This window comes from Bubalus kerabau, chromosome X (genome assembly GCF_029407905.1).
Source record: "Bubalus kerabau isolate K-KA32 ecotype Philippines breed swamp buffalo chromosome X, PCC_UOA_SB_1v2, whole genome shotgun sequence".
Taxonomy (NCBI): Eukaryota; Metazoa; Chordata; class Mammalia; order Artiodactyla; family Bovidae; genus Bubalus; species Bubalus kerabau.
In genome coordinates, this window is record NC_073647.1 from 68,014,339 (window position 1) to 68,158,517 (window position 144,179).

A 144,179-nucleotide genomic window follows, 5' to 3' on the forward strand; every position below is an offset into this window, starting at 1 on the left:
GTTGGAACTTCAGCTTCAGCATCAGTCCTTCCAATGAATATTCAGGGTTGATTTTCTTTAGGATCAACTGCTTTCATCTCCTTGCAGTCCAAGGGACTCTCAGGAGTCTTCTCCAACACCATAGTTCAAAAGCATCAATTCTTCTAAGGTTTAAATAATAAGCTTTAATATCAATAGTGTATCTATGTTAAAAGTTAATTTTCTTTCATCTGCTAAGAGAACAAGATTTTCGTTGACTGTTGGTCGGCTCTAGATAAGAGATTGGGAAAGATTTTTCTGTACCTTTCAAATAATTTGCCTAGAAAAGTGATAGTTTCTGTCTTTCTAAAATAATTTCCTATGGTTCATGTTGTCATTATCATGTCTTGAAATAAGAAAACTGTCTTTTCAATATTAAAAGAACTAAGTTTTGCTTACAACTATGTAACCTTTTGTATTTGCTTTTAAAATATTTTATTTTCACTTTGGTTAAATAGATAAAATTAAGTATTGTTCCATAATGATCTGTGATACTATTTAGTCAAATGTCCCATTCTATTTATCTATAATCCCATGTTATTTGAGGGGACCTCAAGAAGAAAAAAAAATTCAGGATAGCAAAAGTAATTAGAAATCCTTAAAGTCTACTATTCATGGATAAGTCCTCTTAAGAGTTGACAGTGTATTTGTTTTCACAAATACGTTATGCAAATATAACCTGTATATTTAAGATGAGCAATGAGATGATACCCTACATACAGTTATGTGAACTGCTTTTTCTACAAATGTCAATATTATGGAGCTCAATTCAAGCCAATCAGTATAAGCCTACATAATAATAAAATAGCCTTACACACTAATGGTCAATTTAGGTATAACAGTAATAAGAATGGTTAATATTATTGCTGACTCCTTCTGGCCCTACAATGTTGTCAATGCTAAACCTATACTTGGTCATTTAACTCTCACTGTGCCCTACAAGGAGAAGCTATTGTTTCTGAACTGTAAACATCAGAGAACTGAGGCATGCTGAGGGCAGGGCTAACCAGTCGCAAAATCAAGATGTGAACAGATTCTGGGTGGCCTCTGAGCCCCACATCTAACCAGCATACCAGTGCTTCTCATTTGACAAGATCCTCAACCTTACTGTTCATCAGGGCATAGCAGAATAAAACTAATTAATGTCCCATTTTTTTCCCCCTCAGTTAACTAGGCAAAATTTGAAACAACTGATCTTAATCAGCATGGTTTGGAATTTGGAGATCTGTGTCCTGTTCCATTGTGGAAGGGACTCCTCCAACATCCTGTCTCCCCTTCTGTGCTTCAGAAATGTTCCTCTTCTAAAGTGGATAACTTTCCTGTGTTTGGGGCAGAAAATGCTTATGTTTCTCCACCCTTTTTAATATTTTATAAATTGCAAGGGCAATAGGAATTTATTACAGCTAAAACTAGATGGCATACAAAGGGAAATAAAATAATACCTCAAAGCCCACCATCTGAAGAAAAGTCCTTCTAATGTTTTCATCTATATTATATTCCTCCAGAATTCTTCTTATGCAGGTATTATATATTTACAGATGTATGCATATATTTATATATTTACATACAAAACACAAGGTCTCATCTTACATTTAATTTTGTAGCTTGCTTATGTCACTCTAGTGGGTTGAATCGTGTGCCCTCCAATATTTCCAAATCATAACACCCCCATGCCTTAGTTGGAAATAGGGTCTTTGCAGGTGTATTTAAGTTAAAGACCTTGAGAGATGACTGGATTTAGGACAGTTCCTAAACCCCAAGACTGCCATCCTTATAAGAGAAAGGAGGGAGACTGCACACACACAGGGAAGAAGGCCATGTGAAGACAGAGGCAGAGACTGGAGTTATGCTCCCATGAACCAGGAAAGCCAAGAGCCACCAGCACTGGAAGAGGAAAGGAGGAGACTCCTGTGGAAGCTTCAGAGGAAGTTTGGCCCTGCCGACAACCTTGATTTCAGGTTTCTGGTCTCTAAAATGATAAGATAATGAATTTCTGTTGTTCTGAGTCATGAAGTTCCTGTTAATTAGTAACGGCAGCCCTAGGAAACTAACACACTTGCTAACTATATACTTCAAATGTCATTATGAATCAACAGCACTCTGTATCCTATTTTTGTGCCTGTGGGGATAGTAATGCGAATAAAGATATACATGAAAGCTAAACATGGCTACATTTTAAAGTCCTAACAGTATTCCCCGTATCAAGTAATTTAATGGTCCAGGCACCCCATGAGATAGACACTGTTGCTCGTCTCCATTTTGTAGCCAAAAATCTGAGAAACAGGGAGAACTTGGTCTAGGGCTGCACATTTAGAGAACAGGACAGCCAGGGTTTGTACCTCACTCTCCAGAGCCTGGGAAACAGTCAAAGACGTTTCAGTAACAGAAGCAGTCAGCATAAGCATGTGTACTTTGGTGGTGGTGGTGGTGGTGTAGTCGCTAAGTCATGTCTGACTCTTTGTGACCCCATGGACTGTAGCCCGCAGGCTCCTCTGTCCATGGGAGTCTCCAGGCAAGAATACTTGAGTGGGTTGCCCTTTCCTCCTCCAGGGGATCATCCCGACCCAGGAATTGAAGCCTGGTCTCCTGCATTGCAGGTGGATTCTTTACTGACTGAGCCACCAGGGAAGCCCATGTATACTTTAGGGAATCATTAAAGCAATATTCATGTACTAATATATTTACCTAGTGACCTTGGTAAGAACACGTCCACTGCAATCATGGGGACAGATTCAGCAGTACAGTGAGATAAGAGGTTAGTGGGAAGTGAAGAATGTTAGCAAGGCATGCAGAAAATGCTTCTGGAACTTTGATTTTGAAGGACAGAGGAGAAAGGGGGAGAGAGGGAGAGAGACAGAGAGAGACAGAGAGAGAGGGGGAGAGAAGGTCTGTGATTAAATGGGAAAACGGAATCCAAAGGGGAATTTTTTTTAACATCTTCAATTCCTTGAAAGTATAAAAGTTAACATGCAGGAGCCATGTCATCTCAGATTTAACCTCTGACAGGATATTTCCACTATAGTGTTAACGGGATACTTCTAATGAAGAGTATGGGTTTGAGCTCAATATATATTTAGCTATGAGTGACTGGAAGAATGGATACTTGTCTATCAAAGCAATGGCAGTAATTTGTGGATTTTTGCCTCTAAGGGAGGCTGCATGTGGCTGAAATCCTAGTATGACATGATCTGAGGATCCCTGGCATGTTGAATGGGATACAGGTCTAGAATTTCTTACCAATGTTTTGACATAGGGAGCAGTCCAGGAGCAGAAGTTAGACAAACATCACAGCCCACTGCCCTGGTGCCATCTCTCACTGAGCTCACCAGGTGAGTCAAAGGCAAGCCTGTCTTCCCAGCGTGGGGACTGGATTAGGATCAGCACACAGGTATTATGTGGAGCAGCTCTTAGGAGATTCTGTAACACCAAAAAATCAAGAGAACCTGCTACCTCAAACCCTTCAAGTCAGCACTTGTCAGAGAGTTGTTTTCTCCCTTCCCCTAGATGCATGTAATCTCTGTAGGATAATCAGTGAGAAATGACTTTTCACCATGCCTTCCTTAGGACCAGGGCTCAGATAGACCCCACTGCTATACCCTAACATTTAAAAGGCACTGAAGTCCCACCATGTGCTATACACTCTGGGCAGGTTTCCTCATTTACCCCTCAGAACAGCTCTATGACAAAGGTATTTCGAGTCCTAGTCATAGATGCCCAAGATCATGGTGACAGAGCCTGGGTCACCTCTGCAAGTAAGTGTCAGGATGGGATGAGGTCCCATCCCTCACCCTCCTGAGGACATAGAGCAGCCGCCCTTTCAGAAGATGGGCTTTCAGGGCTGTAAAAATGGTCACACACCCCTGCTGTTGTCCCACAGTACTCACTCACCTACCCCTCTGGGAGAGGAAGAGGACAGAGAAGATGAAATCCTACCCCTTCTGCCAGCTGACCTCGGTGCCCGGGCCACATGCATTGGCTCATCCCTGAAGAGAGGGGTGGGGCTCGGGCAGAAGCTCAGGTATTGCCCTCAAGACAGGTGATCTGGAGGGAGGGCAAGTGATATGTGCAGAAGTGTTTTAAGAATTGTACTTTATATTTCATGTCCTTTAATCCTAGTCGCTCAGTTGTGTCTGACTCTTTGCGACCCCATGGACACCAGGCTCCTCCGTCCATGGGATTTTCTAGGCAAGAGTACTGGAGTGGGTTGCCATTTCCTTCTCCAGGGAATCTTCCCAACCCAGGGATCGAACCCAGGTCTCCTGCATTGTAGACAGACGCTTTACCATCTGAGCCACCAGGGAAGTCCAAGTTACCATTATTATGACCATTATTCAGAACAGAGTACTAACTTTGCGTGCATATGTGCTAAGTTGCTTCAGTCGTGTCTGATTCTTTGTGACCCTATGAACTGTAGCCCGCCAGGCTCCTCTTTCCATGGGATTCTCCATGCAAGAATAGTAGAGTGGGTTGCCATTTCTCTCCTCCAAGGGAATCTTCCCAAGCCAGGGATGGAACTCATGTCTCCCATGTCTCCTGCATTGCAGGTGGATGCTTTACCACTGAGCCACCAGATAAGCAAAAACAAGAATACTAGAGTGGGCTGCTATGCTTTCCTCCAGGACTGATTTTAGGGGATTTCAGTTAATCAGGGACACAACTTTGTTATCTTCCTGATCAGTAGCTAACTCTGGAATTTCAGGGGTTTTTCCCATTTTGCCTTGAAACCCATCAGTTCAGTTCAGTTCAGTTCAGTCGCTCAGTCATGTCTGACTCTTTGCAACCCCATGAACTGCAGCACTCCAGGCCTCCCTGTCCATCACCAACTCCTGGAGTCCACCCAAACCCATGTCCATTGAGTCGGTGATGCCATCCAACCATCTCATCCTCTGTCGTCTCCTTCTCCTCCTGCCCCATAGAGAAATATAAATGGTTTTGTTAGCCTTTACTCACATAGTTATGGACATTTGGACAGCTTCCTATATTTCCATTTTTCTTTCCTATTTCATGCAATCCTGCAGCAAATATCCTCTTACCAGCTTACTTTTGTACATGTGTAAAAGTTTCCCTGCCACCTTCCCTGGGACTTGATTTCAATAAATTCTCTCATAAGGTGTCAGAGCATTCTCATTTCTTACCCACCTCTAAACTTTTGTTCATAATATTTACATTTATTTCTGACTGTGTTCTGTTTCCTTGACTTATGCTGAAGTTGAGCCTCCCCAACCTATCCCCCCCCAATACACACAAGCCAGTTTTCAAATGTTTGTGAATTTTTTGTTGATTTTTGTTTTTCGTATATTTCATATTTGTCAGATGATAGATAATGAAAGGATATTTAGATGCTTTCACTGCTGCTGCTGCTGCTGCTAAGTCGCTTCAGTCATGTCTGACTCTGCAACCCCACAGACGGCAGCCTACCAGGCTCCCCCGTCCCTGGGATTCTCCAGGCAAGAATATTGGAGTGGGTTGCCATTTCCTTCTCCAATGCATGATTCACTAGCATTCCTTAAATTATTAGTGAGTTAGAACATATTTTTATGATTATTGGCCATTTTAATTTCTTCATCTGTGAACTGTTTACACATTTTGTCCACTTTGGTATTTTGTCGTAGGAGCTCTACATGCATTCACTGATCCATGGACTTGTGATTTCAGTGCATTTTTATTGGGTGAATATTATTTGCCAGACACTCCAGTAAAAATCCATGTCCTAGAAGATCTCTCTTCTGAGATCTAGATGCTTATATTTATTGAGAGTGTCCACCTGGAGAAAGAAAAGTATTAGTACCCATCCATACATGCATGATTGTCATTGAAGAAATACTCAGTTCAAAACACATCCCTAAGCCCTGAATCACCACAAAGTAAAAAGGATGCAGTGTTTTACATGAGGAGAGCACTGCCTCAGGATTAGCATTTCTGTGATCTCTACAGTTATGGTAGGATATTTTACATAATTCTTAGAAATTATATAATATTTTTAGAAATTATATAATGTAATTCTTAGAAATTATATAATATTTCTGAGTTTGCCTTTTCTAATTTATAAAATGGAAATAGTTGTTCTGAGGAGCAAAATAAGAAAATATATCGGTGTCATACACAGCATATTGTACATAGGACACTCAATAGATGTTAGTTCCCTTCCTATCCCATACCCATCCTTCCTTTATAGGAGCATCCATTGACATAATCCAAATAGCATTACTCTATGATGACAATTGGAAATATTAAGCAGAAGAGAAATGTATAAGTTTCCATTATGTATTAACTTCCGTGTCCTATCTCTTCGCTGGTGTAACTTGTCAATTAGTTTAGGAAGAAGGAAACAACCACTGGACCAGCTCCATATGGTTTGAGAAAGAAACCACCAAAACCATCACCCCACGCCACTTTATTGCGTATACTTTCCCATTGCACTTTTTATCTTCTGTGTTAATTTCTCCAGAATAATATATGCAACATTATCCAGAAAGAGGAGGTTTGCAAAGGAACACTGCAATAGGATACTGGCGCCAGGTACATCATCCACCTTGGGGTAAGTCATTTCCCCTGTGCTGGTTGTTTTTCAGATAAAATCTGTGAGATAGATATAGAGGTAAATGAGATCCCATTTAGGAAAGAGTCTTTCCTTTTGAGACCTTAGTTGGGAAGGAAGAAGCGGTGATTTCCAAATAATTCCTTTCCAAACTTCAGCTCTTATCACACTCTGTATCAGATGAACTCAATAAGTCCTCATCCTGTTTCATAATTGAATGACCACTTATGCATGGTCATAGGATGATTGGAACTTAAAACTTGCGAAAAGCAGGATGCTTGACCTCAGAAAACGACAAAGAACTCAGCTTTCCTGAATGTGTACTATTTTTAATCTCATGTATTTTGCACAACCTTGCGGGCAGGTAGAGAATATGATTTCTACACCATTTTGTAGCTGGTGAAGTGATGATGTACAGAGATTAGGTAACCTGGCTGGGGGTCATCCTACTACTAAGAAAAGCATAGACAGTACCTTACATGTCTACACACAGACTGCATGAGGCTCAGCCACACATCAGGGCAAAATCAAGTAAATTTTGCTTTCCTGCTGACCTGTGTCACTTCTGTAATCTGTATCTTCATTTTTGATTCCAGGATGCCAGGTCTCCCTATATTTTTGCAAGTCAGTAAACCTGATTCGACCTCAATTTCCTATTCTGTAAAATCTGGGGAGTGTGAAAAGAACACAAGCAAAATTTTGGAGGTGACAGATACATTTAGGACTTGGTTTGGTGATTATTGAGTTTATGCATAGGTCCAAATTCAAGAATATATATATGTTAAACATGTGTAATTTTTTGGCATATCAATTATACCTGAGCGCCAAAGAATTGATGCTTTTGAACTGTGGTATTGGAGAAGACTCTTGAGAGTCCCTTAGACTGCAAAGAGATCCAACAAGTCCATTCTAAAGGAGATCAGCCCTGGGTGTTCTTTGGAAGGAATGATGCTAAAGCTGAAACTCCAGTATTTTGGCCACCTCATGCGAAGAGTTGACTCATTGGAAAAGACTCTGATGCTGGGAGGGATTGGGGGCAGGAGGAGAAGGGGATGACAGAGGATGAGATGGCTGGATGGCATCACTGACTCGATGGACGTGAGTTAGAGTGAACTCTGGGAGTTGGTGATGGACAGGGAGGCCTGGCGTGCTGCGATTCATGGGGTCGCAAAGGGTCAGACATGACTGAGTGACTGAACTGAACTGAACTGAACTGAAAGCTAAAACAAAGAAACAAGGGACTATGTTTAAACTATTATAGGTATTTTTGAAAGCAGAGTCCCCAGCCAACCTATATGTCATAAGGAATATGCACTCTCTAATAGAGGGACAATTCTCTTGTTGAGGATTAATAATTGAAGAAGCAGTCCCCAAATACATACAGACAGGAAGTGCACAGACTCTTTAATGGACACTGACTGACTGAGGGCCCCACCAGCAGTATCAGAACATGTAGGTTTCCCATCATGCTCACCCACTGGACATACTCCATAGTTTGTTGTTATACTTTCCAATGTGATGAATGGAAAATCTATTGCCATCATTTTAACTGCATATCAAGGTTATTGAAAATAAATCTTTCCTCCTATACAAGACTCTGTCAGTCATAACTCATTTTTTTTTTTTTTACTGTAAATGAGTCTACTTACATAGGAAGCCTAACAACGAGTGACAGTCACATAATCCTGCAGGTTCTCCTAATGCTACTGCCTGCTTGTAAGCTCCAGTTGTGTGTGTGTGTGTGTGTGTGTGTACTCTGGGGGCTCCCAATGGCAGTGTGTATCCCTGGAAAGAGGTTGAGAATATCTCTGTGATGTATGTTGAGTTCAGGATTAGAGAGCAGCTGGATCTGCTCATTCCCAAGTCTTTCTAAATTGCACACAGCTAGACCACAACGTGCTTCTGAGCAGACAGTAGTCCCTTTCCCCAGATGGAAGGCAATCCTGTCTGTACTCACCTGCTCAGGTCAGGGATAGACCACTCCAGGACGTAAAGTGTGGCCGTCTGACTGAATCTGCTGCTGAGCTCTGAAACTGAGGGCTCCCATCTTGCAGCCTCCACTCCAGTATTCTTGCCTGGAGAATCCTGTGAACAGAGGAGCCTGGTGGGCTGCCATCTATGGGGTCTCACAGAGTCAGACACGACTGAAGTGACTTAGCAGCAACAGCAGCAGCAGCATCTCGCAGCCTCAGTTGCAGAGTCCTGAGGAGCTATATCCTCTCAACCACCCACCACACAGGTTCAGTCATCTCCCTGAGGAGTTCCACACTCATGGATAAAGATCCTTAAATTCTTATCACATCTTTGGCACATTGTGCATCCATCTATTCTTCCATTCATATATTTTACGGGCATTGGGAAGAAACTCTACATCACTCTTAGGATAAGTCTTAGGTGTCTCCAGAATGGAAACAAGGCATTAAGGCATGGGAAGCCTGGTGTGGTACCTTGAGATGTTACATCTAAGAAGAGATGGATCATTCTCATTAAGATCTCAACCTGCTCAAGTGTTCTATAAATGGTGATTTTTACAACATCATTTACTGCTGTGAGCCTCTGTCCACATCTCTAGTTACTGTCCTCTTGAGGTATATTCTTCCCGTTGCACCAAAATTTTACAAAGAATTCTTGATACTCAACTCACATCTGCCCTCTGACTCAATCTTCATCCCTTATCTAACGGGCTGTGTTCTCCCACACTTTTAAATTTACCATGACCGTGTCAATATTCACCTCTTTGTCACATTTATAGATCATGAGTCAAATGTAGACAAACAGATATTTCTCCAGAAGGTATGTCTGTCCCCAGAATTCATTTGCTGTATATAGACAAAGATTATATTGTCATGCTATCAGTTACCAAAAAGCCCAAACTGTAAAATACCTTCCATAGAATCAGTCAGACAGTGTGAAGGCTGTTCCTTAGACAAGTGAAGTGAAGTTGCTTAGTCGTGTCTGACTCTTTGCGACCCCATGGACTGTAGCCTACCAGGCTCTCTGTCCATGGAATTTTCCAGACAAGAACACTGGAGTGCGTTGCCATTTCCTTCTCCAGGGGATCTTCCCAACCCAGGAATCGAACCCAGGTCTCCTGCATTGTAGGCAGACACTTTTACCATCTGAGCCACCAGAGAAGTCTACACTGTCCTTTTTACATCCCATATTCTTGCTTCATTGAAAGGGATTTTGCAAATAAATTTAAGGCATGTTAGCAATTTTTTATGGTCATTTAAATAAACTCTGATGTACCTGTTTTCATGTCTTTGTTAAAGATTTCCAAGTATGCAATGAAATCATCTAAAATTATGTCTCACACTTTGCCACAGTTAAATGTGTCACCTAAAGTATTGTCTGTTATACCACAATTAAGCAATATACTAGTTTTGAAATACCAGTGTAATGGTGGGGATAAGTCTTTGGCAGGTTCCTGGCTCTTAAGTCAAAATACTTGTACTGCATTACAGAAATCACATTTTTAGGATGTATCCATTCAGTAAAATAACAAACCTTATAATAAAAATATATACAAATCCATACTAATATAGATAAATGAATTAATAAAAAGAGGAAATAAATTTTCTTGATTAAACAATTCAAAATAATACAAATAGATACCTTGCCTCCGTGAGATCAACCTTCCGCCTTGTATCCCTGAAGGCAGGGCTGACTTAGTGATTCACTTATAAAGAATAGAGCAGGTAAATGGAAAACCATTATTGTACAGTGGAGAAACTCAGCAAACAGCGTCTTAACCCAGTGATGAAGGTCAACCTCTCCAATGATTCAGTGATGTCATGTGGGTACCATGTCTTCCCAGATATGATGTGATGAGAAGGGCACCTCAACTCTGTGGTATTTTTTCCCCTAAATCCACAACCACAGTCTAATCATGAGAAAAATAACAAAATATGCCTGTACTCTTCAGGATTGTCAGAGTCATGAAAACAGTGTGACAGATCCTCAGGCAGTTAGAGTTCTTGCAGTGGAGAAAAGACAGTCTCTTCAATAAATGGTGCATGGGAAAACTGGACAACTACAAATAAAAGAATAAAATTGGAGCATTCCCTAACATACAGAAAAATAAACTCAAAATAGACTAAAGACCTAAATGTAAGGCTTCATACTATATAACTCCTCGAGGAAATCATAGGCAGACCACCCTTGGATATAAATTGCAGCAATGTTTTTTGTTTGTTTGTTTTTTGATCCATCTCTTAAAGTAAAGGAAATAAAGACAAAACTAAACAAATATGGCCTAATTAAACTTGAAAGATTTTGCACAGCAAAGGGAACCACTGACAAAATGAAAAGACAACCTACTGAATGGGACAAAATATTTGCAAATGATATGATTGATCAGATCAGATCAGATCAGTCCTTCAGTCGTGTCCGACTCCTTGCGACCCCATGAATCGCAGCACACCAGGCCTCCCTGTCCATCACCAACTCCCAGAGTTCACCCAGACTCACGTCCATCGAGTCAGTGATGCCATCCAGCCATCTCATCCTCTGTCATCCCCTTCTCCTCCTGCTCCCAATCCCTCCCAGCATCAGAGTCTTTTCCAATGAGTCAACTCTTTGCATGAGGTGGCCAAAGTACTGGAGTTTCAGCTTTAGCATCATTCCTTCCAAAGAAATCCCAGGGCTGATCTCCTTCAGAATGGACTGGTTGGATCTCCTTGCAGTCCAAGGGACTCTCAAGAGTCTTCTCCAACACCACACTTCAAAAGCATCAATTATTCGGTGCTCAGCCTTCTTCCCAGTCCAACTCTCACATCCATACATGACCACAGGAAAAACCATAGCCTTGACTAGATGAACCTTTGTTGGCAAAGTAATGTCTCTGCTTTTGAATATGCTCTCTAGGTTGGTCATAACTTTCCTTCCAAGGAGTAAGCGTCTGTTAATTTCATGGCTGCAGTCACTATCTGCAGTGATTTTTGAGCCCAGAAAAATAAAGTCTGACACTGTTTCCACTATTTCCCCATCTATTTGCCATGAAGTGATGGAACCGGATGCCATGATCTTTGTTTTCTGAATGTTGAGCTTTAAGCCAACTTTTTCACTCTCCACTTTCACTTTCATCAAGAGGATTTTGAATTCCTCTTCACTTTCTGCCATAAGGGTGGTGTCATCTGCATATCTGAGGTTATTGATATTTCTCCCGGCAATCTTGATTCCAGCTTGTGTTTCTTCCAGTCCAGCGTTTCTCATGATGTACTCTGCATATAAGTTAAATAAACAGGGTGACAATATACAGCCTTGACGAACTCCTTTTCCTATTTGGAACCAGTCTGTTGTTCCATGTCCAGTTCTAACTGTTGCTTCCTGACCTGCATACAAATTTCTCAAGAGGCAGATCAGGTGGTCTGGTATTCCCATCTCTTTCAGAATTTTCCACAGTTTATTGTGATCCACACAGTCAAAGGCTTTGGCATAGTCAATAAAGCAGAAATAGATGTTTTTCTGGAACTCTCTTGCTTTTTCGATGATCCAGGGGATGTTGGCAATTTGATCTCTGGTTCCTCTGCCTTTTCTAAAACCAGCTTGAACATCAGGAAGTTCACGGTTCATGTATTGCTGAAGCCTGGCTTGGAGAATTTTGAGCATTACTTTACTAGCGTGTGAGATGAGTGCTATTGTGTGGTAGTTTGAGCATTCGTTGGCATTGCCTTTCTTTGGGATTGGAATGAAAATGGACCTTTTCCAGTCCTGTGGCCACTGCTGAGTTTTCCAAATTTGCTGGCATATTGAGTGCAGCACTTTCACAGCATCATCTTTCAGGATTTGGAATAGCTCAACTGGAATTCCATCACCTCCACTAGCTTTGTTCGTAGTGATGCTTTCTAAGGCCTACTTGACTTCACATTCCAGGATATCTGGCTCTAGGTCAGTGATCACACCATCGTGATTATCTGGGTCGTGAAGATCTTTTTTGTACAGTTCTTCTGTGTATTCTTGCCATCTCTTCTTAATATCTTCTGCTTCTGTTAGGTCCATACCATTTCTGTCCTTTATCGAGCTCATCTTTGCATGAAATGTTCCTTTGGTATCTCTGATTTTCTGGAAGAGATCTCTAGTCTTTCCCATTCTGTTGTTTTCCTCTATTTCTTTGCATTGATCGCTGAAGAAGGCTTTCTTATCTCTTCTTGCTACTCTTTGGAACTCTGCATTCAAATGTTTATATCTTTCCTTTTCTCCTTTGCTTTTCACTTCTCTTCTTTTCACAGCTATTTGTAAGGCCTCCCCAGACAGCCATTTTGCTTTTTTGCATTTCTTTTCCATGGGGATGGTCTTGATCCCTGTCTCCTGTACAATGTCACGAACCTCATTCCATAGTTCATCAGGCACTCTATCTATCAGATCTAGGCCCTTAAATCTATTTCTCACTTCCACTGTATAATCATAAGGTTATGATATTTATATTTAGGTCATATCATATCATATTTAGGTCATACCTGAATGGTCTAGTGGTTTTCCCTACTTTCTTCAATTTAAGTCTGAATTTGGCAATAAGGAGTTCATGGTCTGAGCCACAGTCAGCTCCTGGTCTTGTTTTTGCTGACTGTATAGAGCTTCTCCATCTTTGGCTGCAAAGAATATAATCAATCTGATTTCGGTGTTGACCATCTGGTGATGTCCATGTATAGAGTCTTCTCTTGTGTTGTTGGAAGAGGGTGTTTGTGATGACCAGTGCATTTTCTTGGCAAAACTCTATTAGTCTTTGCCCTGCTTCATTCCGTATTCTGAGGCCAAATTTGCCTGTTACTCCAGGTGCTTCTTGACTTCCTACTTTTGCATTCCAGTCCCCTGTAATGAAAAGGACATCTTTTTTGGGTGTTAGTTCTAAAAGATTTTGTAGGTCTTCATAGAACCGTTCAGCTTCAGCTTCTTCAGTGTTACTGGTTGGGGCATAGACTTGGATTACTGTGATATTGAATGGTTTGCCTTGGAAATGAACAAGATCATTCTGTTGTTTTTGAGATTGCATTCAAGTACTGCATTTCGAACTCTTTTGTTGACTGTGATGGCCACTCCATTTCTTCTGAGGGATTCCTGCCCACAGTAGTAGATATAATGGTCATCTGAGTTAAATTCACCCATTCCAGTCCATTTGAGTTCACTGATTCCTAGAATGTCGACATTCACTCTTGCCATCTCTTGTTTGACCACTTCCAATTTGCCTTGATTCATGGACCTGACATTCCAGATTCCTATGCAATATTGCTCTTTACAGCATCGGACCTTGCTTCTATCACCAGTCACATCCACAGCTAGGTATTGTTTTTGCTTTGGCTCCATCCCTTCATTCTTTCTGGAGTTATTTCTCCACTGATCTCCAGTAGCATATTGGGCACCTACTGACCTGGGGAGTTTCTCTTTCAGTATCCTATCATTTTGCCTTTTCATACTGTTCATGGGGTTCTCAAGGCAAGAATACTGAAGTGGTTTGCCATACATAAACAGCTCATGCAAATCAACATAAAGAAACAACCCCACACCAATTAAAAAGTGGGCATAAGAACTGAAGAGACAGTTTTCCAAAGAAGAAATGCAAATGGCCAATAGGTACATGAAAAGATGTTCAACATTGCTAATGATAAGAGAAATGCAAATCAAAACTACAGTGAGATATCACTTCACACCTGTCAGATGGCTATCATTAACAAAACCCCACAAATAACAAACGTTGCCTAGGATGTGGAGATTTAGGAACCCTGGTACAATGTTGATGGGAGTGTAAAGTGGTGCAGCCACTGTGGAAAACAGCATGGAGCTTTCTTAAAAACTAAAATATAGAACTACTGCATGACCCAGCATTTCCACTTCTGGGTATATAACCAAAACAAAAACACTAACATGAAGAGATACATGTGCATTAATGTTCATGGCATTATTTATAATTGCCAAGATATAGAAGCAACAAGTGTCCATCAACAGATGAATGGATAAAGAAGACGGATATATATATAGAGAAGATGTGGTGTGTGTGTGTGTGTGTGTGTATATATATATATATATATATATATAGAGAGAGAGAGAGAGAGAGAGAGAGAGAGAAGGAGGGAGGGAGAGAGAATGGAATACGACTCGGCCATAAAAAAGAATGAAATAATGCCTGCAGCAAGCAACGAACATGGATTGACTTGGAGGGCATTATGCTAAGTGAAATGTCAGACAGAGACAGACAAATACTATATGATATCACATGTGTAGTGAAAAAAATAAAACAAACTAGCAAATATAACAAATAGGCTCACAGATATAGAGAACAAACTCATGGCTAGCAGTGGTGGGTGGGAAGGAACAAAAGGGGTGGAGGAGTGGGAGTGGGAGGTACAAACTACTGGGTATCAGATAGACTCAAAGATGTACTGTACATCATGGGGAATGTAGCCAATATTTCATAATAACTATAAATGAAAGTAACCTTTTACAATTGAATAAGACGTTTAAATATTAATATATGAATGGAAATCATTGTTAATAATAGCCAAAAGTGGAAATAACCTAAATATCCATCAATTTGTGAATGAATAAATAAAACGTGGTATGTTATTTGGCAATAAAAAGGAATGAAATACTGATACATGCTACAGCTTAGATGAATCTTCAAAAATTTATGCCAAGTGAAAACCTGAACATGCAAAAGATCACGTATTATATGATTCCCTTTATATGAAATGGCCAGAAAGAGGCCATCAGTATAGCCATACCGAAGCAATTCCCCGCTTTCCATCCAGACTTCTAGAAAGCTCTGTCTGGTGAGTTTGCCCCTGTCCCACTTTCCTGTTCCCAAATGTTTAAGCTGCAGTTCAGGCTTTTGTCACAAGGTGGAACCAACATACCTCCATTACCAGACTTCAGTTCAATGGCTCAGTCCTGTCTGACTCTTTGTGACCCCATGGACTGCAGCATGCCAGGCTTCCCTGTCTATCACCAACTCCTGGAGCTTGCTCAAACTCATGTCCATAGAGTTGGTGATGCCATCCAACCGTCTCATCCTCTGTCATCCCTTTCTCCTCCTGCCTTCAATCTTTCCCAGCATTAGGGTCTTTTCCAATGAGTCAGTTTTTTGCATCAGGTGGCCAAAGTATTGGAGTTTCTGCTTCAGCATCAGTCCTTCCAATGAATATTCAGGACTGCTTTCCTTAGGATTGACTGGTTTGATCTCCTCACAGTCCAAGTGACTCTCAAGAGTCTTCTCCAACACCACAGTTCAAAATTATGGAGCTTATTATGGAGCTCCACATTATGGAGCTTATTCTAATAATGTAAAGATGCTTCAATATGAGGATCTGGCACAGCCAAATAAATAATAAATAAAAATAAAAATAAATAAGATACAGAGTGTCATATCACATTATTAAAAATCTGAATATATCCAAGAACCAGATAAATCTCAAATTGAAAAAAGGCAATCAACAGACACCAACACAGAAATGACATGGGTGTTAGAATTATCTGACCAGAAATTTAAAGTAGATTTTATGAGAATGTTTCAATAATTACTTAAAAATATGCTTGAAACAAATAAAAAAAAAACCAAGTCTCAGCAAAGAAACACAAGATATAGAGAAAACCAATTAGCAATTTTAGAACTGAAACATGAGTTAAAAGCTCAATGGACAGCCTGAAGAACAGAATAGAGAAAAGAATCAGTGAACTCGAAGACAGTATGTTAGAGATCATACAATCAGAACAACAAAGAGAAAAGGTGATTTTAAAAAGAACAAAGCCTCAGGGACCCATTGATCTAACGAAGGATATACTATGCTTCTCATTTTTGTTCTGGAAGCAGAGTAGAAAAAGGGCATGGGTGAAAATGGATTTGAAAAATAATGGCTAATAATCATCAACTCTGGCAAAAGACCTAAACTTACACTTTTAATTACAATTCTTTATTCAATTTATTTAAGCTAAAAAGTTCTCCATTTTTCTCACCCCCCACCCCTCACCCACTGCAACCACCAATCTGTTCAGTGTACTACGAGCTTGATTTGAGGGGGGCATTGTTTCAGATTCTGGGTAAAAGAGAACAAACAGTATTTGCCTTTCTCTGTTTGAATTACTTAGCATGATGCCCTCAAGATCCATCCATGTCATCCCAAGCAAAAAGATTTCTCTTCTTTCTTATGGGCGAATAATATTCCATTAAGTACATGTACCACTTTGTCTTTATCTATTCACACTGTGGATACTTAGGTTGTTTCCATATCTTCGCTACTGTAAATAATACTGCAATGAACATGAGGATGCATATACCTTTTCAGATTAGTGTTTTTATTTTCTTTGGATAATACCCAGAAGTGGAACTGCCAGGTCATATGATAGTTCTTTTCTTTTTTCAATTTTTTTCAGAACCTCCAGACTGTTTTCCATAGTGGTTGCACCTATTTAAATTCCCATCAACAGTGCACAAAGTTCTCCACATCCCTGCCAACACTTGTTATTTCCTGTCTTTTTTAATAACAGTCATTCTAACGAGTGTAAGGTGATATCTCATTTTGGTTTTGATTTGCCCTTCCCCAGCAATTAATAATGTTTAACAACTTTTCATGTACCTGTTGGCCATCTGTATGTGTTTTTGGAAAAAATGTCAGTTCAGATCGGTCCATTTTTAAATAGGATTATTATTATTATTATTTGCTATTGAGCTGTTTGTGTTCTTTGTATATTTTGGACATTAGCCCCTTATCAGATATTTGCCATTATTTTATCCCATTCAGTAGGTTGTCTTTTAATTCTGTTGATGGTTCCCTTTGCTGTGCAGAAGCTTTGTAGTTTGATGTAGTCCCATTTATTTTTGTTGCTTTTGCTTTGGTGTCAGATTAAAAAAATCACTGCCAAGATCTATGTCAAGGGGTGTACTGCTTGTTTTCTTCTAGGAGTTTAATGATTTCAGGTCTTATGTTCAAGTCTTTAACCCCATTTTGAGTTCATTTTTGTGTATGGTTGAAGATACTGGTCAAGTTTCATTATTTTGCATGTGGTGGTCTAATTTTCCCGACACCATTTCTTGAAGAAACTGTCCTTTCCCCAGTGTGTATTCTTGGTTCCTTTTGTCATAAATTAATGGACCAGCGACTTCGCTGGTGTTCCAGTGATTAAGAATCAGCCTGCCAAGCAGGGGACACAGTTTCCATCCCTGGTCGTGGAAGATCCCACATACCGAGGAGCAACTAAGCCGGTGCACCACAGCTACTGAGCCCACACCCTAGAGCCCACGAGCTGTAACTACTGAAGCCCGTGAGCCTGGAGCCCACGCTCTGCAACAAGAGAAGCCACCACAATGAGAAGCCTGCACACCACAACTAGAGAGCAGCCCCCACTCGCTGCAACTAGGGAAAGCCCACACACAGCACCAAAGCCCCAGTGCACCCAAAATAAACAAATAAATAATAAATAACCTATAAAAGTAAATTAGCTGATTACATAGGTGTCTAAATCTATATCTTTAAGAAATTGAGTGGACCCAAAGCAGAGTAAATCTAAAGAAGTTTAAGAAAAGACACACCATAGTCAAAGCTCAGAACAGTAAATGTAAAAGGGAAATCAGGGAAAGAAACACAACGTACTGCCTATAGGAGAAAAGTGGTATATAAAGGACAGCAATTTCTTATCAGAAATGATGTGGTCCACAAGGAAGTGCACATTTTCCAAGTGCTGGAATAAAGGAATTGACAACCTCAAGTCCTGTATCTAGCTTAATTATCCTTCAGAAATTATTGGGGATTAAAAAGGCATTCTCAAGTGAAGAAAGACTAAGAAAAAGTTTTCACCAGCAGATTCACCCTGAAGAATGCATAGAGGAAACAGAAAGGAATTAGTAAAAGAATAAATCTAGAAACATGTGGAAGGAAGAACAGCCCCAAAATATGATTACTTTCCTTTTCCTCTTGAAATTTCCAAATTCTGTTTAATAATAGAAGCAAAATATATAACACCAGGGACGTCCCCAGAGGTCCAGTGGTTAAAACTCCACACTTCCACTGCAAGGAGCATGGGTTTAATCCCCAGTTGGGGAACTAAGATTCTGCATGCCATGCAGCGTGGTAAAAAAAAAAAAAAAAGAAAAAATGCACTATGATACTAAAGGACGTTGTTTCAATGTATGTAGCGAAAAACTTAGTGTCTTGTTCTACAAATTGTAGATGATAAGGGGACTTTATTGACCACATCAATGGAAAGAGCTGGGCGTGCAGACCCTCACCACTGTTGGGGAACATATTATTTATTAATATGAATGTATAAGTCAATGAATGAATGACAGATAAGGATACACATTTTCTCCATATTCTAAACAGGCAGTTGGGAAGTGAACATCTCCTCCTTGGATATTTGGTTACTTTGACTTCAATGACTTTTTCTCTTCCCTTAAAACATACCTCTATTTGAATGTGATGTTCCAAACTGTACTAACACCTTCCATCTGATTTTGTCAGATCAATTCCCTGATTATTAAATACTTCTTCTCTAAGGTCAAAGGACTCAGGGAAGCCTAGGAATTATCCCTTGCATCTTTGTTAATCCCGATCTTCAGGAGGTTGGCAGAGAGATGAATTTAAGATAAATGAATGGGGCATTGTGGGCCCACCTGGTAAAGCACGAAAGCTACCAAGAAAAGAATCCAAAGTGATAGGGCCAACTGCGTATGAAGGAACCTCTCCAGATAACCCATTTCTATTTACAGAAACAAACTATTATATCCCAGGGGAAATCCTGTGCAGAGATTCTACTGAACAGACTTTGAAAAGGTCAGTTAGTGTGGGCAACAGTAAAATGCACATTTGAGTAAGATAGGAATACCCCACGTGCCACCCAGAGCACAGAATTACCCAAACATAAGGGGGTGGTTTAGTCAACAAATGCAGTTCTGTGTGGGAGGTGGTCATGATGTTGGATTTAACTCTGCAGAAATAAGTGCACAAAAGCTAGGTCCAGCCTGCCCAAGGCCCACTTCTCTTCGGGGCCCCCACCCAAGTGCCTGGCTCCATGCAGCAGGAGGAGGCAGAATGCAAGGGTCCCATCCACCTTGGTTGCATCTGAGCCAGGAGGAAAGGTATAGGAAGAAGGAGAAGAACCAGAAGGAAGAAAATTCATCTCCAAGACAAAATAGTGTCTTGTCTCTGTTCCCCAGGAAATACAAACTTTCTGCTTTCAGGTTCTGCAGCATTCCAGAACTCAAGCCTTGAATCAGGATGGGCTCCTCTTGAGCCCAAGTTGGCAGCATGTGCTGTTTGGGGTCAAGAAGCCCAAGTTATCTGGAAGTGGAGCACGCAGGCACAGAAACCTGTCCTCAACCTTAGTTCAGGACCTCTTCAAAACCACCAGCCCATGCATGGCAGCATAGGTTGGGAGAATGTGTCGAGCTTAACTCTGGGACCTGTCGATGCTCCCATTATGTGAATGAATCCTGCATGGTCTTCATTTCATTTATTTAAAAAATCATTTGGTGGGCTTCCCTGGTGGCTCAGTGGTGAAGAATCCACCTGCCAATGCAAGACACGCTGGTTCGATCCGTGGTCCAGGAAGATACCACATGCTGTGGGACCACTAAGCCCATGCAACATAACTACTGCGCCAGCACTCTAGAGCCTGTGAACTCAACTACTGAGCACTCATGCTGCAAATACGGACGCCTGCGTGCCTAGAGCCCGTCCTGCAGCCAGAAGAGAAGCCACTGCGATGAGAAGCTCCTGCACCACAACTAGAGAGTAGCCCCCGCACGCTGCAACTGGAGAAGGCCCGCACGCAGCGATGAAGACTCATTGCCACCATAAATAAATCAATAAAGCTTTAAAGAAAAAGTATGTGGTGATGGTGTGGTTTTACTAAATGGGAAAATATTCAAGTCAAAAGATGTTCTGAGCTGTCTTCTGCCAGGAATGGGAGAGGGCGAGAAGCGACACAATCTAAGAAAGCATACACGTGCTCTTCAAGACACCGCTGTCTCATTTCTTGGAAGAAATGGATGACAATGAGCAGATTTGCTTGCTACCATCCTCTGCTGTTCAGGAGAATACAGAACGTGCAATGAAACATCAGGATGGGGCTGATGTCAGACTGCTCCAGGCCAGGCGGCATCACCCCGTCTTACTGTTGTGCTGCATTCTCACATCCTGCCACTTTCCCCTGGCAACGCCAATGAAAATAAACTTTTGAACATGAAGGGATTGTTCTTTTTATGTAGAATTCATGGTTTTATTTGCCAAGATAATAAAATTACTTTCTTCAATAACATATGACATCAATTTTTCAGAGTCGAGTGGTCATTTACAATTTAAAATCCTGTAACTCCACAAATTCACAGAAATCTAACGGATGTGGTTATCACGTGGACAAAAGGTGTGATTTGTGCAGAATTGGCACAGAATCCAGGGTATGAGTAGGACCTTGACCCCTTTGCTCCTTTGACCTTCCTCTTCACAATGTTTGCTTTTAAAGCAGCTGTGTGATTCTCATTGCCAGTACTGTCCCTTGTGTCATTTGATGGGATGCTCAGACAGCATCTGCCTGGAAGAAGCTTTATCATACATTTGCACTAATCAGGTGATTGTGAAATAGCTTCTAGAAAAAGATAATATTTTCTTTCTTCCTTGAAACAGAAAATTTAGCTACATACACCGATTGCTAGATGTTTTAGCAAGAGCAAATGTCACAGGAGGACACTAGTTTTCTCCTTAACATCCAAAACATGAAGAGGTTGTTATAAACAAATGTGATGACAGGTACTGTTAGGTGCCAAGGATCGATATCAGGATGGTCAGCTCTGGACTAAACCACACACCTTTAATTTGCACAACAGTATCGATACTCAAGGTTATACTCATTACGGTTGACTTGTTCTATGGTAAAAGTTGTGTTACATTTCTAAAGGCTGAAAAAAGCATAAAAACTGTGATGCTAAACTTTCACCCCTGAGCATGTTTAGTGTGACTGGTCATGCAAGCATCTATAGTGCCATGCTCTTCAAGCCTATATTTTCTGATAGAAATGTTGCCCTATTTGTCTTCCCCAGTATATAGTGGTTTTATTTTATTGAGGGTGGGATCCAATACCTGTCATTTAACAAAATGAAGACAAAATAGAAAAAAGGAAGTGTGTGGGAAAAAGTAGTGCACAAGAGTTGGGCCAGTCAAGTCCAGCACCACACTGAAGTAGACTCCGTGGTTTAGGAGTGAAGAAGACTTACTCTCGCATATCCTCTCATGCTCCCACACAAGTCCAGCAACAAATGTTCTCAAGTTCCTCTTGCCTTGTCATGGGGACTCAGGAGTTGACCAAGAAAAACTACGTGGCCCCATGAAGAAAGGCACTGTCAGTGTCTGTCCTGAAAGGAGCCTAGTCAGGAAGCAGTCTCAAAGTATACGGTCTTGATCATCTCATGAAGATGTGTGGCAAGGGGCTCTCAGGAAAAAGATTAAGTCTGGATCATCCACATGGCACCTTTGCATGGGAACATGGTGGCTCTGAACTGGAACTGAACTGCCTTCCACTCACTTGACCAAAGCAATGAGACTGACCAGTATGGGTGAAGTGAGTGTGTGTGTGTGCGTGTGTGTGCGTGTGTGTGCGTGTGCGCGTGCCCACGTGCATGCTGGGTTGTGTTCCATTCTTTGCGAACCCATAGACTGTAGCCTGCCAGACTCCTCTGTCCATGGAATCTTCCAGGCAAGAGTACTGGAGTGGGTTGCTATTTCCTACTCCAGGCGATCTTCCTGACCCAGGAATCAAATCTGTGTCTCTTGTGTATCCTGCATTTGAAGGTAGATTATTTACCATTGTGCCACCTGGGGAGCCCACGGTAGGTTTAAAGAGAAGGAGTGTTTTCTAATTTCCTTTGTCCTTGAGGGCTCAACCTGAAGAATATGTAACCACTGCTTTAAAGGAACCAGCTCCACTTGGCTGGATTGGATCAGAGCTCATGTCATCCTAAGTCTTGAGTGCCTTTTGGTCTGGAAAAGGGGCTTGTCTCCTACTATACACAACTGGGACATTCCCTCTGTAATTATGAATTGTTTAAAATAAACTAAAAGAGAATGTCTTTGATCACTAGAGTTTATCAGTGTTGCATTGTTTCCACTGTGATGTTCTGACACTTTTTCACCTCGAAATGTTAAAGCAGCTCATGTTAGAGACACTGTAACATGAACATTTTATAGTTTAGACATTACATATATTTTGCTGTTTATAATAAATGGCAGATTCATTTTGATATTTGGCAAATCTAATACAGTTATGTAAAGTTTAAAAATAAAATAAAATTAAAAAAAAAAAAAGAAAAAAAAAAAAAGAAATGCCATCTATACAAAAGCCTGGCTGTTAATTTTAATATTGGCACAAGATCTGTTTTCCATGATATGTTAATACCTACAATTTCACTAACTGTTGAGGCTATTTTTTATTGAGATTCTGAAGCCAAAGGAGCCTTGTGTTCTTTTTGTTCATTTCTCCTATTTCCTTGAAATAAGAGATTTTGTATGGGCTTCACTGTGAAGACTTCAGATCAATCTTTGTATTACACGTGGTTATCTCTTAGCTATATAACTTCTGAGTGTAAAGCATTGAACTCTTCAGAGAAATATTATAAGGAATAAATCATAATAGGTGTGAAGGAAAGCACAGTGTTGGGATACACCTCACCGAGCTGATGAAAGGGGTTGAGGCAATGAAGGAGGAGAAAAGCCTGAGTGATCTCAGGGACGATGCAGAGATGGAACAGACCAGAACGTGGGGAGAGCTAATGGGTGGACAGAGTGTTCTGGTTAGGAATGTGACCCCAGGAGGCAGACAGGACCTCACTGGCAGATGGAGTCCATAGGACCTGGGGTCAGAGAGAAACCAAAGAGAGTGTTATGGTCTCCAGGAGGTGTGGGGGACCCCTTAGTCATGAATCCTTCTGCTTTATGCCTGCTTCCTACTTTAAAGGAGGCTCTGGGAACTTGGCATCAGCTCAGCTTCCCTACTGTCAGTGGACCTGGTCCTTTTCTGCCCTGTAGACCAGTGACAGAAGCACAGGGCACTTTACTCCTTACCAACGTTGTACACCATATCAGTGTATAAAGGGGCTGTGTAGTGTCCCATGGAAGCAACTATGGTCCTTCCCCAATCAGCCCTACACCCGGATGGCCTCAGATCCCTGGAGTGTCCCATCAGTTGCCTCTGAGCCCTGTCTGCTCACCTGGCACCCCCACTCTTCACTCCAGTCAGGATGGACTCCCCATCCCCTCCTTTCCATCTAGCCCCCTTAGGTCCTGCCCACTATCCCAGGCCCAGCTCCTCTCAGGAATTTCTGATGACTCCAGTGAGCCCTTCCTCCTCTTTTTAAATTAAGGGGGTTCTATAGAGGTGACACTGGAGAAGAAAACGGCACTCCAGCATTCTTGGCTGGGAAATCCCATGGGAAGAGGAGCCTGACGGGCTACATTCCACAAGGTCACGAAAGAGTCGGACACGACTGAGCGACTAAACAACAACACACACTTCCGCCTCTCTTGTACTTTTTATGTTTTTCTTGGGTAACCTCTTCCCTCTCCCCCAAGTTCTTCTTCTCCCTGTCCCTCAGTTATCCTTTTTCATTTTCCTATTACAAAATGGGAAGTAGTAACAATGACTACCTCACAGAGATGCTGTGAGCTCTGAAAGTGACAATACATTTTATAAACCTTGGTAATGAGAAACGTTATCTATATTTATTTCTACTTATAAATCTTTATTGCAATTTCTCTCACAGTAGGCATGAAAAATATAGAATGCAGTGTGTTGATTATTTACAAGAACATTTGGGGATGCTGTTAGTGAGCATATTAGCTCCTGAAGACTGCGTAACAAAGCTCCACAAGCTATGTTGTCTGAAATGTAAAAAATGTATTCTCTCATAATTCTGGAGACATAAAGCCCAAAATCAATGTGTTGCGCATGACCGTGCTTCTTCCAAATGCTCTGGGGTAGTATCCATTCTTGCCTCTTCTCGGGTCTGAATGCTCCTGGAGCTCCTTGGTTTGTGGCAGCAGGGCCCCAATCTCCTCCTCCATCTTCACATGGCCTTCTTGCCTGTGTGACATCTCTCTCTCTCCTTCTCTTCTTTTTCTTTTTATCAATTATTTTCATTTCCAGATTCTCAAGTTCCGCACAGTTTTAGTACTCCCTGAGAAATTAAACACTGCCTTATCCCTTCCATAAAAATGGGAGGAAACGCATCAGTATATACTAATGACTGACACAAAACATTTACTAGTTTATCACAAAAATGCATTTATGGTAGGAGCATCAGAAAGAGTAACTGAAAAATTAAAATTTACCTTAAAAAAGATGTTAGTCAGGAAACTTTACACAGACAAATCCGTGGCTATATATGTAAATCCTAAATACATTACACTATTTTATATCCATTTTGGTAATGGACTACTCCAGGAAGGTGTAATTACAAAACTTTAATTCAAAGAGTCCTTAAAATGTAAAGCAAAACAGGTCTTAAAAAATATTAGTTTGATGAAAAGAGAGATTTTAGTCTATTTTAGACAAATCTGGTTAGTTTCTAACTACACTTCATTTCAGCACAATCATCACTCAGGGGACAATCATTTAAGAGAAAGGGGAAATTAAAGTTTAAATTTCCTTCAGAATTCTACCCATTATCACCCAATCAATATTGAAGTATATGTCATCAAGTATGCAAAATTACAGAATGTCAGTTATGAAATTTGGAGGCAAAAAGCATAATTATGTATAAAATCACTGACAAATTTGAGCTAGTATTATTCTCTAGGACATTGTATTGTATCATTACCTTAAAAGGATGGCAAACTAGACATCAGCAGAAATGCTGTTAAAACTGTTGGGTTTTTTTGCCCCAAGTTTTTCATATGAATGAAATAAAAGTTTAACAGTCTCTAAGTTAAATTTCACAGGTGAAATTGCTGCTCTCTGATTTAACTTTCAGGGGTAAGACAGGGCAAAATCCAAGTATCATCCTTTCCATTTTTGTGCATAAATACAAATAAGAGTCAGTATCAATACCAATGACAACGTAAGGAAACAACATGTTTAGTCAGGTTCTATAACACAGGATATTACGACATAACTCTGCTACAGTACATTCCCATTTTGTGTTTTGGAAGAGCAGCTTACATAGTATGGTGTGAAAAGCAGTAAAACGCACATGCTTTCTGTGTCATTTAGCAAAGAAAAGACAAGAAAGAATATATTGCCAAACTCCACCTGCTACTCCATCCTAGACCCAGTTGTCTATCATCCACTCAGTTCCAGTACTTCCAAATTCTCAGTCTATCCCACTCAGTCTCAAGCCAAGATTAACTCCTTTTGCACCAGCTCTCCTTTCTCTCAGCTAAGTCATCATTTTCGAGAAACGTCTGATTTTTCTGACTCCATGATTTAACCCATTTGAAGTCAAAGAAAATGCTGTAATACTGAAAACAATCAAACCAGAAATTAGTGTTGTGGAAGATACATGTCAAGTGCTCTGCAAATGTAAGGAGAAAGTTGCAAGAAAACAGATTTTAAACTCTGCCTGGCTTCCTTAGTTACCTGGTATATGATAATGTTGCTCTGATTACTAGTCAGGACAAAAAAGTGCTCAAAGGCACTAAAATATGCATCTTGGGGGGAAATGCATGGACATTAAGATTTCTTGGGAGTTGGCCAAGGCATTTTTACATCCATAAGGACCGTCAACTTAAACTTAGTCGGCCCCAGTTATTTAAAAAAAATGAAAGGAGTGGAATTCTTGCTTAGAACTGGGTTTGGCAGAAACACATCTGTATACTCTGCCTCTGTGATCACACAGGCCTTTAATTAGGGACAATGAGTGTGCCCACAGAGCAGCACTAATGAAAAATTTATAAGGAATCTATGATAGAGCTTCACAATCCAGCTTTCCTAGGTTGTAAACACTCTTCTTACCCAAGCATTACTTTGTGTATCTGTGAAACATCTGAAAAATACTTTTCTTTGACTTACCAGGCTGTAGAGAATGAGTCATTTTATGTACAAGTATCTACAGTAGAACTTGGTACTTTCTTGCATTAACTGCACAGTGTTCCAACTGGAACTTAAAAGAAGGTTGCCAATATTCACTTATTGAGGCTCTGTGAGGTGCTGGATGCTCTAGACCAGTTTGTCTTTGGAAGCTTCTCTCTTTGGCATTCTTCCTCTGTCCATTTAGTAATTTGCCTGGAGGTGAAGACGTAGCACGCAACTGATATTCATCTGGGGATCCTTTTAGCCAGGTTGGCCTCATTTGTTCTTGATTCACCTCTTTCTGAAGCTGCAATGCTAATAACCTACCCTGTTCTTCTTGTTTATGTCTCTCAAAAAATAGACGTTCCAAGTCTATCAGTTTTGGGGTGAAGTGGACTTGTTTACTCTTGGTTGGAGGAAGCTTTGAGGAACATTTTTCTTCTTTTTGTAGAATAGCATGGATCGCTGACTGCTTCAGACAAAGATTCCTGGTTTTTTGCTCTGGAGATGTCCTTATTGGTCAGTAGGGGAGACTCCTCATTTTCTGTCACAACTGTGTTATTTTTCAGTGTCTGTGTACATCTGACACTGTACATCCACTCTCTGTTTCGCCATAAGGCTTAACTGCAGTTTCTCCAGAAGAGGAAACTCCAGCTTTAGGCTCTTCACGACTGATGACACATAACTCTCTTTCGTGACTGATTTGTTTTGTTTTCACTTTTCCTTCAAGGTACCATTCTCCACCACTGGCACATAACTGAGGTCTACTTCAGTGACTCCACTGAAGCTTCTGCATCTTGCTTTTGAACTTCAAGGCATATTTGAGGAGAAAGTGCTGGCACATCTTCCTCAATTTCTGTGTCTTGCCATGTAGGGTTCTTCCCATCACCGCTGTCAGTTTCCTTGGACCTGGAGGTTTTCCCGTCTTCTTCTACAACTTCAGACTGTGACGCTGACTCAAGTTGAGAACTCGGTGACAAATACTTCTGAATATCGCCAGTGTTTTTTCGTTTGCTCTGCCTTTTCCTTCGTGACTCGGGTGTGACTGGATTAGATTGTTTGGAATACGAGCGGAGAGTTGAGACACGTTCCTCACAGACATTGCTAATATTAAGGCTTAGCCTTCTTGCCAGCGCTTCATCTCTTTTCAGTTGTTCTTCCATCTCTCTGTGCCTTTTTTCTGCCTGTCTCTTTTCCTCTTCTTCCTCCTCTGCCAGTAATCTCTGTATGTATTCTTCACTGGCTTTGTTTTCTCCCTCCTGAATGGCTCATCGCTCTGCCTCCTCCTTGCTTCTCTCCTTTTCATATTCTCTTCTTAACTCCCCAGGTTGACTTAAGAGACGAACTGGCAGATAGTCATCAATGATTTCCTCTGATTGTTGCCCAGAGACTCTAAGCCGGGATTCCTCTGGATAGTGTTTTTGAATTATCTCCCACAGTTCCGTATTGACAAGAGAATTTCTTCGGGTGTGGTACCGAGTCCACGAAGAGACCCGGCGGCGACAGAAAGGACGGCACAAATTTGCCTTCTCCACAGTCGATTTGAAGCATGCTTTACAGAGCGTGTGGTTGCAAGGCAGTGTCACAGGCTCAATGAGGATTTCCAGACAGATGTGGCACTGGCATTCCAACAAGGAAGGGATGGTATCTCTGGGTACAGCCATTCTAATATGCTATAAGGTGTATTCAACATGAATACCAGAATTCCAGGATTGGGAGCATCAAATGTCTTTAAGTCAAAAGGTTCTGTGGGTCAGGAAAACAGTACGACCCCAGAAGGCGGTGTGTTTGTCGGCGTTAAAGATAAGTATCCCTAAAGGAAGCAAACTAACCTTGACTGCTCCCAAGCACTGCCAACCGTTGCAGTAGGGCAGTGGTGGGCGCAGGGCTCTCTAGTGAGGCACAAGGCAGGCGCCAAGTTCCATTCCTCCCTGTTCGCAGGTGAGGCTTCTCCCTCAGTTCTGAGCAGCTAAGCCCGAGACTGCTGAGGTGCACAGGCCCCAGGCCACCACTCCACAAAGACCAAAGCTTCTTCCGGGATGCCGCCTCAGCAGAGGAACTTCCGTTTGACCTTTGCTGTGGGGTCGTCTGCACCTGGGCACTTCTCAGGGCTCTGAGCCGACCCTCCTCTCTCTTGTGCAGTGCAAGTCGCCCAGCTGTGTCTGCCTCTTTGTGACCCCGTGGACTATACAGTCCATGGAATTCTCCAGGCCAGAATACTGGAGTGGGTAGCCTTTCCCTTCTCCAGGGGATCTTCCCAACCCAGGGATCAAACCCAGGTCTCCCGCATTGCAGGCAGATTCTTTATGAACGGAGCTATCAGGGAAGCCTGATCTTGGGGGCGGTGCTGTAGCAATCTCAAAAGGGCTAGTGAGGTCACAACGCTCTCCCTCTGCCTTTTTCTTATAGGACACCAGTCATTCATTGTCGAGTCTACCCTAAATACAGGATGATTTAATGTCAATTTCATGATTTCATGTAGTTTCATGCCACAGACCTTATTCCCCAAATGGTCTCATCACAGGTTCAGGGATTGCGGTTTGGACATGTCTTTTTCAGGACATATGTCAACCCACTATAGTGATAGGAGGGTTGGAAAACTAAAATGAGATGTTGCAGTGGAAACAGTGTCAGACTTTATTTTTCTGGGCTCCAAAATCACTACAGATGGTGACTGCAGCCATGGAATTAAAAGACGCTTACTCCTTGGAAGGAAAGTTATGACCAACCTAGATAGCATATTCAAAAGCAGAGACATTACTTTGCCAACAAAGGTTCATCTAGTCAAGGCTATGGTTTTTCCTGTGGTCATGTATGGATGCGAGAGTTGGACTGGGAAGAAGGCTGAGCGCCAAAGAATTGATGCTTTTGAACTGCGGTGTTGGAGAAGACTCTTGAGAGTCCCTTGGACTGCAAGGAGATCCAACCAGTCCATTCTGCAGGAGATCAGCCCTGGGATTTCTTTGGAAGGAATGATGCTGAAACTCCAGTACTTTGGCCACCTCATGCAAAGAGTTGACTCATTGGAAAAGACTCTGATGCTGGGAGGGATTGGGGGCAGGAGGAGAAGGGGACGACAGAGGATGAGATGGCTGGATGGCATCGCTGACTCGATGGACGTGAGTCTGAGTGAACTCCGGGAGTTGGTGATGGACAGGGAGGCCTGGCGTGCTGCGATTCATGGGGTCGCAAAGAGTCGGACACGACTGAGCATCTGATCTGATCCGATCTGATACAAACACATCCCTACATGCGTAAATATATAAATGCCTGCATAAGAAAGAATATAATATATTCTTGAACTATGAAATGCAGATAAAAACATTCAGCAGGTGTTTTGGGGTTGTATGTTTTGGGGAAAGGTTGCTTTTCTGCTCTTTTTTATATTATTTATTTTTTACCTAAAAGAGGTGTCTATTGTTCTTGCAAGTGTTAAAAACATAAAATGGCAGGGAAGCAAGTACATTCTTACTGCACCCCCATAAAAGCCTTTAGAACGGTAATATTTTTCAGGGACAGGAAGAGAGATGAGAGGTTGAGGAAGCCCCTTCCTCCATGGAACAAGAAAATTCCCCTCCAATAACAACCAAAATGATGAATATCGGTGCTTTAAATTTCTTGTTATTAAATTGGAGGCAAATATTGGACCTCAGTTTGACATTTTAAATTTTTAAATGGAGGATAATTGTGTCACAATGTTGTGCTGGTTTCTGCCATACAACATTACAAATCAGTTGCAGCTATGTATATGTATCCTCTCTCTCTCCACTCCCCTCCCCCTATCCTTCCCCTTTAGTTCATATAAAGCTCCAGTCTGGGTTCCCTGTGTTATATAGCAACTTCTCACTAGCTGTCTCTTCTACACATGGTAGTGTGTGTGTGTGTGTGTGTGTGTGTGTGTGTAGTGCTACTTTTTCAATTTGTCTCACCCTCTCATTCCCCTGCTATGTCCTCAAGTCTGTTCTCTATTCTGTTTCTGCATTCCTTCCCTGCAAATAGGTTCATCAGTGCCATTTGTCTAGATTTCATAGATATGCTTTAATTTACTATACTTGTTTTTCTCTTTCTGACTTTTGTCACTCTGTATAACAGTTTCTAGGTTCATCCACCTCATTATGACTGACTCAAATTCGTTCCTTATGGCTGAGTAACATTCCATTGTACGTATGTACCACTACTTCTTTGTCCATTCATCTGTATATGCACATCTAGGTTGTTTCTGTGTCCTGGCTATTGTAAATAGTGCTGCAGTAAACCTTAGGGTACATGTTTCTTTTTGAGTTGTGGGTTTCTCAGGATATATGCCCAATAGTGGAATTGATGGGTCATATGGTAGTTTTATTCCTAGTTTTTTTCGGGAATCTGCATATTGTTCCCCACAGTGGCTGTATCAATTTACATTCCCACCAAAAGTGTAAGAGGGCTCCCTTTGCTCCACATCTTCTCCAGCATTTATTGTTTATAGATTTTTTTTTTATAATAGCCATTCTGACTAGTATGTGGTGGTACTTCATTGCAGTTTTGATCGACATTTCTCTAATAATGAGCAGTGTTGAAGCATCGTATCATGTGTTTATTGGCCATCTGTATGTCTTCTTTGCAGAAGTGTCTGTTTATGTCTTCTGCCTATTTTTTTGATTGGGCTGTTTGTTTTTTTCATATTGAGCTGACTGAGCAGCTTATATGTTTTGGAGATCAATCCTTTGTCAGTTTTTTCATTTGCAATTGTTTTCTCCCATTCTGAGGGTTGTCTTTTCATTTTGTTTATAATTTCCCTTGCTGTGCAAAAACTTTTAAGTTTTATTAAATTGCATTTGTTAATTTTTGCTTTTATTTCCATTACTCTAGGAGGTGGGTGCAAGAGAATCTTGCTACGATTTTTGGCATAGACTACTCTGCCTATGTTTTAATAAAGAGTTTTGTAATTTCCAGCCCTACACTTAAGTCTTTAGTCCCTTTTGAGTTTGTTTTTATGTATGGTTTTCCAAAGCTTTGTGTGACCTGATGACAGTAAGTATTATCAGGTGAGAGGTAGCAGTGGGCACTAGTTAGATGTGGGGCTCAGCAGGCACCTAGAATCTGTTCACATCTTAGTCTTGTGACTGCTTAGCCCTGCCCTCAATGTGCCTCATTTCCCTGATGTTTAAAGTTGGGCAACAGTAGCTCCTCCTCATAGATTGTGGTGAGGGTTTAATGAGCAACTACAGGTTTAGCACTTACAACTGTGTGGGGAACCAAGGGAGTCAGCAATAATAATTAACAATTCTTATAATTATCAAACCGAAATTGGCCATTGGTGTTTCTATTCCCATTTTTATGTTTACATGGGCCTATATCATGACTCTTTGTGATTCTATGGAGTCTAGCCCGCCAGGCTCCTCTGTCCATGGGATTCTCCAGGCAAGAACACTGAAATGGGTTGCCATGACCTCCCTGAAGTCATCTTCCTGACCCAGGGATCGAATCCCTGTCTCTTGGGTCTCTTGCACTGGCAGATGGGTTCTTGTACCACTACTGCCACCTGTTAGCATATGAAGTGAGCACAGTTCTACCATAGTTTGTACATTCTTTGGCATTGCCCTTCTTTGAGATTGGAATGAAAACTGAACTGAACCTATCCTGCGGCCACTGCCGAGTTTTCCAAATTTGCTGGCCTATTAAGTGCAGCACTTTAAGAGCACTCATCTTTACCTGGAATCCCATCACATCCACTGGCTGTGTTCTTAGTAATGCTTCCTAAGGCCCACTTGACTTCACATTCCAGGATGTCTGGGTCTAGGTGAATGACCACACCATTGTGGTTATTCGGCATTAAGACCATTTTTGGACAGTTCTTCTCTGTATTCCTAATATCTTCTGCTTCTGTTAGGCCCTTGCCACCTCTGTCCTTTATTGTGCCCATCTTTGCATGAAGTTCTTTGGTATCTCCAGTTTTCTTGAAGTGATCTCTAGTCTTTCCCATTCTATTGTTTTCCTCTGTTTCTTTGCATTGTCCACTTAAGAAGGCTTTCTTATCTGTCCTTGCTATTCTTTGGAACTCTACATTCAGATGCTATTCTTTGGAACTCTACATTTCCTTTTCTCTTTTGCCTTTCACTTCTATTTTTTTTCCTCAGCTATTTTTAAGGCCAACTCAGACAACCATTTTCCCTTTTTGCATTTCTTTACCTTGGGGATGGTTTTCATCAGCATCTCCTGTAAAATGCTATGAACCTCCATCCGTAGTTCTTCAGGCATTCTATCAGATCTAATTCCTTGAATCTATTCGTCACTTGCACTGTATACCACAAGGGAATTGACTTAGATTATATTGAATGGCATAGTTGTTTTCCCTACTTTCTTCAGTTTAGTCCTGAATTTTCCATTAAGGAACTCATGATCTGAGCCACAGTCAGCTCCCGGTCTTGTTTTGCTGGCTCTATAGAACTTCTCCCCCTTTAGCTGCAAAGAATACAATCAACCTGATTTTGGGTTTGACCGTCTGGTGATGTCCATGTGTAGAGTCATCTCTTTACTGTTGGCAGAGGGTGTTTTCCATGACTAGTGCATTCTCTTGGCAGAACTCTACTGGGCTTTGCTGAGCTTCATTTTGTACTCCAAGGCTGAACTTTCCTGGTACTCCAGGTGTCTCTTGACTTCCTCCTTTTGCATCCCAATCCCATGAAGAAATGGACATCTTTTTCATGTGTTATTCTAGAACTTCTCTGGGAATGCTTCAATATCATGAGAACTCACTCCATATAATCTGTAAGTACTTACTCCTGCCTTGTCAAGCAAGATTTAATGATTATTTTGTAATACTGTTTTTAATATTTTAAATATTATAATTTGAAAATAATATCGTTCATTACATCTAAAACATTTGCTACCCTGGACAGAATGAAATGTGAGTACTGAGAGAAATTAGGATTCAGACATATTCTGGAGGCTACAGGACTCAATGGGGAAATCTTTAGTGAAATATAGTTTACATGACTAAACACATATTAAAAAGCAGTTTCCCCCTTTTATCTAGTTTCTCCTAACTTCCTATTGTTCTTGTTTTTGTTGTTCAGTTGCTAAGTCATGTCTGACTCTTTGTGACCCCAAGGACTGCAGCACACCAGGATTCCCTGTCCTTCACCATCTCATGGAGTTTGCTTAAATTCATGTCTGTTGAGTCAGTGAAGTAATCCAACCGTCTCATCCTCTGCCACCAACTTCTTTTGCCTTCAGTCTTTTCCAGCATCAGGGTCTTTCCCAATGAGTCAGCTCTTCACATCAACTGGGCAAAGTATTGGAGTTTCAGCTTCAGCATCAGTCCTTCCAATGAATATTCAGGGTTGATTTCTCTTAAGATTGACTGGTTTGATCTCCTTGCTCTCCAAGGGACTCTCAAGAGTCTTCTCCAGCACCACAGTTCAAAGGCATCAATTCTTCAGGATTATATTCTGACTTAAACTGAAAAAAGAAGGGAAAACCATTAGGCCATTCAGATATGACCTAAATCAAGTCCCTTCTAATAATACAATAAAGGTGACAAATAGATTCAAGGGATTAGACTGGTAGAATACTTGAAAAAGTAAAGACAAAGGTTAGTAACATTGTACAGAAGGCGGTGATCAAAACCTCCCCCAAGAAAAAGAAATGCAAAACGGTTGTCTGAGAAAGCCTTACAAATAGCTGAGAAAAGAAGAGAAGCAAAAGGCAAAGGAGAAAAGGGGCGATATACCCATCTGAATGCAGAGCTCCAAAGAATAGCAAGGAGTGATTTTTTTTAAAAGCCTTCTTAAGTGAACAATGCGAAGAAAAAAGAGGAAAACAATAGAATGGGAAAGACTAGAGAACTCTTCAAGAAAACTAGAGATACCAAGGGAGCATTCCATGCAAAGATGGGCACAATAAAGGACAGAAATGGTTTGCACCTAACAGAAGCAGAATATATTAAGAAGAATTGAAAAGAATGCACAACAGAACTGCACAAAAAAAGGTCTTAATGACCGAGATAACCACGATGGTGTGATCACTCACCAAGAGCCAGACATCCTGGGGTAAAGTCAAGTGGGTCTTAGGCAGCATTACTAGGAATACAGCTAGTGGAGGTGATGGAATTCCAGCTAAGATATTTCAAATCATAAAGGATGCTGCTGTTAAAGTACTCCACTCAATAAGTCAGCTAATTTGGAAAACTCAAAAATGGCCACAGGACAGGAAAAGTTCAATTTTCCTTCCAATCCCAAAGACAATGCCAAAGAATGGTCAAACGACCACACAGGTGCACTCATCTCACATGCTAGCAACGTAATGCTCAAAATCTTTCCAGCTGGGCTTCAAGTACACGAACTGAGAACTTCCAGAAGTGCAAAATGGAATTAGAAAAGGCAGAGGAACCAGGGATCAAATTGCCAACATCGATTGGATCATAAAAAAGCAAGAGATTTCCCGAAAAACATCTACGTCTGCTTTATTGACTACACTGAAGTCTTTAACTGTGTTCAGTTTGGTTCAGTTCAGTTCAGTTGCCCAGTTGTGTCCGACTCTTTGCGACCCCATGGACTGCAGCACGCCAGGCTTCCCTGACAATCACCAACTCACAGAGCTTGCTCAAACTCATGTCCATCGAGTTGGTGATGCCATCCAACCATCTCATCCTCTGTCATCCCCTGCCTTCAGTCTTTGCCAGCATCAGGGTCTTTTCTAATGAGTCAGTTCTTCGCATCAGGTGGCACAAGTATTGGAGCTTCAGCTTCAGCATCAGTCCTTCAAATGAATATTCGGGACTGATATCCCTTTACCATTGACTGGTTTGATCTCCTTGCAGTCCAAGGGACTCTCAAGAATCTTCAACACCACAGTTCAAAGGCATCAGTTCTTTGGTGCTCAGCTTACTTTATGATCCAACTCTCAAATCCATACATGACTATTGGAAAAACCATACTTTGACTATGTGGACCATTGTCAGTAAAATAATGTCTCTGCTTTTTTATACGCTGTCTAGGTTTGTCATAGCTTTTCTTCTAAGGAGCGAGAGTCTTTGAATTTCATGGCTGCAGTCACCACCTGCAGTGATTTTGGAACCCAAAAAGTAAAATCTATCACTGTTTCTGTTGTTTTCCCATCTATTTGCTAGGAAGTGATGGGACTGGATGCCATGATCTTCGTTTTTTGAATGTTGAGTTTTAAGGCAGATTTTTCACTTTCCTCTTTTGCTTTCATGAAAAGGCTGTTTCCCCAGTCCTGTGGAAATTCTGTAATCAAATCCCGCTGGCCTCCAAACTCAAATTCCGTGAGGGATCACAGTCCCTTTGCCTGATCCCCAGGTTGGGAAATCTGTTGTTGGTCCTAGAACTTTCTTAACAGTGTGAGAATTTCTTTGGCATAATTGTTCTGCAGTTTGTGGGTCATCTGCTTTGTGGCTCGATGGTGGCTAACATAGAGACTGGGGTGACCCAGGTCTGCTGAAGCCAGAGCCCCTGTCCATGCAGCAGGCCACTGCTGATCCATGCCTACACAGGAGACACTCATGCACTCAAAGGCAGGTCTGGCTCAGTCTCTGTGGGGCCCCCGGGTCCTGGAGCACACAAGGTTTTGTTTGAGCCCTCCAAACTTCTCCGGTGGGTATGGGGTTTGATTCTAAATGCAATTTTGCCCCTCCTACCATCTTGTTGGGGCTTTGGATGCGAGGTATCTTTGTGTGTGTGTGTGGGATCCAACATTCTCCTGTCGATGGTCATTCAGCAGCGAGTTGCAATTCTGGAGTTCTCACAGGAGAAGATGCACACGTCCCTCTATTCTGCCATATTGTTGTTCTCACAACAAACTGTGGAAATTTTTTAAAGATATGGGAATGCCAGTTCATCTTACCTGCCTCCTGAGAAACCTGTAAGCGAGTCAAGAAGCAACAGTTAGAACTGGACATGAAACAACCAACTGGTTCAAAATTGGGAAAGGAATACCTCAAGGCTACATATTACCACCCTGTTTGTTTAACTTATATGCAGAGTACATCATGGAAATGCCAGACTAGATGAAGCTCATGCTGGAATCAAGATTGCTGGAAGAAACATCAGTAACTTCAGATATGCAGATGACATCACCCTAAGAGCAGAAAGCAAAGAGGAACTAAAGAACCTCTTGATGAAGGTGAAAGAGGAGAGTGAAAAAGCTGGCTTTAAACTCAACATTCAAAAAACTAAGATTGTGGAATCCGGTCCCATCACTTCATGGCAAGTAGATGGGGAAAAAGTGGAAACAGTAAAAGACTTTATTTGGGGGGGGGGCTCCAAAATCACTGTGGACTGTTACTTCACCCATGAAATTAATAGACGCTTGCTGCTTGGAAGAAAAGCTATGACAAACCTAGATAGTGTGTTAAAAAGCAGAGACATTATTTTGCCAACAAACATTTATACAGTCAAAGCTACGGTTATTCCAGTAGTCATGTACGGATATGAGAGTTGGACCATAAAGAAGGCTGAGCACTGAAGAATTGACGCTTTTGAATTGTGGTTCTGGAGAAGACTCTTGAGAGTCCCTTTGACAGCCAGGTGATCAAGCCAGTCAATCCTAAAGGAAATCAACCTTGAACATTCATTGGAAGGACTGATACTGAGGCTGAAGCTCCCATACTTTGGCCACCTGATGCGAACAGCTAACTCACTGGAAAAGACCTTGATGCTGGGAAAGACTGAGGGCAGGAGATAGGGATGACAGAGGATGAGATTGTTGGATCGCATCACTGACTCAATGGACCTGAGTTTGAGCAAAGTCTGGGAGATAGTGAAGGACAGGGAAACCTGGCATGCTGCAGTCCATGGCGTTGCAAAGAGGCAGACATGGCTGAGTGACTAAACAACAGCAACATCACTTCCATAGTAAAGCAAGCCTGAGGCATTGCAGGATGGCTTTACTGAGGAATCCAGAGTGAAGGAAGATCATCAAGCTATTTCTTTAATTCCTAGTTATTTTACTGCCCCTTAGTTTACCTTTTAGATTGATATTGGGAGAAGCAGTTTCCCATAGAGCCCCCGCAGGAATCACAAACTCTTGATTTTGACACCAGATCCATTACCCCCTACATGACTATGCACTAGGATTTCATCTGCACCATCAGCTTCTTCAAAGAGAGGGGACAGGGAGTGAATACTACCTCAGTGGGTGTAGTTTAGAAACATATAAAACTACAAGTTTTAAATTCTAGAAGGCCATCATCTGTCAAGGAGACCTTGGATGATGACCTTTGGGGATCGTAAGAGGTAGATCTTAGTCCTTTTCCTTAAGATGACTCTGAAAGATTGGTCTTCCATTAGTGAATCTGAGTGTGTCATCTGTCAATTGGAATAATGATGCCATCCTCCCAGAGTTGTTTTGAGGATAATGTAAGGTATGTAATTGTGTGAATGTTTCAGCTATAAATATATAAATACTATCTTGGGCTTCCCAGGTGGTGCTGTAGTAAAGAACCTGCCTGCTGATGCAGAAGACATAAGAGATGCAGGTTCCATCCCAGGGTGGGGAAGATCCCCTGGAGAAGGAAATGGCAACCCGCTCCAGTATTCTTGCCTGGGGAATCCCTTGGACAGAGGCGCCTGGCAGTCTACGTCCATGGGGTCCCAAAGAGTCGGACACAACTGAAGTGACTTAGCACACCCGCATCTTAGACAAAATTCCTTTTGGCAACCTTCTTTTAAATCTGAAAATAGCTTCTTTTCCAGATTTCTCTAATAAAGTGACTATGGGACTGCTTTGATATGATTCCATGTGGCCCTGACCATTTTTGCGCATATTTCCCAGAGCATGAGTACCCAAGATGTTCTGCAGTCAGTGTCCAAAAGTGCAGCAGCTGATGGGGATCTTACTTTTTCTTTTGTCATCGATGTTGCCAATGTTTCTGAAAAGAGGTTGTACCAATCTGTCCTCCACCAGCAGTATATGAAGTTCTTGTAGCCCTACATGTTCCACTTAAAGAGGATGCAGTATAAACATAAACTCACTGATCAGATTTTCTTTCAAATTCTGGAATTATTCCAGGATATATTCTTGGGCACAAATACAAAATATGCTACTTATAGGGACATAAAATGAAGAAAGATTAAAATAATCTACCATTTTAGTACCAGGATATCAAATTAGCAAGCAATAAAAGTGTAAAACCCATCATGGATTCAGATCTACCAAAACAGGTTCTCTTGTCTTATGGTTGTGTGTGCTAAATACTAATAAAAAGATTGTAAATTGTAAAGGTCAACTAAACAGTAAATACTGAAAATATTCAATGTGTGTACTCTTTGACAAAGCAGTTCCACTTATGGGATCTTGTCTTCCTCAGGCAGCCAGGGTAGACCCTTGCCATCATGACCCATCTGACCACACTGCTCAGGGTTGAACCATCAACACAGATGACTCAGTGTCTTCAGATCCCCTGACTCCTTGATCCAAAGGAGAAAATCTCTTACTGCTGCTTTCCCAGCCTTGATGAACCATCCACAGAACCACCACAAGTATTGATATGGAGTAGTGCTAGGTCCAGAGAAGGCAGTGGCACCCCACTCCAGTACTCTTGCCTGGAAAATCCCATGGAGGGAGAAGCCTGGTGGGCTGCAGTCCATGGGGTCGCTAAGAGTCGGACACGACTGAGCGACTTCACTTTCACTTTTCACTTCCATGCACTGGTGAAGGAAATGGCAACCCACTCCAGTGTTCGTGCCTGGAGAATCCCAGGGACGGGGGAGCCTGGTGGGCTGCCGGCTATGCGGTCGCACAGAGTCGGACACGACTGAAGCAACTTAGCAGCAGCAGCAGCAGTGCTAGGTCCCTACTTCTGGAGGGACTTGTAGATCTCTGAGCTCATCCCTGTGTAGAAGAAATTTCTCTTCCTCTCCTTCTCCAGGCTCTCAGAAACCCTCCCTTCTGTAGCAGGTACAAACAGCCCAGTCCTCATACTGAGTTTAAGGTTTTACAAAGGATGGAAGAAACGTGGATGTAAGACAACTTCTGCTCCCAGCCCTGTCACAAACTTCCTTGGGGACAAGGGGAAGGAGCATCAAGACTGGCTCTCGCTGTAGGGAAGGTAAACATAGGGAGAACAGAGATGAACACTGCAGCAGTACGTGTCCTAACACATTTTGTACAGATCTGTCACCCACAACAAAACGTGCCCAGGCTGCCGATTGTGTCCTTAACTATGGCAGTGGGCTCGGGGGGAAACCTCTCTACCACCTGTTTCTGGTGAGCAGCCCAAGCTTTTTTGTCACACATCATGAAGACAAGACAGCCATATCTCACTACCAGCACCTTGGTTCCTCTCCACGTAGCTCTCCTAGAGTCAGGTTGCCTGATAAAATCAGGACACCCAATTAAATTTGAATTCCAGAGAACTAAAGAATGATTTTTAGCAAAAGTATGCCAAATATAATGTGATTTTGTTTATCTGAAACTGAAATTTAACTTGGTGTCCTTTATTTTTATTTGCTAAATCAGGACACCCTGGGTAGGAGACCATGAATGTAACAGTCCCGGTTGAGCCCCCCAGAAGATAATCAGCACCAATCATCCATGTGAGTACCCTTTCTTGGATGTCCCAGCAGAATGACACCTCCAGATGACTGTGAGCCTGAGTGAAAGACATCATGTAGAGCAAAAATCACTCAACTGAGCCAAGTCAACACACTGAATCCTGAGAGATAATAAATGGCTATTATTTGGGGGAATTTATTAAGTAAAAATGAATATCCAAAACATACATTTCGGGTGAACTCTTTTCCTGTGGCCTGGAATCATTGACTAGGATAGGGATTCGCTGATTCTTGAAGGCTTGGTATAGTTTTGGCTATAGATTGTATGCCAGTTTATATGTGGGTATTGATCTCTGAATATTTCCATTCCTTCTTGAAGGATTTCCACAGGAAATTTTCATGGTGCATGTTTTTCACCCTACTCTTGGGATTTAGAACCTAATTCCAATCCCCCTCCACAAGAGCCTCCAGTGCAATCTCCTGTGCTAAGGATCTGAGAGATTCTTACTACAATTGGCTCCATATCCTCAAAAAGTTGCTTGGTGAGTATGCAGTCAGAGCTAGGGGTGTTTACTCACTTTGAAAAATGATTGTCAAAGGTTGTTTCCTGAAACACTCTCTCGCTACTGGGATGACCTTTGGCAAAAAAGATACTTTCCTTGAACACATATAGACAGAGCTTGCTCACCAGCAGCAGATAGCTCTACATTGTAGTGTTTGGCCTTTGTGACTGTCTCACGAAGCACTTTTTAAAAAACTTACTTGCTGCAATTGAAACAGTTGTATTTTTTTGGCTGCCCTGGGTCTTCCTTGCTGTGTGCAGACTTTCTGTAGTTGCAGCAGGGGAGGGGGGACTGCTCTCTAGTGCACAGTCTTCTCATTATGGTGGTTTCTCTTGTTGCAGAGCTCAGGCTCTAGGGTTCCCTGGTACATGGGCTCAGTAGTTGTGGAGACTGGGCTTAGTTGCCCGGTGGCATGTGGAATCTTCCCAGACCAGGGATTGTACCTGTGTCTCCTGCATTGGCAGGCAGATTGTAAACTACTGGACCACCATGGAAGTCCTCATGAAGCACTTTCAGTTGGTTGAGTCAGTACGATTCTGGGGTTCATTAAAAGGAAGCTCAATTGCCTACAAATCTAAGCCCTTTTCCCCAATACCACCTTTATAAGTAATAGAACTGATGTTCTTTTTATTCTTTTGTCATAGTTCTTGGGTCAGAGCCCAGATGTGGACAAAGGATGTATTTGGGGAACCTCTTAAAGACACAAACATTCTGTAACAGATCGTAGGACTAGTTGGGGAGCCATCAGTACTCAGAGAAGGGAAGAAGAGCCTTGGACACAGCTCTGAGAGCAAAGCAAACATGTGCTCCATAAAGGCAGCTTGCTTCAAGAGTTTTGAAGGGAAAGGGCCTGGGCTGTGTGTTCCTCCTTCCAAAGCCACTAATCAGGTAAGTGATTCCCACAGTAGAGAAGTCAGTTATAGAGAAGCTAGACATGTTTTGGTCATAGATGTCCCTCCTCATGGAAGAAAGTATCAGGAATGGATAATAAGAATTTCCCAAACAGAAACCAATTGTATAGGCAATCGACCAGATTTCTTTCTGCCTATTAAATGATTACATTATTCTAGGCCTGCCTCCCTGAAGCACCTCTGAATGTTTCTTTAAATGACATCTTTCCGAGTTCCTAGATTGTTCAATCACATGATTATAAGCATTCTCTGAATGTTCTTACCACAGATGACAGCTGTTAGCCTTCGGGGGTAGACCATCTCTAAGAACCCCAGGCAGGATACCTCTCTGGGGCAACTCTCCTCCTGGAGTTTGCCAGTTTCCCAGATCCCAGTCTTGTACCTCTAATTAGTACGCTTTTTCTGTTGGCAGCCAAAGCTAATGTGCTCTGCTTTCACAGAAGTCCAGGGTGGTGACGGAGGGTGAAAAGGCATTTCCGGATGTGGCGGACTAGCCTGCGTATCGCCGTTGCCATGGAAACCTGACGTAACTATGGTGACCGTGACGATTTTTCTGCGGAGACGCATAACCCGAGAGCACCACAGGTTCAGTCTTCAGGTGTTTGGGACTCTGCTGAGGGTGTGGGGCCCGGCAGGGGGTGGGGGGCGGGATCGCCCTGGGCTGTGGGGAGACAAAGGGATCCGCATTCAAGCCGCCGCTTTCCCGCTTTGGGGCTCGGTGTCCCGCTGTCTCGTAGGTAAAGCTCTGGGGTCCCGCCCGGCCCCAGTGAGTGTGGCGTCCTGCTCCAGGGGTGTCCTGGAGCCACTTTCCTCCTTAAGGCAGGAGCGCGGGAGGTGAGACAGGTAGCGACTCTCTCTGAGCCTCAGTTTTTCCCGCTGTAAAATGGGGATGAGATTGCTTTCCCCACAGGAACTCTGAGAACATTCATTGATAACACATGAGTAAGCCTATGGCCCTGTGGGTATTGCGGGATCATGAACATCTGTATGAAGTCAGGCCACTTCTTACTCCTTTTCAACTTTGTCGTTAAGGGATAGATGAGGAAAGGAGAAGAAAAAGGCCATGGTGGGAAGCTCATTGTAACATCTGGTTGTTATAGTCACTACCCAGTTGTTTCAGTGTCATTGTCAGCTAACCCAGTGCCTCGCACGGTGCAGGGCACGCAGTTACACCGGTAAACCATGGTGATTGCTGGATGTGTCTTTCCTTGTGCAGCTCTCATGCTGATATGTGCGTGTGTGTGTGTGTGTGTGTGTTAGTTGCTTAGTCGTGTCCGACTCTTTGCAACCCCATAGACCATAGCCCACCAGGCTCCTCTGTCCATGGGATTCTCCAGGCAAGAACACTGGAGTGGGTTGCCATTTCCTTCTCCAGAAGGAACTATAGAAAGAAAGTGAAGTCACTCAGTCCTGTCTGACTCTTTGCGACTCCATGGACTGTAGCCTACCAGGCTCCCCCATCCATGGAATATTCCAGGCAAGAGTACTGGAGTGGGTTCCTCATGCTGATGGCCTTGCTCATATCAGGTGTCTGAAGGAGGCAGGTTCTGAGGACCTGTGTCCTGATGGCTGATGGAGCTTCTACTCCAGATTCAAGGGCAGTGGTCCTCTGGAGACCCCAACCCTTCACTTCGTGGTGGAATATGACATCTGGCTCTAGTGAGTTCATAGATCTGGATGAAAGCATGTTATGAAATGGCTCCTGGGCTTCCCTGATGGTCCAGCAGTTAAGAATCTTCCTTTGCAATGTGAGGGACAATGGTTCGATCCCTGGTATGGGAAGATCCCAATGCCATGGGGCACCTAGGCCCATGTGCCACAACTACTGAGCCTGAGCTATGGCGCCAAGGAGCCAAAATTACTGAACACATGTGCAGTAACTACTGAAGTCTGTGCACTCTACAGCCTGTGCTCTACAACAAGAGAAGCCACCACAATAGGAAGCCCATGCACTGCAACAAAGAGTAGCCCTAGGTCTCTGCAACTAGAGAAAACCTGAGTGTAGCAATGAAGACCCAACACAACCAAAAATAAATAAATAAATAGATATTTTAAGAAAATAAAAAGAAATACTCCTGTGAGATTCTACCCTAAAAGTAGAGAAGGTACTTTGATCTCATGGGAAAGAGATTTAACAAGTGGAATGTCAATCCATTAGCAGCTACTTGCTTTGTAGTAGTCCTGAGGCCCATTTCAGTTCAGTTCAGTTCACTCCCTCAGTCATGTCCAACTTTTTGCGACCCTGTGGACTGCAGCAAACCAGCCTTTCCTGTCCATCACTGTCTCCCAGAGTTTCCTCAAACTCATGTCCATCGAGTCAGTGATACCATCCAACCATCTCATCCTCTGTCATCCCCTTCTCCTCTTGTCTTCAATCTTTGCCAGAATCAGGGTCTTTTCTAATGAGTCCATTCTTCCCCTCAGGTGGCAAAAGTCTTGGAGCTTCAGCTTCAGCACCAGTCCTTCCAGTGAATATTCAGGACTGATTTCCTTTAGGATGGACTGGCTTGACCTCCTTGCGGTCCAAGGGACTCTCAAGAGTCTTCTCCAACACCACAGTTCAAAAGCATCCATTCTTTGGCGCTCAGCTTTCTTTATGGTCCAACTCTCACACCCATAGATGACTATTGGAAAAACCATAGCTTGGACAATAAGGACCTTTGTCAGCAAAGTAATGTCGCTGCTTTTTAATATGCTGTCTAGGATTGTCAAAGCTCTTCTTCCAAGGAGCAAGCATCTTTTAATGTCACCTTTTAATGTCATAGTCACCATCTGCAGTGATTTTTGAATCCAAGAAAATAATGTCTGTTACTGTTCCATTCTTTCCCCATATATCTACCATGAAGTGATGGGACTGGATGCCATGATCTTAGTATTTTGAATGTTGAGTTTTAGGGCAGATTTTTCACTCTCCTCTTTCATTTTCGTCAAGAGGCTCCTTAGTTCCTCTTCACTATCTGCCATAAGGGTGGTGACATCTGGTGACATAACTGAGTTTATTGATATTTCTCCCACCAATCTTCATTTCAGCTGATGCTTCATCCAGCCTGGCATTTCACATGATGTACACTGCATATAAATTCAATTAACAGGGTGACAATATAGAGCCTTGATGTACTCCTTTCCCAATTTGGAACCAGTCCATTGTTCCATGTCTGGTTCTAACTGTTGCTTCTTGACCTGCATACAGGTTCTCAGGAGGCAAATAAGGTGGTCTGGTATTCCCGTCTCTTTAAGAATTTCCCACAGTTTGTTGTGATCCACATAGTCAAAGGGTTTGGCATAATCAATAAAGCAGAAGTAGATGTTTTCCTGGAATTCTCTTGCTTTTTCTATGATCCAACAGATGTTGGCAATTTGATATCTGATTCCTGTGCCTTTTCTAAATCCAGCTTGAACATCTTGAAATTCATGGTTCATGAACTTTTGAAGTCTGGCGTGGAGAATTTTGAGCATAACTTTGTTAGCATGTGCGATGAGTGCAATTGTGTGGTAGTCCTAACATCCTTTGACATTGCCCTTTTTTGTTATTAGAAGGAAAGCTGACCTTTTCCAGTCCTGTGGCCACTGCTGAGTTTTCCAAATTTGCTGACATAATGAGTGCAGCACTTTCACAGCATCATCTTTTAGGATTTGAAACAGCTGTGCTGGAATTCCATTACCTCCACTAGCTTTGTCCATAGTGATGCTTCCTAAGGCCCACTTAACTTCACACTCTGGGATGTCTGGCTCTAGGTGAGTGATCACACCATCATGGTTATCTGAATCATTAAGATCTTTTTTGTATAGGTCATCTGTGTATTCTTGCCACCTCTTAATATCTTCTGCTTCTGTTAGGTCCATGCCTTTATTGTGTCCATCTTTGCATGAAATGTTCCCTTGGTATCTCTAGTTTTCTTGAAGAGATCTCTAGTCTTTCCCATTCTATTGTTTTCCTCTATTTCTTTGCATTGATCACTGAAGAAGGCTTTCTTATCTCTCCTTGCTATTCTTTGGAACTCTGCATTCAGATGGATGTGTATTTCCTTTTCTCCTTTGCCTTTCACGTCTCTTCTTTTCTCAGCGATTTGTAAGCCCTTCTCAGACAACCATTTTGCCTTTTTGCATTTCTTTATCTTGGAGATGGTTTTGATTACCACCTCCTATAAAATGTCACAAACCTCCATCCATAGTTCTTCAGGCACTCTATCAGATCTAATCCCTTGAATCTATTTGTCACTTCCACTGTATAATCATAAGGGATTCCCATTTGTAGATTCATCCATTCCCATCCATTTGAGTTCACTGATTCCTAAACTGTCAATGTTCACTCTTGCCATCTCCTGTTTGACCACTTGCAATTAACCTTCATTCATGGACCTCATAGTCTCAGTGCCTATGCAATATTGTTTTTCCAGCATTAGACTTTACTTTCACCACCAGACACATCCACAACAGGGCATTTTTTTCCGCTTTGGCTCATCCTCTTCTTTTCTTCTGGAACTATTTCTCCACTCTCCTCCAGTAGCATGTTGGGCACATACCGACTAGGGGAGTTCATCTTTCAGTGTCATATCTTTTTACCTTTTCATACTGTTCATGGGGTTCTCAAGGCAAGAATAGTGAAGTGGTTTGCCGTTCCCTTCTCCAGTGGACCACATTTTGTCAGAACTCTCCACCGTGACCTGTTTGTCTTGAGGCTCTACACGGCATGGCTCATAGTTTCATTCAGTTAGACAAGGCTGTGATCCAAATGATCAGTTTGACTCGTTTTCTGCGATTATGGCTTGCATATTGTCTTCCCTCTGATGGATAAGGATAATAGGCTTGTGCAAGCTCCCTGATGGGAGGGACTAGCTGTGTGGAATACTGGGTCTGCCTCTGCTGGGCAAAGCCATGCTCAGTAAATCTTTAATCCAGTTTTCTGCTGCTGGGTAGGACTGTGTTCCCTACCTGTAGTTTGTCCTGAGGCCAAGCTACAGTAGGAGGGTAATGACTGTACTGGCAACCTCCTTCAAAAGGACTTGTGCCAGCACACCACAGCTCCCAGGACTGTTGTAGTCCGTGCCCCTGACTGTGTGGCAGGCCACTGTTGACCCATGCCTCCACCAGAGACTCCAGACACTCACAGGCAAGTCTGCCTCAGTCTCTCGTGGGGTCACTGCTCCTTTCTCCTGGGTCCTGGTGCACACAAGGTTTTGTTGTGCCCTCCAAGAGTCTGTTTCCCCAGTCCGAGGGAAGTTCTGTCATCAAATCCCTGGGAGTTCTCAGGCCCTTTGCTGCATCCCCACTTTGGGAAATCTGTTATTGGCCCTAGAATTTTTACAACAGTGTGAGAACTTCTTTGGTATAATTTGTCTCTAGTTTGTGGGTCGTCTGCTCAGTGGCTCTATAGTGGAGCTAATGGTGACCTCCTTGAAGAGGACTCACGCCACACACTGCACCTCCCAGGTCTGCTGCATCCAGAAACCCTGTCCCTGTGGCAGGCCACTACTGACCTGTGCCTCTGAAGAGTAAAGAATGAATAATATGTGATCTTTTATTTCTTATATGGGTAGGGCCCAGCCTCCTCTCAGTTGTTCTGCTATGGATGATTTGGAGTTTCTGTCCACAGGGAAGGAACTTCAATTGCTTTTCCTGGGTGGTGGGGGTCCATCTACCTCCTACCTCATGTCTATATCATGAAACTAACACTACAAAGGAGCCAATGAATTCCTCCTGCCTCTTTGTAACCTCCCCACCCACCTGCCTCTGGCCTCAAACTTCCTCGCCTGGATCTTTTCCATTCCCAGGAAACCACTGGACTTCTGTCTCTATTAATTAATTTCATTGTTTATGATTTTATGTAAATAGAATTGTACAGAATGTACTTTTTTCTAGCTTCTTTCATTCAGCCTATTTCTAGATTTATTCATTTGTTGACTGTGTAGGTAATTTCTTTTTATTGCTGAATGGTATTCTGTTACACAGATATATCACAATTTGTTTTATCCATTCATCTGGTGATGGATATGAGGTTGTTTCCAGTATGAAGCACTTTTAAATGACACCAGTATGAACATTTGTATTTAAGTCTTTAGATGAACACATGCTTTCTTCCGCTAGGGTAAATACTTAGGGGTTCAATGGCTGGAGCATATGGCAGATGTAAGATTGATATTGTGAGAAATCACCAAACTGGTTCTGAAGTGGTTGTACCATTTTTCATTCCCATCAGCAGTGTATGAGGGTTCAATCTTCCAAGCACAATATTGTCAGTGCTTAGTGTAGTCATTATTTTAAATTTTGGCCATTCACACAGGGTGTAGTGATGTCTCATTGTAATTTTAATTTACATTTCCGTATTGACTAATACTGTTGATCATCTTTTCATGTACCTATGTGCCATTTATGTAATTTCTTAGGTGAAGTGTTGGTTCAAATCAATCACATGCCAGAGAAGTCATACACAAAACAGACTTGAAAGTTATAATGGAAATAGTCAACAGTTTGATGAGTCACTGAAATAAGAGCAGAAGAAAAAGAAAGAAAGAAAGGAAATTATGGCTTTTCCTTTGTAAAATGTAGTCAATGTGGACAAATACCCCTGGTGATCAGATCTAGAATTGTAGCTCTGAAAGTCTCAAGGCAGTAAGCAATGGAAAGGGAAGAGAGGGAGGAGAGGGTTTAAAATTACTGACTCACAGTCTTCAAAAACGTTGAGGTCATCAAAGTCAAGAAAAAACTGAGGAGCTTTGCTAGACTGTGGAAAACGAAAGAGACATGACAATATAAGATTCTGTCCTGGATCCTTTTGCTATGAAGGATATTGTTAAGACCACTGGCAAAACTTGAACAGGGTCTGAGGATTAGCTTGTAATAAATATTATTAATGATAACTCCCTGATTTTGATGGTTGTCTTCTAGTTACACAGGAGAATATTCTTGCCTTTAAAACATACACTCTAAAGTATTTGGGAGCTACAGGGCATCAGCATTGTGTTGGCAACTTGCTCTCTTAGGGTCCAGAGAAGGAGGTGGGGCAGAGGATCCTTTATTTTATACCAGCAACTTTTCTATAAGTTTGTGATTTTTTAACAAGGTGAAACAAAGAGCATGTATTATTTTCATCAGAAACGTGGGCTCCTGTATATATATGGGCTATATATATGGGCTGAAAGGAACCCCTTTGGATTTTATAACAATGATGCCATTGGTGACCTTGTTAAGAACAGATTGAGCTAAATGGAGAGGCAATAGACAAGGATGGGCTGAGGAATAACAGGGAGGTTGGAAAGTGGAGACTGTGACTATATTAATAGTTCCCCGCTGTTTTGAGAAGTTTATTGTTTGTGAAAATGAAAAGAGAGAGGGGAGGATGTAGTTCAGGAATATTGATTTGTAAGGAAGCATTTTAGGGGGGGGTCTTGGTATGTTTGTTTATCTATTCATTGAAAAGAGAATCATAAACCAGTTTGTATTAATGTTGAAAATGTAAGGGTTCAAGGCCTAAAAGTTGATGAAGATGATAAACAGTCTTTAGTTTTTCTGATTCTTCTGCATTGCCAGGACAATGTGTAAACACTGAATTCATCATTTACAGGTGGCTGGATGTGGAGAATGTTCTACAAAATGGTATTTCTATAAAGCTCTTCAAATAGTGTACATTATATATAAATTATACATACACCAACTACAGTAATGGATATCTCCAGGGCTGTGGCAAAATATAGGCATTATATGTATTTCTGTGTTGTTTGAATTTACCTTCCATCCAAAATTTACTACTTATGTAATTACGATAAAAATAACATTTTAAAACAGGAGATTGGAATCTGGTCTTACATTTATTTGCAAATTGTTGTTGTAATGAGAGATTTACTTTCTGAAAATATGTCCATAGTTAATCATGAATAGGGGAGGAAGCAAATTAGATACTATGTATATCATCATCCCAAATTTTACTGATCAGGTAGGATCTGTCTGTCATGAGGCTCAGAGACTGCATAGGTAATAGCAATGGAAGCACAGGGTCTTGTGCTGCATTTCACATCTAGAAAAGTCTGTTACATGAGTTTAAGGGAACCCTAGTCCTCCCTCACCCCTTCCTAATCTGTTCTTCTCAACCATGAGATTCAAGTTGCAATTTCAGTTCTTGTCACCAGCTGATGAAGACCTCTAATTCCTAAATTTCCTCGAAGCAAAAACACTTTCTTTTAGCAAGGAAAGAAAACCAAAGCAATAAACATTTTTGTTTGTTTAGGTAGACTTTATTTTGTAGATCAGCTTTAAGTTCAAGGAAAAATTGGGCAGTACAGAGAGTTCAGAGAGTTCCCATACACCCCATGCTCCTGCACACCCACACAATCTCCCCCTCAGTACTACCAACATTCCACCTCAGAGTGGTACATTTCTTACAATCAATAAACCTACATACACTTTATCACCCAAAGTTCGTATTTCACATTGTCAAAGCAAGTAACATTTAAAAAATTAATTTTTACAAAGCAGATGCTAAAACTGGAAGTATAAAACAAGCCTTTATCTTGTATACAATTAAGAAAAGGTTGGAAAGAAATATGGTCACTGTCAGAGGCTCATCTTTTCAATATTGGTATTTCATTCCTCCTTTCACTATATATTTATGAGCAACTTCTATGTGCCAGGCACTGGCAACCTGAATTCAAACTCTTACTTCACACCTTTCTCTCTGTTCAACCCTCAACTTTTCTACAACCTCCTACTTAGTGGTTCTGTCCTTTACACCTGCAAGATTCTACCAGGGTTTTCACATCACATACATTTACACAAACCCGAACCTGAGTCTGAAAAGGCGACTGTCCGTGGGGGAGTCAGTATGCTAGTGTAGAGTGAGAAAAATTAGGGTTAGAATCTTAGTAATCCTCTTAACAAGCTATGCGACCTTAAAAAGGATTACAAAATACTTGCCCCACTCCTTAAGTAGTATAGTGTTTTATGAATATATGTATGTATGTATATATGAGTTTCCAGGTGTTATGTGCCTAAGCATAAAACATCTGAGTCTTAGGATAGGAATAAGATTTACTTGAAATTATAAAATTATGCCCCCAAATGTTCCTACCTTTTTAAACTGCCACCAGCAATGGGTAAAAATTCTCAATTTATGTATCATAGAAACAAAAAATAAAACCAAAAACAAACCAGAGCTTTGGTATTTCAGTTCAGTTCAGTTCAGTTGCTCAGTCGTGTCCGACTCTTTGCAGCCCCATGAATCGCAGCACGCCAGGCCTCCCTGTTCATCATCAACTCCTGGAGTTCACCCAAACTCATGTGAGAATTTTAAAATAAGTCTTCCTCAACTGATTACTCTGAAATATTGCTTTCTGTTGTTTTCACCTCCATTTCCCTAGTTACCAATACAATTAACCACATTTCCTGATATGTATTGCTTTTATGCATTAAGAATATTAAACCTTCACTGCAATGGCTTCATTCTTTTGTTTTGTCCTTCTTGAGAAAATATTGCATGCCAGGCAAGGCCAGTCAGAATCATGAGGGAAAGAGATGAGTTTTGAGCTAAATCGTTCAGGAGTAGGATTGTTGAGAGGAAGTGGAATACCTATATGGATATTCTTGACTATGCAAAGAACGTGGAAGAGGAACTGTACCCAATGTGCTTGGGGTACACAGCCAGGAGACAGTCTGATATGGCTGAAGTACAGCCTACAAGGAGGGATGGGGTGTTGAGGAGGAACTCGGACTCACTTTGTAGCATCCAAAAACTACTAAGTAGCCCTTATAAAAACAAAGCAGAAAGGGACCTTACCAGTTACCTAGTCCAGCAACTTTAGTTTGCAGAGACAATAATCAGGCTCAGAAAGAGTCAAATAGTTTGCTTCGTTGTGCAAAAGCTTTTAAGTTTAATTAGGTCCCATTTGTTCATTTTTGCGTTTATTTCCATTATTCTGGAAGGTGGGTCATACAGGATCCTGCTGTGATTTATGTTGGAGAGTGTTTTGCCTATGTTTTCCACTAGGAGTTTTATAGTTTCTGGTCTTACGTTTAGATCTTTAATCCATTTTGAGTTTATTTTTGTGTCTGGTGTTAGTAAGTGCTCTAGTTTCATTCTTTTACAAGTGGTTGACCACTTTTCCCAGCACCACTTGTTAAAGGGATTGTCTTTTCTCCATTGTATATTCTTGCCTCCTTTGTCAAAGATAAGGTGTCCATAGGTGCGTGGATTTACCTCTGAGCTTTCTATTTTGTTCCATTGATCTATATTTCTGTCTTTGTGCCAGTACCATACTGTCTTGATGACCGTAACTTTGTAGTATAGCCTGAAGTCAGGCAGGTTGATTACTCCAGTTCCATCCTTCTTTCTCAAGATTGCTTTGGCTATTTGAGGTTTTTTTATATTTCCATACAAATTGTGAAATTATTTGTTCTAGTTCTGTGAAAAATACCATTGGTAGCTTGATAGGGATTGCATTGAATCTATAGATTGCTTTGGGTAGTATACTCATTTTCACTATATTGATTCTTCCAATCCATGAACATGGTATATTTCTCCATCTATTTGTGTTCTCTTTGATTTTTTCACCAGTGTTTTATAGTTTTCTATGTATAGGTCTTTTGTTTCTTTAGGTAGATATATTTCTAAGTATTTTATTCTTTTCGTGGCAATGATGAACGCAATTGTTTCCTTAATTTCCCTTTCTGTTTTCTCATTGTTAGAGTATAGGAATGCAAGGGATTTCTATGTGTTAATTTTGTATCCTGAAACTTTATTCGTTGATTAGCCCTAGTAATTTTCTGGTGGAATCTTTAGGGTTTTCTATGTAGAGGATCATGTCTTCTGCAAACAGTGAGAGTTTTATACAGAACGAAGTAAGCCAGAAAGAAAAACACCAATAGAGTATACTAACGCATATAATGGAATTTAGAAAGATGGTAACAATAACCCTATATGCGAGATAGCTAAAGAGACACAGATGTATAGAATGGTCTTTTGGACTATGTGGGAGAAGGCGGGGCGGGGGGGATGATTTGAGAGAATGGCATGGAAACATGTATATTATCATATGTGAAACAGATCACCAGTCAAGATTCTATGCATGAGACAGGGTGCTCAGGGCTGGGGCACTGGGATGACCCAGAGGGATGGAATGAGGAGGGAGGGGGAGGGGGGTTCAAGATGGGGAACACATGTACACCCATGGCTGATTCATGTCAATGTATGGCAAAACCACTCCAATGTTGTGAAGTAATTAGCCTCCAATTAAAATAAATACATTAAAAATTTTTTTTCAAACAGTTAAAAGTTAAAAAAAGAAAAGAAAGAATAAAATAGAACATGGCTACCATGCATGTATTAGGTATCTGCTAGGATCCTATCCACATTTCATCCCAGACGTCTTACATGAACTCTAATCCTGTGTATCTATCAGAAATCTTCAATTGGAGGAAGATAAATATTAGTACAAATCCCCTGGTAACCTGTACCACTCAACACAGATTTTCCTACCCAGAAAGCATAAACTCATTCATTCCTCATCCTTGCAAGGCCACCATATAGAAGAGAAGTTCAAGTGGGAGAGTGGTGAGACCATGGTCACTAGAGTCAGACAACCCTCACAGAGATGGTCTTAGCCTTTTAACTGTGGGACCTGAAAATGATATTTAACTGCTCTGACATTTAACCTTCCTCATTTTTAAAGTACCAATGTTGGGCACCTAGTGGGGCACTTCAGAGGATGCCATTTTGATTCCCACTTTGCCCCCTACATTCTTTTTTTTTTTTTTTTTGACAAAACAAGAGACTTTATTGGGAAGGGGCACCTGGGTGGAGAGCAGGAGGGTAACGGAACCCAGGAAGATTGCTCTGCCATGTGGCTCAAAGTCTTGGGCTTTATGGTGATGGGATTAGTTTCCAGCTTTTCTTTGTCCAGTCATTCTGATTCAGGGTTCTTCCTGGTGGCAGTCACATTGCTCAGCCAAGGTAGATGACAGTGAGAAGGGTTCTGGGAAGTGGTAGGACATGTGGTGTCTCCTTTTGACATTTCCTGAATTTTTCTGGTTGATGGTGGCTTGTTAGTTCTGTGTTCCTTAGCAGGACCTCCTGTTATAAAATAACTCATGCAAATGGTTACTATGGTGCCGGTCAGGGTGGGTGGTTTCAGTCAGTGTGTCACCCTTAACGACTCCCCACTGAGAGACCTCATACTCAAAATATTTCTTGGGAATTGGGGCAGAAGTCGTTTTCTTCTGTAACTTCTTCCAGCCGAGACTGGGTGTAGTCCTGCCTAGTAAGGCAGACGACCCCGTGGACTGTAGCCCACCAGGCTCCTCTGCCCATGGGCTTCTCCAAGCAAGAATACTGGAGTGGGTTGCCATTTCCTTCTCCAGGGGATCTTCCTGACCCAGGGATCGAACCCGGGTCTCCTGCATTGCAGGCAGACGCTTTACCCTCTGAACCACCAGGGAAGCCCAGTAAGGCAGAAGTCTCTCTCTATCTGATCTAAAGTGCCCCTTCCATCCTTTAAAGAGATGTCCTGAATATGAATGGAAAAGTTTGATTACTAGAGGATTCCCTATTGCTTGAAAATGTAACAGCATAAAGGGATAAGCATACAAATTCATTACATGCCCACACGAGTTTCTGTGCCAGTTTGTTATGAAGAATTGGCTGCCAGGTGGAGTCCTAGAGAAAGAATGTCATTATATCCTTTCCATTTAATTGAATCATCTACAGTCGAGTCCAGAGTAGAGGAAGAAAATCTCCCCCTACCCTTCTATTTAAAAAGCTCTCCAATTGTCTTATTTTGACTTTTAGATTTAACATCAGAAAAGTGTGTGAACTTTGATCTTAAGGCACTGAAGCTGATGAGGAAGCACACAGTGCGATACTGACTTGGCTAAGTAAAACATTGAAATGAGAGTTAGATGTTCTCATCATAAAGGCCTTTTGGAGAGGCTACTCCCTTCCACCAGCCTCAATGATTAAACGAGATAAAAATATGGAGTCCTCCTAGCCACTCAGGAATGTTAGCATTCAGAATACCAGGACAAACTCATCATTACCTTCGAGGTACAAAATACTCATTTGATGTTTTGTATATTATATCAGTTAATGAATAATTTAAAGAAGTGAAAATAAAAGGGATTGCAAATGGCAAATGTTTACATTCTTGTTAAATCAGAAATATATATTATTTTACAGGTTCTTTTTTTTTTTTTTTTGGCCACACTCCACCACATGAAGGATCTTCAATGACTAGGGATTGAACCCATGCCCCCTGAATTCAAAGAACAGAGATTTATCCAAGGAAGTCTCAGGTTCTTTTCCATTATGGTTTTTACAGGATATTGAATATAGCTCCCTGTGCTATATAATACATCCTTATTTTTTATCTATTTTATACATAGTAGTTTGCATCTATTAGTCCCCTACTCCCAATTTATCCCTCCCCCCACTTTGCCTTTGGTAACCATAATTTGTCTTCTATGTCTGTGAGTCTGTTTCTGTTTTGTAAATAACTTCATTTGTACTATTTTTTTAGATCCTACATGTGACATCATATATGTCTCTCTCTCTTACTTCACTTAGTATGATAATCTTTAGGTCCATACATGTTGCTGCAAATGATATTATTTCATTCATTTTATGGCTGAGTAATATTCCATTGTATATATGTACCACATCTTCTTTATACATTTATCTGTCAATGGACATTTAGGTTTCTTCCATATCTTGACTATTGTAAATAGTGCTGCTATGAACATTCAGGTGCATGTATCTTTTCAAATAAGAGTTTTCATCTTTTCCAGATATATGCCAAGGAGTGGGGTTGCTGGATCATATGATAACTCTATTTTTTTTTTTTTAAGGAACCTTCATACTGTTCTCCATAGAGCCTGCACCAATTTCCATTCCCACCAACAGTGTAGGAAGGTTCCATTTTCTCCACACTCTTTCTAGCATTTATTGTTTTTAGACTTTTTGGTGATAGCCATTCTGACCAGTGTGAGGTGATGCCTCATTGTAGTTTTGATTTTCATTTCTCTAATGGTTAGCGATGTTGAGCAACTTTTCATGTGCCTATTGGCCATCTGAATATCTTCTTTGGCGAAATGTCTATTTAGGTCTTCTGCCCATTTTATGATTGAGTTGTTTGTTTGTTTTTATATTGACTTGTATGAGCTCTTTGTATATTTTAGAAGTTCGTCCCTTGTTGGTCAATCTTTTGCAAGGATTTTCTTCCAGTCTGTAGGTTGTTGTTTCATTTTGTTTATGGTTTTCTTTGCTGTGCAAAAGCTTATAAGTTTGATCAGGTCCCATTTGCTTATTTTTGCTTTTATTTCTTTTACTTTGGGAGACAAACCTAAGAAAATATTGCCACAATTTATGTCTGAGAATGAGTAAAACAACATTTTAAAAGATATGCGTTGGCCTAAGCATGAGGCACAGGTCACTTTTATAAGAATCAGCTGGGATCTTGTAAAAATCACAACTTCTAAGACCTTAACCCAGACCTGCTAAATACTTTCCCTGGAGTCTAGAACTCAGGAATGTGGTTTTGTCATTCAACTTTATCTGTTTCTGTATTAGTGTACCTGGTAGGTAACAATCGAGCCATGCAGCACTTGTTTGCTGCTGCTACTGCTAAGTCGCTTCAGTCGTGTCCGACTCTGTGCGACCCCATAGACGGAAGCCCACCAGGCTCCCCCGTCCCTGGGATTCTCTAGGCAAGAACACTGGAGTGGGCCGCCATTTCCTTCTCCAATGTGTGAAAGGCAAAAGTGAAAGTGAAGTCACTCAGTCGTGTCCGACTCTTAGCGACCCCGTGGACTGCAGCCTACCAGGCTCCGCCATCCATGGGATTTTCCAGGCGAGAGTACTGGAGTGGGGTGCCATTGCCTTGTTTACTGAGTGCTAAAGACAGAAAAGGCCCCTCCCTTTATAGGGCTTCTATTCTTTTTTGGATACACATAAAATAACTAATATAATTTCAGTGAGCAAGGAGTGCCATGAAGAAAATAAAACAGAGAAATGGGATCAAAAATAACATTTATGTAGTGAGCAGTCAAGGATTTCCAGGGCCACCCAGTTTGACAACTTTAAAGATCATCATCACTTACTTTGACTACAATGTACATGATGATCCCTGGAGCTGCACCATGTTATGTGACTAGAGAAGGCCATGCTATGGACGTGACATTTCAGCTAACACCTTGATGATAAGAATGAGCTGAGTGTGTATGCAATCTTTTGATATTAGCCTAAGGAAGAGCGTACTCTGAAGTGGGAGTGAGTATGACTTATTCCAGAAAAAGATAAAAACCAGTGTGGCTGGAACCTGCTGGAAAATGTAGGGAGAGCTGTGAGAAAAAAAAAAGTACAAGGGAAGCTATTGTAAGATATGGAAAAGAACTCAGGCCTAGCTGGCAATTTTACCACATTTCCATAGTCAGTATACTTTCTCAATATCTGAGAACCCTGTGGCACAACAATCTAGTCTGCGTTCAAAACTTCAACACTCTCTCAGACCTCAACATTTTTAACTGCTCTTTTGGCTTCTTGTTTCTTTGGAAAAGTAGATGCTGATTGTCTGCATATCAAAAATATCACAGAAGAGATTGTCTATATGCCCCTAGCACCAAACATACCAATTTACCTGCCTCACCACCTATGCTCCCTACTTTCCCTGCTGTGAAAAAACTTCCTGAAGTAGCCCCTTCTAATTGCAATGGATCACTCTAGGACTTTGATTGTGTGATTGATTATCCCCATTCTCCCTTAAGCCAGCAATAGTCTTCTTTCTACCAGACAAGAGGACATATGAAAGAATGAACAGACAGATGAACTCATGAAAGATTTGAGAGCTGGATGGGGGATACAGAAGGAGGTGTTAGTGTGATTCTCGGTTGTTTCACCTGATTATCTGTGTGACAGGTAGTGATATCAACCGGGATGAGCAATGTATAATGGATCCTTTCTGGTGGGACATGATGAACCATCTTGATTTCTCAATACCTTTGTATACCCAAGTGGGAATGTTAAGAATGTAGCAAGATATTTAGATCAGAGACTGACCTAGAGAGGGAAACACAGGAATCATATGTGGATGAATGGCAATTGAAGATATAAGTATAGGTGAGATGGCTGCCGAAGGAGAGAATGTGGAATGAAAGGGAAATGTGGACAAAATGGGCACCAAGGAACTCCCAACATATGAACTTCAAGAGTCTTCAGTGAGCACATGACAGAACCAGTATTAAGAGCCCAGGTGTTCATCTCCCAGTTCAGCTGTGCTCTTTTGTTACAAGATGCTACCCCTAGGATGAACCTCTTTAGAGTGGGCCCAGCCATGGGTCTTTCTATCTAGGATAGCCCCAAAGGAAACCTGTGGAGTGGCTGTTTATGTGTTCTATCCACTTTGGACAAGTAACTCTCCCACTTCACTAGACTTATCCCTCCTTTTGTAATGGCCTGCTTTCCTCTGCATATAACCCACTATGATGTTTACTTTGCAAGCCACGTCTTGCCTATTAAGGGAGAGGGGAGACTGTTAAAGGATATTGTATTGTAACCTTATGCCAGAAATCCCTGATGTGGAGAATTGAATGAAGAAGTACACTTGTGCAATAAGAAATATACCTAATGCAAGTGTGGTTGTATCTTGTGCTGATTTCCATATGACTAGAAATAGGTTGTTGCACAAATGGGGTTTTTAATGCTGCTGGGACATATTCTATTTCATTATGATGTTTTATTATCATTTTTGGGCTTCCCTTGTGGCTCAGCTGGTAAAGAATCTGCCTGCAACGTCGGAGATCTGAGTTCAATCCCTGGGTTGGGAAGATCCCCTGGAGAAAGGAAAAGCTACCCACTCCAGTATTCTGGCCTGGAGAGTTCCACGGACTGTATAGTTCCTGGGGTCACAAACAGTCGGACAGGACTGAGCAAATTTCACTTTCACTTTCATTATCATTTTGGATCTTTTGTCATGTGTAGTTATTTTTTCACTCATCTTTTATCCTGATTATTTTTGAGAGACTTGAGGGAAGGAATGCTCCTGTAACCAGACATGGTACGAGCATGAGGTAAAAGGGGAAAGCATGTACTGCTGCTGCCGCTGCTGCTAAGTCGCTTCAGTCGTGTCCGACTCTGTGCGACTCCATAGACAGCAGCCCAACCAGGCTTCCCTGTCCCTGGGATTCTCAAGGCAAGAACACTGGAGTGGAGTGCCATTTCCTTCTCCAATGCATGAAAGCGAAGAGTGAAAGTGAAGTCGCTCAGTCGTATCTGACTCTTAGCGACCCCATGGACTGTAGCCCACCAGGCTCCTCCATCCATGGGATTTTCCAGGCAAGAGTACTGGAGTGGGGTGCCATTGCCTTCTCCGAAGCATGTACTAGTAACCTTTAAAACTTAAGTAACTTTGTTTTGAATAGAAATGATTTTTTAATTGAGAAGAACTCAAACAGTACCCAAATATTTACTATTCACAATGGTAAAAAAACTTATTTTTGATATTCATCTATAATTTTTAACCTTGTAATAACTTTTAAACATATTTCAAAATATGAAATTCCCATAGCTATATTCCAGAAAGCATGTTTTTTAATCAAGTCAAATATATAAATGTATTTGTGACAAAGTACCAAACATTATAATTAACCGAGTATTCCACTTTAAAATTACTGAAAATCAAGCATAATCTTGTACTGCTTTCTTAGGTTACTTTTGAAAGATAACTGCATGCTGACATTATATATTAGAGAGTGTAAAAACACACAGAGAGAAGACATCTCAAAAAATGGCAGAGTAACTTTTGCATCACACTGGAATCTAATTTTTTAAAAACACAAACAACTACAGCAATGTTGCCTTAGAAAAAATGCACAATGTGGGAGGTGTGAGTTAAGTTTTATCTGGGACAAAATGAGGGCTGCAGCTGGGGAGACAGCATCCCAGATAGCTCTGAGAAACTGCTGCTCCAAAGAGGTGAGAGAGGAGCTAGGATATATAGGAGTTTTGCAACAAAGAGCAGGTAGTCAGGAACATCAAAAGACTGCTGTTGATTAGAGAAACCAGATATGTCAAGTTACAGAATTGAGTGCTTTTCTGTGTATGGGAAGATGCCAGAGTCTGGACTCACTGTAATCATTCGTTTGATGTGCACCTCAGCTATCTGGGGCCAGTACCCTGTGTTTTCAGATCCTGAGTTTCCTCGGGGCTCAGAGTAGGAAGTGTTTGCAGTCTGATGGCTTTTAAATGGAAGATATTCTTTCCTCCCTGAGTTCCCTCAGGACTCATCAGCTCACCTTCAGTGGTGGCTACAATTGCTGATGACTGTGACATCCTTTGTTTACTGATACGACAGGAAACATTCCATTTGTCAGCAACCAGGGAAAAACCTGTTGAAGAGAGAAGCTCCTGTATTGTAGTTAGAGTGCTGTGGTATTCTCAACTGCCGAGCAGTCATCCCCAACACCCCAGATCAGCTGGTGAAAGTTGCTAGTACCAGAAGGAGCATTATGGAGTTTATTCTCAGTGAATTGTGGCTCGGGATCTCAACTCATCTGGCAGAATGTTTATCTTTGTTTTGCCTGATTCGGCGCTTTCCCAAGGAGTAAAGTGGTTTTTGCTAAAAGCATTTAAAGGCTCAGATATTTTCCCTAGCTGCCTGGGGCAAAGGACAAAACTCAGAATAAACAATAAACGTAATGAAAAAACTGGGAGGAAGAGGTTGTGAAAGGAGACACATGGGAGAATAAGGGCTTTTAAAAGTTCTCAAATATAAAGGGGGATCAAGAAGACCACACATATGCCCAGAATGGGAATGTGCTTTACAGGCCTGAGGAGACCCCAAGCTTTCACCTCTGGATGTCCTTCAGACTCTGAAAGAAAAGAAAGTGTTAGTCACTCAGATGTGTTTGTGACCCCATGGACTGTAGCCCACCAAGCTCCTCTGTCCATGGGATTCTCCAGGCAAGAATACTGAAGTGGGTTGCCATTTCCTTCTCCAGGGGATCTTCCCAACCCAGGGATTGAAACCAGGTTTTCCGCACTGCAGGCAGGTTCTTTACCATTTGAGCTACCCAGGGAAAGTCTGAAGTAGGAAGTAAAAACTAAGAGAGTTGTAAATTGCCTGGCTAAACACTGAATGAGTTCCCCAGCAAGGACCAATCTGCAAAGACTTGGAAGAGTGTTTCTTCTTTTTTCTTCTTAACTTTCATTGACTCCGGGTATTTATATAAACTGTCCAAACACCAGCTGACCACTAAGTTTAGGCAACACAGACTTCAGTGGAAACACATGATAAAGAATAAAGACTTTACAAAAACAGTTTTGGAAAAATCTCTAAAGAAAAATTCAGCTACAAATCACAATGGCCAGCAACAACAAATCCAGGGGAGAGGGAAGAATATGATTTCCAGAGGTATCACATAGTAATAGTCAAAATGTCCAGTATCAACAGGAAAAAGATTATGAGGCATGCAAATAAAATATGGCTTACTCACAGGAAAAAAAAAATTAATAGAAACTGTCCTTCAGAAGGGTTTCCCAGCTGGTGCTAGTTGTAAAGAGCTTGCCTGCCAATGCAGGTAGACATAGGAGATGTGGATTCCATCCCTGGGTCAGGAAGATCCCCTGGAGGAGGGCATGGCAACCCACTCCAGTATTCTTGCCTGGAGAATCCCAAGGACAGAAGAGCCTTGTGGGCTACAGTTCATGGGGTCACAAAGAATTAGACATGACTGAAGCAACTTAGCATGCACATTACTCAGAAAGCCCAGAGATTGGACTTAATAGGCAAAAACTTTAAATCAACTGTCTTTAATATGATCAAAATGGTAAAGGATAAAGAACTAAAATAACCCAGGAAAATGATGTCTCACCAAATAGGGAATATCAATAAACAGGAAAAAAATTATAAATAGGAACCAACAGCAATCCTGAAGCTGAAAAGTACAGTAGCTGAAATGAAAAATTCAATATCAAGGTTCAACATCAAATGTAAACAGGCAGAAAAAGGAATCAGGGAACTTTAAGATAAGTCTGTTTCTCAGTCTGAGGAGCAGAAAGAAAAAAGAGAAAGAGAGAAGGAAGAAAGACTATTTGAAGAAATGATGGATAGAATTTTTAAAATTCAAGGAAAATCACAAACACACACATCCAAGAAGCTCAACAAACAAAGCAGGATACACTCACCAAAGCACAGTACCATCAAATTGTCATAGCCAAGGGGCTTCTCCAGTGGCTTATTGGTAAAGAATCCACCTGCAGCGCAGGTGACAAAGGAGACTTGGATTCCATCCCTGGGTCGGGAAGATTCCCTGGAGGAGGGCATGGCAACACACTCCAGTATTCACACCTGGAGAATCCCATGGACAGAGGAGCCTGGCAGGCTATGATCCATAGGGTCGCAAAGAGTCGGACACGACTGAAGCGACTTAAGCACATGTTAATGATATAATGGTTGTCATTAAAAGAGTCCTTGGAGAAGTGCAGAACGGAGAAGGCAATGGCACCCCACTCCAGTACGCTTGCCTGGAAAATCCCATGGACGGAGGAGCCTGGTAGGCTGTAGTCCATGGGGTCGCGAAGAGTCAGACATGACTGAGTGACTTCACTTTCACTTTTCACTTTCATGCATTGGAGAAGGAAATGGCAACCCACTCCAGTGTTCTTGCCTGGAGAATCCCAGGGACGGCGGAGCCTGGTGGGCTGCCGTCTATGGGGTCGCACAGAGTTTGACATGACTGAAGCGATTTAGCAGCAGCAGCAGCAGAAGTGCACCAAGTGATATGTCTAGGATTTACTTCAAAGATCATCTCTAAGGGTGGAAAGTGGGTAAGGGGATATAGATTAAATAAGATTGACCATGAGTTGTCCCGATACATTTTCAGTTGTTGTGTACACTCGGTGATGAGTACATTGCCTTTCATTATACTGTTCTATTTTTGCATATGTTTGAAATTTTCCATAATAAAAGATAAAGTTAATGTAAACTATAAATAGAAGAAATTTTTAATCAAAAATAGGAACAAAACAAAAAAGTGTGAAAATAATTAGAAACAACACCATCTCCTTGACTCATTTCCTGTTCCCCACTCTCCCCCATGCATTTGTGTTCAGAGAAAATAAGAAACCGGCGGACAATCATGATAAGGAGAATAACAGCTTGGGAGTGAAGTGGGTGGGACAACTTGCTCATCACAGATATTCTTGCATTAATTTTGTTTTTTAGAATATTGCATTAAAGTGTGATTATCTTAAGTGCTGAGGGGTTTAGCATCCCTTACAATGCTGCGCCTAAATCCCGGCAGGTGGGGGGTGTATCCTAGGTGCAGAGGAGGGAAAAGGCAAGTCCTCAGAAGAGAAATGGGAATGGCTATCGGCCCCTGGGAAGATATTGCCCTTAGGTGGCCGGCAGAGAAAGGCCCAGGAACACGTGAAGAAAGGAGGGTTCTACGGCCGGCTCCTGGACAAGTGTCACAGGGCGGCGGGTGGTGGTGGTGAGGACTGAGGGGCAACGGAAAGTGTGTGTGCGCCACCAAGGGCTCTGCGAGACCCCGAGGGGCAGGAAGGGCGGGGCGAGGGCGTGGCTTTCCATTGTGACACAAGCCCCACGTAACCGGCCAGTGCCTCGTCTTGCTTGCACGCCCCGCTCTGGCGTCGGACCCGGCTCGCCTCTTGGTACCTGCTCCGGGTGGCCCTGAGGGAGCGTGGGCCGGGGACGACCCCTAAGAGGAGGAGAAGCGAGAGGAGCAGGTAAGGGACCCAGAGTGGGGTCCGCAAAGGTGGCGCGGGCGAGCGGACGCAGCCTGAGGACCTCTCCTCGGGAGTCCGTTGCCTCGGAGTGGAGACTGCAGCCCCAACGCCACCCCGCCCCCGCCCCGACACCCGGCGTTTGGCCGCCGAAAGCGGTAGGCCTTCCCGGGGGCTTGGGTGGGGGACGGGCCGGGAGGCCTTAAGGCCGCAGGCCCTTGCTAACACCTGCTTCTCGCACCGTAGCGAGCTTTTCCCACACCCCTGCCCCGCCCCCGTTCTTCTCGGGTTATAAAATGTTGGTCGGCGCGGCGTGTGGGGGCTGAGAAGGGGGCAGTTGAGCCTGGGATCGGGGCACGCTGGGTGGGGGTGGCTGGGGGTAGGGGACGCGGGGCCAGGAAGGAGCCGAGCGCCTGGCTGTAGCAGCCCCCTGCCCCCACCCCGACCCTCTGCAGGTCTGCGAGTCGAAGTGTTGCAGCGGCGCACTTGCAGCAAGAATCGGAAGGAGCAGGAGACAGCAAGGATAGGCCCAGGTCGGTGCGAGGGACAGTTGGGCGGTGGGGGGAACGTGGGGAAAACCCGAAGACTCCAAATGCTCCCTGCAACCCCGTCCTCCATTTTGGTGCCTGCAGAGACCTGGGCCTGGATCGGCAGGGAAAATGGGGGGTTGGGGGCGCGGGAGGCGGGTAGTGCTCGGACTGGGGGCTTCCTAGAGGGCGTAGGAGGCCTCCCAGGTGGGAAAAGGAAAATTTGCAAAGCCTTTGACCACCAGGACTGGGAAGCTTGAGAGGTGCGTAGTAGGGCCTCTGTCCTCGGTGCTGATCATTCCATCCAGAAAATAGCCCCTTGTTGCATCTTCTGTCTCCTAGGAGCAATGGCTTCCAAAGAGGAACGAGCAATAGAAAGTTTCAACATGGAAGATGCCCACCAGAAAAACGAACGAGGGGATCAGGCCTCTTTGAAGACTGGAGAGGAATCACGCGACTTGGGAGGGGGCAAAGTCCAGAAGTCTGGAGGAACTATCAGACTGGGATGGGTTAGACGACTTGTCCCTAATTTTCGATGGGCTATACCCAACAGGCGTATTGATCACAATGAAGTGGGAAATAATGTAGAAAAGCCTATGGGGCAGATAATAGAAATCAAGGGAAAGACTAAGAAGCAGCAGATGAGATATCATGTGCCCTATCAAACTCCTGAACCTGACAATCATTGTGAGTTTTGCCTTATACCTTGAATGTTAAAGAGTTTTCCTGAGGTTAATAATATGGCCTCTGCTCTACATGCTTGTAGTTTTTGTGAGTTACTTTTTCTGTAAATCTTTTGGTGTTTCCACTTACCAGTTTCTAACTGAATACTATTTTGTCTCATTGTATAACTTCCTGTCAGCAGGGCAATTTCATTCAGTTATAAGAAAAAGTATTCTTTTCATAATATGAAATTAATAAAGCAGTTTTAAAAGCAATCTTCCTGGTACACACCTTGTTTTATTTTTTGTTAATGTTACCTTTCCTCTTCTAGCTCCCTAGACACAAAATATCAATTGTCTTTGGTTATTTTTCGTCCTCAACCAACCAGGAAGGATCATATTCATGATTCAATATCTGATAGAACTTTAAGAATGCATTGTTGTTGTTGTTTAGTCGCTAAGTTGTGTCCAACTCTTTGCAATCCCATAAACTGCAGCATGCCAGGTTTCCCTGTCCTTCACTATCTCCCTGAGTTTGCTCAAACTCATGTCCATTGAGTCAGTGATGCCATCCAACTATCTCATTCTTTGTTGTCCCCTTCTCCTCCTGCCCTCAATCTTTCTCATCAGGGTCTTTTCCAATGAGTTGGCTCTTTGCATCAAGTGGCCAAAGTATTGGAGCTTCAGCTTCAGCACCAGTCCTTCCAATGAATATTCAGGGTTGAATTTCTTTAGGATTGACTGGTTCGATCTCCTTGCATGTCCTACTGTTTTCAAGAAGTGTGAGTCCACCATCTTCATAAAAATACCTTAGTGGGGGAAGCTCTTTGAGAATGTGGGACCTCTGGTTTCTATCCTTTAGAACAAGAGCGCTACTTAGTCTCTCAGTCGTGTGACTGTGCGACCCTATGGACTGCAGCCTGACAGGCTCCTCTGCCCATGAGGATTCTCCAGACAAGAATATTGGAGTGGGTTGCCATGCCCTCCCCCAGGGGATCTTCCCAACTAGGGATTGAACCCAGGTCTCCCACATTACAGGCAGATTCTTTACAAGCTGAGCCACCAGGGAAGCCCAGAACCAGAGTGGGAACTCCGAATGATCCCGTTTTTAGTAAGCTTTCCAGGTAATTCTAGTGTATATCACTAGAGGCCACTATTGTATGTGTGTATGTTGGAAAGTGACGTGTTAGTCGCTTAGTCTGTCTGACTCTGCAACCACATGGACTGTAGCTCACCAGGCTCCTCTGTCCATGGAATTGTCCAAGCAAGAATACTGGAGTGGGTTGCCATTTCCTTCTCCAGGGGATCTTCCCCACCCAGGGATAAAACCCGTGTCTCCTGTGTCTCCTGCATTGCAGGCAGATTCTTCACCGACTGAGCCACCAAGGAAGCTGTATGTATATTTCATGAACACGTATGTGTATCATGTCACATTAAGTGTAAACGAAGTAAGTGTAATAACATGATGAATACTTCCTGAATTCACTGGGCAAAAGCATTAAAAAAGAAAAGTACAAGACCTTAAAGTAGACTGATTATAAAAAGGGTAGGGACAATGGCAGATGACGGTACTGGAGTTGAGATGCCAAGTACCAAGGTTACCTTCTGCTGTACATTTTGGTGGGGGGGGGGTCTGACTTGGGGCTTTTTCTGTAGGACTTTGTCATCTGGAAATGGAGAATATTTGACTATTTTAACTGACAACAAGCTCAAGAAGACCAGACTCAGCAAGACTGAGGCTGTTTTTCTGTGTTTTGCTTTTTTGTCTTTCCAATGTAGACTGGTTAATTTTTAGAACAGAGCAGAAAGAAACCTCAAATATCCTTCAATCCAGTGTTCTTCATAGTGGGAATTGCTGCAAATTACAGCTCTTGAAATCAGTTTTGTGGGTCACAACAAGCAATTTTTTAAAAAGAAATGCATCTGTTCATCACCCACAAGTAGTGTTAAGAAGTATTACTTTGAGAAGCTTGTTTTAGTTTTACATATAAGAAATAATGTCACCTTATAAGATGTATTTCTAACATCTTAAACCAGCCCCTGGGGTCTCTGTAAACTGAAAGAAGCTGAAAACTCTTGAGTCTTTCACACAGGATACCTTCTATCTCGTTTTCATTTTTGGAAGTTTCCTACATTCATCACAACTTGTCGAGTATAGCTTCATGGAAATAACCTATTGAGATCCTTTCTGATAGAGATCTGAAAAGGATGCCATTAGGCCAAATGTTTCCAAGTGAATGGCAGAATTTGGTCCAGAAGTAAATCAGTCAGGAGGACCAATTTCTGCAGAAAGGTTAGAGAAGAGCAGAGCCACTGGGGATGTGCCCCTCCAGCACTTCACATCCACTAGCAAGGCTAGTATCAAAAAAAAAAAAAAAAAAAGCAAACAGTAGAAACAGAGAAGTGGTAACATGAGCACGACTCAGTTTGGTGGTGTTAGCTTTAAAGATAGAACACAGGGGCTCTGAGCCAAGGAATGTGGGCAGGCTTGAGGGGCTCAAAAAGCAGAGAAATGTATTCTTCTCTGGAGTCTCAGTAACGAATGCAGCCCTGCTGACACCTTAAACAAAAAAAGCAGTACCAAGTGTTGGCAAGGATGTGGAGAACTATAACCTTCAAACATTGCCGGTGGAAAAGTGTAATCGTGCACTTCCTGGGGAAAGCATTGTGACAGTCCTCCTAAAAGTTCTATGTAGAGCTACCATTCGACCTAGCAATTCCACTTGTAGGTATATACTCAAGAGAATTGAAAACGTATTCACAAAACCTGTACAAAAGTGTTTATAATAGCATTACAAGCATACCTCAGAGATACTGCAGGTTCAGTTCCAGAATAGCAATAAAGTGACTATCACAATAAAGCAAGTCACAATATTATGTTTATATTATACTGCAGTCTATTAAGTGTGCATTATATCTAAAAAATACATATCTGAATATAAAAATACCTTATCGATAAAAAATACCAAAACAATTACAATAGAAACATCAAAGATCATCAATCATGAATCACTGAAACAAATATAGTAACAATAAAAATTTGAAATATTGCAAAATTACCAAGATGTAACACAGAAACACAAAGTGAGCAAATGCTCTTTCAAAAATGTCACCAATAGACATTTTGCTCAAGGCAGGATTGCCACAAACGTTCTATTTGTAAAAATCACAATAAAGCAAAGCACAATAAAATGAGGTCTGCCTCGAGGTATGAGGTATGATTTGTAGTATATAGCAAATCAAAAACTTAGGGGAGACTTCTGATTAAATTTTGCAAATTGACTACAAGGTTTTTTGTCTTCCTTTCTTTGTGAAATCTCACAAGAATTAAGTGAAAGCCGCTCAGTCATGTCCGACTCTTTGCAACCCCATGGGGTATACAGTCTGTGGAATTCTCCAGACCAGAATACTGGAGTGAGTAGCTTTTCCCTTCTCCAGGGTAACTTCCCAACCCAGGGACTGAGCCCAGGTTTCCCACATTGTAGGCAGATTCTTTACCAGCTGAACTACAAGGAAAGCCCAAGTAAACTAATAATCCTTTCTTAACTTTCTACTTTGGAATACTTTTACATCTACAGAAGAGTTGCAAAGGTAGTAAGGAGAGTTCCTGTATACCTTTCATTTAGATTCCCCTAAGTTAACATATTTCACCTATTAAAATTAAGAAATTAACATTAGTTCAGTACTATTAACTAAGCTAGACACATTATACAAATGTTAATAAGTTTTCCCCAAAGTCCTTTTTCCTCCCCAAGGTTCAATCCAGGATACTGATTGTATTTAGTCATCATGTCTCCTCATTCTCCTACATTCTCTGACAGTTCCTTATTATTTTATTTTTTTTTAATAACCTTAACACTTTTTGAAGAGTACTTATCAGCTGTTTTGTAGGATGGCCTTCAATTTGGACTTGTCTGATGTTTTCTCATGATAACTGGGATTACTATGAGATTTGGGGAAAAAGACCACAGAGTTGATAGCTCTTTTTATCATTCATATAACTTACATGATATCAACGTGACTTATTGGTGGTGGTGTTTACTTTGATCCCTTAGCTAAGTTTTTCCTCCGTAAATTTCTATTTCTCCATTTCCATACTCTATTTCTTAGAAATCAGTCATCTAGTCCAGCTCATAGTCAATAGAATGGGGAGGTGGGTTAAGCTTCACCTCTTGGAGGAAGAAGTACCAAAGAATTTGTGAGTATAAAAATAAACACAATTATTAATTAAAATTTGGAGGTGAGATACTTTGAAGCTATGCAAATATCTTGATTTTCCTTCAAGTTTTGCCCATTAGGTTTAACATTCATCAGTGGGTCTTACCTGCATCAAATTACTACTTTGGTGTTCTAATGGTGATTTTCTATGTCCCTCATTTCACCTACATTTATTACTTGGAATTATTCTGTAAGTAAGTCCTACCTTATTTATTTAATCATTAATTTATATCAGTATTGCTATTGTTGTTTAGTTGCGAAGACATGTCCGGCTCTTTTGTGAGCCCATGGACTGTAGCCTGCCAGGCTCCTCTGTCCATGGGATTTCCCAAGCAAGAATAATGGAGTGAGTTGCCATTTCCTTCTCCAGGGAATCTTCCTGACCCAGGGATTGAATACACGTCTCCGGCATTGCAGGCAGATTCCTTACCACTGAGCTACCTTGATGTTTTATTCTTTGTGATATAATCAAATACCATCTGATTTTCTCAAATTGATCCACTTTTGTCCTTTAGAAGCTCTTTGGTATTGACTCATGTGCCTTTGACATGTCCAATGTGTTAGGCAGAATTTTAAAGATATTCCCCTCAAGATTCCTGTCCTTCAATAAAATACTAATCTTGGTATTGCTGTAAGGAGATTTTTCTCAGATATAATGTAACACTCAATCAGTTGACTTTAAGAGTGGGAGATGATCCTGGATTATCCTGATCTGCTGAGTAAAATCACATAAGTTGTTAAAGCATAGACCCTTCTCTAGCTGGTGGCAGAAGAGGAAGGCAGAATAGAAAGGAGAGGATGTCGAGGACATTCAAAGCAAGAGATTGATTCAATTTGTCATTGCTGGGTTTGTAAAATGGAGGTGACCAAGAGCCAAGAAATATAAGGAGTCTCTAGAAGCTGGAAAAAAAAAACAAACAAACAAAAAAAAAAACACAAAAAAACAAAACAACCCTCAGTCAACAGCCAGGAAGGAAACAGGGACCACAGTCCTCTAACTGCATGGATTGAATTCAGCCAACCACCTGAATGAGTCCAGCAGCAGGTTCTTCCTCAGAACCTTCAGATAGGAGTCCAAGCTTACTGCCACCCTGATTTCAGCATTCTGAGACCTTAAGCAAGGAATCCAGTTGAGCCCGCCTGGATTTCTGTTTCAAGCCACTACTTTTGTGGTTGTTTGTTACACAGCAAAGGAAAACAAATACATTTGCATATTCTTTACAAAACACTTCTTTACTTTCTAGTACTACAAGACATTCCACGTTCATCTTGTACTTCCCCTGCCCTGATCCTAGGATCAACTATTTCTTCAAGGAGTCATGGTTCCTTTTATTAGAAAATAGTATTTAGAAGCCAAGATCTGTGCCCTGTGTGTGTTCATTGCTAATGGGGCAGCATTGTGTCTAGGCCCTCTCAGTGGACAGAACTAATTGTGCGCACACACACACACACACACAGGAGTTCATATTGATGTCTCTGACACTAAATCCTTTCCTTTTTGCAACTTTTTTCTCCGACGTTGGAAACTTGGCTCCCACTATCTACAACATATAATATAAACTTCTTTGTTTAACCTTCTGCTGCTGCTAAGTCGCTTCAGTCGTGTCCGACTCTGTGCGACCCATAGACAGCAGCCTACCAGGCTCCCCCGTCCCTGGGATTCTCCAGGCAAGAACACTGGAGTGGGTTGCCATTGCCTTCTCCAATGCATGAAAGCGAAAAGTGAAAGTGAAGTCGCTCAGTCGTGTCTGACTCTAGCGACCCCATGGACTGCAGCCCACCAGGCTCCTCTGTCCATGGGATTTTCTAGGCAAAAGTACTGCAGTGGGGTGCCATTGCCTTCTCTGGTTTACACATGCAATGTATGGCTATACATGTAATGAACTGCTATACTACACTCTGAAACAGATATGCCAACTAGAGTACAGTTAATTTTGTCTTTTGCTTTGCAGTACCCAAAGGGTTTCCCTGGTGGCTCAATCGTAAAGAATTCGCCTGCTAATGCAGGACATGTGGGTTCAATCGCTGGGTTGGGACAATCCGGTGGAGAAAAAAATGGCAACTCTCTCCAGTATTCTAGCCTGGGAAATCCCATGGACAGAGGAGCCTGGCAGGTTACAGTCCATGGGGTTGCAAAAGAGTCAGACATGACTTAGTGACTAAACACTACTACCACCCCGTCAAACGTCGTTTCTTAAAGTTACTTAGGTCATCTCCATTATTCCCTATCCACTTAAGGAAGTGATTTCATACATTTTGCTATGGTCTGAATGTTTGTGTCTCCTCAAAGTTAATTTGTTGAAATGTTAATGTGAAATGTGATTGTATTAGGAGATACTCAGTCATGAAGGCAGACTTTTCATGGATGGAATTAGTGTCTTTATAAAAGAGACCCCAGAAAGCTCCCTAATCCTTTCCACCATGTGAGGACACAGTGAGATTGTCAACCTACAACCCAGAAAACAATTTCATTAGAATTCGACCATGCTGGCACCTTCATCTTTGACTTCCAACCTCCAGAAATGTGAGAAATAAATTTCTGTTGTTTATAAGCTACCCACCCTGTGGTGTTTTATTATAGCAGCCCAAATAGACTAAGACGTGTAATTCAGTTAGATGCATCTGTACTCTTTCCTGTATTCTCCTGACATTCTAGTTGACTTTTAAAATTTCCATGTAGAAGGCTTTCTCAACTTTGGTACTGTTGACATTTTGGGCTGGATCCTCTTTTGTTTGGATGGTTGTCTTGTGAGTTGTTGGATGTTTATCAATATTCCTAGTCTCCTACTAGGGTGCCAGTAGCACCAAGTTCCCCAGTGTGAGAACAAAAAATGTCTGCAGGTACTCCTAAATATCCCCTTATGGGCAAAATCACTCCCAGTTTAGAAGTACTAGCATAGGTAAAAGTCATTCTGTGGTGTATGGTTTTATGGGTTTGCATATGCGCGTTAATCGCCATAATAACATATAGAAGAGTTCTACCACCCTAAAAATTCCTTTTTGCAGCCTGTTTGCTATCAAACACATCCATCACCCCCAATCCCTGTGACCCACTGATCTGATTTTTTTTTTTTTTTTTTTGGCCACACGGCTTGTGGCACCTTAGTTCCCCAACCAGGGATTGAACCCAGGTCACAGCAGTGAAAGTGCTGAGTCCTAACCACTGGACCATCAGGGAATTCCCTCACTGATTTGATTTTAATTCCATAATTTTAACTTTTTTAGTACATCATATAAATGTAATTACACAATATGTAGCCTTTAGTATCTGACTTTATTCAACTAGTATAATGCACTTAAATTTTGCATGATTACATGTTGTTGCATGAAACAAAAGTGTATTTCTTTTTACTGCTGAGTAGTATTCCATTTTATACATGTGCCAATATTTATTTATATATTCAACTGTTGAAGAACATCTGGATTATTCCCAGATTTTGGAGACTACGAATAATGCTACTATGATTCTTCATTTGCAGGTTTTTGTGTGAATATGAGTTTGAAATTCACTGAGTCATATGGTAAATATATATTCAACTTTATATTAAACTGCCAATTTGTTTTACAACATAGCGGTATCATTTTGCATCCCCAGAAGCAATGCATGAGAGTTCTTCTTTCACATTCTCACCACCATATGCAATTGTGGAGGGTTATAAAATTTTATCCATCCTAATAAGTATACACTAGTATCTCATTGTGGTTTTAATATGGATTTCCTTAATGACTCTCAATATTGAGCATTTTTTTGTTTATGTTTTTTTTCCATTTGGATATCTCCTTCAGTTAAGTCTCTTCAGGCATTTTGACAATTTTAGAAAATTGTATCTGTTTATTTACTTGTCTATCTTTGGCTGTGCTGGGTCTTGGTTGCTGCACACAGGCTTTCCCTAGTTGTAGCGAGCAAGGGCTACTCTCTAGTTGTGGTGCATGGGCTTCTCAGTGCTGTGGCTTCTCGTTGCAGAGCCTGGGCTCTAGGGCACTCAGACTTCAGTAGTCACAGTATGTGTGCTCAATAATTGCGGTGAGTGGGCTTAGTTACCCCTTGGCATGTAAAATCTTCCCGGACCAGGGATCAAACCCATCTCCCCTGCATTGGCAGGTGAATTTTCAACAACTGAAACACCAGAGAAGTCCGGTTATATTGACAATTTTTAATTGAATTTTTTTCTTTTGCTGAGCTTTGAGAGTTCTTAAAATATTCAGAATATAAGTATTCTATAAGACATGTGATCTGCAAATACTTTCACACAGTATGGCTTGCCTTTTTACTCTCTTAACAGTGTCTTTCATAGACCAAAAGTTTTCATTTTGATAAAGTTCAATTTATCATTTTTTTATTAATGTCATACTGATACATATTTTCTTGTGGTGTCATACCTGAAAACTCATTGCCAAAACCTGTATATCACAGATATTCTCCTATATTTTCTCCTGGAAGTTATGAAGATTTTCTTCTGTCTTTGTTGTTGTTTAGTCATTCAGTCCTGTCCGACTCTTTGCGACCCCATAGACTGCAGCACTCCAGGTTTCCCTGTCCTTCACCATCTCCTGGAGTTTGCTCACACTCATGTCCATTGAGTCGGTGATGCCATCCAACCATCTCATCCTCTGCCCTTCCCTTCTCCTCCTGCCTTCAGTCTTTCCCGGCACAGGTTCTTTTCCAGTGAGTCGCCTCTTTGCCTCAGGTGGCCAAATTATTGGAGCTTGAGCTTCAGCATCAGTCCTTCCAATGAATATTTAGAGTTGATTTCCTTGGTGGCTCAGACGGTAAAGCGCCTGTCTACAATGCGGGAGACCTGGGTTCGATCCCTGGGTCGGGAAGATCCCCTGGAGAAGGAAATGGCAATCCACACCAGTACTATTGCCTGGAAAATCCCATGGACAGAGGAGCCTGGTAGGCTACAGTCCATGGGGTCGCAAAGAGTCGGACACGACTGAGCGACTTCACTTTTCTTAAGGATTGACTGGTTTGATCTCCTGGCAGTCCAACGGATTCTCAAGTCTTCTCCAACACCACAGTTGGAAAGAATCAGTTCTTCAGTGCTCAACCTTCTTTATGGTCCAACTCTCACATCCGTACATGACTACTGGAAAAAAACATAGCTTTGACTATATGGAACTTTGTTGGCAAAGTAACGTCTCCACTTTTTAATGTGCTGTCTAGATTTGTCATAGCTAATGTGGGAGACCTGGGTTCGATCCCTGGGTTGGGAAGATCCCCTGGAGAAGGGAAAGGCTACCCACTCAAGTATTCTGACCTGGAGAATGCCATGGACTGTATACCCCATGGGGGTCTTAAAAAGTCAGACATGACTGAGTGACTTTCACTTTCACTTTCTTACAAGGAGCAAGCATCTTTTAACTTCATGGCTGCAGTCACTATCTGCAGTGATTTTGGAGCCCAAGAAAATAAAGTCTGTCACTGTTTGCACTGTTTCCACATCTATTTGCCAAGAAATCATGGGACTAGATGCCACGATCTTAGTTTTTTGAATGCTGAGCTTTAAGCCAGCTTTTCACTCTCTTCTTTCACCTTCAAGAGGCTCTTTAGTTTGTCTATGCTTTCTGCCATAACGGTGGTATCATCTGCATATCTGAGGTTGTTATTTCTCCTGGCAGTCTTGATTCTAGCTTGTGTTCCATCCAGCCTGGCATTTTGCATGATGTACTCTGCATATAAGTTAATAAGCAGGGTGACAATATACAGCCTTGTCGTACTCCTTTCCCAATTTGGAACCAGTACATTGTTCCATGTCTGGTTCTAACTGTTGCTTCTTCACCTGCAAACGGATTTCACAGGAGGTAGGTCAGGTGGTCTGGTATTCCCATCACTTTAAGAATTTTCCACAGTTTGTTGTGATCCACACAATGAAGGCTTTAGCATAGTCAATGAAGCAGAAATAGATGTTTTTCTGGAATTCCTTTGGTTTTTCTATGATCCAATTGGTGTTGGCAATTTGATCTCTGGTTCCTCTCTGCCTTTTCTAAATCCAGCTTCAACATCTGGAAGTTCTCAGTTCACATACTGTTGCAGCCTAGCTTGATGGATTTTGAGTATTACCTTGTTAGCAAGTGAAAGGAGTGCATTTGTGGGGTAGTGTGAACATTCTTTTACATTGCCCTTCTTTCCGATTGGAATGAAAACTGACATTTTCCAGTCCTGTGACAACTGCTGAGTTTTGCAAATTTGCTGGCATATTGAGTGCAGCACTTTCACAGCATCATCTTTTAGCATTTGAATAGCTCAGGTGGAATCCCATCACCTCCACTAGCTTTGCTTGTGGTGATGCTTCCTAAGGCCCACTTGACTTCACATTCCAGGATGTCTGGCTGTAGGTGAGTGATCACACCATTGTGGCTATCTGGGTCATTAAGAATTTTTTTTGTATAGTTCTTCTGTGTATTCTTGCCACCTCTTCTTGATATCTTCTGCTTCTGTTAGGTCCATGCCATTTCTGTTCTTTATTGCGTCCATCTTTGCATGAAATGTTCCCTTGGTATCTCTAATTTTCTTGAAGAAATCTCTAGTCTTTCCCATTCTATTGTTTTCCTCTATTTCTTTGCATTGATCATTGAGGAAGGCTTTCTTATCTCCTTGCTATTCTTTAGAACTCTGCATTCCAATGGTTATATCTATCCTCTTCTCCTTTGCCTTTCACTTCTCTTCTTTTCTCAGCTATTTGTAAGGCCTCCTCAGACAACCATTTTGCCTTTTTGCCTTTCTTTTTCTTGGGGATGATTTTGATCATTGCCTTCTGTACAATGTTATGAATCTCCGTCCGTAGTTCTTCAGGCTATGATAGACTCTGTCTATCAGATCTAATCCCTTGAATCTATTTCTCACTTCCACTGTAAAATAATAAGGGGTTTGATTTAGGTCATACCTGAATGGTCTAGTGGTTTTCCCTACTTTCTTCAATTTAAGTCTGAATTTTGCAATAAGGAGTTCGTGATCTGAGCCACAGTCAGATTCTGGTCTTGTTTTTGCTGACTCTATAGAGCTTTTCCATCTGCAGCTGCAAAGAATATAGTCAATCTGATTTAGGTATTGACCATCTGGTGACGTCCATGTGTAGAGTCATCTCTTATGTTGTTGGAAGAGGGTGTTTGCTATGACCAGTGCTTTCTCTTGGCAAAACTCTGTTAGCCTTTGCCCTGCTTCATTTTGTAGTCCAAGACCAAACTTGCCTGTTACTCCAGGTATCTTGACTTCCTTCTTTTGCATTCCAGTCCCCTATGATGAAAAGGACATCTTTTTTTTTTTTTTTTTTTGGTGTTAGTTCTAGAAGGTATTGTAGGTCTTCATAGAACCATTCAGCTTCAGCTTCTTCGGCATTAGCAATTGGGCCATAGACTTGGATTACTGTGATACTGAATGGTTTGCCTTGGAAACAAATTGAGATCATTCTGTTGTTTTTGAGATTGCACCCAATCAATACTGCATTTTCGACTCTTTTGTTGACTATGAGGGCTACTCCATTTCTTCTAAGGGATTCTTGCCCACAGTAGTAGACATAATGGTCTGAATTAAATTTGCCCATTCCCATCCATTGTAGTTCGCTGATTCCTAAACTGTTGATGGTTCCCTCTTGCCATCTCTTGTATGACCACTTCCAATTTACCTTGATTCATGGACCTCACATTCCAGGTTCCTATGCAATATTGTTCTTTACAGCATCAGACTTTACTTTCGCCACCAAACACATCCACAACTGGGCCAATGTTTCTGCTTTGGCTCAGCCTCTTCATTCCTTCTGGATCTATTTCTCCACTCTTCTCCAGTAGCATATTGGACACCTACTGATCTGGGGAGTTCATCTTTATTTTCTTAAGTCTTGCATCTACATTTTATGATTTACATTATGCTTTCATTTATATTTAATTCATTTTTATATATTTAGATGTAAATTACCTTTTAAGTCCATTACATTTTGAGTTACTTTTCTATAAGTTGTGAGGTATGTGCTGAAGTCCATGTTTTAGTTATTCATGTCCAGTTATTTTGGTTTTATTTCTTCTTTTCCAATATAGGTTTCTAGGGATTTTATTCATAGACAATAATGTCATCCACGAACATGGGAAAAAAATTTACTTTACAATTTCTATGTCTTTTCTTTCTTTCTTTTTTTTTTTTTTTGCCTTTTTCCTGTTTTACAGAATAAGCCTTCCATTATGATGTTGAATAAGAGTGCTGAGAGTGGATATCTTTGCTTTTTTCCCAGTCTTGAGAGAAAATATTTGGTCCCTCACCATTAAATATGTTAGCTGGAGGATTTTGTAGAAGCCTTTTTTCAGGTTATGGATGTTGACTTCTATTCACAGTTTTAATCATTAACATATATTGTATTTTGTCAAAAAATTTCTTGCATCTATGACTATGCTCATGTGGTTTTTCTTCTTTGGGTTCTTAATGCAGTGGATTATGTTGCTTGATTTTCAACTGTTGAATTAACCTTTCATTTTTGGGATAAACCCCACTTGGTTGCAGTAGATTATTCTTTCTCTATATTGAGAAATTTAATTTGGTGATATGAGATATTGGTCTTACTTTTATTTGTAGTATATTTCTCTGGTTTGGTATCAGAGTAATGTTGCCTTTGCAAAATGAGTTGGAATGTATTTTTTTCCTTTTTGTATTAGTTTTCAATTGCTGTCATAAGAAATTGCCACAAATTTAGAGCTTTATATAATACAAATATATTACCCTACAATTATCTTGTTCATAGGCCTCATCTGCCAAAAATCAAGATGTCAGCAGAGCTGTATTCCTTTCTGGAGGTTCTAGGGGAATATCTGTTTCTTTCCTCAAAGACTGTTGGCAAAATTCAGTTCCTTGTGATTGTAGGACTGAAATCCCCATTTTCTTATTGACTGTCAGCTAGAGGTCATTCCCAGCTTCCAGAAGCCAACCGTATATTTTGGCTCATGAATCTCTTTCTCTATCTTCAAAATCAGCAAAGGCTGGTAAAGTGCTTGCCACATTTTCAATTTCTCTTTCTCCTTCTATCTCATCTCTCTAACCTAGATAGGAAATGTTCTCTGTGTTTAAAGATTAGATTTGCCTCACATGGATAATGAGGGCAATCTCTTCATCTCAAGGTCCAAACTCTTAATCAAATCAGCAAAGTCCCTTTTGCCATGTAGCATAACATAGTCATAGGTTCCAGTGGTTAGGGTGTGGCTATTTGGAGAATCATCATCCTGCCTACGACATATTCTATTTTCTGGAAGTGAGTGTGTACTATTGGTGCTGTTTCTTCTTTAAATGTTTGGTAGAATTTGCCAGTGCAACCATCTAGGTGTAGAGTTTTGTTTTGGGGTGTTTTTAAAGCATGAACTTGATTTCTTTAATAGTTGTAGGGCTATTGAGTTTATCTATTTTATCTTGAGTGCTGTTCAACTTGGACAATATCTATTGATTTATGTTCCAATTAGCTATCTCTTTCCTCTGTTATCTCCCTATGTGCATTAAATCTATTGTGTCAGTTTTAAAATTTAGTTATTGCATTTTGCAGTTCTAAAACTTCCATTAAGTTCTTTTTTATATTTATTTCTTTGCTGGTAATTTCCATTTTAATTAGTTTTCAAGGGTGATGGCTCTTTTGAGCACTTTTATAATAGTTGCTTAAAAGACTAGCAAATGTTTACAGATAGCAACTATCACCGGTGTCTGTTGATTGCCTTTCCCCATACTTTTGAGATTTTCATGGTTTTTATATGCTGAGTGAGTTTGGTTTGTATTTTGGACATTGAATATAATGTTATGAAATTTTGGGTCTTGTTTACATCTATCCATTTGAGAGTACTTCGGATTCCGGTATTCTTCACCAGTACATCTGCCATTTAATATTTCCTTTACAGAGAATTCAAATAGCTGCAGCACACACTCTCTCTGGTTTTTCACAGCTCTGTTCAGGGCTGCAGAGTTAGAAAGTGTTTGTTCTACGTTATTTGGGACCAGAACTGCACTGTATAAATCTTTATGTTTACTTTGAATTTGAAGAAAAATCACAAATTTATGGAAATATTGCAAAAGCTGTGCAGAGAATTTTTTCCCTGAATTGTTTGAGAGAAATGCCAGCCTGAGACCCCATTAACCCCATGGTACACAAAATTTGAAGAGGGCCCTTATGACTTTCATCTCCTACCATTATGTGACATATATGGAAAAATGGAGATTATTCCGGTGGGGCTAATTTAATCACACAAGCTCTTTAAAAGGAGAAAGTTTTATATGGCCTTTGGCAGAAGGGGAAGTCAAAGAATTTGGAAACGTGATAAGGCTTGGATGCATCACTATTGCTGCTCTGAAGATGTCAGGAGCCAAATGCAAGGCCAGAGAGAAACCTCTAGGAGTTGAGAGCAACCCTCTGTCAAAAGCCAGCAAGGAGATGGGGAAATAAGTCCTATCAGTACAAAATATTAGTAATTGAGTTCTGCCACCAACCCAAATAAGCTTCTAAGGGGCTTCTTCCCCTGATCACCCAGATAAATAAGAGCACAAAACAGCCGACATCTTGATGTCAGCTTCATAAGACCTAAACAGAGAACTAGTCAAGCCCTCCCAGACTACTGAACTACAGAACTGTGAGCTAATAAACATGCATTGTTTTAAGCTGCAAAGCTCATGGTAACATATTACACAGCAATAGAAAATAAACATAACCCCAAGCATCTTCAGTGCACATTTCCCACAAACAGACATTTTCCAGCACAACCAAAATGCAATTATCAAAATAAGAAATTAACATTGATATATTACTATCATCTAAACTCAGATCCCAGTAGGCTTTTAGCAGTTATTCTAACAATGGCAAAAGGATCCAGTTCAGAATCCCCAGTTGCAGTTGGTTGTCATATCTATTCGCCTTCAGTATAAAATATGCCCTCAACTTTCTTTGGCTCTCACAACATTGGAGCTCAGTTATTTTTTACATTGCCCCTCCATTTGGCTTTGCTTAATATTTCTTAAGTGGATTCAGGTTATGCATATTTGGCAGGAATATCACGGAAGTGTAGCTGTTCTGTTTTCTATCTTATCAGGTTTCTAAAGAGCCTCTTCAGACTGACCTTTGTGGCCTTTTGGTATGCTCCCCTCCCGTCATTTTTTGAGCACTTGCTTTCTGGCACAGCAAAATGTTCTGGGCCCATTGTATTCTTTATCTGCCCTGTCCATGTAATCAGTCATTTCTCCAAAGAGTCCTTGTTCTTTTTATTGGATAACAGTATTTAGAAGACAAGATATGGACTCTAGTTGTGCTTATTGCTATTGGGGTGCTGGGCTCCCAAGCTCTCTGGGAGGAAAAGCTAGAGTGAATTAGAATTAGGGTGGAAAAAAGTAGACAATACTTGGATATGTATAGATACACACACAGACATAGGTACTCATTCATATATACACATACGTTTACATATTTACATCTATATGGGGCATACCTCAATTTACTGTGATTTGAAGACACTGTATTTTTACAAACTGAAGGTTTGAGGCAGTCATGCATCACCCAAGTCTATCGGGACTGTTTTTCTAACATTTGTTCACTTCATGTCTTTGTGTCATTTTAGTAATTCTTTTAATATTTCAAACTTTTTCATTATTATTATATTTATTATAGTGATTTGTGATCAGTAATCTTTACTACTGTTACTACTGTGTTACTACTGTTACTGTTAGTAGTAACAGTTAGTAGTAACATAGCTGTTACTACTCTGACCCACTGAAGGCTGAAATGATAGCTCATGTTTTTTAAGCAATAAAGTATTTGTAAATTAAGGTACATACTTTGTTTAGTTGCTAAGTTGCTAAGTCACTTCAGTCGTGTCCGACTCTGTGCGACCCCGTAGACGGCAGCCCACCAGGCTCCCCCGTCCCTGGGATTCTCCAGGCAAGAACACTGGAGTGGGTTGCCATTTCCTTCTCCAGTGCATGAAAGCGAAAAGTGAAAGTGAAGTCGTTCAGTCTTGTCCGACTTAGCGACCCCATGGACTGCAGCCTACCAGGCTCCTCCGTCCATGGGATTTTCCAGGCAAGAGTACTGGAGTGGGGTGCCATTGCCTTCTCCGACTTTGTTTAGACATACTATTGTCTAAACAATAGTATGGGTTGCAATGGCACCCCACTCCAGTACTCTTCCCTGGAAAATCCCATGGATGGAGGAGCCTGGTAGGCTGCAGTCCATGGGGTCGCACAGAGTCGGACACGACTGAAGCGACTTAGCAGCAGCAGCAGCAGCAGCATAGCTGATTAACAGTGTTGTGATAGTTTCAGGTAAACAGACAACAGACTCAGCCATATATTTACATGTATTCATTCTCCCCCAAATCCAGGCTCCCACATAACATCGAGCAGAGTTCAGTGTGCTATATAGCAGGTCCTTGCTGGTTATCCATTTTAAATATAGCAGCATGTACATGTCCATCCCAAGCTCCCCAACTATCCCTTCCCCTCCGGCAACCTTGTTTGAAGAACCATGACTTTAGATACAAGAAAATTGGGTACAATTCTTACCTTGCACAATTCACTTCACTTCTTTGCCCCCAGATGCCCTGTTTGTAAAAAAGTAATTCTAATGTATTTCAAATACTTGTTGTTAAGATTAATTTATTTCATTCATTTATTTAACAAATGTATTGAATGGCTACCAACTACTATTGTAGGTCAGTAGTTCTTAAAGTATAATGGCCAGGACAGCAGCATCACCTAGTGACCTGTTAAAATTGCAAATTTCCACCCTTCACTCCAGACTGAATAAAAGCTCTGAAGGTAGGGCTCAACCATCTGTGTCTACAAGTCTGCCAAGTGATAGTGTTGTGCTCTAAGGTATGAAAAGCACTGCTTTAGGCATTAGGGTTGTAAGAAGCGCTCAGTCAGGACAGACCTGAGAACCAATAAAAAGTCTTTATATATATTACCTTTCTCCATGCCTTTCTAAGCGGGACTTTTCCAAGCACATTTGTAACTGTTCCACCAAACGGGATGGACTTCTGGGAAGGGAGATGGAGGGAACAAGTGGAAAGAGTGACAGATTTTGTTTTCTTGGGCTCCAAAATCTCTGCTGATGGTGACTGCAGCCATGAAATTAAAAGACGCTGGCTCCTTGGAAGGAAAACTATGACCACCCTAGACAGCATATTAAAAAGCAGAGACATCACTTTGCCAACAAAAGTCCATCTAGTCAAAGCTATGGTTTTTCCAGTAGTCGTGTATGGATGTAGAGAGTTGGAACATAAAGAGGGCTGAGCACCAATGAAAGGATGCTTTTGAACTGTGGTGCTGGAGAATGGGATTGCTGGATCATACATTAATTCTATTTTTAGTTTTCTGAGGAATCTCCATATTGTTTTCCACAGTGGATGCACCAAATTACATTCCCACCATCAGTGTAAGAGGGTTCCTTTTTCTCCAAGAAAGGGCCATCATTAAAAAAATCTACAAATAACAACTGCTGGAGAGAGTGTGGAGAAAAGGGAACCCTCATACACTGATGGTGGGAGTGTAGGTTGCTGCAGTCACTGCGGAAAACTATATGGATGTTCCTCAGAAAACTAAAAACCGACTTAACATATGATCCAGCAATCCCACTATTGGGCATGTATCCAGGAAAAAACTGTAATTAAAAAAAAATACATGCATCCCTATGTTCATAGCAGCACTATTCACAGTAGCCGAGACATGGTAACAACTTCAGTGTCCATTGACAGGTGAATGGACAAAGATGTGGTACATATGTACAATGAAATATTATCCAGCCATTAGAAAGAATGAAATAATGACATTTGCAGCAACATGGATGCAACTAGAGATTATCAGACTAAGTGAAGTAAGTCAGGAAAAGAAAAACAAATACCACATGATATCACTTATATGTGCAGTCTAAAATATGACACAAATGACCCTATCTATGGAACAGAAACAGAATCAGGGACATAGAGGATAGACTGGTGGTTGCCAAGGGGAAGATGGTGGGAGACGGTTGGATTAGGAGTTTGGGATTAGCAGATGCAGACTGGTATATATAGAACGGATAAACAAGGTCCTACTGGATAGCACAGGGAACTGTACTCAATATCCTGTGTTAAATCATAATGGAAAAGAATATGAGAAAGAATGTATACATATGTATAACTGAGTCACTTTGCCATATAGCAGTACAGTTTATTACAGTTAAGTAGTTAATTAGTACAGTTAATGACAATTAACACATTGCAATTCAACTACACTTCAATAAAAATAAAAGCAGTAACATCAGAATTTAAAAAATAAGATAAGCACAGTTATAACTAGAGAATGCAACCAAAAATAAAGTGAAAGTCGCTCAGATGTCCGACTCTTTGCAACCCCATGGAATATACAGTCCACGAAATTCTCCAGGCCAGAATACTGGAGTGGGTAGCCTTTCCCTTCTCCAGGGGATCTTCCCAACCCACGGATCGAACCTAGGTCTCCTGCATTGCAGGCGGATTCTTTACCAGCTGAGCCACAAGGGAAGCCCTATCAAAAATAAAAGTCAGGCTCTAATTATAGAGGGAAAAAAATTTCAAGGCAAAAAGAATTAAATGGAATGTGGCTGCTTCCTGGACTATCATTGCTTCCAATGCATTACTCTAAATTTATTTCTTAATCTTTTTTGTCTTTTCCAGACATCTTTCTATTGTGTTGTCCATTCCATCACCCATCTGCTTTATTGAATCAAGGAAAAGAGTGTACAATTCCCTCTCATCCTGTAATTCAGGTCCTTGCCGTTCTTCCATACCCAAAGCGCACCTCTACATTCCCTCAGTCTCGTTCAACAATTTCCCCTGTAGTCTTTTCCATGAGTCTCTTCTTTTACTGAATGAAGGGCAGGTAGAAGCAATGTGAAGTCCTGGTTATGTCTTGGACCATATCTGCTCCTTTACCCCCCCCACCACCAGGGATTCCAGCCCAGAGCTCTGTGTCATACCTACTTGCCCCAGTCACAAGCAGTTTCCTCCTCCTTTTTCCCTTCTTGGACTGAGACACGCCTAATGGACGTTTGGACCTGCAGACAGATGAGAGAGAGTGTGGTATGGAACTGCTTGGTGGATAGACCAGTACTCTAAACAAGGGTCTCATTCAAGATTGGCCTACCCCATCCCCTCAATTCTCAAAACGCCCCTTCCTGCCCTGCCTCTCCCCTATCCCCTGCCATTAAATGCCTCCATATTGGAATAGAGAATTCATTTTAAATATTTGTTTGTCTTTGTTAATGCACTGTGTGCCCTTACATGACCATTTGTTTTACCTCCTCCCTCTTCATTTCAAGGGTCATCTCCATGTTTATACACCACTTCCCTGTAGACAGGGTATAAAAGCAACAGATTATTTCCAAACTATTCTCAAGTTTCTGTGTTCCCTCCCTGACCATTCTTCTCCAGCCTTCTCTTCTCCATCCCGAAGCCCATCATTTTTCTTCCGAGAAGTTAAAGAGGTCTCAATGAAACAGGCCCAAACCAACTTCAGTCTGTGTCCTCCTTTGCCTCCACACCCCTGCATGCCATGACACGTGCAGAGTTCCTGGTCCAATTGCTCACACAGACCTGCTTTGTTCTGAGGAAGTGTGTTCATCCCCTTCCCTCTCTTGGCTAGATGCCAGCTTTCCTCAGTGGAAAAGGGGAGTGAATACTGCAGAAAAAAAGACCTGAGCTAGAGGGACATATGCCCACCTTGGCTCCTGGTCACAGGAAGCCCTCGCATCATTCCTGAGCTTGCCAACCACCCTCCCCCAACACACAAATGGCTCCAAGGGCCCCCACCCACCTCTCAGCTGGCAGGATGTGCAGCAGGAGCCCCTACCTCACTCTTGCCACGTACACGCTCCCCCTCCCGCCACCAATCTGTGCAGGGAGCCCCTGTCAGCACACTGCCCTGTCATTCATTCCACCTCACCAACCTGAGGAACTACAAGTGGCGTCACGGCCTTAGGTTGGAGTTTGCCCTTCTCTGGTTACTAATGAAGATCTCCATCCATTCCCCATCCCTGCTTCCACCAGGCTTGGCCTTTTCTGCTTTTCTGTCCTCTGCCTCTCCTACCACCTCCCTTCCGCCTCTTACCTTTTCCCCCAGCCATCAATGCCTACCAAGTACCTTGCTTTTGTTATGCAAGGTAGCAGGGATCTAAAGTGTGATTTTTACTAATTCTCAGGATTTTTTCTGCATAGTTTCTTTTTCAAATCATAAATACCATAAAGCTAATTTTATTTGAGAAGAGAATTTTTTTTTGAGATTATTAACATTGCACCAGCAATGGCACCCCACTCCAGCACTCGTGCCTGGAAAATCCCATGGAAGGAGGAGCCTGGTGGGCTGCAGTCCATGGGGTCGCGAAGAGTCGGACACGACTGAGCGACTTCACTTTCACGCATTGGAGGAAGAAACGGCAACCCACTCCAGTGTTCTTGCCTGGAGAATCCCAGGGACGGCGGGGCCTGGTGGGCTGCCATCTATGGGGTCGCACAGAGTCGGACACGACTGAAGCAACTTAGCAGCAGCAGCAGCAGCTTACTTTAGAAACTTCTGAAAAAACCAAGGGATTTGAAAAACATTTCAAGTTTGTGTTCCTTCAAAGAGGTAATTTCTTAACTTTGTAACCATAATTCAGTTCAGTTCAGTTCAGTCACTCAGTCGTGTCCGACTCTTCTCGACCCCATGAATCGCAGCATGCCAGGCCTCCCTGTCCATCACCAACTCCTGGAGTTCACTCAGACTCACGTCCATCGAGTCAGTGATGCCATCCAGCCATCTCATCCTCTGTCGTCCCCTTATCCTCCTGCCCCCAATCCCTCCCAGCATCAGAGTCTTTTCCAGTGAGTCAACTCTTCTCATGAGGTGGCCAAAGTACTGGAGTTTCAGCTTTAGCATCATTCCTTCCAAAGAAATCCCAGGGCTGATCTCCTTCAGAATGGACTGGTTGGATCTCCTTGCAGTCCAAGGGACTCTCAAGAGTCTTCTCCAACACCACAGTTCAAAAGCATCAATTCTTCGGCGCTCAGCCTTCTTCCCAGTCCGACTCTCACATCCATACATGACCACAGGAAAAACCATAGCCTTGACTAGACGAACCTTTGTTGGCAAAGTAATGCCTCTGCTTTTGAATATGCTATCTAGGTTGGTCATAAGTTTCTTTCCAAGGAGTAAGCGTCTTTTCATTTCATGGCTGCAGTCACCATCTGCAGTGATTTTGGAGCCCAAAAAAATAAAGTCTGACACTGTTTCCACTGTTTCCTCATCTATTTCCCATGAAGTGATGGGACTGGATGCCATGATCTTCGTTTTCTGAATGTTGAGGTGTAAGCCAACTTTTTCACTCTCCACTTTCACTTTCATCAAGAGGCTCTGGAGTTCCTCTTCACTTTCTGCCATAAGGGTGGTGTCATCTGCATATCTGAGGTTATTGATATTTCTCCCGGCAATCTTGATTCCAGCTTGTGTTTCTTCCAGTCCAGCGTTTCTCATGATGTACTCTGCATGTAAGTTAAATAAGCAGGGTGACAATATACAGCCTTGACGAACTCCTTTTCCTATTTGGAACCAGTCTGTTGTTCCATTTCCAGTTCTAACTGTTGCTTCCTAACCTGCATACAGATTTCTCAAGAGGCAGGTCAGGTGGTCTGGTATTCCCATCTCTTTCAGAATTCACTTCTATGTAAATGATCAAGAAGGAGAGAGCAACCTTAATAGAGAATGTGGTGTCATTGTCACAGTCGTTAAGTAACTATTAAAGTAGAAAAAGATTTTTGTGCCATCTCACATCCTCAACAAGCTGTATTTTTACCTGTTTGTTCCCAATGTATGTGTGCTGTGCTAAGTCGCTTCAGTCATGTGCAACTCTTTGAGAACTCATGGACTATAGCTGGCCAGACTCCTCTCTCCATGGGATTCTCCAGGCATGAATACTGGGGTGGGTTGCCATGCCTTCCTCCAGGGGGTCTTCCAGACCCAGGAATTAAACCCACGTTTCTTTATGACTCCTGCATCGGCAGGTGGGTTCTTTACCACTAGCGCCACCTGGATGTACATGTATGCAACACACATATACACACACAGCAGTCCAGGTGGATGCATTCTTTATCAAAAGTGCAGGCCTTGTAGAGGAATCGGGTGGGGAAGGAGGTGGGAGGAAGTTCAGGACTGGGGGAGACCCATGTACACCAATGGCCAATTCATGTTGATGCATGGCAAAAACTATCACAATATTGTAACTATCTTCCAATAAAAATAAATACATAAAATTTTTAAAAAGTACAGGCCTTGGCATGCAAGCCTCATATAGTCTCTTACATTGCTAAACTGAGCTGGACAATCTAATACAACTCTCGAGGTTTGGCTCATCTTCACATTAAAAACATAAAGTACACAATAATAGCTATAAGTCATGGTTATACATGTGGCTCTTGAAAACTACTATCTATGAAGTATTTAATGTACCAGGTACATTGACTGGTTATTCACCTCTAATCCTCAACAATGTCCTTTGAGATACATTGTATTATTGTCCCAATTTTACAGACAGGGTAACTTAGGTATATAGTTTTTTAAACTCACCCAGAGTCACACAGCTCTTAAGTGAAGAGTTGAATTTGAATCCAGATCTGTTTGACACCACCACTTATGGTCATAGCCAGTAAGTTATATTGTAGGCCCCTGAAATACTGGTGTCCCTTACAGTTCTTCTGGGCTCCCCAGGTGGCTCAGTGATAAAGAATCTGTCTGCCAATGCAGGAGATGTGGGTTTGATCCCTGGGTCAGGAAGATGCCCCTGGAGAAGAAAATGGCAACCAATTCCAATATCCTCGCCTCGAAAATCCCATGGACAGAGAAGCCTGGTGGGCTACAGTCCATGGGGTTGCACAAGAGTCGAACATGAGTGAGTGACTAAACAACAACAGTTATTTCATGGACCTTTTTTGTTATTCTCTAAGTGTTATTAGTTGCCTATTGTTACTGTAACAAATTACCACAAACTTAGTGACTTAAAATGACAGCAGTGGATTCTCTTAACGTCCTGGAGATCAGAACTCCAAATTCTCGGTTTTACAGGTCTAAACTAAAGGTGTTGGCAGGACTGGTTCCTTCTGAAGGCTCCAGCTTTCGTGGGCTGCCAGATATCTTTGGCTTGTGGTTGCACCTCTACACTTTCTGTTTCTGTATCCTAAAGTCAACTCTCCCTGTGCCTCCCTTTACAAGGACACTTGCAATTACATCTTAGGGGCCACCTGAATAATACAGGATTATCCCCCCATCTCAAGATCTTTTTAAAAACTTTTAATTTTATATTGGAGTATAGTTGATTACGGAGAAGGCAATGGCACCCCACTCCGGTACTCTTGCCTGGAAAATCCCATGGACAGAGGAGCCTGGTAGGCTGCAGTCCATGGGGTCGCTAAGTCGGACAAGACTGAGCGACTTCAGTTTCACTTTTCACTTTCATGCATTGGAGAAGGCAATGGCAACCCACTCCAGTGTTCTTGCCTGGAGAATCCCAGGGACGGTGGAGCCTGATGGGCTGCCGTCTATGGGGTCGCACAAAGTCGGACACGACTGAAGCGACTTAGCAGCGGCAGCAGCATAGTTGATTATGGCTTCCCAGGTGGCATTAGTGGTAAAGAACTCGCCTACCAACGCAGGAGACATAAGAGATGCGGGTTCGATCCCTGAGTCGGGAAGATCACTGGAGGAGAGCATGGCAACCCACTCAAGTATTCTTGCCTAGATAATCCCATGGACAGAGGAGCCTGGCAGGCTACAGTCCATAGGGCTACAAAGAGTCAGACACGACTGAAGAGACTTGGCGTGCACACACATAGTTGGTTAACAATGTTATGATAGTTTCAGGCGCACAGCAAGTGATTCAGCTATACATAAATATGTATCTATTCTTTTTAAAATTCTTTTCCCATTTAGGTTGTTACTTAATCACATCAGCCAAGTCCTTTTTACCATTTAAGGTGAAATTCATGTTTCATGAAATTCAAATGTTTCAGGGATTTAAGACCTAGATACCATTGAGGAACATTGTTCAGCCTACAACAATGTTCAAATAATCTTATGATTTTTACTTTCACATCAGCATTGACTCCTAAAGCTGTGTCTCTAGCCTATATCTCTCTTTTGAGCTCCACATTATTTTATCTACTTTACTTTTGGATTTTCCACCTAAATGTCCTACCCTAAACTAAGTGTTTTCTCAGTTCTTCTCTCTCCACGGCCAAATCTCTCTCTGGGGTCTATAGCTAAATTAATGGCTTCAGGATTCAACCAGTTCTCCATGCTAGACTTTCCCTTAGTGTCTTCCCCGTGCAGTCAGTCACCAACACCTGCTGCTTACCCTCCTTTAAACTAATGTAACTGCCTCCTTTCTGTCCTCCTGTTGACGAAAAATTAGCCAGTCCATCTAAAAAAGAAATGGAAATTTTTATCTGAGCCAAATTGAGGATTATAACTCAGGAACAGCCTCTCAGAAAGCTTTGAGGACTTTCACCGTTAAGAGGTCAGAGTGTAGTTATACATGTTTTCGAGACAGAGGGCTGTACATTACATGACATGTTATTGACAGCTTACACAAATCAGATCTAAGTGTACAAAGTGAGTAGTGGGTCATGGGTTGGCCCCTTATTAGATCAAGAAGGAATGTTATCCTTTAAGGGGCTATCTTGTTGGTTCTAGGAGAATGTTGCTCTTTATGGACGAGCAGGTATTTCTGTCGATGGGGATGTTTGGGCAATCCATAATGTAGATACAGAAGGGACAACAGTAGGGAGAGAGGAGGCCAAAAGGCAAAAAAAAATTTATGTTTAAATTTTTATGGTCTTGCCATAAAATACGAATTTTATTTCACACTCCCCACCTGAAGAATTGCCCCATCCCATAATAGGATGGTTCCAGAATTCCATATATACAGGAAGACGTCACATTAAATAATCCTTAAAACAGCCCTATGAAGTCAGCATATCTTTGGGAAATTCTCAATCTGCTCTTGCAGAATTCTTAAAGGCAAGAAGAACCTAACATGTAGAGAACATTTTCATGTATTCTCATGGCAACTTTTAGCTGTCATTGGAGATACACCCCATTTGTGTAATGTTTAGAAGATTGGAGTAAAAGCAAAATGTGGCTCTTGCTAGGCAACTTTATGTCCTGAGAAACTACTATTACTATAGCTCTGGCATATTTGTAGTCTGAATCTTTGAGCCTTGTGTAAATATGGATTATGTCACTCTTGCTTCAGATTCTTTTGCTCTACTCTCATCCTTGCTACATCCTCATACCCTATTACTCCATTCTGAGCATCCCTACATTTCCTTCCACTCACTCTCTGAATACTTGCTCTGGGGTTCCTGACCACTGCTTTCCTCCTGTACCGGATGGGGGTTTAATGGAACAGGGCTAACCTTGATCCCTGTGACTCTCTCTCTTTTTGATACTTTCATTGCTGGCAAAGCAGCTCACATGGTCTTTCCACATCAAGATCTGATATAATACTATAAGTTTTTCTTATTCAACTACATGCTTCTTTTTGTCTTAACCCTACAGATGCTCCTAGTCCACTTTAACTGGATATGTAAATGTTCTCAAGTCCCTAGCTCTCGTCCTCCTGCACGAGTGTGATCATATCCATGGTGTATAGATATTGCTATTTTAACTCTCACAAAACGTTTTGGTGACATGTGGTGGTCTGTCCCAACAAGTTGACTTATGGAATGATTTCTTATACTATTGCAGAGGCAGAGTTCAGCCTGCTATCCCTGTCTTTGTGTTCCCCTAAAGTTGTTTGTATAACCTGTCACACCTGTGGACAAAGACTGTCTCCTGTCACTTCAATAAACAAAGAATGTTGCTGCCAACAAGCCCTGTGCAGCCACCCCTCAACAGTGCACCTTGAGGGGAATTCAGGATGGAAAAGGATAACAAGATATAGGCCCTAGATAATTAAGATTTCTATCTGAGGAACAATTTCTACGAGCCCAGATTCTTACATCTTCCCATACATAGGAAAGCACTAAAATCATTAACTTGAAATGTCTGAATTTGTTTTGTCTTGTCTTGTTGCAATTAGCAGTAATGTTTTGATGTTTGACTACATGTTTTATTTTTCAGCAAAATCTCCTATATATCCTGGCTCCTCTCTTACCTCTTCAGAACGGTTCCTCAGAACCATCTGAGAGGCTTTCTCTTTGGCCTATCGTCCTCAGTAAGGTCTCTGAATAAAACTCACAACTTTTAAGTTGCTTTTCTTTAATCAACATACCTCATCCTTAAAGATGACTAAATTCGTCAATCTTGATTCTAGATTCTCATTCTGCCACCTTTTCTTCTGGAGGACTGACAAGATATCTCTTCTTCCTCCCACCACCACCACCAAGAACTTTTTTTGTGTGACTGTGCCACGTGACATGCAGGATCTTAGTTCCTTGATCAGGGAAATCCATGCCCCCTGCAGTGGAAGCGTGGAGTCTTAACCACTGAACCACCAGGAAAGCCCCACCATCAACTGCTTATTTTAAAAAATTCAAACCTGTAAAATATTTCAAGAATAATAGAGTGAATGCCCCTATACTCTTAATCCTTCATCTAGATTAGACTCACCAATTAATAGTTTGCTAACTACCATCTCTTTCTCAAGAAAGAGAAATATATGTACATATTTTCTTTCTCTTTCTTGAGAGAGAAATATATATTTTTTCTTTCTTTCTTTCAACACTGAACTATTAATATTCTAAACTAATAGACTAAGCTAGACTAAGTTAGACAAAGCTAACAGACTTTATAATACTTCAGCATTTTGTCTCCTAACAACAAGGACAGTCTCCTAAACAACCACAATACAATGATCACATTCAGGAAATTTAGCATTGCTTTAATACTGTTATCTAAACTATAGTCCTTATTCAAACAGCACATTTAGTTGTGATGTCTTCTAATCTCTTTTAATCAAGAACAGTCCTCTAGCCTTCTTTCAAGGCATTGACAGTTTCCCGGGTGGAGATAGTGGTAAAGAACTCCTCTACCAATATAGGACACGTAAGAGACACAGGTTTGATCCCTGGGTTGGGAAGAGCCCCTGGAGGAGGGCATGGCAACCCACTCCAGTATTCTAGCCTGGAGAATCCCATGGACAGAGGGCCTGGAGGGCTACAGTCCGGATGGTCACAAAGAATCAGAATACTATCCAGCAATAATTTTAAAAGAATCAATTGCCAATACACACAACTATAAGGATGAATCTAAAAAGCATTATATCAAGTAAAATGAATGAAAGATGTTAAACACCAAAGAGTGCATGCTGTAGTCCATTTATACGAAATTCTACAACAGACAAAAATAATATAAATTGATAGAAATAAGCCGAATGACTACCTGTGGTGGGAGGGGGGCTGAGAAGAGAACAGGAAACTTTTTGGAGTAATGGAAATGTCCTATTTTACACTCAATTGTATACACTTAAGATCTGTGAATGTCACTGTACAAAAATTTTGTCTCACTTTTTTTAAGTGTGTAAATTGGAATATAAGCATCAATAAGGCAGGAACTTTTTGTTCACTGCTGTGTCTCAGGTACTAGCCAAGGGCTAGGGCTCTTAGCAAGAGCTTGATAGACATTGAGGAAAAAAGGATCAGGCCTTGGAAATCACCTACATCAACGGTTGTCAAATGCACAATGGCTATTATGACTCTCAACTTTGGTTGGTATAGGTATGTCTTGCATTTGAAACGATATTATTATTCTACTTCTTGCCTAACCAAGAATTCTTTTGATCAGTTATAAATGTTTTGAAATAAGAAAAGGGCTATTACTGCAAAAGTTTTTCTGACTTTAATTCTTCACTTTTCCTGTGTTTTCATACTGTCTCCACATTACATGGTGAGCCTCCAGGATTAAAGGATAAACTGGTCAAAAGTGATGAGTATGTGTTTATGCCGAGTTATGCCCATATGGTTGGACAATGATTTGCCTCAGTCCAAATGGTCAATATCAGCAGACAATTGAAAACAGAGTCTCAGAAGAAAAGTCTGAGATGCTGAGAAGGATAAATTGATTTTGGCTGACACATAGTAGGCAACCTGCAAATATTTGTTAAATGAATAAATAAATGAAATGTAAATTTGTGAGTCTCTAGCAAATTCAACTGAGGGTATATCCTTCCTATATTTTTTATACCTGTACATTTAAAAAGCAGAATTAGGAATTCATTTAATAATGTTCCTTGAAAGTTTTGTTTGTTGCCATTTTTGAAAAATTAAGATCATTTTAATGGGAGAATATTTAGAAAGCATCAATAATTATGAAATGCCACCTGTGACCAAAGATAGAAATACAGCATAGATTTACCTAAGAAGATAGAGTGGCAAGGAGGTAGCATAGAGAGGGGAAGCTTCTCAGCCAGGATCCACAGAGTTCTGACACTTGTACCAGGTACTTCTCAGAAGTAAGAGGGAACAGAAAGCAAATGAGGAACTTCAAGATCCAAGAGCCCCTATCGCAACTAAAAAGAAAGGAGAAACATAATTTTACCATTTTCACCTTCATAACTTTTTTCTAATTATAAAAACTGCACATGCTCATTGAAAAAGTTAAAATTGGAAATTCAGAGAAGGATAAAGATGAACTTGCAATTTCCAGTATTAACATTGTCTAGAAATATTCACTTCAAATGTCTTGGTATTTATCTTTAACCTGTGTGTGTTTTGCAGCTGGCTTTTTCATAAAACAATATGTAAGGAATAGCTTTTCATACCAATGATGCATTTCTAGATTATATTTTGTAATTCATGACAATAAGACTTTCCTCATGATTTCACATGTTCTGGCACATAACTAAATACGGAAATGTGGAGGGAATTTTTTCTCATTGTACAATAGAGAAATGGCACCAGAGTCTATAAATGATTTATTTCTTTTATAACTCCAAATGAATGGCACTTATTGCATTTACTTTATGTGCTATTTGTTTCTTCAGGCAAGGGAGAAGTTTGGATGAGAGGAACAACACAGAGTTTTGCTTTAGAAACGTGTTGTGGAGTCAAGGAAGCACAGATGTCTTGGGTTCCAATTTGGGTATTACTCAACATCACGTGCAGAGAAGGCAATGGCACCCCACTCCAGTACTCTTGCCTGGAAAATCCCATGGACAGAGGAGCCTGGTAGCCTGCAGTCTATGGGGTCGCTAACAGTTGGACACGACTGAGCTTCTTCACTTTCACTTTTCACTTTCATGCACTGGAGAAGGAAATGGCAACCCACTCCAGTGTTCTTGCCTGGAGTATCCCAGGGACGGGGGAGCCTGGTGGGCTGCCGTCTATGGGGTCGCACAGAGTCAGACATGACTGAAGTGACTTAGCAGCAGCAGCAGCAACATCACCTGTGATCACTCACCTAGAGCCAGACATCCTGGAGTGTGAAGTCAAGTGGGCCTTAGGAAGCATCATTATGAACAAAGCTAGTGGAGGTGATGGAATTCCAGTTGAGCTATTTCAAATCCTAAAAGATGATGCTGTTAAAGTGCTGCACTAAATATGCCAGCAAATTTGGAAAACTCAGCAGTGGCCACAGGACTGGAAAAGGTCAGTTTTCATTCCAAACCAAAAAAAGGCAATTCCAAAGAATGCTCACTACCTCACAATTGCACTCATCTCACACGCTAGTAAAGTAATGCTCAAAATTCTCCAAACCAGGCTTCAGCAATATGTGAACTGTGAACTTCCAGATGTTCAAGCTGGTCTTAGAAAAGGCAGAGGAACCAGAGATCAAATTGCCAACATCCGCTGGATCATTGAAAAAGCTTTATTGACTATGCCAAAGCCTTTGACTGTGTGGATCACAATAAACTGTGGAAAATTCTGAAAAAGATGGGAATACCAGACCACCTGACCTGCCTCTTGAGAAACCTATATGCAGGTCAGGAAGCACCAGTTAGAACTGGACATGGAACAACAGACTGGTTCCAAATAGGAAAAGGAATTCGTCAAGGCTGTATACTGTCACGCTGTTTATTTAACTTATATGCAGAGTCATCATGAGAAACGCTGGACTGGAAGAACCACAAGCTGGAATCAAGTTTGGCGGCAGAAATATCAATAACCTCAGATATGCAGATGACACCCTTATGGCAGAAAATGAAGAAGAACTAAAGAGCCTCTTGATGAAAGTGAAAGAGGAGAGTGAAAAAGTTGGCTTACAGCTCAACATTCAAAAAACTAAGATCATGGCATCCAGTCCCATCGCTTCATGGCAAATAGGTGGGGAAACAGTGGAAACAGTGGCTGACTTTATTTTGGGGGGCTCCAAAATCACTGCAGATGGTGATTGCAGCCATGAAATTAAAAGACACTTACTCCTTGGAAGGAAAGTTATGACCAACCTAGACAGCATATTAAAAAGCAGAGACATTACTTTGTCAACAAAGGTCCATCTAGTCAAGGCTATGGTTTTTCCAGTAGTCATGCAGGGATGTGAGAGTTGGACTATAAAGAAAGCTGAGTCCTAAAGAATTGATGCTTTTGAACTGTGGTGTTGGAGAAGACTCTTGAGAGTCCCTTGCACTGCAAGGAGATCCAACCAGTCCATCCTAAAGGAGATCAATCCTGGGTGTTCACTGGAAGGACTGATGCTAGAGCTGAAACTCCAATACTTTGGCCACCTCATGCGAAGAGCTGACTCATTTGAAAAGACCCTGATGCTGGGAAAGATTGAGGGCAGGAGGAGAAGGGGATGACAGAGGATGAGATGGTTGGATGGCATCACCGACTCAATGTACATGAGTTTGGGTAAACTCCGGAAGTTGGTGATGGACAGGGAGGCCTGGTGTGCTGCAATTCATGGGGTTGCAAAGAGTCGGACACGACTGAGCGACTGAACTGAACTGATGATAATGATGATGACAATGATAATGATAACACATGATAATGATGATCAAAGGTCTAACATTGTCTGAAAGCCTATTATATGCTAGGAATTTCATCGTTTTCTGCATTTACTTCCCTTAACAATCTTGTGGGTTATACTCATTCTACAGATGAATGAACCAATCTGTCCTCACACTTCTAATTATTAGAGTATTCAAAGCTAGCCAGTAGTTTTTTACTATACTATGTCCACCCATTCAGAGAATAGATTTCCAAGGCTTGGCCACCGATTGTTATAAGCCTTAACAGTATGAGATATGTGCCCAACAGGAATCCATTGGGTATTCACTCAGTACTATCCCTTGATCATTATGGTGATGACGATGATAATTATGATAAAAGCAATGATGGTAATGGAGAGGAAACTTTATCTTTGATCCAAGATTTTTATGTCTGGGAAACCCACGGGCCTCCAAGAAAGGATTTATGTAAGGTCACATACTGTAAGAAGAGTCCAGATTGGAACCTGAGGTGGTGCTAGTGATAAAGAATCCATCTGCCAATGCAGGAGACAGAAGAGACAAGAGTTGGATCCCTGGGTCAGGAAGATCCCCTGGAGGAGGGCATGGCAACCCACTCCCGTATTCTTGCCTAGATAATCCCATGGACAGAGGAGCCTGGTGGGCTACAGTCCATAGGGTTGCAAAGAGTCAAACATGACTGAAGCAAGTTAGCAGAGCACAGTACAGCAAGGTCATGAACTTAACCATTTTGCATTCCTAAAGCCAAGTTCATCTTCACCTTATTGCCCAACCAGAAAAAGCAGTATTGATTTCTCAGATGACAGACCTAAAGAACAATGATCACAATGGCATTGCTTCCTCCACCATCAATGCCTGCAAAAGCATCTTCATGCCAGTTCATAACTTGACTACCCTGGTCCCCAAGTTGTGGGCTAGGACTATAGTGCACAGGGTTGTTTAAACAGGAGGCAACAATCCTTTTCTCCTGAGCAGTAGGGTCACGTGCCTTTGCGAGCTTCCTCCACCTGGGCTCTCCTCTGTCTCTGGATCTGGACCCATGCAGACATCAGAAGCACTGCATCAGCCACACACAGAACTAAAGGCACTACAGATCAGAGCTGCATGTGCTCAGTCGTGTCTGACTCTTTGCAACCCATGGACTGTAGCTCGCCAGGCTCCTCTGTCCATGGAATACTGGAGTGGGTTGCCATTCCCTTCTCCAAGGGATCTTCCCCACCCAAGGATTGAACCCAGGTCTCCTGCATTTCAGGCAGATTCTTTACCACTGAGCCACCAGGGAAGCCCCAAACAGGCGGACACAACAGAGGCCCTTCTGCAAGTCTGAGCAAGGTGGGTGGGAGAGGCATGAGGCAGATCTTGTTTAAGACCTATCCCCTTTGGCCAAAGATGATCAAAGCCAATGTTTTCAGTTACTGAATTTTGAAGTCTTTTTCCCTTTAAAACTTCCCATCCTTAAGTAGGTATATTCCTATGTATCTTATTCTTTTTGCTGTGATGGTAAATGGGATTGATTGCTTAATTTCTCTTTCTGATGTTTCATTGTTAAAGAGATTTCTGTTATTAATTATGTATCCTGCAACCTTACCAGACTCACTGATGAGCTCTAGTCACCTCCTGGTAGCATCTTTAGGACTTTCTATGTGTGTATGTCATCTGCAAACAGTGACAGTTTTACTTCTTCTTTTCCAATTTGGATTACTTTTATTTCTTTTCCTTGTCTGATTGCCATGGCTAGGACTTCCAAGACTATGTTGAATAAAAGTGGAGAGAGTAGACATTCTTGCCTTGTTCCTGATCTTAGAGAAAATGCTTTCAGCTTTTCACCATTGAATATGATGTAGGTTTGTTGTATACAGCCTTTATTATGCTGAGGTATGTACATATATACAATGGAATATTATTCCATTAAAAAGAATGAAATAATACCATGCCATTTGCAGCAACATGAATGGACTTGGAGATTATCATACTAAATGAAGTAAGTCAGACAGAGAAAGGCAAATATATGATATGGCTTATATGTGGAGTCTTAAAAAGAAAATTATACAAATGAACTTATTTAAACAAAAAAAAAAAACAGATTCACAAACTTAGAGAACAAACTTTTTACCAGAGAAAAGAGTTGGGGGAAGGGATAGATTAGGAGTTTGGGATTGACATGTACACACAGCTATATTTAAAATAAAATGCTATTCCATAAAAAAATAAATAAAGTTTTTCAAACAGTTAAAAAAAAAAAGCTCCCATCAAGCCTCCTTGTGAAGGAAAAAGGGAAGAAAGGAAGTCTAGTGCTCTGACCTGCAATGGGGACAGTGATCCTTCAGGTACACATGCCCAGGACAGCCTGGCCATCAGTCTAGAAGAGTCTGGCACCTGCTGCAGGCTGGAGCAGAGAAGCCAATGTCAGACCATCCTGAAGAGGGGTATGCCTCCTTGCTGGAGCCCTTCTACATCCTGCCCCAGTGCCATCCCTCAGTGCCAGGGGGCTGGATTCAACCAGTCTTATAATGCTGGCAAGTGAGTTCCTGGACCTTCATCTCACTCCAGCCAGAATCCAGCCTGACCAACAAGTTGTTACCTGAAACTTCCACAGCCCACCTCCAGATAGTGAGTCTTAGGTGGGGCCCAGAAATCAGTATTTTAAAGATGCTCCCCAGGTGATTCTGATGCAGGTAATTATGCAAGGCTTTGATAAAACATTTGAAGTGCAATCCATTCCATGAACTGTGTCTTCCTGGAATTGCTTGTCATAATACTAGAATGATAAAAGAACTTGTGGAAGATGATTGAGTCAATGACAGAATTTGAACAAACCTAGTGGCTCAGCAGTAAATAATCCACCTGCAATGCAGGAGATGCGGGTTCAATCCCTGCGTTGGGAAGATCCCCTGGAGAAGGAAATGGCAATCCACTCCAATATTCTTGCCTGAGAAAATTGCATGGACAGAGGAGCCTGGTGGCCTACAGTCCATGGGGTCACAAAACAGCTGGACACAATTTAGTGACTAAACAACAACTGGCTCCTTAGCAAAAATCAATCAGAAAATCAATTAAATAAAAAATCAATTAAATATTGAAACATGATGTGTCACAAGTATGTGTGGATATCAGAAGGAAAAGATACTCTTTGTTCTGTAGGGAAAATATAATTTCTAATATTTATATAGTAGCCATTCTACTTTAAGTGTATTTATAAAGGTTTTACCTTTCAAGTTTTCTTTGTCCCCACGTTATCGATTGGGGATGGGATGAAGGGAACTGTTCCCTTAGATCTGTTTCCTGTGTTCCTTTTTGCAATTTACACATATTCTGAGTCTTCTGAACCAGTAGGACAGGCCTGCCAGGAGCCTTCAGGGAGAGATCATCCCACAAAAGAAGACAAAACTTCAGTTTTTAGACTTAAAGCAGCAACTCTGACTATAGAGTGGCATCTTTTACTCAAATTTGAACGCTAGTCCAATTCCCAAAATGGACTCATCATGTCTGACTCCTATGGATGAGGTATCCTGTGGTTGAAATTGGATGGGACTATTGCTAAGAATTCTGCATCACATTGTGGCCCATGCAATCCTGGAACAGCCCCCCACTGGTTGTTGTTGTTTTTTAGTCGCTAAGTCATGTCTGACTCTTTGCGACCCCCTGGACTATAACCCGCCAGGCTCCTCTGTCCATAGGATTTTTCAGGCAAGAATACTGGAGTGGGTTGCCATTTCCTTCTCCAGGGGATCTTCTCGACTCAGGGACCCAGGGATCGAACCTGCGTCTCCTGCATCGGAGGTAGATTCTTTACCACTCAGCCACCTGGGAAGTCCTCCCACTGTGTTAAGCATCATTATAAAGCAGAGATTTAGAAGAGTGGGGGTTCAACCCACTGGGGACACCAGGAAACTCAGTGGGGTTTTGGCACTGGAGGACTCCAGTGCCCAGCAGGCATGGCAGGACTCAGGGAAACCAGGGGTGGGGCTCAACGGCAGAGGCCTGGCATGGAAGCCCCCACTTCCCTGCCTATTGGACTTGTTCCTGAGCACAGGTTGAGTCACACTAGGACCCTCCCTCAAAACTGATGTTCTGCAATGGGTTGGGGTTCTGTATGTATAGGTGGGAACAAGAGCCCACCAAGTACAGCTCAGTCACCTCATTTCTTCCCCACAGCAGCCCTGTGAGACAAGTGTTTTCCCATGAAAAGATCAAGTCTTAAGCAAGTGTATCTGCAATAATTGCCAGTTTTATTCCTCTGGCTAAGAGATCCAGAGGTATTTTGAGGTTTACATTTTTTCAATAGTTCTTTCATCAAGATTTTAAGTGCCCCCATTGCCCTTATAAGCTGGTTGCAAATTATTTGATTGACTCTTAATTAATAAAAAAAACTTTAATTCTCTTTGTGTGTGTGATGTGTTCATTAAAAAATACATATAAGCAAAAAAAAAAAAAACAGCACACAGAAACAAGCACAGTTAGATTTCTGATATATGCATGTATGTATACACACGCGCGCACACACACAATTTGAGACTTTCTCCTACATATGTGAGCTGGTACTAAATATGCTGCTTTGTAACCTGTTATGTTTTACTTTACAATATGAAATGAACATATTTTCATGCATATGTGTGAAATTTCCCAATCGAAAAATAGACCTAGAGAATGTGTCAAAATGCAGATGCTGAAAACAAGGAAACTATACCTAAAACAAAACTCCACCAGATGATTAAAAATAAAGCAAAAGTCACAGATACATCAGAAAATGCTAACAGAAAGCTGGGGCAAGATTTTAATATCGGACAAAAAAAGAATTCAAGGCCTAAAGCACACGGGATAAGGACGGCTGCGTGAATGTCTTTGCTTCCAATGCATCATCACAAACTTGTTTCTTACTCTTCTTATCTCTTCCCTAAGCCTTTCCAACTCATCTGCTCCTCTTATCATTTCTTCAGGGTCCAAATGCCTAACAGGAGAGTCCTCCTTATATCCCTGACCAGGCTGAATCAGCCCTCCTCTAAGGTTTCCTTCTGCTTCCTGGCTTACACCTTCTTCAGAAGGTTGAGGATTTCCTTCTGCCTCCTGTGGTACAGCTTCCAAAGGGCGGTCTTCCTCAGCCTTTGGCATGTTCTGTGGTTTTCTTTCATTTTCTCCACAAGACTTTTGCATGTTGAGTATTTTTCGATTTCCTTTTTGAATAAATTAACCCTGGAAAACAAAGGAACAAAACAACTAGATGCCAGGCAAATGAACCAGCAGCTAGAGTATGGGTTTCCATAGAGACTGGCTTCTTCTCATTTAGGTCTCTTAACTGTCAAAGTTTTCCAACTAGAAAAGGCTAGATCCTCAGGCTCTGAACTCCCCTGGCTCCGCCCCTCTCTCCCCCTCCTCACCCTCCCCCTCCCGCTCCAGCTCCATCTTCTCTCCTCCCGCTCCAGCCCACCATTTCCCAGCAGGCCCTGCTACAGGCCTCTCCTAGCACCGAAACAGGAGCAGGGAGCAGCGAGCAGCGCGGAAGCAATTAACCCCTCCCTCGCCTCCGATCTCCAACACTCCCGCCCTTTTAGGCTTTCCCAAGCCATTCCAACCTCCTACCTCTCACCTGAGACCGGCTGGTCCAGTCTCTGGCCTCCCCTCCCCCTTCCACGTCTCTCCAGTCTCCCCCCTCCCCCGCCCCATTTCCGCTGCAGGCTCTGCACAGGCCTCTGGCGCTTCATCCGGATGGGGAGAGGCTGCAGTGACCCCGGGATGGGCTTCGGTGTCATCCGCACTCACACCCCACCCCCACCCCCAGGAACAGGAGGCAACTGCACCTTTACACTGACCTGCAGGGATCCAGGGAATTTTCCTCCCTCTTCCCTCAGTCGGTTTGGGTCGCTCCCCAAAGACCAAGAGTCCTGCAGACCGACAAGACTGCTTGGTGAGGAGGTCAGTACCTGAATCACGGGTCCCTTTAACGATTCTAGGCCTTGTTCGTCTAAAGTTTCCCCACGTCCTCATCCTCGCGATCCTTATAAGGCAACCCCGCCCTCCGTCCCCGGTGCCCACCGGTTCCCTTCAGGCAGGGAGTGAGCGACTCAAGTTGTTTCTAAATTGTTTCTGTGTCTCTCTGGGGATCCTCAATTAGCTACCCTTCTCCCTCTCCACCCCAAACTGCCCAAAATTTCCTGCACAAAAATGGAAGTTTAGCGGAACCGTGGTGTTAGGAAAGTAGTACCGGCTACGCTTGATTTATGTTATCTGACTCCTAGACCCCAGGGTCCCGAAGGCAGCGCCCAGCTTTATACTGACCTGAAAGGATCCGGGGCACTTTTCTCCTTCTCCAGCTATAGGGAGCTGCTCCTGGGAAACAGGCCCTGGACTATAAGGACTTCTGCACACGTCGACTCCTGGTCACGTGAGGGTCGCGTCATCAATGAGCTCGAGTCCTCGGTTACTCCTCCCATTTAACACTGCAGCCCGCCCCCTGCGTTCCCTCCATTTGATACTGTCAATCTTTTTTTTCATATTTGCCAATCAGAGACAATAAAACTGGTATCTTCTTCCTGCAGTTTCTATTCGTCTTTCTCGGGTTACCAGAGAGAATCAGCCTCTCGGGGTGAATAGACAATTTCTCCTTCTTTGGGGAATCATCTCTTTCTCCTGCTTCCAATTTCACCTCCTCTCCTCCCTCCCAAGATCCTACAGTCCACCATTTCCCTTGAAGTCCTGTCTAGCAGTAAAATGGGGCAAGAGGGCGGCTAGAAAAGAATCTGGGAGTGAGAGTGTGGGATTTTTTTTTTTTTTACTAGTTCTCTTAAATAGTTTTCTGCTTTAATGTTTTAAACAATAAGCTTACCCTTTAAAAACGATGTTTAAAAAAGAAATGCCACATAAGCAATATTTGACACAATATGGAAGACAAATTAGTTACATCAATTTTTAAGACTGGAAAAGTTTTCTGATAGCTGCAAATGAAATGACAGTTCACAACATATTAATGTGTTAGAAAATGTTTTTTTAAATCTTATTAAAACAGCGCCTTTTAAAACTGACGCCAAATTAATCGGTGGGAAGAGGCCCAGTTTTCTCTTGTTAGCAGTTTTATGTAAGTAACCCACTAGTTTTTCTCTTTCTGGTTTAAACTCACGTTGTAAAGTGTTACATGTCTGACCGTTTGTGAGGACTGCTGCATGGCTTCTGGTTGAGTTTTAAGTGGAGGCTTCAGGCTTCCTCTTCTTATGGCCTCTGTAGGATCCAGTGTCTTGCTAATCAGATGAATCTATAGAAAAGCCTCCTTTCCATGGAGTCTAATTTGAAACTCAAAAAAAATGTGTTGGAAAATAACTCTCACACACTCTTGGAATACAGAAAGGAGAGAGTTCCTGGTGAGTTCTGACAGTTTGGTGTGAGGCTTTTTAGCAGTGGAATTTTCATTCATGCAGGCCACTCTTGAGGTATTCTGGTATCAGTTTGTTCCATGAACAACATACGTAATTGTTATAATCGGAAAGCAGAGAGAACGTTATTGCTGTAAAAATATTGGTTAAAAGTAAACTGATATTCCTGTAACCCAGCATCCACTGGTACTTGGAGCTATGTTGGTACCAGGAGTGGGGTGCCATTGTCTTCTCCACGCACCTCCTTATCCCTTCTCAATTTACTTTGCACATTTCTGTCAAATTAAACTTCACTCTTCCTTATTTTCAACTTGTCATTCTCCTGCTCAAAGGCTCTGGATGGTAACCCATCTGTGAAGTATATCCTGCTTTTCTCATCCTGACATTCAATGTTGATAAGAATTGAGCCACACTTGTCATCTACTTTTCTGCCCCATCCAAAAGGAACTCTCATTCACTGTACCCAAGTGTGCTTTCTTCTCTCTCTTTGTCCTTGCACCCCATTTTCGTCCTCCTGATTGCACTCCTCTTGCTCCTAGATCCTGGTCCTGCTCATTCTTAGGGACCTAGCTCCATCACCCAGCCTCTAAAAAGCCTCCCCAGCTGGAAGTGAGCCCTCCCTCCCCTGTCAATGCTGCACATAGGGTCTGCACCCCTCATATTGCCCTCAGCAAAGGTTGCCTTGTACCTTTCCCCTTTCCTGTGTATTGGTGTGTATGTTGGGTGGGGTTTTCTAACCAGGCAGATATTCAGATGTGGGTTGCTAATGGGGAGTGGGGGCAGGCTCCAGCTCTCAAGCTGCTTGAGTGGCTATTGGGATTTTAAACAGTGCATCTCTCAGAAATTTCAGAGATTCAGAACGAGTTGCATGCCAATTGGCTAACAGACGAACCTTCCCTGCTTGCACAAAACTGGAGCAGAAATTTCATTGTTTCCTCCTCTGTTTATTGTGCTTATGGGTAGTCAGAACAACACTAACACCATTTTTATGGAGCTACTGACAGAGGATATTGCCCTGTTTTCCTAAATAGTCATAAGAGAGAGATCAGTCAGCTCACTGGTGCACACCTGACCAAGAGCCAGATAGTACATGCCTTCACCTTCATCTTTGTCCCTGAGCAATTTCAGTACATCAATAGAGCACTCAGCTACTTTTATTTTTTAATTAATTTATTTTAATTGGAAGGTAATTACAATTTTGCAGTGGTTTTTGCCATACACTAACATGAATCAGCCACAGGTGTACATGTGTCCCGCCTGCCCCCGTAAGTCCTGAATCTCCCTCCCACCTCCCTCCCCATCCCATCCCTCTGGGTTGTCCCAGTGCACCAGCTTTGAGTGCCCTGAGTCCAAAAATCTGTTCTTTACATCTGTGTCTCTTTTGCTGTCTTGCATATAGGGTTGTCGTTACCATCTTCCTAAATTCCATCAGTTCAGTTCAGTCGCTCAGTTGCGTCCGACTCTTTGCGACCCCATGAATCGCAGCACGCCAGGCCTCCCTGTCCATCACCAACTCCCGGAGTTCACACAAACTCACGTCCATCGAGTCGGTGATGCCATCCAGCCATCTCATCCTCTGTCGTCCCCTTCTCCTCCTGCCCCCAATCCCTCCCAGCATCAGAGTCTTTTCCAATGAGTCAACTCTTCGCATGAGGTGGCCAAAGTACTGGCATTTCAGCTTTAGCATCATTTCTTCCAAAGAAATCCCAGGGCTGATCTCCTTCAGAATGGACTGGCTGGATCTCCTTGCAGTCCAAGGGACTCTCAAGAGTCTTCTCCAACACCACAGTTCAAAAGCATCAATTCTTCGGTGCTCAGCTTTCTTCACAGTCCAACTCTCACATCCATACATGACTACTGGTAAAACCATAGCCTTGACTAGATGGACCTACGGCAAAGTAATGTCTCTGCTTTTTAATATGCTGTCTAGGTTGGTCATAACTTTACTTCCAAGGAGTAAGCGTCTTTTAATTTCATGGTTGCAATCACCATCTGCAGTGATTTTGGAGCCCCCAAAAATAAAGTCTGACACTGTTTCCACTGTTTCCCCATCTATTTCCCATGAAGTGATGGGGCCAGATGCCATGATCTTCGTTTTCTGAATGTTGAGCTTTAAGCCAACTTTTTCACTCTCCTCTTTCACTTTCATCAAGAGGCTTTTTAGTTCCTCTTCACTTTCTGCCATAAGGGTGGTGTCATCTGCATATCTGAGGTTACTGATATTTCTCCCGGCAATCTTGATTCCAGCTTGTGCTTCTTCCAGCCCAGCGTTTCTCATGATGTACTCTGCAAATAAGTTAAATGAGCAGGGTGATAATATATAGCCTTGACGTACTCCTTTTCCTATTTGGAACCAGTCTGTTGTTCCATGTCCAGTTCTAACTGTTGCTTCCTGACCTATAGATGCATTAATATACTGTATTGGTGTTTTTCTTTCTGACTTACTTCACTCTGTATAATAGGCTCCAGATTCATCCACCTCATTAGAACTGACTCAAATATGTTCTTTTTTATAGCTGAGTAATATTCCATTGTGTATATTACCACAACTTTCTTACCCATTCGTCTGCCAATGGACATCCAGGTTGCTTCCATTTCCTAGCTATTGTAAACAATGCTGTGATAAACATGTGGTACATGTGTCTCTTTCAATTCTGGTTTCCTCGGTGTATATGCCCAGCACTGGGATTGCTGGGTCGTATGACAGTTCTATTTCCAGTTTTTTAAGGAATCTGCACACTGTTCTCCATAGTGGCTGTACTAGTTTGCAGTCCCACCAACAGTGTAAGAGTGTTCCCTGTTCTCTGTACCCTCTCCAGCATTTATTGTTTGTAGACTTTTTGATAGCAGCCATTCTGACCAGCGTGAGATGGTACCTCATTGTGGTTTTTATTTTAATTTCTCTGATAATGAGTGATGTTGAGCATCTTTTCATGTGTTTGTTAGCCATCTATATGTCTTCTTTGGAGAAATGTCTGTTTAGTTCTTTGGTCCATTTTTTGATTGGGTCATTTATTTTTCTGGAATTGAGCTGCATGAGCTGCTTGTATATTTTGGAGATAATTCTTTGTCAGTTGCTTCGTTTGCTATTATTTTCTCCCATTGTGAAGGCTGCCTTTTCACCTTGTTTATAGTCTCCTTCATTGTGCAAAAGTTTTTAAGTTTAATTAGGTCCCATTGGTTTGTTTTTGCTTTTATTTCTGTTATTCTGGGAGGTGGGTCATAGAGGATCTTGCTGTGATTTATGTCAGAGAGTGTTCTGCCTATGTTTTCCTCTAGAAGTTTTATAGTTTCTGGTCTTACATTTAGATCTTTAATCCATTTTGAGTTTGTGTGTGTGTGTATGGTGTTAGAAATTGTTCTAGTTGCATTCTTTTACAGGTGGTTGACCAGTTTTCCCAGCATCACTTGTTAAAGACATTGTCTTTTCTCCATTGTATATTTTTGCCTCAGCTACTTTTATTTTATTTTTTTAATTTTATTTTATTTTTAAACTTTACATAATTGTATTAGTTTAGCTACTTTTAAATTAAGTTAATCACAGTAGCTTTTAAATGTAAGATTTTTGGAAACAAGAGCATTATAGTCAATTAAGAACTATTTTTAAAAAGGAAAGAAAAGGCAGTACATATTGATTTAAATAATGAAGACGTGAGTTCTGGAGAGTAGACACCCTGCCCCTCTGACCCAATCAATATTCTGTTTTTGTACACCAGGAGAGCCCTAGGGATAGCTCCAAAGTCCACAGCCTTTCAAGTGGTGTGAGGGGAGGAGAAAGGGGCTCTTATACAAGCCTATGACATCTAGAATATTGTTTTCTATGTTCCCTTTAGAAGTTATTTTCTGAAGCTCTGAATTCAACAACTCCTGCATATTTCTTATTGTTATTTCAAAGTTTATCCCATAGAAGAGCTTGAGATGGCTGTTTCTCTCCCTTGTTTCTCTAGTATGCTGTCTATGGCTTGAAAACATCCCTCCCGACATGGCTAAATCTGCTGCAGATCCAAAGGTTTGGCTACAGAGCATGGACTGAAGCAGCTGCCGTCTGAGATGATAAACCCCTCTGGAGTGCAAGTAGACCCAACACATTTCATCACTTTGCTCAACTGAGCATGTATCCACTCATGTTCTGATGTGAGTGGTGCACACAGTGCCCAAGCAGATTTCTACTTAGATTGTATGTCTCTGCTTCAGAAAGTAAACTCAAAACAACAACAACAACAACAACAAAAAACCCAGAAAGTAAAGTCATCTACCATCCCTCCTGTCACTGTGTTCCTTCACTTTTGGGAATTTGGCATGCATAAGTTTCACAAGGTCCAAAAACTCTTCAAAATAGACATTTGCTACATCCAAGAAAATGAACATAATTTGAAGTACAACTTTTCATCTCTTTTAGATAATTCTGCCGACTTTCCTGAACTCTCACCTAAATGCTGCACACATTGTAGATTTTCATAGCCAAGAGTTTCTAGTTATCAAGGGCATAATGTTTAAGAATTACTGTGAACCTGAAATGCTGTGTCATAACCACTGCCATTTCATATGTCCCCATGGTACCTGTGTTGACCACAGTCATAGGAATCCTTGAGTTGGTCTGCTTAGACTTTCTTACTATGTGACAGAATGCTCAAGACTCACCTCAGCTAGATTCTTGAGATTGCTTTGCTTAAGCCTTGAGGTTCACATCTATGTGGAGCATGTTGCTGGGTTGCAGGGAGGCACATTTCAGCTGTACTACAGCTTAGACCAGGCAACTTTTTCCTGTGGCAAAAAACAGAGTTGTTGGGGAGACAGTGCTATTGCTGCTCTCTGGGTGCTTTTAAAAATTGTTTATAGCGGAAAGAAAGTCTTTTTTGCTGACCTCTTGATTCTGCCTTAGTTGCCTGTGCTACCTTATCTTTGAGGCATTCTATTTACCTTTCCTAAGGCTTTCCCCCTGTTTTTTTGACTTTCTACTTTGAATCCCTTATTTATCTGTAAGTCCATTAGAACAAAAAACCTTATCTGGTTCAACTTTGTAACCACTCCAGTGATCAAAGTTCAAGGTAACAGAAACTTTTACATTTTCACTCAGAAGAGAATGGTTAAATTATCCATACTGTGGAAGTTGTGCAGAAATTAAAAGTAATGAAATAATGCACATTCAGTGACAACAAATTATATTGAAGTCGTATTTTTGAGTGAATAAAGTGGCAGAACAGTATTTAGAGAGTACTATTCCACACACAAACACATAATGCATATATATATATATATATATATATATATATGCATGCAATGAATTTATTAAGTAGTTCTAATTTTCTGGTATAATCATGGAATAATTTTATTTTTTCCAGTAATTGCTGTCAGCTGTGGCCTGTCAAATCTTCCCTTTCTCACTGAATAATGAATTTGTTCAGTTATGTTTCAGTTTGTTTTCTCAACTATTCAATCACTTTCATTCATTAAGAGAGTTTTGTTTTGGGTTCTTGAAACTCAGTCTGGTTTATTTTTTAAACTTTTTGTGTTGAAATAATTTTAGTTCTAAAGAAGTGTTTGAAAGATAGTACAAAGCATTTCTGTAAACCCTTCCTCCTGCTTTGCCTAATAATTGTGGTACATTTATAAAAAAAAACAAATGAACATTTGTGCAGTACTATTAACTAAATCACAGAATTATTCTGATTTCTCCAGGTTTTTCACTACTATCCTTTTCTTGTCCCAGGATTCAATCTAGGACACAGTGTTGCATTTGGTTAATATATCTCTTTATTCTATGACAGTTTCTCAGTCTTTCCTTATTTTTCATAACCTTGACACTTCTAAAGAGTGAGGTATTTTGTAAAATGGTCCTCCATTTGGATTTGTCTTATGTTTTCTTATAATTACAGTGGCTGTTATTAATTTGGGGAAAGTGTCCTTTTTTATCACAATGTCAGGGTTACAGGACATCAGCATGACTGATCACTGGTGAGGTTAACTTTGATCGTTTGATTAAGATGACTGCTGGGTTTCTCCACTTGTAAAATTACTGTTTTTCTCTTTTCATATTCTGTTTGTTTAGAAGCAAGTTACTAAGTCTAGCCCATATTAGAGAGGAAGAGAATTAAACTCTACCTCCTGGCGGGAGGAACATCAAAGAATTTGTGGATATGTCTGAAAACAACCACAGTAATTGATAAATATATGGGGTCAGATAACTTGAGACTGTGCAAACATTCTGTGCATTTGCAAAAATTATTACTGTGATGTTCTGAGGGTAACTCTTCATATCCCTCATTTCCTTCTACATTTAATATTTGAAATTATTATGTAAGAAAGATACTCCCCCATTTATTTAGTCATACAATTATTTGTTCCTGTCAGTGTGACACATGGATTTTTAAGTCTTCAGGGTTATGACACAATACAATCATTTGGGGGTTTTTTTGCCCAAACTTTCTAGCCTTGGCAACTGGGAGCTCTTTCAGGTTGGCATACCTTTATCCTTTTTCTGCTTCCTTGCTTTCTGGTACTATGGAATCTTCCAGATTCATCTGGTTTTATCCTTTTCCCAGCCCAATAATCAGCCATTTCTCTGAGAAGTCTTGGTTAATTTTATTGGATAATCATATTTAGTAATTAAGATCTGAGTGCAGGGTATTCTGGTTGCTACTTTGGTGTCATTGCTTCTCAAATTTCTCAGCTGATAGATCAAGGAGATGCATATCAAACTGTATATATACAATCTCTACATTTATTTACCATGTATATCTATAGCTATTTGTATCTTTATAGATACAAATGACATAAAGATGCACACAAGTTCATACTAACACATGTGACTGTAATCCAGTACTACACATATCCATTTAGCTTTCTCTCCTCTTATTTTTTATTTTTAATTTCTATTTCTGACAGTGAGAAACCTAGTTCTCCTTTATGCATAATTTATTTAATTATTTAATTAACTCTGCTGCTGCTGCTAAGTCACTTGAGTCGTGTCCGACTCTGTGCGACCCCAGAGATGGCAGCCCACCAGGCTTCCCCGTCCCTGGGACTCTCCAGGCAAGAACACTGGAGTGGGTTGCCATTTCCTTCTCCAATGCATGAAAGTGAAAAGTGAAAGTGAAGTCGCTCAGTCGTGTCCGACTCTTAGCGACACCATGGACTGCAGCCTACCAGGCTCCTCTGTCCATGGGAGTTTCCAGGCAAGAGTACTGCAGTGGGATGCCATTGCCTTCTCCGTAATTAACTCTAGTATATAGTTAAATTAGTTTCAGAATTTCTATCATGTACCCCTGTGAGAAACAAATTTCCCCACCAGAACATAGCATTTCTGTATAGTTCTTTTTGTCAGCCATAGAAGTTTTGTTGGAGTCCTGGTTACACACTGGGTATTAAGAGAAACAACAATCTGATAAAATAGACAGGATATAAGTAATTCAACTAGTAACACTGACAAGGACATAGTACAGCACGGAGACACAAAGCAGAAAAAATTTGGAAACAAAGAGCAAATTAAAGCAAAGATTAGTGTAACTAGCTGTAATTCAGTTGCTATAAGTGACCAAAGGAACCATAACTGATTTAATGAGCCATCCACAGTACCAGCCCTGTGCACTTAGACATGCATGGCTTAATCTTTGAGACAAGCATATGCTACTGGCAGGATCAACCAGGTAGACAGAAAAAGATAAATGTTTCAATTCTGTTTACAATGCTAATAATTTACCAAATTACTGTAAGTCATAATTTGTGTAAGGGGAAGGTTTTCCTTACCCTTGAAAAGACACAGAATTAAGTCAGTAATTTTTCAGACAGAAACCATAAATATTATAAGCATATTCACCAGTTCACACAGTCCTATGTAACTAATCCCTTCTGTTGACAGGTTATAAAGCCATTAGTTTTCCCATTCTTCAGTTTCTTACTCAGTTCAGGATTATGGTCTGAATATCAGAGACTTGTATTTATCCCAAAAGTCCTTTTTATAAATCTTGCAGAGGAAGTGTTTTTTGCAATGGCATCATAGTGAAGCCGTAACTCTATAATGACAAAAGACTTAAGAAGGCACATTTAAATCTGATTATAATGCAATTGACAAAGTAACTTGGTTACTGCTGGAACATATAACACTTTCAGATAATAGCTAGAAGTATGATGGATAATTTTACCAGGATGTATCAGAATTTTAGGAACTCCATATAATCTCTAGAATACCTGTAGCATTTACCATACAATATAACATAAGAAGACTTATTACTCATTTGACAACACTTCACATGTAATCTAACATACCAAGTGAACTTAACTAATTTAGTATCTTTCTCTGGGGTGTTTCAGGGGGCCCTTTGAAGCATCCCAAAGTTAGCTAAAGGTCAAAGGAACTTCCTTATAATTTGACTTGGGAACTTTTATCAAAAAATACCAAAAAGCTTTTAAACACAACAGGATCATAGGTCACTGTGAAACAATACTTATTTAACTAAAGTCACAAAATGATTAAAAGAAAACAAATATGGGTCACCTGAGGGCACAGAAGCTCATATAATCTATCAAAAAGGAACACTTCTAACAGATCGAATTCTAGTCTTGTGTTAACTTACTTATCAAAATCCATTTACTTAGTTAACTTCAATCTAAATTTCATTAATCCTGACCATGCATAAAACCTTCTCAGTAAAATGTAGTTCTATTCCTTATACCTTCCTAACCAAAAACACATACTGAAATATTATTTTCAGTAGCTCTAATTATATATTTAATTTAGAATCCCTGACTCTTGAAAACCTTAGTTTCTAGTGAAAACCAAGAGGCAAGTAATAGTTACTAAAATCCAGAGAGACTATTTTAGATGATTTTTAAAACATAATTATTCTTATAGAGTTTACCAGAAGCTCTTATTTTGTTTATATTTACTTTAAAGTTTCAACATATCAAGTTATTTTTCTTGCTGACAAATTTGCAACAGATAAAACAAGATTTCATTTAATTTGTATTAAATCTAAATGCAGTTAAAGTATTATTCTTAATGTTGATGACTTTGAAGACAGATCTATATTAATTGGATCAATAAATTTAAATGTTAATGCCAGGTATTAATTTAATATTGAACATTTCCCAGTTCAAGTGAAACTGAAACTCATTTAGCTTAATTTTTCTTATACTTAGAATTGTTTGGTTTGTAAGCACTTACTTTTCTTTAGGCCAGCTGAACAGAGCTCATCCACAAATCAACCTTAACAATGTTATCCAAAGACAGAGACACATGCAAACACAGAAGCAAACAGAGAGACTTCATAGTTCTCATTTCACAATTTCAGCCCTGAGTCAGGTACAGAAATGTAAAACCCATCAGTTTACAAAAGTGGTAGGATTAAAGTTAGGTTTCTGGAAGATGGAACAAATCAAGCTCACTTGTCTGGATGGCCAAATATTTAGAGAAACACAGTTGGAATTTCTATTTACCCTTGACAAATCAGTTTCTAAATTACTTTACCATCTTTTCAAATTTTGCATTTTAAAAGTATGGCAAAGATGAGGGTTCCTGAGAAGATCAGATAGGACATTTGCATCTCCATGATATAGGGAAGTTTCTCCTAGAATAACTTTGTTTCCTCTATGTTTAATACTTACAAGCCTCTTCAAATAAATAGGGGAGGTTTTGGGAGTGATATCTATTAGAAAGTCAATCAACTTGTTCCCCACTCTCGGTTACCCAGGACGCCTGTGGGGAAATTAGAATTGGACACCTCAAGTCCATCCAGGGCCTTAGATGGTGATGCTAAGCCAGGGCCCTGTGCTCTGGGGGTGAACATAGAAACTTCTATTTGATTTTCATGGGTAGTGGAAAAAGGAGGTGGTGAAAGGAGTGAATATGTTGGTGGCATGGCGAGGGGCAGTTGGAAAAACTGCCAGTGCAGCCTTTTCAGCCAGTGGGAAAACTGGATAGGCTAGAGGGGGTTTTAAGTTTTGAAATAATATGTCTCCACTCTCATTTCCTCTCTCTTCTCCTTGTAGAACAGGTTCTCCCTTGGGTTTCCCTTCAGACTGCTATACCATAAGGGGGCAACCCTCTGATTTCTTCTCCTCCTGATGAAATAGCATAAAAATGTCTACCTATAGAATCTCCTCTCTTTTGCCTGATCTTTTGCAAAACAATTCTAACTGCAAGATCATATAATACTTGGGTGACCCATTCAGGGACCATCACTCTTTTGATCTTAACATATCTCATATATGTCCCATATATTTGGGATAGATGAAATATTTCCCATTTTTATAAGTTTAATAATACCAAAACACAAAAAAATGCAAATTCCAATACAAAAGTCTCAAACAAATTCTAGCATCAATGCACACAAAACTAAAAAAAAACAATGAACTAGTTCCCAACTAACTGGTTCTAAATCAGGTAGAGTCCAACAATAATTTCCCTCTTCAACAAGGTACCCCAATCAAACTGACTTGTCCCATAAAGGAAAAGCCCAAATTGAGGGGGGAATATGTTCCCAGTGTGCACACTGGAGGAACTTATTCTACAAAATCAAGTTGGTCAGCTCTCAGAAGTTTGTCAGTTCCTTGCTTCAACTGCCCAGTGCTGGGGCAGCCAGTGCCACTTCAGGGAATTTTGAAGGGAAGATCCTCAGGACAAATGGTCCCAGCAGCTGCTAGGGCCTTGCCCCAATATTCCCTGATCAGGGCCAGCTAGCCTCAAGCAGCAAAGCTCCTGGCTGGCTCAGCCGCCCTTGTTCCCAAGTCCAGGCTCGCTCTGCTCACCGCCTCATGACAGACCAATAATTTGGGAGACAAGGTGTTTAGGCAAGGAATAATGACTTTATTTGGAAAGCAAGCAGACCAAGGTAGATGCTATACATCAAGGTAGGTGATTTGCCTGCTAGTAGCTAGCAAACTTTGAGAAACACTATATATCCAATGTTAGAATTATTTAGCAATGGATTATGGTATAACCCCTCTCTTGCTGTGTTCCTTTTGGATTGGCAAGTTTCAGTTGCTAAAGAATGAAATTACATGCTCAAGGCATTGTATTCAATCAGGGACAGAACTGGGTCAAGAATTGAGGCGTTCTGACTCAGTAATTAATGTATTGATTTTTAAAGCTTTTATTATGTGTTATAGGTACCCAAATGAGTAAGATAAAATCTTTATTTTGAAAAGGGCAAGTGTAGTAGGCTAATTATAATGCCTGAAAATGCATTAATTAAGATTTTGCAGGGACTTCCCTGGTGGTCCAGCAGTAAAGAATCTGCTTGCCAATGAAGGGGACATGGGTTCAATCCCTGGTCTCGGAAGATCCCACATACCACAGAGCAACTAAGCCTGTGAGCCACAACTACTGAGCTTGTGTGCCTAGAGCCTGTGCCCTGCAACAAGAGAAGCCACCATAATGAGAAGCTCATGCACCACACTAGAGAGAAGCCCCCACTCTCCGCAACTAGAGAAAGTCTGTGTGCAGTAACAAAGACCCGTATAGTAAAAAATAAATAGATAAAAAAGAAAGATTTTGCAAAGCATTTTTCCACATTTCATGTCAGCATTTATAAAACTATAATGTGAGAAGTCGGAGAAGGCAATGGCACCCCACTGCAGTACTCTTGCCTGGAAAATCCCATGGACAGAGTAGCCCGGTGGGCTGCAGTCCATGGGATCGCTAAGAGTCAGACATGACTGAGCGACTTCACTTTCACTTTTCACTTTCATGCATTGGAGAAGGAAATGGCAACCCACTCCAGTGTTCTTGCCTGGAAAATCCCAGGGACAGGGGAGCCTGGTGGGCTGCCATCTCTGGGGTCGCACAGAGTTGGACACGACTGCAGTGACTTAGCAGCAGCAATGTGAGAAGTCACATCCAACTCTGTATGACCCCGAGGACTATGCAGGCTATGGAATTCCCCAGGCTATCGATAATACTGGAGTGGGTAGCCATTCCTTTCTCCAGGGGATCTTCCCAACCCAGGGATCAAACCCAGGTCTCCTGCATTGTAAGAGGATTCTTTACCGACTGATCCACCAGGGAAGCCCAAGAATACTGGAGTGGGTAGCCTATCTCTTCTCCAGTGGATCTTCCTGACACAGGAATCAAACCGGGGTCTCCTGCACTGCAGGCAGATTCTTTACCAGCTAAGTGAGAATTTGAAGATGTTCAAGCTGGATTTAGAAAATGCAGAAGAACCAGACATCAAATTGCCAATATCTGTTGGATCATAGAAAAAGCAAGAGAATTCCAGAAAAACATCTACTTCTGCTTCATTGACTATGCTAAAGCCTTTGACTGTGTGGATCACAACAAACTGTGGAAAACTGTTCAAGAGATGGGAATACCAGAACACCTGACCTGCCTCTTGAGAAACCTGTATGCAAGTCAAGAAGCAACAGTTAGAACTGGACATGGAAAAATGTACTGGTTCCAAATTGAGGAAGGAGTAAGTCAAGGCTGTATATTGTCACCCTTCTTATTTAACTTATATGCAGAGTACATCATGAGAAATGCCAAGCTGGATGAAGCACAAGCTGGATTCAAGATTGCTGGGAGAAATATCCATAATCTCAGATATGCAGATGGCACCACCCTTATGGCAGAAAGTAAAGAGGAACTGAAGAGCCTCTTGATGAAAGTGAAAGAGGAGAGTGAAAAAGCTGGCTTAAAACTCAACATCAAAAAAAACAAAGATCATGGCATCTGGTCCCATCACTTCATGGCAAATAGATGGGGAAACAATGGAAAGCATGACAGACTTTATTTTTGGGGGCTCCAAAATCACTGCAGATGGTGATTGCAGCCATGAAATTAAAAGGCACTTGGTCCTTGAAAGAAAAGCTATGACCAACCTAGACAGCATATTAAAAAGCAGAGACATTACTTTGCCAGCAAAGATCCTTATAGTCAAAGCTATGGTTTTTCCAGTAGTCATGTATGGATATGAGAGCTGGACCATAAAGAAGGCTGAGTGCTGAAAAATTGATACTTCTTCAGTTTTGAACTATGTTGTTGGAGAAGACTCTTGAGAGTCCTTTGGACTGCAGGGAGATCAAACCAGTCAATCCTAAAGCAAATCAGTCCTAAATATTCATTGGAAGGACTGATGCTGAAGCTGAAGCTCTGATATTTTGGCTGCCTGAGGCGAAGAACTGACTCATGACCCTGATGCTAGGAAAGATTGAAGACATTAGGAGAAGGGAACAACAGAGGATGAAATGGTTGGATGGCATCACCGACTCGATAGACATGAGTTTGAGCAAGCTCTGGGAGTTGGTGCTAGACAGGGAAGCCTGGTGTGCTTCAGTCCATGGGGTTGCAAAGTCAGACATGACTGAGTGAATGAACTGAACTGAATGTGAGAAGAGGGACTTTCTCCTTAGTTCAGTAGGGAACATGAGTGCATGTACATGCTTAGTTGCTTCAGTTGTGTCTGACTCATTGCAACCCTATGGACTTTAGCCCACCAGGCTCCTTTGTCCATGTGAATTCTCTAGGCGAAAATACTGTAGTGGGTTGTCATGCCCTCGTCCAGGGGATCTTCCCAACCCAGGGATCAAACCCATGTCTCGTATGTCTTCTGCACTGGCAGGTGGATTATTTACCAGGAGAAGGCAATGGCACCCCACTCCAGTACTCTTGCCTGGAAAATCCCATGGATGGAGGAGCCTGGTAGACTGCAATCCATGGGGTCGCTAAGAATTGGACACGACTGAGCGACTTCCCTTTCACTTTTCACTTTTATGCACTGGAGAAGGAAATGGCAACCCACTCCAGTGTTCTTGCCTGGAGAATCCCAGGGATGGGGGAGCCTGGTGGGCTGCCGTCTATGCGGTTGCACAGAGTCGGACACGACTGAAATGACTTAGCAGCAGCACCATCTGGGAAGCCAGTAGGGAACATAGTGGGGTATAACTCACTAGGCATTCTAGAGAAATCAAAGAAGCTGTGTTACCTTGAAGAGTTCACTGCACCAGCAGCAGTGGGGCACTTAAGAGACTACAGGACCCATGAGAAGAGGTAGAGTGTGCTTCAGGCACAGCATTACCCAGGGCAAAGTGGCACCCACCTCTCAGCTGTCTGAATTTATTTATGGACACACTTGAGACTTCACCCAGCCCTCTCCCAAACATCTGATGGAGTTCTGGTCTTGATAGTGCAGGGGAGAGCATAGGAGCCAGCCCAACACAGCTTACACAGTCAGTGTATCATCTGATCTTTTCCATAGCCCTGGAAGGCAAGTTTTATCCCCAAATCACAGATCACAAGACTGTTTTCTATAGCAGTGAATCTGTAATAACTGCCAAGTTGATTCTTCCAGCTTCAAGTCCCAGAGATATTGTGTTTCATACATCATTTCACATTCTGACAACAGGTATTTTAAGTGTATCCCCTACTTTCATAAACTCACTAAGCAGTTATTTTGATTGCTTTGTATGTACTTTACTATTTTTAAAATCTTTTATTAATTATTTTATGACAAAAAGTAATCTGTGTTCTTTAGTGGGGAAAGTACAGATGAAAAGATAATCTCCTCTACTGCCCTAACCCAGAGAATCTGCAGTCTGTGGGGGAATCCTCTGTCTTCCTGTCTGTTTTTCTTTTTGCCTTCCGGGGCACATAATCTTCAGCAGGGCGCTTTTCGGCAGTGTGAGACTGGCTCTCTGGCTTTGCCTGGGATTCCGGCTTGCACTCCCTGAGTGGATTTCCCTCAGCTTCGGATTTGCCCTGCTTTTCTTGCTTCCCCTCACCTGCTGGTTGTCTCTCATTGTCTGGTTTCCTCTCATTCTGGACCTCTGGTTCCTGTTCTGACTTCTTCTCCACTTCCAGCTTTTCTTTCTCATTTGACTCTCCTTCATTTTCAGGCTGTACTTCATCTTCTGGCTTTCCTTCATTGTCTAAGTTTCCTTCATTTTCTCTGTAGACCTTCTCCATGTTGAGATTTGCCCTCCTTTGCCTGTTAGGAGACAAAATGGAGACAAAGTAGACAGGATTTAGGTGGTGAAATACAGGTCCTGATAAATAGTTGCCTCTATGATTTAGGATCTTTATCAGCCTATCCCAACTTTCAGGTGCACTCCCGCCCATATATTTTCTCCTTTCTTTCCCTGTGTCTGCAAGGTTGGCACACATGTTTATATGAGCCCGCCTTGCAGACACTTCTGTAAGTACTTCTCCCTACATTTAAGTGGGCTAAGCTGACAAGTTCATAAGAGCAGATGTGTCCCTAAACTTTGCTCTGGTCTTGACTATGCCCATAACAGTTTTAACCTGGTGGTCCCAACTTAGACTGACCTGCAAGAATTCTGTCCAGTTTCTTTTTCTTTTTGTCTGCAGTTGTAAGACTTCTAGAACTGCAGATACAACTGAACAATGGCCAGTTCTCAGATTTCAGAGATACTCTGATATCTTCAAGGGCTTCATAGATACCATGTCTACCGACTCTCACTTCCTTGTTCTCCCCTCTGTCCTCACCAACGATAAAACACCATGCTCCCTTAGGGTCCTGACAAAGGCCATGTACTCTGAGACTGGAATAGGGAGTCTTGGAGGAGGGGTGGCAGATAGTGGCCTCCCCAACTTCTCTCAAGCTTTAGTGACTCCTACTTCCAGGGGTTTTGGGGCAGTTGCCCTCTCCCACTGACCTGCACTGATACTTCAGGTCTTTCCTTTCCTTGTCTGGGTTGGCGCCTACAGCCACAGACCTGAAGACCTATAGAGAGACAGGAGACAGATGATGAATGAGGGATTGAGAAGTGAATGACTGGCAAGGGAATACTGATTCTTTTCCCTTGCATGCATGCTCAGTTGCTTTAGTCATGTCCGACTCTTTGTGACCCTATGGACTGTAGCCCACCAGGCTCTTCTGTCCATGGGATTTCTCAGACAAGAGTACTGGAGTGGGTTATCATGTCCTTCTCCAGGGGATCTTCCCGACCAAGCATTGCAGGTAGATTCTTTACCACTGAGCCACTGGGGAAACTGATTCTTTTCCCACTGCTTGTCAAAACTTTCCCAGCTCCTGCCATCCCCTTGCCCTTTCCCCTGCTTCACTGTCCCCCTTCTACAGTCCCTCCTTAACAGCCTCCGTTTTTCTTTTTGCCATGAGAAATGGCAGAGAAAGATTTTTTCCAAAGTATTTCTATGTTTCCCTATCTTCCTTCCAAATTTCTATCTCACTTTTTCTTGTGAGGTTCAGGGCATTAATGTTCAGAAGACAGAGCGAGCTGTGCTCAGGTCTTTGCCCTCCAAACCCCCACCCCTGGACACCCAGATAGAATGAACCCATCACTCATTCTGAAAAATGGTGATGGTAGAGTCATGGAGCTGGGAAGAAATGTCCAGAGCATTCCTGCCACGCCTTCCCTCTCCACATACACAGAAAGACCACATTTTCCTGCAATGCAAGAGATAAATTATTTCCAAACTCAGTTAAAATTTTGGTCCATGTTACCTCCTCTTGACCCTTCCTAGTTAAGAAGCCTCTCCTGCCCTATAGGGAGCTGCTTTCCAGACTGAACCTCTGTCCCCCTCCTCTTTAGCACCTCTCCCCTCCCCTCACCCTTATTCCCCTCTCCTTCCTTTCCAAAATGGATCAAATATGAAGAAGAACAGGCTCAGACCCTTTGCAAAGGGGTCTGCCTCCCCATTCTGGGTTCCCAGGCTTTGTCCTCTTCCCTCCATCCTGGAAGGATCAGTCCATTTCCTCTCCATCCCCCTCCCCTGGCCTTCTCCCTCCTCAAATGTCCCTGATAAACTGCCTCCTAGGAGATCCCAACTGGTACCCATTCTCATCTTCTGGCCCTTCTCTATCTCCTCCCACCAAGTCCTCTGTCTCTTGCACCAAATGGATAAACATCAGGGAAGGGGTAGAGAGAATCCAGTCCTGAACATGCTCTGGTCTTTGCCTTTTGCCACCCCCACCCTAGGGGTCCATAAGCAGCAGTGATTTTGTGACCATTCCAGGGAGATGCTTCCTTCTCAAATTTCTTGCTCCCATAAAGTGAAAGTCACTCAGTCACCCACCAGGCTCCTCTCTATGGGCTTCTCCAGGCAAGAATATTGGAGTGGGTAGCCATTCCCTTCTCCAGGGGATCTTCTCAACCCATGTATCCTGCATTAAAGGCAGAATCTTTACCATCTGAACTACCAGGGAACCCTAAGAATACTGGAGTGGGTAGCCTGTCCCTTCTCCAGAGGAGCTTCCTGACCCAGGAATTGAACTGGGGTCTCCTGCATTGCAGGCAGATTCTTTACCAGCTGAGCTACCAGGGAAGCCTTGCTGCCATAAGCCAGTACTTAATTAGGGAATAAGTGATACCTGGACCTCTCCCCCAACACTCACACAGTTTTCTGCACCAAAATGAATAGGGGTGGGAGAATGAATAGAGGTGCATCTGGAAAGCAGACTGGATCCTGCATAGCTGCTGTTTCTGTTACTATCCCTACCTCAAGTCTCCCCTTCCCCTGCTCTGGCTGGTATCAACTTGTGACCTGTGGGGCTATTGGGCAGTTGTCCCCCCTGACCTTCAATCTGTAATCTATCTTCCTCCATGGAAATAGGGAACTGATACCTGGAGGAGAGGGACTTCTGCAGGCGTCAGCTCTGGATCACAGGAAGGAGTGTCACCAGTGGGCTCGGATGCCTAGTTCTCCTCCCTCCTGCAATAGGTGCGTCAGAAGTCAGCCCATTTCCTCCCTTCACTTGCCCCCTCCCAGATCACCCTCCTTTGGTCCCCTTCCCTCACTGCCTGAGGCCCTGTCCATCATTTTGGTCATGACTAATCCCAGAGGTCAAATGGGGCCCCTGCTCCTGTGGTATGTATTTGTGCTGCCTTATCAGCCGACATATCTTCTCCCAGGGCTACTGGCCCCACTGGTACATTTCTGAGGAATTTCTTTCTCTCCTTTGATCTCAAAATGCCTGTCCCCTCCTACTTCTCTACTCTGACCCTGGTTGTCACTCCTGTCTTCACTTAAGTACAGGGTGGATTGGCAGGTAGGGAAGCAGGTAGTTGAAACAGCGATTTTCTTTTCTTCTAAATAATTTTTTTCAGTTTTATTTAATGTATTCCTCACAGTATGAGTTACTCTTATAAGTTAAATAAAGCTCTTTTCATTTGTGTACAAGAACATGTTTAAGATAGAGGGAAAAACCATGATCCCCAAATTCTGAGAGCAAGTTAAGTTTCTAATATTAATTTTTACTATATAGAAAGTGCATTCGATTGGCTACATATAAAATAATTTTTTTTTAGTTTTCATACATGTCATATTCTACTGAAAAATCCATGTATTTAATGTTCCCAAACAATAGCTGAGTGCTAAGTGCACTTGCTGGTATGTGATGCCTAACACAATATCAGTCTTGAAAATCTGGCCTAAGGCTATTTCATTCAGTGGTTTAACCAGCATAAAGGCAGCTGAGCATTTGAGGAGTGCCAAACATGGTCTGATCTTCCCTGCCCTACCTGACTGTTGCTTACTCCAAAAATATACATGGAGAGGTGACCAAGATGGTGACTTCAATAAATGCTTTTGGTTCCTCCCCTCCCTCCCCCAAATTCCCACAGAGATTACTCAATTCCAGCAGAGATGGGAATGCTGTTCTGACAATTGGAGACCAAAAGAGATCCCTTCTAGACCCCTGCAGCAGACGGTTTCCATAAGGCCTGTAGAAGTGATTGTTGTGGGGAAAGCCTCCATACCTGCTTGTTGTCTGCCATTATTCCCAGTGCCCAAGTGGGAATTTCCTTGATTTTTTCTATCTGCTGCCTACCACCTGGCTAGGGAGATGCAGCCTGCTGGGTCTTTCAACTCTATTATCTTTACCTCCAGGGCATCTTGGAGGAGCCTAGCCAACCAGCAGAGTTGGTGCCTGCCAGTCCACACCTGCCCTGGCGTCCTCTCAGCCAGATATAGACCAGTGTCAAAATTCTAAGGAATTCTGACAAGCCAACCATACTGATTGACTGGACCAGGTGTTTTCAACTGAGGGAGTCTGTGAACCACCTGAAATAATAGGCAAGGTTGCACATGTTTAAAAGGTAGTAAAGTATGTAGACTTATGAAAAGAAGATCTATATCCTAGGAACCTCAGAAATCCTGAGACATGAGCTGGTTGACATCATGAAGAAGCAGGAGCTATGAGGTCGAGAAAAGGCAGAGGAGAAGCAGCTACTTGGGAATGAGACTGGAAGAGACAAATAGCAGCAGATCTATGTTAAAGGAGAGCACTTACTCCTTGGGTTCAGGCATTCTTAACTAAAGAAACCCCTGGAATAATGTTCAAAATGATGTGCGTATATGTGTGTGTGGGGGGGTGGGGGGCGGGTAGGATATTACTGGGTGTGTACATTTGACTACTGCTGCTAAGTCGCTTCAGTCATGTCCGACTCTGTGCGACCCCATAAACGGCAGCCCACCAGGCTCCACCGTCCCTGGGATTCTCCAGGCAAGAACACTGGAGTGGGTTGCCATTTCCTTCTCCAATGCAGGAAAGTGAAAAGTGAAAGTGAAGTCGCTCAGTTGTGTCCGACTCCTAGTGACCCCATGAACTGCAGCCTACCAGGCTCCTCCGTCCATGGGATTTTCCAGGCAAGAGTACTGGAGTGGGGTGCCATTGCCTTCTCCACATTTGACTAGGATAGTATCTATTATTTTCTTCAAATGCTCAAATGGGGTAATGTAAAAAATGAAGGAAAGTCAATCGACCTAGAAAATATATTTTCACATGCATCTTTTTTCAAATAGGACTATTTCTTAGGAGAAATTAACATTAATGGTTAACCATTTTAATGTGTACAACTCAGTGGCATACAGTACACTCATGATGTTGTGAATCTATCACCTCTATCTAGTTCCAAAACATTGTCATCAATTCCATACCCATTAAACAGTCACTCCCAATTCTCCCTTTTCCCTAGTCCCTAGCAACAACTAATCTACCTCCTGCTTCTATGGAATATTTTATATAAATGGAATCATGCAATGTGTGACCTCTTATGTCTGTCTTCTTTCACTTGGCATAATGTTTTCAAGGTTCATCCACATTGCAGCATGTACAGTATTTCATTTCTCTTTATGGCTGAAAATACTTCATTTTATGTCTATATCATATTTTGTTTATCCATTCAAACATTGATGGATATCTGGGTTGTTTCTACCTTTTGACAATTGTGACTAGTGCTGCATTAAACATTTAGGTATGTTTTTTATGTGAATGTATGTTTTTATTTCTTTTGAGTATATGCCTAGGAATGGAGTTGCTAGGTCATATGATAAATCTATGTTTCTATGTCTAACTATTTGAGGAACTGCCAAACTGTTTTCCATAGTGGCTGCAATATTCTGCACTCCTACCAGCAATGTATGAGGGTTACAATTTCTCCACATTCTCCAAAACAATTGTTAATTTCCATTTTTTATTTTTATAATCCTAGTTGGTGAGAAGTAGCTTTGATTTGCATTTTCCTAATGACTGATGATATTGAGCATCCTTTCATGTGCTCATTGGATATTTACATATCTTCTTTAGAGAAATATCTATTTAAGTCCTTTGCTTATTTTTAATTGGGTTGTCTTTGTTGTTGAATTGCAGGAATTTTTCATGTATTCTGGATTGTCTTCACTTTTTGATAGTGTTCTTTGATTCACTAAAGTGTTAAATTTTTATGAAGTCCAATTTATGTTTTTCTTTTGTTGTTCATGCTTTTAATGTCATATCTAAGACTCTATTGCCAAATCCAAGGACATGAAGATTTATCACATTGTTTTCTTCTAAGAGTTTTAAAGTTTTGGCTCATGTATTTAGGTCTTTGGTTCATTTTGAGTTAATTTTTTATGGTTTGAGTTAATTTTTATATATGAATTCATAAGATTCAAAGATTCTTTTGATGGCAGGGCATAATACACTGTCACTTGAATGGATCAAAAGGCATTTTTACAAAAAAAAATTGCAATTTACTCCTTGATGTCTTGACTTCTGTTTTAAGCTTGATTATTTGGGATATTTGAGTAGCCCAAATAGTAGAGGATATTTACAGAAAGTAGGAAATAAGTTGCCCTAAATAGCATAGAAAACATTTTATTGTGAGAATTAAAAGAAGGAAAACAAATAGAAGAATAAAGAGTCTTTGTAGACCAACCATAACCAAATTCCTTATTTATATGGCATTAGCCAAGAAAACAGATATGAAGTTTTCAAGGTCTCTAACAATATTTTTGGTAGACTTGAAAAGTGTTATAAGTATTATTATATATTTTTATGACAAAAATATCTTGGTGACAAGTCCAGTAGTTATATTGTTGGAGGGTATAAACTGATAGTTTAGTAAAATATATGGAAAAAGTTACTAGTATTTATAGCTAAGGAGAAGAGGTAGTTGTGTCCATGGTCAGAGACATAAAACAGGAGATAGTGATAGAAAGTTGGAGTTGGGGAGTAGGATAAGATGCCAAGAAGTGGGAGGTCCTCTTTCTAGGTAGTTGAGGAGTGTTCTAGGAGGTAGTTGCTTCCTGAGGAAAGCAATACTCTCCATTAATTTTTATAGTGGCATTAATAGCAATAACCTCTATAAGATTTCCCTTCAGGCATAGGAGTAGAGATGTGTATACGTTTGGCAGCGAGCAAAACATATACCAGGGTCATGTGCTAAATAAACAATGAACTCAAGACATAATAAAATCACTAAAATCAAAGGAAAAGAAAGTGAAAGTACAAGTAAAGTCGCTCAGTCGTGTCCGACTCTTTGCGACCCCATAGACTGTAGCCCACCAGGCTCCTCTGCCCGTGGGATTTTCCAGGCAAGAGTACTGGAGTGGGTTGCCATTTCCTTCTCCAGAGGATCTTCCCGACCCAGGGATTGAACCAGGGTCTCCCGCATTGTAGGCAGACACTTTATCATCTGAGCCACCAGGGAAGCTATATTGTGTCCAATTTGTCAATATCTTAAAGAAGGTAGCACACAGGCATTGCTGGGACTCTGGTCTTAGTGGCTGGTGGGAAGTCTTTTCCCATTGAATAATCTTGGCACTCTTGTCAAAATTCATTTGACTTACATATGAGAATTATTTGGGGTATTCTATTCCATTGATCTGTCTTTATAACAGAATGATACTGCTTGATTATATAACTTTACAGTGAGTCCTCCAAATTTGTTCTTCAGTTTCAAGGTTGTTTTGGCTATTTAGGGTCACTTGAGATTCCATATGAATTTTAAGATAGGTTTTTCTGTACCTGAGTAAAACATCGTTGAAATTTTGATAAGGATTGCACTGAATCTATAAATTACTTTGGCTAGTACTGACATCTTAACAATACTGTCTTCCATTCCATGAACGTAAAATTTACTCCTGTTTTATACTTTTTTCAGTGTAAAAGTGTTTTTCACCCTTGCTTAATTTTATAACAAAATATTTTATTCTTTTAATGCTATCAAAAAAAGTATTAATTTGCTTTTCAGGTTGTTCACAGTTGGTGTATAGAGACACAACCCATTTTTATGCATTGATTTTGTACCTGCAACTTTGCTAAATTTATTTATTAGTTCTAACAGTTTTATTGAGGACTCTTTAGGGTTTTCAATCTATAAGATCATGTCATCTGAGTACAGAGATATTTACTTCTTCCTGTCTAGTATGGATTTTTTTCTCACCTGATGGTACTTGGACTATGCCTTCCATTACTGTGTTGAGTAGAAGTGATGAAGGTGACATCCTTCTCTCATTTCTGATCTTAAAGGATAAGTTTTCAATCTTTCACCAACTGGGTATGGTATTAGTTGTGAGCTTTTCATAGAAGGTATCTATTATGTTGAGGTAGTTTCTTCTGTTCTTAGTTTGCTGAGTGTTTTTATCATGAAAGGGCAGAGTGTTGAATTTTGTTAAATGTCTTTCCTGAATCCATTGAGATAATTTTTTCCCTTCCCTCTCTTAATATGGTTTATTACATTAATATATTTTTATATGTTGAACAGGGCTTTTCTCATGGCTCAGCTAGTAAAGAATCTGCCTGCAATGCAGGAGATCTGGATTCTATCCCTGGGTTGGGAAGATCCCCTGGAGGAGGGCATGGCAACTCTCTCCAGTGTTCTTGCCTGGAGAATCCCTATGGACAGTCCATGGGGTCACAAACAGTCGGACACGACTGAGTGACTTTCACTATTTTGAACAGTACTTATATCCAAGAATAAAGTCCACTTGGTCATGGTGTATATAATCCTAATGTACTGCTGAATTCCGTTTGCTAGTATTTTTGAATAAATATTCATATGAGTTATTGGTCTGTAGTTTTCATTTCTTGCAGTGTTTTTTTCTGGCTTTAGTATTAAGATATAGCTGGACTGGTAGAATGAGTTATAAAGTGTTTCCTGCTCTTCAATTTTCTGGAAGCATTTCAAAAAGATTTTTTTTTAATATTTGGTGTAATTTACCAGAGATACCATCCTATCCTGCTCTTTTCTTTGTTGAGAGCTTTTTGATTATTGATTCAGTCTCCTTACTCATTATCATTCTGCACATATTTTATATCTCTTCAGTATTCAGTCCTGGTAGATTATGTGTTCTAGGAATTTGTCTATTTCACCCAGGTTATTCAATTTGTTGACATACAGTTGTTTATAGTCCTCTCTTATAATCCTTTTTATATCTGTAAAATTAGTCATAATTTCTGTAATTTAATTTTAGGCCTATAGATATTCTCTCTCTTTTTTTTTTTTTTGTCTACTCAACCTAGCTAGAGATTTTTAAATTTTGGTGATTTTTTTAAATTGATTCTTTGAAGAACTAACTTTTATTTTTTTCTCTATTGCTTTTCTGTTCTCTGTTATATTTGTCTTTAATCTTTATTATTTCATTCCTTTTAATAACTTTGGGTTTAATTTGCTCTTCTTTTTATACTTGATGTATGAAGTCAGCTTTTCATGTGAGATCTTTTTTTCTTTTTTAATGTAACTGCTTATAGCTGTAAGTTTCCCTCTAAACTCTATATTCACTGCCTCCCATAAATTGTGGTATAATGTGTCTTCATTTTCATTCATCTTGTTTGTATTTTCTAAATTCTCTTGTGGTTTCTTCCTTGACCCATTAGTCAAGGTTTAATATATTTTTCTTGAATTCCTTGAGAACCCAAGATCTCCAGTCAGTCCACCTTTGTATCTCTATCTTCCAGTGTTATCATGTGCTTTTTGTTACGATATGTCTATGGTTTTTTATGAAGAGATCGCTAACTTTCCCATTCTTTTGTTTTTCCTCTATTTCTTTGCGATGACCACTGAAGAAAGCTTTCTTATTTCTACTTGCTATTCTTTGGAATGCTGCATTCAAATGGATATATTTTTCCTTTTCTCCTTTGCCTTTCATTTCTCTTCTTTTCTCAGCTATTTGTAAGGCCTCAGACAACCATTTTGCCCTTTTGCATTTCATTTTCTTAGGGATTGTTTTGATCACAGCCTCCTGTACAATGTTATGAACCTCCATCCATAGTTCTTTAGGCACTCTGTCTATTAGATCTAATCCCTTGAATCTATTTGTCACCTTCACTGTATAATCATAAGAGTCTTGATTTACGTCATACCTGAATGGTCTAGTGGTTTTCCCTACTTTCTTCAATTTAATCCTGAATTTTGCAATAAGGAGTTCATGATCTGAGCCACAGTCAGCTCCCAGTCTTGTTTTTACTGACTATATAGAGCTTATCCACCTTCGGCTGCAAAGAATATAACCTGTCTGATTTTGGTATTGACCATCTGGTGATGTCCATGTGTAGAGTCATCTCTTGTGTTGTTGGAAGAGGGTGTTTGCTATGACCAGTGCATTCTCTTGGCAAAACTCTGTTAGCCTTTGCCCTGCTTCATTTTGTAGTCCAAGAGGAGTACTTGCCTGTTACTCCAGGTATCTCTTGACTTCCTACTTTTACATCCCAATCTCCTATAATGAAAAGGAAATCTTTTTTTGGTGTTAGTTCTGGAAGGTCTTGTAGGTCTTCAGAGAACCGTGCACCTTCAGCTTCTTCGGCATTAGTGGTTAGGGCATAGACTTGGATTACTGTGATATTGAATGGTTTGCCTTGGAGACACATTGAGATCATTCTCTCATTTTTGAGACTGCACCAAATACTGCATTTTGGACTCTTTTGTTATCTATGAGGGCTACTCCATTTCTTCTAAGGGATTCTTGCCCACAGTAGTAAATGTAATGGTCATATGAATTAAATTCACCCATTCCAGTCCATTTTAGTTCACTGATTCCTAAAATGTCAATATTCACTCTTGCCATCTACTGTTTGACCACTTCCAATTTACCTTGATTCATGGACCTAGCAGTCCAAGTTCCTATGCAATATTGTTCTTCACAACATCGGACTATACTTCCATCACAAGTCACATCTACAACTGGGCATTGTCTTTACTTTGGCTCAGCCTCTTCATTCTTTCTGGAGCTATTTCTCCACTCTTCTCCAGTAGCATATTGGGCACCTACCACCTTGGGGAGTTCATCTTTCACTGTCATATAATTTTGCCATTTCATACTATTCATGGAGTTCTCAGGGCAAGAATGCTGAAGTGGTTTGTCCAGTGGACCATGTTTTGTAAAAAAAAATTAGAGAAAATCAGAGATACCAGAGAACATTTCATTTAAAGATGGGCACAATAAAGGACAGAAATGGTATGGACCTAACAGAAGCAGAAGGTGTTAAGAAGAGGTGGCAAGAATACACAGAACAACTATACAAAAAAGATCTTCATGACCCAGATAACCACAGTGGTATGATCACTCACCTAGAGTCAGACATCCTGGAGTCCAAAGACAAGTGGGCCTTGGGAAGCATCACTATGAGCAAATCTAGTGGAGGTGATGGAATTCCAGCTGAGCTATTTTAAATCCTAAAAGATGATGCTGTGAAAGTGCTGCACTCAATATGCCAGCAAATTTGGAAAACTCAGCTGTGGCCACAGGACTGGAAAAGATCAGTTTTCATTGCAATCCCAAAGAAAGGCGATGCCAAAGAATGTTCAAACTACTGCACAATTGCATTCATGTCACACGCTAGCAAAGTACTGCTCAAAATTCTCCAAGCCAGGCTTCAACAGTAAATGACTCAAGAACTTCCAGATCTTCAAGCTGGATTTAGAAAAGGCAGAGGATCCAGAGATCAAATGGCCAACAGCTGTTGAATCATAGAAAAACAAGAGAATTCCAGAAAATCATCTACCTCTGCTTCAGTAACTATGATAAAACCTTTGACTGTGTGGATCACAGCAAACTGTGGAGAATTCTAAAAGCAAGGGTTAGACCACCTTACCTGCCTCCTGAGAAATCTGTATGCAGGTCAAGAAGCAACAGTTAGAACTGGACATGGAACAACAGTCTGGTTTCAAATTGGGAAAGGAGAACAGCAAGGCTATATACTTTCACCCTGCTTATTTAACTTATATGCAGAGTATATCATGCGAAATCCCAGGCTGGATGAAGCACAAGCTGGAATCAAGATTGCTGGGAGAAATATCAATAACCTCATATATGCAGATGACACCACCCTTATGGTAGAAAGTGAAGAAAAACTTAAGAGCCTCTTGATGAAAGTGAAAGAGGAAAGTGAAAAAGCTGGCTTAAAACTCAACATTCAAAAAATGAAGATCATGGTATCTGGTCCCATCACTTCATGGCAAATAGAGGGAGAAACAATGGAAAGCATGACAGACTTTATTTTCTTGGGCTCCAAAATCACTGCAGATGATGATTGCAGCCATGAAATTAAAAGGCACTTGATCCTTGAAAGAAAAGCTATGACCAACCTAGATAGCATATTAAAAAAACAGAGACATTATTTTGCCAGCAAAGGTCCTTATAGTCAAAGCTATAGTTTTTTCCAGTAGTCGTGTATGGATGAGAGTTGGACCGTAAAGAAAGCTGAGCGCTGAAGAATTGATGCTTCTGAACTGTGTTGTTGGAGAAGACTCTTGAGAGTCCCTTGGACTGCAAGGAGGTCAAACCAGTCAATCCTAAAGCGAATCAGTCCTCAATATTCTTTGGAAGGACTGATGCTGAAGCTGAAGCTCCAATACTTTGGCCACCTGATGCGAAGAGCTGACTCATTGGAAAAGACCCTGATGCTGAGAAAGATTGAGGGCAGGAGGAGAAGGGGACAACAGAAGATAAGATGATTGGATGGAATCACTGACTCAATGGACATAAATTTGGGCAAACTCATGGAGATGGTGAAGGACAGGGAAACCTGGCATGCTGCAGTCCATGGGGTCATGGAGAGTTGGACACAAATGAGCGACTGAACTAACTGACTGTCTATGGCTTTTTAGTTGTAAGATTAAAGGTGTGGAAGGGATGGGACAGCTCTATCTTATCCAGAACTAGAAGTCTGTAGGTCAGTTTTTTGCTGTCAATAAAACTGAAATCCAACTCATGTTTAGTTATGGTCCTGCAGCTTCTCAGATATATGGCAAGACACTTGTACTCTCTTAGAATGTGTCCTTATTTATTGTTATAAAGAGAAATCAGGATTTCTAACAGTTTGTCTCTGTCCATCTCTGAGAATCAAAATGGCTTTTTTTTTTAACTGTACAATATTGTATTGGTTTTGCCATATATCAACATGAATCTGCCACAGGTATACACGTGTTTCCCATCCTGAACCCTTCTCCCTCCTCCCTCCCCATACTATCCCTCTGGGTCATCCCAGTGCACCAGCCCCAAGCATCCAGCATCGTGCATCGAACCTGGACTGGCGGCTCGTTTCATATATGATATTATGCATGTTTCATTGCCATCAAAATGGCTTTTGATGAGAAAGGTTTCATTTTGATGAAGTCCAATATATTGATTTGTTTTCTATTAGAGGTTTTTTTAATTCTAATTTAAAATTTTTTATATACTGAAAGTGTTAGAGTTTCTCCTGTGTTTTCTTCTGTAAAGTTTATGTTTTACCTTATATTTCAGTCTTTGACAAGTTTGACTCAACTTTTTATCTGATGTGAGATAAAGTTTTTCTAATGATGATGTGGTGGTGATTGTGATCATGATCATTAATAAAATTTCAATTGAAACTAGTTCCAACACCAGTTATGGAAAAGAGTGCCTATTCTACCATCAAATTGCCTTGGAAGCTTTGTCAAAAGCACATATATGAGTCTATTTCTTGACTGTTTTGTTTTATTGATCAATTTGTCTATATTTATGCTGATACAACACTGTTCTATTATAATACCTTTATAAGTCTTGTAAGAAGGTAGTCTAAATTCTCAAAAATGTTTCTTTTCTCAAAGTCATCTGGACTATTCTCAGTTCTTTGGATTTTTGAATATAAATTTTAGAATCAGATTGTCGATTTGTATTAAAAATTGCTGGGTTTTAATTTGTCATGAATGTTTTATAGTTTTTTTTAAATTTTATTTTATTTTTAAATTTTACATAATTGTATTAGTTTTGCCAAATCCTAAAAATCTTTTGTCAAATTTAACCCTAAATAATTCATATTTGTAATGTTACTGTAAATGACATTGTTTTAAATTTTATTCTGGCTACTCATTACTTGTAGAGAGCTGAATATTTTTCCTTAAAATTCATGTTCACTCAGCACTTCAGAATGTGACCTTATTTGAAAATAGGGTCTCTGCAGATATAATTAAGAATTGAGTGATATCGTACTGAATCATGATGGGCCCTAAATCCAAAGAACATATCCTCAGAAGAGACAGAAAGGACACACAAAGGAGAAGCAGAAATTGTAGTTGCTGCCACAAGCCAAAGAATGTCTAGGGCCACTGGAACTAGAAGAGGTAAGGAATGATTTTGTTCCCTAGAACCTTCAGAGAGAACTTAGTACTAGTGACATTTTGATATGGACTCTGGCGTACTGAACTGTGAGAGAATAAATCTCAGTTTTTTTAAGTCACCAAGTTTATGGTAATTTGTCACAGCAGTCTCAGAAAACTAGAAATATATTTGTATATTGATCGTGTATTCTGAAACTTTTCTAAACTCACTTATTAGCTCTAGTAGTTTCTAGTATGTTACATAGCATTTTCTATACGGATAATTTTGTTTTCTATGAATAGAGATGTTTCTATTTTTTTCCTCTGCAATTTGTATTACTTTTATTTCTTTTTCTTATTGTACTGGCTAGAACTTCTAGTACAATGTTGATTCTAATTAGTAAAAATGTCCATTTTTGCCTTGTTTCTTGTCTTAGGGGGAAAACATTTAGCCTGTAGGCACATATCATTTTGTAAGTTTTTCATAGATGTATCAGGTTGAAGAAGGTCTCTTCTATACCTCATTGCTGAGTATTTTAACACATTATTGATGGGGGGATTTTTGCAAAAGTTAATGCCTGTGGTCAGCAATTTGTTATATAAGTGAATATTGAAACATCTCCAGTCAATAACATTCAGGTAACAAAAGACATATTAATATATCTCTGGTCTTTAATGTATTAATCAGTAATCAGTTTCTAAATTTTAGCAGTTTTTTTTTCATTCTCACTTGAGATGATCATATGTTTATTTTTTCTTTTTTATGTCAATATGGTGAATTATGATTTTCAAATACTAACCCTGCTTTTAATCCTTGGGATAAACCTTACTTGGTGATGTTGTATTGTAATTTTTATATATAATTGAACTCATTTCAGTTCAGTTCAGTCACTCAGTCGTGTCCGACTCTGTGACCCCATGGACTGCAGCACGCCAGCCTTCCCTGTCCATCACCAACTCCCGGAGCCTGCTCAAACTCATGTCCGTCAGGTTGGTGATGCCATCCAACCATCTCATCCTCTGTCATCCCCTTCTCCTCCCGCCTTCAATCTTTCCCAGCATCAGGGTATTTTCCAGTGAGTCGGTTCACATCAGGTGGCCAAAGTATTGGAGCTTCAGCTTTAGCATCAGTCCTTCCAATGAATATTTAGGACTGATTTCTTTTAGTATTGGCTGGTTGGATCTCCTTGCAGTGCAAGGGACTCTCAAGAGTCTTCTCCAACACCACAGTTCAAAAGCACCAATTCTTCAGGGCTCAGCTTTCTTTATAGTTCAACTCTAACATCCATACATGACAAATGGAAAAACCATAGCTTTGACTAGACGGACCTTTGTTGGTAAAGTAATGTCTGTGCTTTTTAATATGCTGTCTAGGTTCGTCATAGCTTTTCTTCCAAGTCCAATAATTGAACTAGATTTTACTAAAGTTTTGTTAAGAATTTTTACATATGTGTCCATGAAGGATATTGGTTTTAGTTATCTTTTCTTGTAATATAATTGTCTGGTTAGTTATCTGGATAATTCTAGCCTTGTAGGATGAGTTGCAAGTATTCTCCCTGCTTCAATTTTCTAAGGATTTGGCATAGACTTGGTGTTATGTCATCTTTAAATGGGGCCTCCCAGGGGGCTCAATGGTAAAGAATCTGCCTGCAATGCAGGAGATGCAGGAGACGAGGGTTTGATCCCTGGGTCAGGAAGATCCTCTGAAGAAGGGCATGGCAACCCACTCCAGTATTCTTGTGAGGAGAATCCCATGGACAGAGGAGCCTGGTGGGCTACTGTCCACAGGATCGCAAAGAGTCAGACATGATTGAAGCTACTGACCATGCATGCATGCATCTTTAAATGATAGGTAGAATTACCACTAAAGCCATCTTGACCTATAGTCTCCTACAGAAGAAGTGTTTTAAATAAAATTTCCATTTATTGAACAACTGTAGGGCTTTCTTATATTCCAACACAAGTGTTTATACTATAAAATTTCCCAAGTACTACTTTTGTCATATCACAAATTATTATATGCTTAGTTTTCATTCTCACTCAATTCAAAGTATCTTATAATTTCCCTTTTGACTTCTTCTTTGAGTTATTTAGATCTGTATTGTTTCACATTAATTTAAATATTAGGGGAATTTTCAGAGATCTGTCATTAGTTTCTTGTTTAATTCTATTGTGTTCAGTATATATTTTATGATTTGAATCGTGTTAACATTATTGATCTGCCTCTTGACAAATTTGTATGCAGGTCAGGAAGCAACAGTTAGAACTGGACATGGAACAACAGACTGGTTCCAAACAGGAAACGGAGTACGTCAAGGCTGTATATTGTCACCCTGTTTATTTAACTTATATGCAGAGTACATCATGAGAAACGCTGGACTGGAAGAAGCACAAGCTGGAATCAAGATTGCTGGGAGAAATATCAATAACCTCAGATATGCAGATGACACCACCCTTATGGCAGAAAGTGAAGAGGAACTCAAAAGCCTCTTGATGAAAGTGAAAGTGGAGAGTTAAAAAGTTGGCTTAAAGCTCAACATTCAGAAAACAAAGATCATGGCATCCGGTCCCATCACTTCATGGGAAATAGATGGGGAAACAGTGGAAATAGTGTCAGACTTTATTTTTCTGGGCTCCAAAATCACTGCAGATGATGACTGCAGCCATGAAATTAAAAGATGCTTACTCCTTGGAAGGAAAGTTATGACCAACCTAGATAGCATATTCAAAGCAGAGACATTACTTTGCCAACAAGGGTGCGTCTAGTCAAGGCTATGGTTTTTCCTGTGGTCATGTATGGATGTGAGAGTTGGACTGTGAAGAAGGCTGAGCGCCCAAGAATTGATGATTTTGAACTGAGGTGTTGGAGAAGACTCTTGAGAGTCCCTTGGACTGCAAGGAGATCTAACCAGTCCATTCTGAAGGAGATCAGCCCTGGGATTTCTTTGCAAGGAATGATGCTAAAGCTGAAACTCCAGTACTTTGGCCACCTCATGCGAAGACTCTGATGCTGGGAGGGATTGGGGGCAAGAGGAGAAGGGGACAACAGAGGATGAGATGGCTGGATGGCATCACTGACTCGATGGATGTGAGTCTCAGTGAACTCCGGGAGTTGGTGATGGACAGAGAGGCCTGGCGTGCTGCGATTCATGGGGTCAGAAAGAGTTGGACATGACTGAGCGACTGATCTGATCTGATCTGAACATTATTGAGGTGTATTTTATGGTCCTGTATATGGATTATCTTGGTCAATATTCCACGTGCATGTGAAACAAATGTACTGTTGTTGGTGGCAAGTTCTACAATTGTCAACTAGGTAAATTGGTTCACAGTGTTGTTCAAGTCATATGTACTTGCTGATTTTCTGTCTACTTGTTCTATCAGTATTTTAGAGAAGGTGTTGAAATCTATGATTGTAATTGGGATTTGTGTTTTTATCCTGCATTTTTATCAATTTAAAATGATAAAATTTTATCATTTTATCAATTTACATGAAGCACTGTAGTATGTGAATATTTATGATTTTATGTCCTCTTGACAAACTCACCACTTAAAATTATGTAATGACATTCTATGACCATGATGTGTTAGTGTTAATCACTCAGTTGTGTCCAACTCTGTGGCCCCATGGACTGTAGCCTGTCAGGTATTATTCTCTTCTCTGAAATTTATTGTAACTGATATCAATATAGCCACTCAAGCCCTGTTCTGATTGATGGTAAGCTTGTTCATCTTTTTCCATTCTTTTTCTTATAATCAATTTGTATCTTTAAATTTCAAATAAGGGCCTTATAGGCAGCATATATTTATGTCTTCCTTTTCTATACAGTTTGATAATATCTGCTTTATAATTGAGGTCTTTAGACCATTTACATTAAAGTGATTATTGGTATTGACATGTTTGAATTTTAATCAAGTATCTTGCCATTTGTTTCCATTTGTCCCATCTGCTCTTGTTTTTCTCTTTTCCCTCCAACATTTTCTTGTGTATTCTGAAGATTCCATTTGATCTATTTTGGTAATATACATTTTTAACATTTCAGAATCTACCTTCAAGTGATATTAAGGTATAGAATAAGAACTTTAAAATTGTATACACCTATTCCCCACCTCCTGGCCTTGTACTACTATTGACATACATTTTACTCCTACATGTGTTGTAAATCCTATAATACATAGTAAGTTGGGGGCAATTTGAAGGCTTATATTGTTACCCCTTTCTCAGAGAACTTTTCCCTCCACTGTCTAATGTTCAGTAACTGAAAATTGTTGTTTTATATATTTTGTCCACATTTTCGTTTTTTCAGTTATAGGGAATTAAATCCAGTCCCTGTTACTCTATTTTCATTTGAAGCATAAACGTGGCTTGATGTTTCAAATGATGGTTAATTTTTCAGGACTTGTTCACCTCTAACCAAAGTGCATTTCGTATGTATCTGGACTTGCTGGAAGAGTCCAGTGTCTGTGCACTATTCTTGCTCTGCCTCTGCTAGAAAATTCAAACTGCATAGCTTTCTTTGGTCACAAGGTGGCCCTTAAGTTTATCTTCTGAATTTCCTTCAATAGATTTTATTTTTTTAAGAAAAAAATCCAGCAATTATTTGTATTCAAATGTTATATTATCTACATTATTATTTAAATTTTATTGAACTACATAAGGATTCAAACATGTATCCTTGTTGATCATTTGCTGACAAACAGTAAATCTATACTTACTCAGTTTTTCATCCATCAGATATCTACTAGATATACATGATATACTAAAATTTCAATGACCAATTCATATCTACATCTCAAAACTTTCTTGAACACCCTTTTCTTTGATAACAAAGGGCACACTCTCTAATCTCACTGTCTTCTCTTTGCTAGATTTTTTAGGTATTTATGGGAAGAATTTGTCTATCCCTTTTGTGAAGAATGGCCACCGAGGGAGAAAAGGAAGCTCGCCACATAGAAATGATGTCAACAGGCAAATACAGCCAGGTCTTAGATATGGCTGTTCCCTTCAAGGGAACTTCATGCCCAGTTTCCTTATTGTCTTTTGGTCACTTTCTGCTGGTTGTTTGTTGCCTGAGCATCTTACATGGAGCCTGACCACTCACATACTACACCATTAGATGCCGTTTCAGATCCAAACAGTCTCTTAAGAGCTAAGGGAAGGTGGTTAACAGAAAGCATTCCATCCAGAGACTAGAATCCTTTTCATCCTTCTCTGAGGTTGACAGAGCACCTTGGATCTACCTATATGCAAAGAGACGTACAGTTTTGGGGGTATATGCATGTCTAACCTTCTATCAAAATATACTATAAATTCACTCACATGTGAGCTTCCAATTTCTCTTCATGAAGGAAATGCTGAATATCCTTAGGCCAAGAAAGCCAGAATGCTTCTGTTTTCCATAGAAGTTGGTGCAAACATTGGCAATCAAGACTGATAAGTCTAAGAGACTTCCCTGACAGTTCAGTGGTTAATGCTCTGTGCTTCCACCACAGGGGGTGTGGGTTCAATTCCTGGTTGGGGAAACTAAGACCTTAATGTGGCATGGTGTGGCCAAAAAATACAGTTTAAAAAGAAGAAGAAAAAGAGTGAGAAGTCTGATGGGCATAAGCCTCTCTGTTCATTTGTTTTCCTGTCTTTTCAACTTTAGCCTTTCTCTTTATAAATTTCTGTCTCATATGAATATACCTTGTGTCTCAAGCACCTGGAGAAGGAAGGGCTTTGAAATTGATTAGGCATCTGATTCATGATGTCTGGGGTTTGCTGTGTTACATGCCATTTTCATCTGCCTAGCCAATTTCCCCTTTGGATTTGTAAGTTCTATTGTGATGCTATATTCTAGAGCAGAAGGGTATAGGTATATAGGTGTACATCTCTTTGTGTATAGGTAGATCCAAGGTACCCTGTCAGCCTCAGAAAAGGATGAGTTTAGGATTCTAGTCTCTGGACAGAATGCTGTTAACCACCTTCCCTTGGCTCTTAACAGAGTGTTTGGATCTGAAAGGGCATCTAATGGTGTAGTATGTGAGTGGTTAGGCTCCATGTAAGAAGCTTAGGCAACAACCAACCAAACTTTCTCTATTAGGGCCAAATAAGTACACAGGCTTTACAAGTGGGCCATACCATCTCTTCACAACTACTCACTTCTGCCACTATAAGCCAAAACCAACCATAGATAATATATAAACAAATATGTCTGTATTCCAATAAAGCTTTATGGATACCAACATTTGAATTTCATATAATTTTTACATGTCACAAAATGTTTTTTCAACCACTAAAAAATGTAAAATTTATTCTAAGCTCATTGGCCAAAAAAAAAAAAAAAAAAGCAGGAGGCTAAATTTGGCTCATGGGCTGTGGTTTGCCAACTTCTATTCTAGAATCCTAACTTCTAAGTTTATTTCCACAGAAGACTCTCTTCATACAAAATATGTATTTCACCTACTTAGCAAACTGCATGGCAACTTCATTTTCTTTTGGGACACTAACCCAATAGTCCTCCAATCAATCTTCTCATAAAGATCTCCACATTTGGGTATCTACTGAATTCACTGACATGATCTTCTGGCATCTAACTCAATATTGTTGTTCACTTAGTCATGTCTGACTCTTTGCAACCCTGTGGACTCAATATAGGATACTTTTTTACTTTCATAGGTTTCACGAGGGTGATGTGAGGATGTCTCAAATTGTTAAGTGAGCTGTCCCCTCACACATCTTGCATAATATCATAAACAGGGAGATTCTTGGGAAGGCACTTGGGAAAGACAGGGTCTTTCCAGGAAGCATAACAGGGAGAAGGGATTTATGCACAGTTTATAGAACAGAGTGAGGATTCAATTCATTCAGAATTCCAGAGACATAGTAGGACTTTCTCACCTTAAGCACTCCTGAATATCAATAACCTGGGAAGAAGGTGGCAATGGGGTACAACAGCAGAGGAATGGAAGTACCCACTTACCCTTTAGCCTATTGAACTTGTTTGTGAGTACCGGGACAACTAGGCTTTGGGAACGTCCCTCACATAACTGAAGGTAATATCTAAAGGGTTGGGTCATGCATCTCCCAGTGGCAGTTAAGAGCTTAAAGAAAGCTTACAGACTTATTGCCTCATCAAGTGCACACAAAAGGCTTGGGAGGTGATTATTATATTCATCTTGCTGAGAAACATTATGATTTTTAAAGAGGTATGTCTCATAATTATTAGGTTTACAATTCTAAATAAGAGATTGAGGTAAGCTAAAAACAAGATTTTGTCACAAGTACTTAAAAGTGCTCACATTAACTTTCATCAAGTGGTCAACATGCTCTTTCCTTAATATGTATTGTTTTGAAAACTGAGAAAATGGAGGGAGTTTCCTGGCAGTCCAGTGGTTAGGACTTGGCACTTTCACTGCTGCAGCCCCAGTTCAATCTATCTATTGTCAGGGAACTAAGATCCCACAAGATGCAAAACATAGCCAAAAATAAAAAAATAAGTACACGGAGGGTGTAACATGTGGGTCACCAGGACCTCTAATCTTTAAGATGAGGAAGCCCTCTGACAGTTTTAAATTGATAAATCTGATAGACAATGAACATGGCTTTCCTTTTCTGTGAAAAATATAAGAAATTATCTGTGAATGTGATACTGAAAAGGTAAGATCTAGTACTCCAATCAGCATCATTTGGGAATTTTCCAATGCAGACAAACAAAAAAAGAGGGAGAAAATAGAGATAAGAAAATTAAAATTATTCATAGTTCTACCATAAAGAGATACTTTTACTTTATATATTCTTAGATGGTATGTTCATATATAAAACATATAAGATTTTAAGGGAAAAAAAAACAAAATGCTTTTTTAAACTGCTTTATTAACTTCACAATATATAATGAACATTTCTCCATGCAACAGTTAAAACCTTCTTGCTGACAGAAACTTACAGATTGGGTCAAAAACAGAACATTCGATTAGAAGCTGGTAATAGGAAACGCTCAAGAGACAAGTTTAACACCAAAACCTTTACAACAAAGGTGAGTCAAGAACATCTAAGTTTAGGAAGTCAGTGTCTCCTAACTTCAGGGAAAACATCAGGATTCAAGGCATAAGGCAAAACTCATCATGATGCTCATGGTAAGGGGGGTCAGTGCTAACTGCCCGCAGACTATGACTCAACTGCTTTTCCCTCAGCTTTTCCATCAGCTGCCTCACCTCCTCCCCAATCCTTTCCATATTCTCTTCTCTCATCCTTGCCTGTGGCTCGCCAAGCCTCTGAGTCACGTCCCATCTATAATGCAGGATGGGCTGCCTAACACGGAACCGCCTACGATTTCCTCTAGGTACATAATATTCACTAGCACCCGAAAGGAGGGCCATAGGTTCTCTTTTATTAGCATCTTGATCCTTTCCATCTTTTTTTTCATTCTCCTGGTTGGCATCTTTCATGTTGCGATTTTTTACTGCTTGTTCCTCTTTGGACGCCATTGCTCCTAGGAGACAAAAGACGCAACAAGGGGCTATTTTCTGGGTGGAATGATCAGCACCGAGGACAGAGGCCCTACTACGCACCTCTCAAGATTCCCAGTCCTGGTGGTCAAAGGCTTTGCAAATTTTCCTTTTCCCACCTGAGAGGCCTCCTACGCCCTCTAGGGGGCCCCCAGTCCGAGCACTCCCCACCTCCTGCGCCCCAACCCACCATTTTCCTTGCCGATCCAGGCCCAGGTCTCTGCAGGCACCAAAATGGAGGACGGGGTTGCAGGGAGCATTTGGAGTCTTCGGGTTTTCCCCACGTTCCCCCCACCGCCCAACTGTCCCTCGCACCGACCTGGGCCTATCCTTGCTGTCTCCTGCTCCTCCCGATTCTTGCTGCAAGTGCGCCGCTGCAACACTTCGACTCGCAGACCTGCAGAGGATCGGGGTGGGGGCAGGGGCCTGCTGCAGCCGGGCGCTCGGCCCCTTCCCGGCCCCGGGTCCCCTACCCCCAGCCACCCCCACCAAGTGTGCCCCGCTCCCATGCTCTGCCGCCCTCTTCCCAGCCCCCACACCCCGCATCGACCACCATTTTTTCTACCCCAAGAAGATCGGGGGTGGGGCGGGGCTGTGGGAAAAGCTTGCTATGGTGCGAGAGGCAGGTGTTCGCAAGGGGCTGTTGCCCCAAGGTCTCCCGGCCCGCCCCCCACCACAGCCGCCTGGAAGGCCTGCCGCTTTCGGCTGCCAAATGCTGGGCCGCGGGGGGTGTGGGAGCTGCAGTCTTCGCTCTGGGGCAACAGGACCCCAGAGGAAGGGTCCGTAGGCCGCGTCCGCTCGCCCACGCCACCTTTGCGGACCCCACTCCGGGTCCCTTACCTGCTCCTCTCGCGCCTGCCACTATTGGGGGCCGCCCCGGCCCGCACTTCCCTCAGTGCCAGGCGGAGCAGGTACCAAGAAGCAAGAGGGTGACCGTCGGGTCTGACGCAAGAGCTGGGCGTGCAAGACTGTGCCGCCCGGTCACGTGGGGCATGTGTCACCGCGGAAGGCCACGCCCTCACCCCGCCCCTCCTACCCCGAGCCGGGGGTCTCACAGAGCCGGAGCCCGCGGGGACACCTCCCCTTGCACTCCACTCTTACCCACCCGCCCCACCCACCGCCCGGCCCCGTGACACTTGTCCAGAAGCCGGCCTCAGAGCTCTCCTTTCTTTATGTATTCCTGGGTCTTTCTCTTCTGGCCTCGGAAGGGTAGTACCTTCCCAGGGAGCCGATGGCCATGCCCACTTCTCTTCCGAGGACTTGCGTTTTCCCTCTTGTTCCCAGGACACTCCTTCCATCTGCTGTCTTTGCTTCCAGTCTCTCTTTTCCGCCACTAAAACGGATAGAAGAAATAGGTCCGGAAAAGAGCCTAGAAGTCTGGATTTTGAAAAATTCTTAATATTTCTGTTTTGTTCCCTTTATTTTAAACAGGAGTCAGTGTGCTTTTTAAAATCGTTTTTTTTTATTTGGAAAAGGGTTAAAGTTTGGGGAAAAGAAATCAAACACCTGTTTCTTCTGCTAAGTCGTTATATAAATATAGACTCTACAGGCAGCTACATTTTTAGAACTTGGGAAAGGACAGGACAGCTGATGGTTCCTCTTGTGAGGGTCCCTTCCATGAAGTGAGCCAATAAGTTTGTAGCGCAGTAGAGCCTTGTTTGTTTCTCAGAACTAAAAGAACAGCAGAAACTCCGTCACAAATTTCTGATTCAAAAGGCAGTAAGTATGTCTGTTTGCAAATCGCATGATCATGTTGATAAATTCCTGAGGCATCTACAATAAACCTACTATAGAACTAAGAATTTAATTTAGCAGACTTGTAGTTATAGATATACAGAGGCTCAGTTATGATCCTGTATGCTAGCAATGAACAATTGGAATTGGGGTAAATTTAAGAAAACATGAAGAAAACTTATACACTGAAAACTACAGAACACCACCAAAAAAAGCTAAAATCAAAATGAATGTGAAGATAAACCATGGTCCTTGATCCAGAAAATCAGTACTGTTAAGATATTAATTCTCTTTAAGTTGATCTATAAATTCAGTGCTTCCCTTTTAGCTCAGTTGGTAAAGAATCTGCCTGCAATGCAGGAGACCTGGCTTCCATTCCTGGATGGGGAAGATCCCCTGGAGAAGGAAATGGCAACCTATTCCAATATTCTTACCTGGAGAATCCCATGGACAGAGGAGCTTGGTGGGCTACAGTCCACAGGGTGGCAAAAGTTGGACATGACTTAAATTTAGTGCTGTTAAGATAATACTTGCAGCAGGCAACTTCATATAAATGGATAAACTTTGTTGTTTAGTTGCTAAGTCCTGTCGCACTCTTTGCGACCCCATGGACTGTAACCCACCAGGCACCTCTGTCCATGGTGTTTCCCAGGCAAGAATGCTTGAGTGAGTTGCCATTTCCTTCTCCAAAATTCACAAACTTACCCTCCCCCAAAATTTATATGGAAACGCAAAGGGCCTAGAGCAGGCAAAATACTTTTGAAAAGAAAAACACAAATCTGCAAAATTGCATTATCTAAGTTCCAGACTTATGATGTAATTTTACAGATAGTGGAGTATACAGACACTGGACTTACAAAAATTAAAAACTTCTACTCTTTGAAAGATATGGTTAAAAAATGAAATGGGAAGCTGGGAGAAAATATTTATAATATGTGTAACCAACAAAAGGTTTATATCCAGAAGGTGTATAAAGAACTCAAATTTAAAAATAAGAAGGTAGCAATGCAATTAAAAATGATCAAAATAAATAATATATGAAAAATTTTTTAAAAGATCAGAATGAACAAAAATGTCACAAAAGTACAAATACCGATTACCAATGAGCTCATGGAATGATGCTCAATCTCATTAATCATCAGGAAAATGTAAAACAAAATACAGAATAAAATATCACCACATACTCATCAGAGTAGCTAAAATTTAAGTCTGACAGTCTGAAGTAGTTTTGAGAATATAGTCAACTGGAATTCTCATTCATTGCTGGTAAGTTCAATCACCTTGACAGATTTTAACAGTTTCTTGAAAAGTTAGACTTACACTTAACCATCTGTCCTGCAAATTCCACTCTTAAGGAATTTTCCCAAACAGAATTTAAAATATATTTCCTCAGAAAGACTTGCACAGAAATGCTCATAGCAATTCCATTTATGATAGCCCCTAAATGGATACAATCCAAAAGTCCATCAAGAAATGAATAAAAAAATTGTGATGTATTCATGCATTAGAATACTTTGAAGCCATAGATAGGGACAAAGCATTGGTACAAGCAATGACAGAGATGCATCTGAAAAAATATCATATGTACGGAAAGTTCAGTTCAGTTCAGTCACTCAGTCGTATCCGACTCTTTGCAACCCCAAGAACTGCAGCACGCCAGGCCTCCCTGTCCATCACCAACTCCCTGAGTTCACTCAAACTCATGTCCATCAAGTCAGTGATGCCATCCAGCCATCTCATCCTCTGTTGTTCCCTTCTCCTCCTGCCCCCAATCCCTCCCAGCATCAGAGTCTTTTCCAACGAGTCAACTCTTCGCATGAGGTGGCCAAAGTACTGGAATTTCAGCTTTAGCATTATTCCTTCCAAAGAACACCCAGGACTGATCGCCTTCAGAATGGACTGGTTGGACCTCCTTGGAGTCCAAGGGACTCTCAAGAGTCTTCTCCAACACCACAGTTAAAAAGCATCACCCAGAGGGATGGTATGGGGAGGGAGGAGGGAGGAGGGTTCAGGATGGGGAACACATGTATACCTGTGGCGGATTCATTTTGATATTTGGCAAAACTAATACAATTATATAAAGTTTAAAAATAAAATAAAATAAAATAAAAGCATCAATTCTTTGGCACTCAGCTTTCTTCACAGTCCAACTCTCACATCCATACATGACTACTGGAAAAACCATAGCCTTGACTAGATGGACCTTTGTTGGCAAAGTAATGTCTCTGCTTTTGAATATGCTCTCTAGGTTGGTCATAACTTTCCTTCCAAGGAGCAAGCGTCTTTTAATTTCATGGCTGCAGTCACCATCTGCAGTGATTTTGGAGCC

General features: G+C 41.3%; 3 protein-coding genes, 3 long non-coding RNA genes, 1 other non-coding gene and 1 pseudogene across 11 annotated transcripts; 2 read left to right on the top strand and 6 right to left on the bottom strand.

Moving 5' to 3' along the window:
• Window positions 1-24,266: 24,266 nt before the first annotated feature.
• LOC129639121 (uncharacterized) lies at window positions 24,267-28,552 on the bottom strand. Its single transcript, XR_008708198.1, has 3 exons — window positions 28,372-28,552; window positions 25,781-25,989; window positions 24,267-24,733 (listed from the first exon to the last, which is right to left on the bottom strand). It is a non-coding gene; the product is annotated as an uncharacterized LOC129639121 (long non-coding RNA).
• LOC129639120 (E3 ubiquitin-protein ligase RNF168-like) lies at window positions 26,490-28,332 on the bottom strand (annotated as a pseudogene).
• Window positions 28,553-42,020: 13,468 nt separating the features above from the next.
• On the top strand, window positions 42,021-64,687 carry LOC129638821 (protein BEX4-like). Of its 3 annotated transcripts, none has more exons than XM_055563525.1 (3): window positions 42,021-42,091; window positions 63,680-63,757; window positions 64,094-64,687. In XM_055563525.1, exon 3 carries the CDS (start codon window positions 64,099-64,101, stop codon window positions 64,459-64,461), a length of 363 nt encoding a protein of 120 aa, XP_055419500.1. In that variant the 5' UTR covers window positions 42,021-42,091; window positions 63,680-63,757; window positions 64,094-64,098; the 3' UTR covers window positions 64,462-64,687. The 3 variants fall into 3 exon arrangements, with proteins under 3 accessions (XP_055419500.1, XP_055419499.1, XP_055419501.1); XM_055563524.1 differs by lacking the exon at window positions 42,021-42,091 and adding an exon at window positions 63,087-63,227; XM_055563526.1 differs by lacking the exon at window positions 42,021-42,091 and adding an exon at window positions 63,363-63,382.
• A 7,050-nt stretch (window positions 64,688-71,737) lies between these two features.
• Window positions 71,738-71,809, bottom strand: TRNAE-UUC (transfer RNA glutamic acid (anticodon UUC)). The gene has a single exon. It is a non-coding gene; the product is annotated as a tRNA-Glu (tRNA).
• A 28,473-nt stretch (window positions 71,810-100,282) lies between these two features.
• On the bottom strand, window positions 100,283-101,963 carry LOC129639390 (transcription elongation factor A protein-like 8). Of its 2 annotated transcripts, XM_055564518.1 has the most exons (3): window positions 101,808-101,963; window positions 101,342-101,413; window positions 100,283-100,724 (listed from the first exon to the last, which is right to left on the bottom strand). In XM_055564518.1, exon 3 carries the CDS (start codon window positions 100,683-100,685, stop codon window positions 100,332-100,334), a length of 354 nt encoding a protein of 117 aa, XP_055420493.1. In that variant the 5' UTR covers window positions 100,686-100,724; window positions 101,342-101,413; window positions 101,808-101,963; the 3' UTR covers window positions 100,283-100,331. The 2 variants fall into 2 exon arrangements, with proteins under 2 accessions (XP_055420493.1, XP_055420494.1); XM_055564519.1 differs by lacking the exon at window positions 101,342-101,413 and having other exon boundaries at window positions 101,808-101,950.
• LOC129639391 (uncharacterized) lies at window positions 100,986-102,065 on the top strand. Of its 2 annotated transcripts, none has more exons than XR_008708378.1 (2): window positions 100,986-101,444; window positions 101,768-102,065. It is a non-coding gene; the product is annotated as an uncharacterized LOC129639391 (long non-coding RNA). The 2 variants fall into 2 exon arrangements; XR_008708377.1 differs by having other exon boundaries at window positions 101,843-102,065.
• A 15,448-nt stretch (window positions 102,066-117,513) lies between these two features.
• On the bottom strand, window positions 117,514-121,603 carry LOC129639392 (uncharacterized). The gene is made up of 3 exons (XR_008708379.1): window positions 121,568-121,603; window positions 120,434-120,521; window positions 117,514-117,816 (listed from the first exon to the last, which is right to left on the bottom strand). It is a non-coding gene; the product is annotated as an uncharacterized LOC129639392 (long non-coding RNA).
• Window positions 121,604-139,470: 17,867 nt separating this feature from the next.
• LOC129639048 (protein BEX2-like) lies at window positions 139,471-141,086 on the bottom strand. Its single transcript, XM_055563906.1, has 3 exons — window positions 140,957-141,086; window positions 140,436-140,513; window positions 139,471-140,100 (listed from the first exon to the last, which is right to left on the bottom strand). The coding sequence occupies exon 3, from the start codon at window positions 140,093-140,095 to the stop codon at window positions 139,709-139,711; it is 387 nt and encodes a 128-aa protein (XP_055419881.1). The 5' UTR covers window positions 140,096-140,100; window positions 140,436-140,513; window positions 140,957-141,086; the 3' UTR covers window positions 139,471-139,708.
• Between the last annotated feature and the right edge of the window lie 3,093 nt (window positions 141,087-144,179).

Coding starts and splice junctions, on each gene's coding strand:
- LOC129639048 (XM_055563906.1), bottom strand. CDS start 140,095: ATGGCGTCCAAAGAGGAACAAGCAGTAAAAAATCGCAACATGAAAGAT.
- LOC129639390 (XM_055564518.1), bottom strand. CDS start 100,685: ATGCAAAAGTCTTGTGGAGAAAATGAAAGAAAACCACAGAACATGCCA.
- LOC129638821 (XM_055563525.1), top strand. CDS start 64,099: ATGGCTTCCAAAGAGGAACGAGCAATAGAAAGTTTCAACATGGAAGAT.